At 46.7% G+C, this 126720-nt stretch overlaps 7 protein-coding genes, 2 long non-coding RNA genes and 1 pseudogene across 15 annotated transcripts; 3 read left to right on the top strand and 7 right to left on the bottom strand.

The window, feature by feature from the left end:
- Positions 1–25860: 25860 nt before the first annotated feature.
- LOC120711765 (probable cinnamyl alcohol dehydrogenase 5) lies at positions 25861–30585 on the bottom strand. The gene is made up of 5 exons (XM_039997404.1): positions 30288–30585; positions 27319–27432; positions 26680–27193; positions 26407–26560; positions 25861–26254 (listed from the first exon to the last, which is right to left on the bottom strand). The coding sequence occupies exons 1-5, from the start codon at positions 30392–30394 to the stop codon at positions 26049–26051; spliced, it is 1095 nt and encodes a 364-aa protein (XP_039853338.1). The 5' UTR covers positions 30395–30585; the 3' UTR covers positions 25861–26048.
- An 11187-nt stretch (positions 30586–41772) lies between these two features.
- Positions 41773–45532, bottom strand: LOC120711768 (protein ECERIFERUM 26-like). Its single transcript, XM_039997412.1, has 2 exons — positions 44366–45532; positions 41773–42929 (listed from the first exon to the last, which is right to left on the bottom strand). The coding sequence occupies exons 1-2, from the start codon at positions 44858–44860 to the stop codon at positions 42042–42044; spliced, it is 1383 nt and encodes a 460-aa protein (XP_039853346.1). The 5' UTR covers positions 44861–45532; the 3' UTR covers positions 41773–42041.
- A 90-nt stretch (positions 45533–45622) lies between these two features.
- Positions 45623–55518, bottom strand: LOC120711766. 7 transcript variants are annotated; one of them, XR_005690468.1, is made up of 6 exons: positions 55020–55507; positions 52830–53285; positions 49993–51896; positions 49299–49350; positions 46811–46976; positions 45623–45962 (listed from the first exon to the last, which is right to left on the bottom strand). XR_005690468.1 is itself a non-coding variant. In XM_039997407.1 (5 exons), the coding sequence occupies exons 3-4, from the start codon at positions 51866–51868 to the stop codon at positions 49319–49321; spliced, it is 1908 nt and encodes a 635-aa protein (XP_039853341.1). In that variant the 5' UTR covers positions 51869–51896; positions 52830–53285; positions 55020–55507; the 3' UTR covers positions 46216–46976; positions 49299–49318. The 7 variants fall into 7 exon arrangements, 5 of the variants coding, with proteins under 5 accessions (XP_039853341.1, XP_039853342.1, XP_039853344.1 ...); XR_005690467.1 differs by having other exon boundaries at positions 46661–46976; XM_039997407.1 differs by lacking the exon at positions 45623–45962 and having other exon boundaries at positions 46216–46976.
- A 7591-nt stretch (positions 55519–63109) lies between these two features.
- LOC120711767 (VIN3-like protein 2) lies at positions 63110–69756 on the top strand. The gene is made up of 5 exons (XM_039997411.1): positions 63110–63230; positions 63592–63662; positions 66495–67161; positions 67504–67829; positions 68343–69756. Exons 3-5 carry the CDS (start codon positions 66503–66505, stop codon positions 69254–69256), a joined length of 1899 nt encoding a protein of 632 aa, XP_039853345.1. The 5' UTR covers positions 63110–63230; positions 63592–63662; positions 66495–66502; the 3' UTR covers positions 69257–69756.
- Positions 69757–70133: 377 nt separating this feature from the next.
- LOC120711769 (26S proteasome non-ATPase regulatory subunit 8 homolog A-like) lies at positions 70134–72932 on the top strand. Its single transcript, XM_039997413.1, has 6 exons — positions 70134–70385; positions 70932–71010; positions 71346–71448; positions 71980–72243; positions 72331–72442; positions 72547–72932. Exons 1-6 carry the CDS (start codon positions 70281–70283, stop codon positions 72685–72687), a joined length of 804 nt encoding a protein of 267 aa, XP_039853347.1. The 5' UTR covers positions 70134–70280; the 3' UTR covers positions 72688–72932.
- Positions 72933–73910: 978 nt separating this feature from the next.
- LOC120711770 lies at positions 73911–77045 on the bottom strand (annotated as a pseudogene).
- A 1535-nt stretch (positions 77046–78580) lies between these two features.
- LOC120711772 lies at positions 78581–82279 on the bottom strand. Its single transcript, XR_005690471.1, has 3 exons — positions 81719–82279; positions 81444–81559; positions 78581–78744 (listed from the first exon to the last, which is right to left on the bottom strand). It is a non-coding gene; the product is annotated as an uncharacterized LOC120711772 (long non-coding RNA).
- Positions 82280–91698: 9419 nt separating this feature from the next.
- On the bottom strand, positions 91699–92356 carry LOC120711771. Its single transcript, XR_005690470.1, has 2 exons — positions 92122–92356; positions 91699–92033 (listed from the first exon to the last, which is right to left on the bottom strand). It is a non-coding gene; the product is annotated as an uncharacterized LOC120711771 (long non-coding RNA).
- A 1359-nt stretch (positions 92357–93715) lies between these two features.
- LOC120713242 (CLK4-associating serine/arginine rich protein-like) lies at positions 93716–96756 on the top strand. The gene is made up of 2 exons (XM_039999236.1): positions 93716–94218; positions 96117–96756. The coding sequence occupies exons 1-2, from the start codon at positions 93716–93718 to the stop codon at positions 96754–96756; spliced, it is 1143 nt and encodes a 380-aa protein (XP_039855170.1).
- A 7593-nt stretch (positions 96757–104349) lies between these two features.
- LOC120713243 (probable RNA-dependent RNA polymerase SHL2) lies at positions 104350–108721 on the bottom strand. The gene is made up of 2 exons (XM_039999237.1): positions 106167–108721; positions 104350–105135 (listed from the first exon to the last, which is right to left on the bottom strand). The coding sequence occupies exons 1-2, from the start codon at positions 108549–108551 to the stop codon at positions 104350–104352; spliced, it is 3171 nt and encodes a 1056-aa protein (XP_039855171.1). The 5' UTR covers positions 108552–108721.
- Between the last annotated feature and the right edge of the window lie 17999 nt (positions 108722–126720).

Raw genomic sequence — 126720 nt, forward strand, 5'->3', positions numbered from 1 at the left:
CGGGTGTCTAATTCTTTTTCCCAACATTTAGGATTTTTTACTTCAAAGTAATAGATGCAAATAGTTTTGCTTAGAAATATCATTATAATTGTTTTGTCCAAAAAGTACAGACACGGGTGTCATCTATGTTTTTTCTATTGTCATATTCTATGGTGTATTTTTCTGACATGACTTATGAGAGAAATGGATATACTTATATAGAAACATATATTTTGGGTATTTGTTGAAAGTAACTAAAATAATTAAATATTTATTTTTTACATGAATATTTTTATGAAACAATTTACTGGTGATATACTTTTTTTCTTGAGTGTGATGTATAGTTACAATGCATGATAATGTATCCCTAGATTTTAAGAAAAAGATTTAGGTGTGTTGTTCAATATATACCACTAGAAGTAACAATATACATTATTTTCTTTGTCCTTCAATCACCCATTGATACAGCCACATATATGCATCGTGCTGCCATATTATCTTAGGTATAACTATACAATGGTCATTGAAGATGCACCTTGACGGTGCACGTAGTTTTCTTGTGGCACTACTAAAAAACATTAATAGTGACATTTAAAAATAGCCTCGGAAGTGGGCACAATTTTTAACCGCCTTGGTTAATGCTCCGAGCCGGTTAAAAAACCGCCTCGTAAAATATATTAATTGAGGTGGTTGTCTTAAATACCTGCCTTGGTTAATCATTTATGGAGGCAGACATATAGAAGGTAATCGCCTCCAAAAATCAGGCGCATCCCATGTCCCACTCAGCCCATCTCAGACTAATTAATCTCATTGAGTATATATAGGGGCCTCTTTAGGGTTTCACTCTCCCCCTCTCAATCTCTCTCCCGAGCACTCAGCCTCGTCTCCATGTCGCCGCCGCCCTCTGCCATCTTCGCGGGCCCTCCCCGCCGTGCTCCTCCTTGTCCCACCGCCGCCGCGCGCCCGCCTCCGGACCTCGTGGCAAGATGGATCTGGCGAGGGCGGATCCGGCGGTCTGCGGCGCGCGCGTGGGCAGTGGCGGGCCACGGCGGCCGATGGCAGCCCGACGCAGCGGGCAGCGGCGGGCAGACGTGGCACGGCGGTCCACAACGGGCAGATGCGGCGCGGCGGGCCACGATGGGTAGTGGCGGCCTGACGCAGTTGGCCACGGCGGGCGGATGCGGAACGGCGGGTGGCGGTAGCCAGAAGCAGTGGATGAGGCGGGCGGCGGCAGACGTAGCAGTTGACATAGGCTTGGCGAGCCCGGATGGGTTTAGCAGGCTCATCGACGGGTTTTTTTATTTCATTACCGAGGTGGGCAGAACAAACAGCCTCGAAAAAGGTCACATTTATCGTGACTTTCACATCGAGGCGGTTGTGGTTGCCCGCCTCGGTAAATAGTTTATAACCGCCTTGGTTAAATTTATTGTAGTAGTTTGGCTTGCTACATACTGCATGCATAAAAAACATCAAATTTCCTAGATGTTTTTGGTCTAGATCGCACCAGTGCTCTATCGTGATTGCATCATCTTTCTTTCCATATTTTTTTTAGCTCTCAGTCATCAACTAATCATAATGATTCTCATTGTCGCTAGTGGTGAATGGGTTGAGATCATGTTGTGGCTACAACAAGGTTGAACCACACTGCTATCATTGCAATGCCCCAAATTTTCATACCCCTGTTAAGTCTAGAGAGTTTTATTGGCTCACCACTTTCCAAATTGAACTCGATTTTTAGGCCAGTCTCAGTGGTAGTGTCATCGACACAGTTACTAAGACTGAAAACTTGATAACTGTGCCAGTATAGTGTCATGATGATGACACTCCTATCACATTTCATGACACTCTTCTCTCCTCTCTCTCCTCATGCTATTGGTGCATGTTAGCAAATTTAAGGGATAAGTCTATTTTACAACCTCGAACTAGTCAAGAAGTCCGTTTTTCAACCTCCAACTACGAAACCGGGTAACCTAGGCCCTCGAACTGGCAAAACCGTCCGAATCACCACCTCGAGCACTGTAGCAAGCTGTTTTTGAGGGCGGTTTGCTACAGTAGCATTTTCGAATTTCTGAAATTTCACACCTCTCTCAATTAAATAAGAAAGAAAGCATAGTTAATATTGTCTAAAAATCATGATATTTTTTTGGGAGGTAGATAAAAAGACAAGGAATTTATTTTGGCTAGATGTGATACATTAAACATAATGAAATTTGAATTATAAAATTTTAAAAATGGGTAGAATTCAAAATTTCTTGAAGTTTTGGGTTAGCTAAACCTTTGATAAAAATATGATAATTCATAATTTTTTATTTAGTTTAATAAGATATTTTTTATTGGCCCAAGTTTTTATGAAAGTTTTTGAATTACTTCGCAATGCTCAAATTTGAATCAAATTTGATTCCTCAAATTTTAATTTATGAATTTTCTATAGAACTTGGGCCAATAAAAAGTACCTAACTAAACTAAATAAAAAATTATGAATTATCATATTTTAATGCATTTTTATCATTGGTTTAGCTTACCTAAAAATTCAAGGAATTTTGAATTCTACCTATTTTTAAAATTTTATAATTCAAAATCCTTTATGTCTATTGTAGCACATCTAGCAAAAATAGATTCCTTGTCTTTTGATCTACCTCCCAAAAAATATTATGATTTTTAGACAATATTAACTATGTTTTCTTTATTATTTAATTGAGAGAGGTGTGAAATTCTAGAAATTCGGAAATTTTACTGTATCAAAACCGCATTTGGCTGAGCCAGGGTTGTTTTTCAAACGGTTTCGTTAGTTGGAGGTGTAGGATGTCCGGTTTCGTAGTTTAAGGGCCAAAATCGGACTAGCGTGATAGTTCAGGGTTGAAAAACAGACTTTTCCCCCAAATTTAATGTCCATAACACTTCTATAATCCTTCCCTTTGAAATTGGCCTTAGCAATGTGATTCTTTAACCATCCTACTATCATTAATTACAATGCTCCTAATTTTCTTACTCTTATTACTGTTGCGCTTTTCAAGTCTAGAGACTCTTATTGGCACATTGCTTTCTAAATTGAACTTGGTTCTTAGCAATGCGATTCTTTTTCTATCTTCTGATTGTACATTTGTTCTCAATGTCCTGCTATCCTATCCGGCTGAACTTATATATACCTACTTATAAAGAGCGGACCGTTTCTACGGTAGATTTGACTTTGGTTCGTCCTGGCAGGTGGGCCCCACCTGTCAGACATACAGTCCACCTTTTCTTCCTCGAGTCCGTACGCCATGACCTTGCCTCATCGGTTCGCATCTACAACTCCTGCAATCATAGGATAAATCAGCCCTACAAGCAGTTGGACTGTTTGCATCCGAATCGAATAAGAAAATGGTGAAACAAAGGGGGGACAAGAACAAAACGTTGAGCACCGAACAAGAAAATGGTGAATCGGCATAAGTGTGAGCTCGTCGGAGTCGCGTCCGCCTGTCATGTCTCCGCACGGTGAGACTCAGCAGTGTCGTCGCGTTCGTTGGAGTCGGAGCCATGGCCGCGGCCGCCTGTGCACTCCCGCTCGTAAGATTCGCCGCCGCCGCCGCTGCCTGGTACTAGAGCGAGCCCTGATGTGCGGCTGCTAGGTTTGGTTAGGATTATATTGGAGTGGGCTTTTACCGCTTTTCTTTGGAGCTCGGCTGGCTAAGTGGGCCACGGTCATGATGGGCTTTGGCCATCTGGAGTTTCGGTTTGTTTGGTGTCCCAGCGCTTACAACTGATCCTAGGCCCTAGCATGAACACCGAACTTATAGAAAACCAGAACCATAACAGACACCGAAAACCGTAAAAACCTAGATGATTGATATATCGGTTCGTAGATATTAAGTATCCAATGTATTCTATGTTTTTATAGTTATTCCAATATACTATTTAGAATTGGTATTGACATGTATAACTAATTCTTTGTAAAATATATTTCAAATGCATAGAAAATATTATCGGCTAACAAAGAAAATAGGACGTACAAGATAGTTTACTGATGCTACTTCCATAGCAACGCACGGGCATATACTTGCTAGTTTTTGCTAAAAACACTATTTTCCTACATGTTAGTGATTATCTGGCCATCTTAGGATCTAACTGTTATCGCCATAAATTAACAGGGTTAATTAATGGGCTGAGAGCAAGTTAGGCTTAGTGCGGAAATTAAAGAAGGCTTGTGAATCGGCTGTGTTACCACCAGAATTTGGTCGAGAAGGATATGGGCCGAAGCTGTCGATGGGCCTATACAGATTGTCCAGGGAAGAGGCGATTGTGGTCCATGCCAAGAGCCGATGGGCTCTTCTTATCTGTGTGCGTCGGGAGCCAATGGGCTCTCTCTCTATCTGTAATCATTAGAGATAGAATAGTTTTCGTATTGGACTAGGTTTTGTTTAACTTGGTCGTCAAGTCTACAAGACTATAAATATGTACCCTATGACATTTGTAAAGAGAACGTCATCACGTTTCGAAAACAACAACTCTCGGCGCACCGCCACCCCTAATTCTAGGGTTTCGTCCAAGTAAGCGTCATCTTGCGATCAGGGCAGCGTTGTTCTTGCTTTTACCTTGGTATTACTCGTACTTAAGCATTTTTGATGGCGAGTAGTGCTAGTTATCCTGATATTCGTAGCATGATTTTTAGTAGATTCATCGTGCTTTTGTTGCTTATCATCTACGAATATCATGTCATCTCTGCACGATCATGTTTTAATCTTATACTAATTCTCGTTGCATGGAATTAGTCGCGTAGAGATGACACTCGCTTCTTTTTCATCTAGTAGATCTAATCTGTTATGATTTATTTTTATACTTAAGAATTGGCGTAATATCTACTAGTTTAGGCCTTACAAACGGGTTGGATGATCCGGCGACGTATTAGATGCTTTGCTTTGATCTTAATAGGGATTGATCCGGGAATCGGCTTTCGCTTATTCTTAGTCCTCTATTCTGGTTAAGGTTTAGTTGTTTATTACGCTCGTTAGGCCCAATTACGTGTAGGATGTTCCGATCTAGCAGTGAAGCTTTTACCGTCGTGGATTAGATTTGCTAGATTTAATTGAAGCAGCTTTACAGTTATTTTCTTTATTTATCAATATCCGGATATATACAGATCTGATCTGACACCGGGACTCGATCAGCTCTTCAGAAGCCGATGCAAGAGTCGTCCCGGGGAGCCGACCACAGCTCGGACTTATGTTTGCATGTGTTTGTGTATGCAGGCAAATCATTGCAAGCACGTTCACACCTTCCTGATCAGGTATAGGTCAGGTGGCACGCCCTGCGTTTTAGAAAGCCGCGGCGTGTGCCAGGATTGCGGGCCGTTGACGAGGGAGCAGTGCCTGCCAGCGCCCCGGCGACCTCCCGGCTCTTCGTGTTGCCTATCGCTACTCGCCGGTGGGTCCTCTCGAAAGAATGTGTTGTCAGTCAAAACCCACCGGCTGTTTCCTTGTATTGGCTCTCCAGTCTCCAGGTTCTAGAAACTGAACCCCTACATCGACCCCATCGGCTGTTTCCTTGTATCCGGAAGCCATCTGTGCCAAGTCATTGGCTTCACTATTCAAAGTCATTCGTATCTAGTGGAAATTAATGTACCTGAATTGTGACATCAACTCGCGGCACTGCATCCATATCGAAAAAGTGCCTCGCTCTCACATTTATATTCTTCCGTGAGCTGAGAAATCACCAGTTTCGAATCCCCAAATATTTCCACTGCTTCTGCACCAGCCTCCAGGAGTAATTCCATCCCCTTGCGAACGGCCTCATACTCTGCTAAATTATTGGTGCATGAAGTAGCCATCCTGATGGAAAAAGAATAAGTCACCTCACGAGGCAATACCAAAAGAATTCCTATGCCGCACCCATCATCACAAGCCGATCCGTCGAAAAACATGGCCCAGGCACGTACAAAAAGTGCGGACACGTCAGTGTTGACCCTGTCTGAAATGAGATCCGCCAGTGCCTATCCCTTGACTGCCTTTTCAGGTTGATATCGGATATCAAATTCTGACAACGCAAACATCCATTTTCCTAGTCGGCCTTTTAGAATAGGAGCCGACAAAATATGCTTGATAACATCCGATTTACATATGACGATCATTTCCGCCGAGAGCAAAATATGTCGAAGCTTTGTACATGTAAAGAATAAACAAAGGCAAAGCTTTTCAATCTCAGGATACCTGGTCTTGGCATCCAACATGCGCCTGCTGAGGTAGAAGACAACCCTCTCCTGATCGTCATGCTTCTGAATCAGAACCGAGGCGATGGAAGTGTCACCCACGGACAGGTACACGTAGAAAGGCCTGTCCTGTTGAGGCGGAACCAATACTGGAGGCTTCAACAAATATTCCTTGATTTCATCAAGAGCCTGCTGCTGTTCTGCCCCCCCCCAGTGAAACTCATCCTGTGACTTGATCTTCACCAGACCCATGAACGGCTCGATACGCCCAGACAGATTGGAGATAAATCGTCTGACAAAGTTGATTTTGCCGATGAGCTTTTGTAACTCCTTCTTCGTAGTAGGCGGCTTCATTGTCTTTACCGCTTCTTGACTCTTCAAGCCGATCTCGATTCCTCGCTCATGTACCAGGAATCCTAAGAACTGGCCGGCCGATACGCCAAAGGCACATTTCTTCGGGTTCATTTTGAGCCCAAACTTCCGAGTCCGCTCCAAAACCTTACGCAAATCTTCCAGATGCCCCCAGCCGATGTGGACTTGACCACAACATCATCAATGTAGATTTCTACCAGCTTGCCGATGAGATCATGAAAAATGTAATTCATGGCACGTTGATACGTTGCACCGGCATTTTTCAATCCAAAGGTCATAACCAAGTACTCGAACAAGCCGACCGCACCTGGTACTCTGAACACGGTCTTGCTTATATCCTCTAGGGTCATGAAGATCTGGTTGTAGCCGGCGTTACCATTCATAAAGCTCAGCATTTTGTGACCGGCAGCGGCGTTGATCAATGTTTCTGCCACGGGCTTCGGATATTCGTCCTTTGGCATCGCTCTGTTCAGGTCTTTGAAATCCACGCAGACTCTCCATCGGTCATCCTTCTTCTGTACAGGGACCACACTGGAGATCCATTCTGCATACCTACACGGCCTGATGAACCCTGCGTCCAACATTTTTTGCACCTCTTTCTTGACCTCCTCCAGGACTTCAGCCTTCATCTGCCTTGCTCGTTGTTGAAACGACCGAAATCCTTTCTTAAGCGGGAGTCGATGTTCGACGATGCTTCTATTCAGACCAGTTATTTCAGTATAATCCCACGCGAAACAATCACGGTATTCCCTCAACAATGCTACCATCGGCTCATGCAGGCTCGGGTCTAGCTTCTTGCTGATATGTTGGTCGCGGCTTATCCCCGGGACCGATATCAACTTCCTCCAAATTGTCAGCTGATGTAAACCCGTACCCCAACTTGCCGTCACCTGTAAAATCGACTGCGGACGCAGGCGACTCATCATCATCTGCCACATCGATAGCAAACACGGGAAGATGACAAAAGAAAATTTTCGGCCGACCGCACGGGCCGGGCGTCTCTATATTACCCCTCGAAACTGAATGCTCATTACCTAACCAACTACCAGAGCAGGCTAAAGTCTGTCCGCAATGTAACAGTTTCGACTCTAAACAAGAATTGTCTATTCTTTGGGGCCGGTCGCTGCGACCGGCCTCTCTAAACCTGCTAGGCTCCGTAGCGTGCCAAGATGTATTCATTCTGTGAGGCCAGTGGATAAGACCAGCCTCAATCCGTTTTTGTCGCTTCGATCCGATCACAGTCTTCCAGCGCGATCCCTGAGATCGGCTCTTGCCCTTCCGAGTCCCAGGCATTCATGTCTGTGAGCGAAACCTCACTGGAGTCATCTGCACGGACCACCTCCACTTCATCGCCATCCCACAGGACCAAACACTAGTGCATCGTGGAAGGAACACAACAATTGGCGTGAATCCAATCCCTCCCAAACAGCACTGTGTACATACTCTTACTGTTGACGATGAAGAACGAGGTTGGGACGGTCTTGCGGCCAACTATCAACTCCACATTGAGGATGCCCTGTGCCTCCAACGGCTGGCCGTTGAAATCATTGAGCATCACGTTGGTCTTGATAAGATCAGCAGCAGAACGACCCAATCGACGCAGTACTGAGTATGGCATTAGATTGACCGCGGCGCCACTGTCGACCAACATCCTGTTCACAGGCTTGCCGTCGATGAGGCCCTTGAGATATAATCCCTTCAGGTGCTTGTAGCTTTTCTCCTTGGGCTTCTCGAAGATGATCGGCTGTGGGCCAAGATCCAGCTGCGCGACGGCCAATTCCTCCGGTTGGGGTGCCCGAAACTCCGACGGGAGCACGAACACCATGTTCACATCAGTCGATGGCTTTTCATCGGCTCTTGGCTGCTTGGGGCACCACTCCCTCCATGGAGGGCGCCTTTCCACCCTTCGGGGGCGCCTGACTTGCTCCGCGAGATCCGGACGCGCTTTCCTCAGCACGTCGAGGTACCTTGCTTCTGCCTCTTCGAGATTGCGTAGGCGCTGCGCTCTGCGCTTCTGTGAGCGGCTGAGCCCATCAGGACACCATCGTGGACGATGATACTTATCTTCCCCTTCTAGCTCAAGATCATCCCTGGATGGCCGCTCAATATGGCCGTCGGGATGCGCTTTGGGCCCCAAGCGCTGGAACACCGACGTCTCGCCTGGCTGGCGTCCGAGGCCTGCACTCCAAGCAATCATCGATAGTAGGAAGTTGGCTCATGCCGGAATTCCAACAATACCTGAAGAACGGGCAATGCCAGTGGTCGCGTATAGCCTGGCGCCTCCCCAGCGTCCTCCCTGTGCGGTGCTCATACTCCTCTTCTGATTCATATCGGCGGCGCAACTTGTACTGATACTGGTATTTTTCCAGAAGCCGATTGGAAGCTGGGAGTTGATTGCGGATGTGACGCACTTGTTCTTCAGTAACATATTGCTGCTCCGGCTCGTCTTCATCCTGGGGCTATTTGCTAGAAGTGGCTTCTTTCCCCTGCTCGTCACGGCGGCGCATGGGTCCCGCCATGTTAATCTGGAACGCCAAGTTCTGGCCCTCAGGTCTAAAATCCGACAGCTCCACCATGTTAGCTTGTGGGAATGGTTGACTGTCCACCTTCATCATGTGTTGAGCCAGAATTAATCGGCCTTGCTTGATAGCCGATTGGATCTGCCGACGCAGCTCCTTGCAGTCATTCGTGGCATGGGTGAACGAGTGGTGCCACTTGCAGTACAGCCTCCCCTGCAGCTCTTGTGCCGTTGGCAGCTTATGATTCTCTAGGAACTTCAACTGCTTTTCTTTGAGCAGTAGATCGAATATCTGCTCTGCCTTGGCCACGTCAAAGTCAAAGCCCTTCACAAGTTCCTTCTGTTTGACCCACTTGCACGGGACGGGGTTTGCCCCCCGGGTCCACTCTGCCACAGCCACTTCTTGTTCCCCGCTAGAATCATCAGAATCATCTGCTTGGGCCATATTCACATGGCGCTTGAATCTTTCCTGGTACAGATCAGGGTGATAGTGTTCATACGCCGTGAGCTTCTGTACCATATGCGCCAAAGAGGTGAATTCCAACTGAAAAGCCAGATCCCTGATCGGCTTAGCGAGCCCCAAAACTGCCAAATCGACTGCCTTCTTTTCTGTGATGCGCGATGAGTAGCATCGATTCTTAACCTCTCTGAAGCACTGCACGTACTCCGACACACTTTCCCCTCGCTTCTGCTTGACTTGGGCGACGTCAGCAATCCCGGCTTCAGCAGCCTCTGAATGATACTGGGTGTGGAACTGATCTTCCAGCTGCCTCCAAGTCCGGATCGAACCTGGGGGCAGTGACGTATACCACCCAAAGACTGAACCCGTGAGAGAATGGGAGAAGAAACGGACCCTTAGAGGATCTGACACTGAGATCATCCCGAGCTGCGTTAGGTATCGGCTCACATGCTCGATAGAGCTGGCCCCTTCTGACCCGCTGAACTTGGTGAACTCCGGGAGCCGATACTTGGGTGGCAACAGGATCAAGTCGTAATCACTTGGATACGGCTTAGAATAGCCGATCGCCTTTCTCTTGGGCAGGATGCCGAACTGGTCCCTTAATATTGCACTGACCTGCTCCACACTCAGAACTCCTGGGGCCGAGGGCTCAGCACTCAGCCTGGTAGCGTACTTTACTAGCCATGCCTGTTTCTCCGCATCTTCCCCTGAAGCTCCCGTATTCGCCAACTGTCCCCGTATTCGCCAACTGTCCTGCGCGCGTTGGGTTGATGTTATCAGGTATGTACACGCACATGTAACCGTGCGGGGTCTCCTTAGGAGGCTCGCTCAGGAACTGGCCTTCTCCAGGGTCACCGCCGATCTTGTAGACGACGTAGATCAGCGAAGCCTGTGGACCTGGATTTGTGAGCGAATACGATATTGGCGGCCTAGACTGAAGTGAGTCCTCTCCCCTGTGACTCCCCAGGATTGGTCCTGATGGGGAGTACTGGTTCTTGATCACCTCCTGGATGACACGAGGTGCCACACGCTCGAGCTCATTCACTAGGCTTTCTGAGTGCCGATGAAGCGTGTGAGCCACCATGTAGTTCATCTCCTGGCGCAGGGCTCTGGCGCGCTCCTCTGATGGTACGGACAATACAACATTGTCGAGAGAGCCTTCGGGTGAGAATCCCTTCCACCTGATGCCGTGGTTGCGGGTCCTCTCGAAAGAGCCGATGAGATCGGCTTCGAACTGAGCTTTGACCTCATCGTATTTCTGCTTGTGCTCGGGGGTCAGCTATTCATACGTGACAGGGCTGGTGATTGGCGCTTGGCTCTGAGGTCCAGTCATTCCGGCGGTGGATGTTGTTGCTGATGAGTGTCCCACCGGGCGTGCCAGAATGTGTCCCACCGGCGTGCCAGAATGTGTTGTCGGTCAAAACCCACCGGCGAGTAGCGACAAGCAACGCGAAGAGCCAGGAGGTCGCCGGGGCGCTAGCAGGCACTGCTCCCTCGTCAACGGCCCGCAATCCTGGCACACACCGCAGCTTTCTAAGACGCAGGGCATGCCACCTGACCTATACCTGATCAGGAAGGTGCGAACGTGCTTGCAACGATTTGCCTGCATACACAAACATGTGCAAACATTAGTCCGAGCCGTGGTCAGCTCCCCGGGACAACTCTTGCATTGGCTTCTGAAGAGCCGATCGAGTCCCAGTGTCAGATGAGATCTGTATATATCCGGATATTGATAAATAAAGCAAATAACTGTAAAGCTGCTTCAATTAAATCTAGCTAATCTAATCCACGACGGTAAAAGCTTCACTGCTAGATCGGAACATCCTACACATAATTGAGCCTAACGAGAGTAATAAACAACTAAACCTTAACCAGAATAGAGGACTAAGGATAAGCGAAAGCCGATTCCCGGATCAATCCCTATTAAGATCAAAGCAAAGCATCTAATACATCGCCGGATCATCCAACCCGTTTGCAATGCCTAAACTAACAGATATTACGCCAATTCTTAAGTATAAGAACAAACCATAACAGATTAGATCTACTAGATGAAAAAGAAGCGAGTGTCATCTCTACGCGACTAATTCCATGCAACGAGAATTAGTATAAGATTAAAACATGATCGCGCAGAGATGACATGATATTCGTAGATGATAAGCAACAAAAGCACGATGAATCTACTAAAAATCATGCTACGAATATCAGGATAACTAGCACTACTCGCCATCAAAAACGCTTAAGTACGAGTAATACCAAGGTAAAAGCAAGAACAACGTTGCCCTGATCGCAAGAAGCGATCAGGGCAGCATGGCGCTTACTTGGACGAAACCCTAGAATTAGGGGTGGCGGTGCGCCGAGAGTTGTTGTTTTCGAAACATGATGACGTTCTCTTTACAAATGTCATAGGGTACATATTTATAGTCTTGTAGACTTGACGACCATGTTAAACAAAACCTAGTCCAATATGAAAACTAATCTATCTCTAATGATTACAGATAAAGAGAGCCCATTGGCTCCCGACGCACACAGATAAGAAGAGCCCATCGGCTCTTGGCATGGACCACAATTGCCTCTTCCCTGGACAATCTGTATAGGTCCATCGGCAGCTTCGGCCCATATCCTTCTCGACCAAATTCTGGTGGTAACACAGCCGATTCACAAGCCTTCTTTAATTTCCACACTAAGCCCAACTTGCTCTCGGCCCATTAATTAACCCTGTTAATTTATGGCGATAACACAAACACATGTTCATTTTTTTCTCTATTTACTTTTGATCATACTTCCATGTAAGATGCTGCTATTAAGTTGTGCTTCTCTATTGCCAGTTTACTAATGTAGTCATGGCTCCAAATGTTATTTCACAATGTACATTGTTTAACTTCGCAAATGTTTTCCTCCATTGTGCATCCGTAACACGGTGAGCATGCTAATGTGCATTCCTCCATTGCACATCCATAACGCGGTGAGCATGTGAAAGGATCTTAAGATGCCTAGAGGGGGGTGAATAGGCAATCTGCAGCTCAAAAACACTTAAAAACTTGTCAAACGCAGACTCAGCCCGGATACTCCGGGTATAAGCGCGGATACTCCCGGTTTTGTGTCCGGAGTATCCGGAGCTCTATCCCAGAGACTCCGGGTATGAAATCACTGAAAAAAAACTACAGGAATCATTGTATGAAAAGTAGATTGAGCTAAAGTACGAGTACCAGGGGTTCCTTTAGGTTGATATCCACCAAACAACTTTCACTAGAAACTCGTGTATAAGTAGATCGAGCCCAAACCCTAGAAACAAAGACTCGCAAGTAAATAGCAATGAACTCAAGTAAAATAACATAAAATAGACAAGAATTTGTTTCCCGAAGTTTACACCCGAAGGTGTTATGTCTCCGTTGAGGAAGGATTCAAGAGACAGTGCTCGAGAACCCCTATGTTCCTCTCCCAAGGGCGAGGTCACCTCTCAAGCCCAAGGTTACTTACTATGGATTCCTCGGCGAGGGATGAAGCTTACAAACTTCTTGTGCAGCTCACAATTGAGGTCGAGCAATGACAAGCACGCCTAGCCATCTTGGAGCACAAGGCTCCAAGAGTAACAAACTTGAATCCGCGGGCTTGACCAAAACCAAGTGCTCAAGAGGTGGGAATGAGACTCACTAGCACGAATCCTTGCTCTTGCTTGCTTCTCACTCAAATCCCTCAATGGAATCACTCAAGAATGGAGAAAGGGGAGTGAGAGAGCTTTTCTTGGCTTGAGAATGAGTTCAGCTCATCAAATGGGCAAGAGAGAGTGAACTGAAGGAGGTGAGGGGGTATTTATACCCCTCAGCCCAGAAAATAGCCGTTGGGCGAAAGGTTACCCGGAGACTCCGGGTATATGCCCAAAAACTCTGGGCAAACCTAGTTTTCGGCCCGGGAACAGTCACCCGGACACTCCGGGCAATGGGATCCGGAGTATCCGGCCCTATACCCGGAGTTTCCGGGTTAGGCAGGATGAAAATTCTCATTTTGCTCTTTTGAGTGGTATTTGTGTCTCACAAATGTTTGTTTAGGTTCTCTTGAGCACTAGTTTCAAGTCAACACCTTTGAATCAAGTCCCTCTGATAGTACGGCGTTCCTATACTCAAATTTCAAATATAAAATCTAATTTCTTGAGTATGCTTGAATTACGCCTTTTTCATTTCCTTTTTGAGGGGTCGTACGTCGTCATTTGTTTCACTTGTACAAACTTATCACTTGCACACATGCACAATCACATAATTAAATATACATGTGTTTTGTCATTATTCACCAAAACCCACTTAGGGGCCTAGATCACTTTCAATCTCGCCCTTTTTGGTGATTGATGACAACCCACATGTAGCTCATTTGATAATTATAAAGCGATAAACAACTAGCATATAAGAGCTCCCCTTAAGGTATGCCATTAACTTTGAATTTCAAATTTGACTTGATATGTCAACAATTGTCATATTCATCAAGAGAACTAGAGAAACTCTTATATGTTTCACAGTGGGGTGAGCAGGTGAGTGCAAAAACATGTGTAATGCATATGGCATGATATCCACTAAAAATATTGTGTTTGGCAGCAGAACCCGGAGACTCCGGGTATGAGCCCGGAGACTCCGGACATGAAATTCGGAGAATCCGGCCTGTAGCCCGGAGTATCCGGCCCTCCTGAACCAGAACACAGAAAAATAGCCAGTAAGTCAGGTAAATATGACACAAACTAACACAAATTCCTTAGAAGAGAGATAAACATGACATCTAAGCACAGAGTAGTACACATTACAAATATTCTCACACCACATAGTCCTTACAACGATCACCAGAGTTCGAAACGAAATGAAAACGACATAAGTTCGATACAAGCCCAAATGAGTACATAAATGGCATTTTCACTCCCCCTCTGTCATCAAGTGCCAAAAAGGGAATGAAAAACAGCATGAGGTCCATCTACTCATCATCATCATCTTGGGCGGCATCCTCGGAGGTGTCCTCATCTTCTTCGGAGTCGGGGTGCTCGCAGTAGTTGAGGGGCGCTTCTTCTTCGGTCTCCTCATCCTCATTAAAAATCTCTTGGCCACGAGGAGGAGCACGGCTGGAAGAAGTGGCAGCACGGCGATGAGGAGAATGAGCTTGGCGACGAGCTCGAGGAAGTGGTGCATGTGCAGCAGCAATAGCGGCCTCATCGGCAGCGTCCCATTCGGCGAAAGGATCATCAAACGCCAGTAACTCATGGTGTGGATCCAAAGGAAGCCTCATGTGACCCCGAATCTCATTGATCGACCTTGCATTCTCATGGACATCTTGTGCAATGTTCCTACATATCCCAAACAAGCTGCGGAGGGCCCTCTTCACAAATGAGTCATGGTGACGGTGACAAGATGATGAAGAAGCACCCAAGGAAGATGGAGCAGGATCATATCTTGGGTTCCTTGTTGAACCAGCATGAGATGGAGGAGGAGGTGGTGCATCTCCAGAGCGGGCACGCATGTGATGAGGCTCATGCTTGACGGTCTTTGGAAATGTGACCTTTGTCACCCTCTCAATCATATACATGATGTATGGCGCAGCGGGAAGTGACTTCTTGGCCTCAATCATGGTTCTTCTTAGCTCATTCCAAATGAAGTCCATGATACAAAAAGGTTTTCCACTAGGCAAGGTGTGGGCTAGAAGATTGACAGCATAGTATCTGAGTACCGCTGAATCACCATCCTTTGCATCAATGGTGGCTCTAAAGAATTGATTCAATGCATAGTAGACCGGCAGGAGATTGTTTGCCTTTCCTTCCTGAGCACAAATAGGATTGAAAAACAAGGTAGGCACTTGATATGGCTTGAGTTGCCACTCTACATGAATAGGATCACATTCCTCATCACTAGTGCCAAGCCCAATAATCCGAGCATGTAATCCACTCCATATTTGACTCCCTCGGTGGTCCAATAGAAAGCAATTTCTCGTTCATCATAAAATAGAGAGCAGTGAAACTGAGCCAAGATTTCCTCATTCCAATCATATCTAAAGCCCATGATATCATAAAGACCCATCTCCTTGCACTTAGCAATAGCCTCATTAAAGAAGGGATCATTCATGTCTTCATAATACTTCCAATCCACATATTTGCAAGGGATAATGGGTGCATGAGACTTACGCATCACAACTGAGGAATAAAAGTCTTCATGAAGCTTGCACCAAAATCGCCTCTCAAGTCCTTCACACTTCTCATATTTGTATACTTCCTCCTTGCGAGCCTCCCTAAGAGCCACGTCCTACTTATAATAGTTTCTTTCCATCTCAACTTCGAATCCAAGAACAACTCCGGGTCTCTTGAGCCTTGGAATGTATGGGTAGGTGCGCTGCTCAGGAGAGTATTCAACTTGCAGACGAGGAGCAGTACGGGGACATATGTCATGAGCAATGCCCGTCCTTGTTGGATTTGCACGGGATAGTGGAGGTGCAGGTTGGCCTTGCATGATGTAGGGAGCTTTCCTTGGCTCCTTCCTTGAGCTGCTCCCAGCAGATTCCTTGCCTGCACGATGACGAGGACGCAATTCCATTGAAGGATTTGGAGGGGGAACCTCTCTTTGAGTGTGAGGGTCATGACGTCGCTTTTGCCTCCTTTGCATCGCATCATCCATGGACTCTCCGGGACGTTGTTTTACCATGCCTAAAGGATATAAACAAGATTAAGAATGGGTTCTAGCAGATTTGGTTTAAAAAGAAATGCTTCAGATGCCTTCAGGTTCGGAGACTCCGGCCCAGAGGGTCCGGAGTATCCGGGTTCATACCCGGAGTATCTGGGCTTGAAGCACTCGAAACCCTAGGTTGCAAGAATAGAAGATTTTGCTATGGGAACAGCATGAAGCTTGAACCAGTGGATCCTAAACATTCTAGGAAGAGTTGCCCTAAAGATCCTTCTAAGAAACCTACGGCATTGGGAGATCGGGCGATCCGAAGTTCAAAATACCTTGAGAGCCGTTGAGAGCGCGGGAACTTCGAATCCAATGCTTCCCTGGAGTTTCCGCAGCGGAGATCGACCTTCCTTTAAGGATTGACAAGTTTTTGATGGTGGGAAGGTAGAAATCGCCCTAGGTGCGTGAGGGGAGTTGAGGAGGAGAGAAGAGGCGGTGGCGGTGGAAGAATATGAGTGAGTAACGGTTCACCCCGACCCCCCCCCCCCCCCGCAGTATATATCTGAAAATATTACTACCCGAAGTATCCAGGCCCTGGGCCGGAGTATCCGGACAGTCCGAAGACTCCGGGCCGTAGGCCGGAAACTCCAGCTCCCCCTCAAACAGAGTAGAGATGGCACGTCAGGACTTGATCTAGATGGATTTGGTATAGATAGATTTTGAAGATCTAATGGTATGAGAGAAAATTACTTGACTTGAGATCAGCCAACAACCAATCAACGAGAACAATGATCTCAAGCAAGTAAAGTGAAGATCCAAACTTTTTATAAAACAAATATCACACATTTTGAAAGCTTTCAAGATTTTTTCATTTAGAGAAACACTTAATCTATGATCACCCAAGTGTATGCAGTAATTCAAGCTAGGTTACGAGAATCCAAGATGTTTAATTCACTCCTCAAAGCACAAAACCTTGACTCATCTAGAAGCTTAGTAAAGATATCGGCAAGTTGCTCGTCGGTGCTTACATGTTGTAAAGCAATATCTCCCTTAGCCTCATGATCCCGTAAGAAGTGATAACGAATATCTATGTACTTTGTTCGGGAGTATTGTACCAGGATGTTTGCTAGCTTGATTGCACTCTCATTGTCACAAAATAAAGGAATTGCATCAAAATGACAACCAAAGTCACTCAACGTTTGTCTCATCCACAAGAGTTGTGCACAACACGCACCGGCGGCGACATACTCGGCCTCCGTTGTAGACAAGGCAACCGAATCTTGCTTCGTAGAGCTCCAAGCTACTAAGGACCGGCCAAGGAATTGACAAGTCCCCATAGTGCTCTTTCGATCTACTTTGCAATCGGCATAAACCGAATCGGAATAACCAAGTAAGTTGAAAGATGAACCCTTGGGATCCCATAAATCAAGGTTAGGAGTGAAGACCAAATATCTTAGGATTCTCTTGACCGCCATCAAATGACATTCTTTCGGATTAGCTTGAATTCTTGCACACATGCACACACTAAGCATAATATTGGACCTAGATGCACAAAGGTAAAGAAGAGATCCAATCATGGAGCAATATACCTTTTGATCCGCGGCCTTGCTATCTTCATTGAGATCAAGATGTCCATTAGTTGGCATGGGAGTCTTGATGGACTTGATATTTTTCATGTCAAACTTCTTGAGCATATCCTTGATGTACTTGGTTTGACTAATGAAAGTGCCACCCTTGAGTTTCTTGATTTGAAATCCGAGGAAGAAGATCAACTCACCCATCATGGACATCTCAAATCTCTTTGTCATAATCTTGCTAAACTCATCACACCAAGTTTTGTTAGTAGAGCCAAATATAATGTCATTGATATATATCTTTATCATCACACAAAGATATCTTTATCAACTTTGCGAGTGAAGAGAGTATGATCGGCTTTGCCTATTTCAAAGCCTTTCCTTAATAGAAAATCCTTAAGACATTCATACCATGCTCTAGGGGCTTGCTTGAACCCATAGAGCGCCTTATAGAGCTTGTAGACGTGGTTTGGAAACTTGGGATCTTCAAAACCCGGTGGTTGCTCAACATATACCAATTCAGAGATTGGTCCATTTAGAAAAGCACTCTTCACGTCCATTTGATATAACTTGAAATCATAGTGAGTAGCATAGGCAAGCAAGATATGAATTGACTCAAGCCTAGCTATGGGTGCATAAGTCTCACCAAAGTCCAAACCTTCGATTTGTGTGTAGCCTTGAGCAACCAACCTAGCTTTGTTTCTTGTCACCACGCCATGTTCATCTTGTTTGTTTCGAAATACCCATTTGGTTCCTATAACATTTTGCTTGGGTCTTTCAACCAAGGACCAGACTTCATTCCGAGTGAAGTTGTTCAATTCTTCTTGCATCGCCATCACCCAATCCGGATCATCCAATGCTTCATCTACTTTAAGATGTTCCAAGGAAGAAACAAACGAGTAATGTTCACAAAAGGTATCCAAACGAAATCGAGTGGTTACCCATTTACTTATGCTTCCAAGGATATTATCCACGAGATGGTCCTTTTGAATTATGTGATGAACTCTTGGGTGTGGAATGGAGAATTGATGTTGGATTGGTTCAACTTCTTTATCATCTTGAGATTGATCTTGATGTTGAGTTGTAGTTTCAGCTTGAGTGGCCCGGATACTCTGGCTTGGAGTCCGGATACTCCGGTCATGATGTCCGGAGTCTCCGGCTTCATATCCGGAGTTTCTGGGTTGTGCAGCGGATGTGGATGTAGATGGATCTTGAAATATCAACTCATCATCATCTTCATTTTCCACTTGTTCTTGAGGCTTTATTTCACCAATTGCCAACTTCTTGATAGCTTGACTTGATGGTTCTTCCATTCCTACAACATTATCAACTTGCTCCCCTTGAGAGCCATTAAATTCAACAAATGTCATATCACACGCTATTTCAACATAACCGGAGGTTTTGTTGAAAACACGATAGCCATGAGCATTTGAGGCATAATCAAGAAGAAAACCTTCATCAACTTTAGGTGCAAACTTATAGCTTTTAGGCTTCTTGTTGAGAATGAAGCACTTCCAAAAACTCTATAGTAAGACACGTTAGGCTTTTTACCAAGTAGAAGTTCGTATGCCGTCTTGTTCAAGATCTTGTGAAGATATAAGCGGTTGATTGCATGACACGCTGTGTTGATTTCTTCCGCCCAAAATTGATCCGAGATCTTGTACTCATCAAGCATTGTTCTTGTGGCTTCAATGAGAATTCTATTCTTCCTCTCAACAATTTCATTTTGTTGAGTAGTATATGGAACCGAGAACTTGTGACAAATTCCTTCTTCATCAAGTTATTCTACTATGTTGGTGTTCTGGAATTTGGTGCCATTGTCACTTCTCACTTTCTTGATGTTGGTCTCAAATTCATTTTGAGCTCTTTTTGCAAACTTCTTAAAAGTTTTTTGCACTTCACTTTGGTCATGCAAAAAGAATACCCAAGTGAAACAAGAATAATCATCAACAATGACAAGATCATACTTGTTACCACCAATGCTTATGTATGCCACCGGGCCGAAAAGATCCATATGTAAAAGTTCAAATGGCTTGACGGTGGTGATGATGCTCTTTGATGGATGTGGAACACCAACTTGCTTTCCGGTTTGACATGCACTACAAACATGATTTTTCTCAAAAGAAACATTTGTTAGTCGTAGGATGTGATCCCCCTTTAGAAGCTTGTTAAGATTTCTCATCCCAACATGAGCTAGTCGGCGATGCCATAACCAACCCAAGCTAGACTTTGCTATCAAGCAAGCGTCAAGTTGAGCCTTCTCTTGAGAGAAATCCACAAGATAGAGCTTTCCCTTGAGCACCCCCTTGAAAGCAACAGAGTCATCGCTTCTTCTAATGACGGTCACACCCTCGTTAGTGAACAAACAATTGAAGCCTGAATCACAAAGTTGTGAGATGGACAACAAATTGTAACCAAGTGACTCAACTAAAAGAACTTTTGAGAGAGTGAACTTTGAGTTTAGATTGATGTTACCGGTACCAAGCACTTTTTCTTTTTGGTTTCCCGCAAAGGTAATGAAATGATCTCCACTTTATGCGGTTATTGTTTCAAACATACTCCTTTCACCGGTCATATGATTTGTGCACCCACTATCAATCACCCATGTTGAGCCACCAGAGAAGTATCCCTACAAAATAAAGTTACTCTTTTCTTTTAAGTACCCAACAATACTTGGGTCCTCTAATGTTAGTCACAAGTACTTTGGGCACCCATACATGGCTTTTCACTTTTGTGTTCCATGTACGGTGTCCTATAAACTTGGCAACCACTTTACCACAGTGGTTCCTTGTCAAAACATAATCGACATAGAAGGATACATGTGATGATTCTTGTGCCTTGATCTTGGTTGGGTTAGAGGCATGGAACTTATCTTCCTTGGATGAGGATGCAACAATCTTGGCACCCTCATCACATGTTATACCTCTCTTGATGAATTTGACATGACTACTCTCTTGAACCACATCATTTGTCTTGCAGATGGGAGTGGTCATGTTCACTAGACCTCCTTGAGCACCTAAGGCGGCCTTGTTCTTGTTCTTGATAAACAGAATGGCATGTGGAGTACCTTGCCCATTCGTACCAAGTCCTTTACCTTTTTGAAACCCAAATTTGCTCATGTATCTTGACCCAAATCCCTTGGTATGTTTCTCAAACTCACCTACCCTCATTGAGGGATTTTTCTTTGGGACTTGAGCATATGATAGAGCCTCTTCTTGCAACAAATGAGTGAGTCTAGAAATTTCTTTTTTCATTGCATTCATCTCAACATGGTTAATAGCAAAAGTTTGAATATCAATGTTATAGCATCATGCACGACCATTACTTGTTGAAGGACTAGATGAATTAGATGTCTCTCTAGTCTTTGAAGCACTTTTCCAAAGAGTATTAAATTGAACTTCAAGTGTCATATGATTAGCTTGCATGCTTGTTATGCTTTCTTGAAGTTTCTCATTATTCTTCCTTAAGAAAATGTTAGTGTCATTAACAAAAGAAAATTTTCTAGTCAAATCATCCACTTTTTCTTTTTCACTAGAGGCTGACCCTCTTAACTCAAGGAGAGTGACATCCTTGACTTTGATTGATTTCACAAGCATCTTATTTTCCTCCCTTTCTTTGGCGAGGTCCTTTTCAAGAGCCTTGAATTTTTCTCTCTCAAGTCTAAGCAACTCTTCTTGTGTTTCAATAGTCTCATCCGCTTCATCTAGTTTCATGATTAACTCCATCATTTTAGTTGCGGCTCCTTTTCCATATTTCATAACTAATTTTGTAGTCACTATTTCATTATCTATTTCATCGTCCGATGAGTTTGGGGATGTTACCTTGGAATTTTTAGTCATGAAGAACATAATAGGATCTTCATCCTCATCGTCGGTGAGATCTTCAAATAAGCTTGTAGGTTGAGGAGATGATGCCTTGAATGCCATGGTTGCAACATCTTCTTTCTCGGACTCACTTTCTTCTTGTGAATCCCATTCTTGACCAAGATGTGCTTCCCCGGCTTGCTTCTTGTATCTTGATCTATCTCTCTTGGATGTGCTTTCTTTAGTGTCTTTGTTCTTCTTCTTCGCTTCCGGACAATTCGCAATGAAATGCCCAACTTTGTTACATCCAAAGCATGGCCTATTTGATCTTCTTCTTGGCTCATACCTTTTGTTTTTGCCAAAGTTTCTAAAGTTGCTTTTCTTCAACACTCTTGTGAAGTTCTTGATAAAGAAGGTCATTTGCTCATCGTCAAGCTCATCATCCTCACCACTACTAGTGCCTTCATTTTTTGATGATTGGTTTGCTTTTTCTTTGTATTTTGACTTAGCTTGAAGTGCCAACCCATTGTTCTTGGCCGCTTGCTCTTGAAGCTCGGCTAGATCTTGGTTAATCTTGACTCTCTTTAATTGATCATGGTGAGCTTCAACTCTTCCAAGGACATTCTCAGCGGTGAAGTGCTTGAATCCTCTTTTGGCCCTTATCAAGCTAGGTAGAGTGACATCCCTAGACATGTAGACGGTCAAGAGCTTGTCCACAATCTCACGGTCACCCCACTTGTCACCACCAAGAGATTTGATTTGATTCGTTATCTTCTTCATGCGGTTATACATCTCCTTGACACCTTCATCCTTCTTCATGGAGAATAAACTCAATTCATCTTCCAAAGTCTTGATTCTTGATTCACGGACTTTTCTTTGACCCTTGATGATTCACTAGAAGAGTATCCCAAACATCCTTGGCGGTTGGTGCATCTTCTATCTTATCAAACTCTTCGGGGCTCACGGATGTGTGTAGGATGTTTAAAGCTTGAAAGTTTCTTTGTAGCACATATACTTGAACTGGTGTTGGAGTTTCATCTTCATCCAAAATTTCACACTCAACTTCCACGACTTTCCAAAGATCCTTGTGGATTGCATTCATGTAACTGAACATCTTAGTCTTCCATTGGTTATATCCAGTGCCATCAAAGAAAGGTGGCTTGTCCATGTGAATTGATGCATTGTGCTCACTAGGTAGTGAAAAAGTGTAGTCATGACCAACTCTTCGATAATCACCTTTTCCTTTTGACCTTGATGAGCTTCCTTTGTTAGAGGAGCGTGAGGCTCTTCTCTTGGAGTCGGTGTTGGAGTCATCACTTGAATCAATGATAATCCGGGAGCTAGACTTCTTCTTCTTTTACTCCTTTTTCTTCTTCTTCCAAGCCTTCCACTTCTCATAAGACATCACTTCACTCTCTTCTCCACCATTCTTATTCTTTTCTTTCTTATCTTTGTTGGATGGCCCTGCATTCTTATCATTCTCTTTTTCATCACCGGAATCGCCTTTTCCGCCTTCATCAACCGGATTCTTGGGATCCTTTTCATCACCCGACATCTTGACCTCTTCGAACGGTTAAGCCCTTTGAATAGAGAGCCAAGCTCTGATACCAATTGAAAGGACCTTAAGATGCCTAGAGGGGGGTGAATAGGCAATTTGCAGTTCAAAAACACTTAAAAACTTGTCAGACGCAGACTCAGCCCGGATACTCCAGGTTTTGTGTCCGGAGTATCCGGAGCTCTATCCCAGAGACTCCGGGTATGAAATCACTGAAAGAAAACTGCAGGAATCAGTGTATGAAAAGTAGATCGAGCTAAAGTACGAGTACCAAGGGTTCCTTTAGGTTGATATCCAGCAAATAACTTTCACTAGAAACTCGTGTTTAAGTAGATCGAACCCAAACCCTAGAAACAAAGACTCGCAAGCAAATAGCAATGAACTCAAGTAAAATAATATAAAATAGATAAGGATTTGTTTCCCGAAGTTCACACCCGAAGGTGTTACGTCTCCGTTGAGGAATGATTCAAGAGATGGTGCTCAAGAACCCCTATATTCCTCTCCCAAGGGTGAGATCACCTCTCAAGCACAAGGTTACTTACTATTGATTCCTCGTAGAGGAAAGAAGCTTACAAACTTCTTGTGCAGCTCACAATTGAGGTCGAGCAATGACAAGCACGCCTAGCCGTCTAGGAGCACAAGGCTCCAAGAGTAACAAATTTGAATCCGCGGGCTTGACCAAAACCAAGTGCTCAAGATGTGGGAATGAGGCTCACTAGCACGAATCCTTGCTCTTGCTTGCTTCTCACTCAAATCCCTCAAAGGAATCACTCAAGAATGGAGAAAGGGAAGTGAGAGAGCTTTTCTTGGCTTGGGAATGAGTTCAGCTAGTCAAATGGGCAAGAGAGGGTGAGCTGAAGGAGGTGAGGAGGTATTTATACCCCTCAGCCCAGAAAATAGCCGCTGGGCAATCCTAGTTTTCGGCCCGGGAATAGTCATCCGGACACTTCGGGCAATGGGATCCGGTGTATCCGGCCCTTTACCCGGAGTATACGGGTTAGGCAGGATGAAAATTCTCATTTTGCTCTTTTGAGTGGTATTTGTGTCTCACAAATATTTGTCTGGGTTCTCTTGAGCACTAGTTTCAAGTTAACACCTTTGAATCAAGTCCCTCTTGATAGTATGGCGTTTCTATACTCAAATTTTAAATATAAAATCTAATTTCTTGAGTATGCTTGAATTACGCCTTTTTCGTTTCCTTTTTGAGGGGTCGTATGGCGTCATTTGTTTCACCTGTACAAACTTATCGCCTGCACACATGCTCAATCACACAATTAAATAAACATGTGTTTTGTCATTATTCACCAAAACCCACTTAGGGCCCTAGATCACTTTCAGCATGATAATGTGCACGGCAAACGACCTAAGTAGACTCCAGTATTAAAAAAGTTTAAAATTTTTAATTTGAAGCTAAGGCAATCAACAAATTTTCACCATGTTTAAGCTTACATTCTAAAAATTATGTGCCCTTGAGGTGTGCCTGCAAGACCATTAAGTCTTCTTTATCATAGTACTAAAAGAAACCATTTAATCTCTGATGGTTTTTTCATGACATTTTCCGAGAACACCATGGATTCTCAGGTATTGATACGAAGCCCAAAAAATCGTGACATTTTATCAATTTCGTTACGATCCGGCCCAAAACATTATGACACTTATGCAAATCGTCATGAATAACAAAGTATAAATCACCATGTAACGTAAGGGAAAATAGAATAATATGAAAAAAAAATTAACAAGTTGTGGAGGCCAAGGTTCAACCTTGGAACCTATTAACCCAAAAGTTTTAAACTTTCCATTGAGCTATGACACTTGGTTTGTTCTTCTTTTCGGTATTTAGTACTTCTATACCTAAGAACTTTGAGTGCAATCCAATGTGCCTCACCACTGGGCTACGTTCATGTTTGCATTTGAGTTTGGCATTTTAGCTTCTTTGTCTATTTAAAAGTAGACTGTTTTGCCTGAGCCGATGCAGCCCAGCTTATCTCAATTCGGCCCATAGAGCCACACCTCCACTCCTCTCTCCCGTTGATGCAAGAGAGGTAAAATAGAAAGAAAAAAATACTCACCTGCTAAAGCGAGATTATAACCTACCAAAATTGGCACTAACCACTAAGCTACAGCCGCCTTTCCAATTTCTAAACAGAAGCATTATATATATACAATTGAAGTTTGATCAGTTGATTGAGATGAAAACACACGAATAATTGATATTTCTCTTTGTAATCTAGAATTAAAAATTGCACCCGGTGTTTCTCCGTCGTAAAGAGTCCAAATTTGATAGTTATTTTTAAAAAATTTCTATAATCAAGAATTTTCATTCTATGGCATATTTTTTGCATGTAAATTATTATTTCTCATATTTTTTTTATATAGCAAGTTTTCATCTAACCAAGTACAAAATAGAAGATCACTTTTTGGCATAGCAGTTAGATATGAAAACAGATCGGATACGGACGGATATCACTGATATCGTATTTGTTTTCATATTTGTTTTCGAATACGGAGTCGGATACGGATAGTGTTAGTTTTTGTCAGATAAGATTGTAATAGATATTTTTGAGCATTCGGATACGGATCGTTTACGGATATTGGATACTCGGAATCGGATACAGACGGATAAAAACCCTTACAGAATACAGACCGGATCGAATTCGAAAATGGTCGGAAAATATCCAAACCATTCCCTAATAGCAGTTGCCAATGTAACTTCATATTTTCTAATAATATGGTAAAAATAAGGTTCTGTCCAGATTTGCAGTGCGTATAGGTTCAAAAACATTATGAGATATTCAAATAGCTAGCAAACCAATATATTAATTTTAATGCGAAGGTGCATTATTTGAACATAGCCAACACAGTAACATGTGCTACTTATCTCCGTCCTCATTACAGCATCACTGATGCGAAAACTTAGACTGTTCATCATATATCTGAGAAGCAGCCTCAGAGCTGCTGCCAATGCCAGAAGTGATCATCACTCGGAGCTCTTGAGGGTGTTGCCGATGTCGATGACGAAGCGATACCTGACGTCGGCCTTGGCGAGGCGCTCCATGGCCGTGTTCACGTAGTCCGCTCCCACCACCTCGATGTCCGCCGTCACGCCGTGCTTCGCCGCGACGTCGATCATCTCCTGAGTGTCCCTCATGCCGCCGATGCAGCTCCCCGCCAAGGTCTTGTTCCCTGCAATTGCACGCCCAGGATTACTTACTTGACAGTTTCAGAAGGCTCATGTACAAGAATAAACTGATGCAAAACCAACCGTGCTCCAGGATCCTGTTTGGAACGAGCAAATTTCTCATGGAACATTTGATTTCGTGAGGGGATCGTCTTACCCATGATGAGATCAAACGGCGGGATCTCGAGCGGCTTCACGGGCAGGCCGACCATGATCATTTTGCCGTTGGGCTTCAGCAGACCCATGTATGGGGCTATGGACATGTTGGCAGACACCGTGTTGATGATGCCATCCATGGTGGCAACCGCAGCCTGCCAAAAAAAGACCAACATTGCACAGTGAGAAAACCATGATCCTACATATGCGTATGGCCAGTTCAGATCAATTTGGTGTGTACTGAAAGTTTTATTTCGATCTCAGCGCGTGATACCTTCATTTCGTCGGCGCTCTTGCTGACAATGAAGGCATCAGCGCCAAGCCGCTCCAGGGCCTCCTGCTTTTTTGCCGGCGACGTGCTGATCACCGTCACCTTCATCCCAAACGCCTTGGCGAACTTCACCGCGACGTGGCCCAGCCCTCCCAGCCCCAGCACACCAACGTGCTTTCCGGGCACGTTCAGGCCGTGGTACTTCATGGGGCTGTACACGGTGATGCCGGCGCACAGCAGCGGCGCGCCCTGGTCCAGCGGCATGGCGTCCGGGAACCGGACCACGAACCGCTCGTGGACCACCACGTTGCTGGAGTAGCCGCCGTAGGTGACGGTGCCGTCGCGGTCGACCGAGTTGTAGGTGAAGATGATGCCCCGGCAGTGGTTCTCGAACCCCTCGTCGCAGCGGTCGCAGGACTGGCACGAGTTCACCATGCAGCCCACGCCGACGCGGTCCCCGGCCTTGAACTTGGTCACGTTCTTGCCCACCTCCGTCACCACTCCGGCGATCTCGTGACTGCCACCGTACCATGGATGAGGAACAGTACTTCATCAGCATGTTCAGAATTCATAATTCAAATAGCACATATGGAAAGTAGTGAGGAACAAATAAATTAGAACAGGTCATGTTAATTCACGTACCCAGGGACCATGGGGTACATGGCGTTATTCCACTCGTTCTTGATGCTGTGCAGGTCAGAGTGACACATTCCACAGTACAGAATCTTTATCGCTACATCATCGTCTCCGGTGCTCCTGCATAGATAATGGTGGATGTATAATTCAGCACATATAAATTGACAGTATGATCTGGAACTACAAGAGACAACATGTTAATAGCAGATTCATTCATCTATACAAACCAACCGTTGGTTATTCGAGCAATAAGGGAACTATTATGCGGGCAAGTTGTTTATCCTTTTCCAACTAATTAATTAATTCATGTGCTTAAATCTAAGTTTTGAATGACTCAAGTACAAAAGTCAGTAAACTTAGCAAATACACACTGTTTATTTCTTTCATCAACAAGACAGTGCTATAGAAAAGCATCTCCCAGTAACGTGTGGCGCACAGAGAAATGAAATTTGATTGGCTAGGCCCGGAAGAATACTGGAAATTCTGGATCCACCAGAGCCACCTAGTGTGGCCGACCGGGCCAGTGCTGTCTATTATTGTGACACCCATTGTGCTCTATTTTGAAGGTGCTAGGACCATCTACGGATAACAGTATCCCCTACTAGTTTCCAAACAGTACCGGTTGCATATGGATCAACTCCAACCTAGCATTATTGTCCGCCAAAATAAAATTTCAAAATTATTTCCCCCAAAGCATTACCTCGATAAGATATATGGTGGCCTAATAAATGGGTTCTAAATCATTTTGAAAGATGAAATATGCTAATTTTTTTATCAACCTAAGAATCCTAAAATTCAGTTTCTCCAGTTGTAGTAGAACCTTCTTTAATTAGTTGACAAACAGCACATTCCCATGCATGAAACACTAGAATAAACAGAAATAAAGCTACAATAAAGTTTGTTCTTTAGTGAATATAAACCGTACATACAGCAGCAGTGTCTTTCTTTCTTTCTTTAGTGAAGAAACTGTATATCCACAAAATATCTACAATAAACTGAACAAGCGAATAAATGTGATTTCAGTGTTTATCCAATATATAGAATTAGCTAATTACTCTTTAATTACATCGGCCACCAAACAACAGTAGTAACTGGCTGAAACCAACACCAAATGGCCTGGCCAAGCAATAAAGGTCGACAAACAAGAAAAAAGGTGCATAGGTTCCACAGGGACCTAGCTTGTGGCGGCCACAAATCACAGCGAATTGACACAGGCCACTACTGCACTGTCAACTGGTACAATGTTCTGAATCACAGCCAGTTGCAGGTAGATGCTGCTTTACTTTATATGGACAACCATACTAAACTTAGCTTGTAGTAGAAAATTAAGGGCCTGTTTTGCAGGGCTCCGGCTCTGGCTCCTCCAGTGGAGCGGCTTCTCTGGTGGAGCTGGAGCCGTTTTAGAAAATATTTGGCAAAACAGCTTCACTTGTTGGATTGAGGTAGTGAAATGTCTGAAATGCCCTTTCTTTTTTTCTTTTTTCTTTTTTTCCATTTGCTTTCTTTTCCTTTATTTCCCCTCCTTTTTTCCAACCCCCCGCCTCGCTCTCGCCGCCGGCTCCATCCCCAGCCTCGCGGAGCTCGCCGCACACCCCGGCCGCGTGCTCGCCGCCCGGCCTTGGCCCGTACCGCCGGCGGACGGCCTCTCGCGCCCCTCCGCGGCACGCGCGGAGCTCGACCGCGGCCCCGGCGGCACGCGCCGAGCTCGGCCCCCGGCGGCGCGCGGAGCACGGCCGCGGCCCCTGGCGGCGCGCGTGGAGTTCGGCCGCTGCCCTCGGTGGCGCGCGGAGCTGGGCCGCGGCCTCCGGTGACGGGTGTGGAGCTCGGACGCGGCGCTGCGGGGCGGAGGCGCTCCTCTGCTCGCTCTCTCCGCCGCCGCCCCATGGACGTCATCTCCTCCATTTCCGCAGCCCCATGGGCGCCATTTCCAAGCTCTCGGCCACCGCAACCTCCCCTCAGCGGCCTCCTCATCTCCTCCCGACGGCGGCGGCGGCTCGCGCCTCCTTCTCCTCCTCCACACGCCGGTGGCGCGCATCTCCTCAGGCCAGTCTCCCGCCGCCGCTCGGCGCCGCCGCCTCCACGCAGCTCCCTCCGGCGGTCCGGCTGCCCTCCTCCCCGCTAGGCCGTGCCCCTGCGGCAGCCGCGCACCCGCGGCCGGGGGGCAGAGTTGGGAAGAGGGAGGAGGAGCCGCGCGGAGCCACGTTTTGGTGGCTTCACCTCCCAAGTGAAAGCCCAAAATGGCTTCACGTGCAGCTCCGAGGATGGAGCTGCTGCGCTTCCACCCCTTTGGCAGGGCTCCGCCCGGAGCCGGCGTTGAAGCCGCTCTTGGAGCCGTGCCAAAGAGGGCCTAAAAGCTAGCATTTCCAGCCTATTGCAATATACAAAGCTCCCCGTGCCAACCACAGTACAGGTCGTTTTTAGCCTTGGCACTGTTCATTGTACAAACTGACAACAACGCAACATGGAAACATGCTAGTAATAAACTTCCAAACACAAGTGAACCTCTCTTCTCACCATTTCTATGACTATCATGAAATTCGATCTAACATCGACATCAACCTGAATGTTAATCCACATGAACAAAGGAACAAGTGAATCATGTAGCGGCTTAGCGATGATATGTCCCGCTAGGCCGCCGAGCGTGGCGTCTCGCCAATCGTCGAGCAGAAGAGGCGACATGTTTTGGGGATAGCTAGATTATTCCACGGCGGCATGCACTACGTGCGTCGTCCGGCTCCGTGGCCATCAGATCCGACGGCTCGCAGTCGCAGCGCCGCCGCCGCCGCCGCCAGCGGCGCACACAGCCGGGCGGGCGGGCGGCGCGGGGACACGCCGCGAGGCCGAGACCCGAGCCGCCGCGACCGCCATACATAGGCTAGATGCATGCGCGCGGCCGGCGGGTGGCCCTCCAAGGGTAATAAGGTCTAGGCATGATGGTGAGCGGCGATGGAGACGAGGGTTCACGTCGTACGTACCTGCGGGTGATGGTGAGCGGCGCGAGGTGGCCGGACGCGTCGCGCGCCGCGAGCGCCGCCGCCTTCCCCGTGTGCTGCTGCTCCGCCGCCGCCGCCACGGGAGCCATGTACCGGTCGCTGGTCGATCCGCGCGCGCGCGGCGCCGCTAGCCGGTGCAGGTCGATTCGGATCGGTCGGGGTCGATCCGGCCGGATGCTTCAAGAATTCTCCGAGGATTAATTCGCTAGGATCGCGGTGCCTGGAGAGATCGGCAGCTGCGCGCGTGCTCTGTGTGTTTGGGCCTTGGGGGGAGAGGCCAGGGAGAAGAGCCGAGTGGGCCGCGCGCTTTATAGCCGAGCGGGGCGGGTCCCAGCGGTGACGTCAGGTACTCAGGTGGTGGTGCGGGCGCGCCCGTGAACGCCGGAGGCGCGTCCAGTGCCTGCCTGCCCCGTGTGGGGCGCCGCGCTGCAACAAACCGCGTCGCCGGCCGGCCCTGTGTTCCGAGACTGTGGCAGCAAACCTTCTTCTGGAACGCACGTTTCCCTTCTTTTAATTTGCCTGTCCTTTTTTACGCGCGGATTCATTTACTCTGTTGGGGATGGTCGGCGGATGATTTCGGCTGATTTAATAGTATTTCATGAGAGAGAGGAAATAAGTCGAAAAAAACTGGCTGGTGGTGCTGATGCCTCTGTTTGTATTGGGGTGTACTCCCTCCATTCCAGAAGGTAGGATAAATTGTTTTAATAGATAGGATTGTCTGATTCCGATAAGAAGGTCGCATGCATGCGCGCAGCTTCAGCGTACTACTAATAAGGTAATAAGGTCGTGTAATTTCGAACACATCACTGGCGTGAACCTTTTTTGGAAGACTAGAGCCTCGCTGGCTTATAATTTTTTACCCAGATAAAATTAATCAACATATTCAATACAATTTCGCTCTCATTTGATTATGTCTAAAAATTATTGCTTCAATATTTTGACCAAAATCATGATGAATTACTAGAAATAAACTTCCTAAACTTACAAGAGGGAAATAAAAGTACTGGTTTGCCATTTTTTAAAACTAAACCAAATGAATACCTAAATTTTCTTGCCCAAACTTTAACGTGCTTTGATTTTGGCTTGCCATGATTTTAGCTGGCAAAAATTCCAACCAAACAAAGCTCTTATTACTACTTGGGCTAGAACCATCATTTGAGGAATACGGAGCGGTGAACCTGAGCAGGTCCAAGAAGGTGGATGAATGCATGATGATCGATGCTACTCTCTCCATAGCGGTAAAAGAAGTTGTTTAGGACAAAGTTTGAGTCAAACCTTGGAAATATAAATCATGAATAACTCTCAAGTTGTTGAACTAAAAAAAATGAAAATTATATGAATAGATTTGTCTTGAAAAATACTTTCATAAAGTATACACATTTTTTTGGACAAATATTTTTATAGAGACAAGAAGTCAAAGTTGTGTTTTGGAGACCGTGTCGCTGTCCAAAACGACTTCCTCGTTGGCTTATAATTTTTTTACCCAGATAAAATTAATCAACGTATTCAATAAAATTTCGCTCTCATTTGATTATGTCTAAAAATTATTGCTTCAATATTTTGACCAAAATCATGATGAATTACTAGAAATAAACTTTCTAAACTTACAAGAGGGAAATAAAAGTACTGGTTTGCCATTTTTTAACACTAAACCAAATGAATACCTAATTTTTCTTGTCCAAACTTTTTTTTGAGATTACACAGTATACTCAGACACTCACAACACACGCACACTCACACTCACACACCTATGAATACGCAAACCCTACCCCTATGAGCATCTTTGAAGACTGAGCCGGCAAATCCTCGAGATTGACGAAGTCACCATAGGCGTCTTGCTGTTGACGGGAACGTCGCCTACCACTTAATGCACAACGTCGTTAAATCTCAGAATATTCGCTCCCATGGGGAGTCGAACCCAGAACCTCAGATGCTAACGAGGCTCTTATAACCACTAGGCTACATGCCCTTTCGCTTGCCCAAACTTTAACGTGCTTTGATTTTGGCTTGCCATGATTTTAGCTGGCAAAAATTCCAACCAAACAAAGCTCTTATTACTACTTGGGCTAGAACCATCATTTGAGGAATACGGAGCGGTGAACCTGAGCAGGTCCAAGAAGGTGGATGAATGAATGATGATCGATGCTATTTTGGAGGGGGGATGCATGATGCTGTAATGGAGGGTGGTCAGATTGTGATATCTGCTGGAATAATAATGTCTCTAGCTAGACATGCAGAATTAGTCTAAACGAAGAGAAGCAAACTGCTGGTCATTCAGCTCTTTCGGACTTGAAGGTGACATTTTCAATTTGCATACGCTGGTTTCAGACCATTTAATCCAACGGAGAACGGTGCATTCGTGTTAATTGTCTCCTTCACTCCATTTCGCTCTCATATGTGTTTATTTGCCCGCCGCGTGCGAGAAGGAAGATGCTCTTTTTTCTTGCCATTTTTCGAACTCTTTGGTATCTACTAGCGCGCCTTTAAAATTGTAGGTACCATTGGTTATTTTCCATATCAAGTGCAATTATTCATTATATATGAATTTAATATCACACACTTCAAGAGAAATGACTTTTCATCCCTGCATGTTAGTACCATACGTAATTTGGTACAGTACTAAAGTTGTCCCGGAGCCATTTTATTACCGGGTCCAAATTTGAAAGCTTCTGGAGCCATTTTAGTATAGGTCCAAGACACCATTCGGTACTAAATGTCGCATTTTAGTACCGGTTGATGTTTTGGCTCAATATTAAAATGGTGCGGTCATTTAGTACTAGTCAATGACAGAAGCTGATACTAAATGGCTGCATGGGTTACTTCAAAAGGAATAATGCATCTCTTACCCAGTCACATATGATGCATATGTGGTACGTTAAGCGGAAGCTATAGACGAGGCTAAAGGTTTTGGGTTCGAATTCTCACGACTGCGCACACGCATATTACGCGTGAAATTCGCGTGACTTTGAACTTGTGACTTGCGCAATTGTGACTTGCGACGATGCGCGTGTGTGGGGGCCTTCCGGCTGTTCCTCATTTTTTTTCTTTTATTTTTTGTTGCCCTTTTAGTACCGGATATTTTGACCGGTACTAAATGGCGTGCCATTAGTACCGACCAATCGGTATCAGTCGGGTGACCGGTACTAATTGGGATCCGCACCATGTACTAATAATATCAAATCTTGTAGCAGTGACACAGATCATACATAAAGACAGAGACAAGCCATAGTCTCAGTGCATAATTTTATGGTACAGTTATCTAGACTTTAAAGTATAAGTAACTGTGCCAGGTATGTTTCATGATAACAAAGCCATAGTCTCTTCTCGCCGTATCAGCAAAACCGATAATGTAGGTGTAGCAGTGACCCGGCCCGGCTTCATTGGAACGGGACGACGACATGTGTAGGTGTAGGTGTAGCAGCATCTAGCCACACACACACGGTAGCAGCTGCAGATTCGTTCTCTACTTAATTTGGATAGAAGCGGGCGTGATTCACGCGACGCACAGGCTGCTTTCACGTACAGGCTGCTTGTACGTGTGTATTATTGTTTACTACTCCTACTAGATGTATTATTATCTTTTCTCCATTTGGTTTATTTGTTGATCATTTTCGATCCGACCAGCGATGGGTCCATCAGTTTGAAGTATGGACGATCGAGCTGCGAGCTGCTAGCTACTGCTACGACAAGATAGATAGGCCGTGTGTGGTTGGGGAGACCCCAATCCCCAAGCAAGCAATGCAAGCGCGACAGCGCCACGGTATAGCTAGCTGCCGCGTGGTCACCTTTATCCTATCTGGAAGCTTCCTGCGTCTGTTCGCTGGGTGGAGCTGGTGGTTGGTGCTGGAGTGGTGTTAGAGAAAAACAATGTTGGCTGGCTGGTGGCTGGAGGCTGATACTAGAGCGGTGTGAGAGGAAAACACTGTTGAGCTGGAGGCTGGTGGAGCTGCCGAATACAGTGAGTAGCACTGTGCCAGCTCCAATTTGAGCACAAATTAATCGTCAGATTTTTATATTTATAATCGACGGTATAAAGTAATGTTTACACTCTGGATTTGTAATTGTTATTCCCGACGGAAAGTAAAATTTTCAATCCCGACGAAATTTGTTCTCTGGACTGGCTGGAACGTGTAGCATCTGAAATCTTGGCGTCAGCTAGAGGAAGCTGCCGCTGCCGAGCGCGTGGCGGCGCGGGGACCGGATCGGACGGCGGCCGGCGCCGCCCGGAGCACGGCGGAGCGACGAACCACGTGGAACTAGCGGCAGCCTATGGCTCGATGCCTCGATGGGATCTTCGATGGCAATGCAAAAAAAGAAAAAAGCACAAGGAATACGTGATGAATGATGCGTTGGCGGAAATAGCATCCGTCTCGCAAGTTCACATGGCGATACATTACATACATGCATGCATGCAAGACGACAGGAAAAGGAAGCGATTTCCCTGTCAGTGTGAACGGACGGTACGGTGGTCGTTCTCAATGCAAGCTACGGAACATACGCATCTATCAAGAGAAGAATTTTATTCAAAAAAAAAATCATCAAGAGAAGAATTCGATTACCATGAACGTGCTGCAATAATAATGCATGTATCTCATTAAATTAACAGATCGGCACAATATAACGACATGAGGATATATATTTTTTTTCAGACATAAAAAAAGGCATATGTAGGAGGCGAGGCACACAGCAACAGGGTCCGACGCTCTTATACGAAATTGGTTGGGTCATGACTCAAGGAATGAAGATCCAGTACAATCTGCAAGTGTGTATAAACCTCTTATACGAAATTGGTTGGGTCATAACTCAAGAAATGAAGATCCAATACAATCTGCATATGTGTATAAACTTGATGTACATATATTTGATTTTCTTTATTAAAAAATGTTGGATATTTTCAGAAATACCCATACATCAAGGTGCTCCGACCCATCGGTCACTCACCTTGTTTAATTTAATATTGAGTAACTATACTATCGGGTCAAGAAATGCTGCCCCCCGTGAGTTCTGGCCCCACGTGGGGCCCGTGCACTGTTCATAGGGCCAAGAAATGCTGGCCTCCCGTGAGTTCTGGCCCACGTCCCGTGCACTGTTCATACGGGTCCCACACACTATTCACATGGGGCCCACGTGGGCCCACATATTATTCAGGCGGGACCCACGTATTATTCAGGTGGGACTCATGTACTATTCAGGTGGGACCCACGTGGGCCCACGATTCTATTAAGTTAGTCTCTTTATCTTAAAAAATAATTTCCTTCTATTATTTGACAATATAAAATATATTTAACTACTTCCTACATATAAAAATAATAACTAAACTTTGTATACTACATCTACATGTGGTAGTTATACTACTTCTTGGGTTTTGATTTCCCTCCGTAAACCCACAAAATATAATTAAACTGTTCATTCATTTCTAATCTTTTTTTTTCCTACTAAAGTAATTAAACTATACCTACTGACATTAAAAAAAATTCCTAAAGAAAAATTACATGTACCTCTATACTACAATATTTGAGATTGACGCGCTCTCAGACACAAAACTACTATGCCGCTTTACTGTAATTTTTAGATCTAACTCAATACACCGATACAATATTGCTTCGAACATAGTAACGAATAATATTTTTCTATTAATATTTTAGGTCCACGTTTTTGGTACAGGCGCGCGTAGCGCGCCAACCTGACTAGTACTATACTAAAGCTCCAAGAATCGGAGCGTTTCCGTGAACCGTGGCCCCACGTGGGACCCACGCATTGTTTATGCGGGTCCCACATACTATTCAGGTGGGACCCACATGGGACCCACAAGCTATTCAGGCGGGACCCACATGGGACCCACAAGCTATTCAGGCGGGACCCACGTGGGACCCACGCACTATTCAGGCGGGACCCACGTGGGACCCACGCGATATTCAGACGGGACCCACGTGGGGCCCACGGTTCTATTGAGTGAGCCTTTTTATCTTAAAAAATATTTTCCTTCCATTATTTGACAATACAAAATATATTTAACTACTTCCTACATATAAAAATAATAACTAAATTTTGTATACTACATTCACACGTAGTAGTTCTACTACTTTTTGGCTTTGGGTTTCCCTCCGTAAACTCACAAAATATACTTGAACTGTTCATTCATTTCTAATTTTTTTCCTACTAAAGTAATCAAACTATACCTACTGACAAAAAAATGAATTCCTAAGGAAAAATTGTCTGTACCTCTATACTAAAATGCTTGAGATTGTCACGCTCTCAGACTCTAAACTACTATGCCGTTTTACTGTAATTTTTAGATTTAATTCAATACATCGATACGATGTTGTTTCAAACATAGTAGCGAATAATATCTTTCCATTAATATTTTAGATCAATGTTTTTTTTGTATAGGCGTGCTAGTTTTCTTTTTCTTGCTTTCTTTTTCATTCTATTTTATTCTTTTATATTCATTCATTTTTTTAGTTTCTAATCTTTTTTAGATTCATTTCTTTATTCTTTCTATTTCTTTTCTTCATTTTTTCATTTCCTTTTTCCTGTTTCTTATTCTAAGTCTGTAAATACAAATTTATTTCAATATACATAAGTAAGCCGGCATATCTTTTGTTCATGTTTAAGAGCGATTCATACTCAATGTATACTATCCGTATTGTAGATTTAAAAATTAGTTTATGCAATAATTTATTTTCTTTTATATGCTAATTTGTTTTCATGTAAAATTATTTATCGATGTGTAATTAATTTGTTCGCAATGCTAAATTATTTGTTCATTTTGTAAATTAAATTGCTCCATGATGTTGACCCATTTGTTCGCGATATTCATTTATATTATTTTTTATATACAATCAAATGTTCGCGATGTGTAATTTTTTGTTCGTTGTATATTATCATTTGTTCGTTATGTTTAAATTTTTTGTTCAAAGAAAATAATCATTTGTTTGTGTTCTTTAAATATTTGTTCCCACAATCCAAAAATAATTCTTTAGTACTAAAATAAATATTTTTGAAAAATATAGTGCAAATATATGCAGGTGTGGTCTTATTTGAAGATCTTGTCATAAGAAAGATAATGGTGTGTTTCAAATTTAATTTGGATGCACAGTTTAATAGTTATAACTTTTTTAATTCTAATTTTGCATGCATGTGGTGATGTCACAATTTTTGTCTACTTAGTGATGGACAGTCGTGCCCCAGATCCCTACCACGGGGCGTGGTTATGCGTCACTTCAGGTGATGATTTCCTAAACCATCACCTGAAGCACATAATTTCACGGTAGTTTGTTTTGGGCCAGCCCATTTTCTTTTGACTGTTGCGCTTATGGTGCTAGCTGTATGCAAGCATGCACAAGAAGACGAAATTGTTGATGTCATCCACATGCATATAGATCATGAACTAAAAAAGCTATAACTATTAAACTGAGCATTCATATTAAATTTAGATTGTACAGTTATTTTTTTATGATAAGATCTTCAAAATAAAACCACACATGCCTATATTTGCACTATATTATTTTCTAACGCCAAATAATTGATTACGACTACTAGGAACTAATATTTTAAGAACACAAACAATAATTATTTTAGGCAAACAAAAATATTAAACATAAAGAAGAAAATAATAATGTGCAATGAACAAAATATTAGACATCGCGAACTTTCAAATGCATAGGATAAATAATGAAAAATACATATGGTGAAAAGAATGGGTTAACTTCACGGAATAATTGAATCTATAAAATGAACAAATAATTTAGCATTTCTAACAGATTAATTACACATAGATATAATATGAACCCAGGAATAAATATTTATACACTCAGAAGAAAAGAGTTTACAGATGTTAAATTTATGTATATGAAGCAAGAGAAGAATGAAACCTAAAGTACAAATGAAATAAAAAAAGACAAATATAGAACGAATGGATGGCAGTAATATGCAATGAGAAATTAAAGAATAAAAGAAAAATAAATTTGATAGGAAATAATGAGAAACCAAATGAAATAAAATATTAAGAAAATAAAATAATTAAAAATATCAAATGCTAATGGAAAGATGCATGTACAAACATTGCGAAACATGTAGATAGAAAAGAGACAGTACGAGAAAATAAAATAAAAGGAATGAGAAGGGAAAAGTAAATAAAATGGAAAAGAAAATAAAATAAAATAAGGAAGAATGAATGTAAAATTTTGAAAACAATAGGAATTGGAGAAAAAATAATATGTAGGCGCAACCTGACAAGCTTCCACGCAGCGCCGAGGCTATGCATCGCGCGTGCTACAAAATCACGATCCATCACCTGAAGGACGTGCGCAGCGCCGCACGGCCCAAAGCACTCAGCCCAATAAATATTTGACATCCTGCATTGAATTGTCACTGATAGTAGGTCTGTGTCATGCATGATTCCTTGACTTTCTAGGCCTCTAGGTGCTATATATTATAATACTTGTAACACAGGTTTTGTGCACATGACCCCAAACAAAGCTGTTTGAGCAGACACATGCATACGTAGGCATAAAAAACCTCCTTTCTTTCTTTTTCTTTGTGTTTTTCTTTTGTATTGAACTATTGATTCACTTCATAGGCACCTTTTTACCATATTCTGGTTGATATTTTTATTTTATTTATTTCACCATTGTTTTTATTTTCTTTTTTTATGGACTAAGCATATGAATGTTGTACATATAGTAATACTTAATATTTTTTGTTATATTTTCTTATGGTTTGCGGCTTTATTTTTTATTTCATTCTTTATTTCTTATTTCTTATTTAGTTAAAGTTTCTTACATTTTTATTTAGTTTTCTTTCTCCTTTCCTATTCTTTTCTTTTAGCCCTCCTAAATTTCTTTTTTTCTATATTCATTTTGTATTCTTATTTTTTTCTTTTCATGACCATGTCGACATTTTTAATTTTAACTCAACTTTTTTTTTCTTATTTGGAATATATTTCTTGTATATTATTTGATTTTATTTGTTGGTGGGTGAATACGTTTTGTTCACTCTTATAAAATAATTATACATCGCATGTGTGATTTAAAAAATTTTCTCCTTAGGTGTATGCTCTACGTGATTGTACCATAGTCGATTTTTCATACTGACTCATTCGGTACGCAAATATGCTTATAATTCTTCATGTAAAATTATTTATATGTGCGTAACTAATTTGTTCACAATGCCAAATTATTTGTTCTTGATGTAGACTAAATTGTTCCATGAAGTTGAGCCATTTGTTCGCGATATTAATTTTCATTATGTGTCCTATACAATCAAATGTTCGCGATCTGTAATATTTTGTTCGTTGCACACTATAATTTGTTCATTATGTTTAACTTTTTGTTCATAGAATATAATTATTGTTCGTGTTTTTAAAATATTTGTTTCCAGAATCTGAAATTAATTATTTAGTATTAAAAAATTAATTTTATAAAGTATCGTGCAAACATAGATCTTGTCATAGAAAAAATAATGGTGCAATCCAAATTTAATTTGGATGTTCTATTTGATAGTTAAAAGTTTTTTTAGTTTCAGATTTACATGGATGTAAGTGACGTTAGCAACGTCACTGCTTCTGTCTACTTCTGCATGCATGCAGAAGTTATCTCCTATTTAGCACCAATCAAATAATAAATGAGCTTTTCCAAACTAATATCACACAATACATTACCGTAGAACCTCATACACTTCAGGTGACGGTTCGCGAAACCATCACCCGAAGCGATGGATAATCGCGCCCTCCACGCAGCTGGTCTAATGAGGAACGGATGGCCCAATCCAAATCCTGTGCACGCCTCTATCCACACGGGCGAAAAGTCATAATGGGCCGAATCAATTGTAAGCTGGTGCTCCTTTGTGCTTTAGGCGATGCTATCTCTCGGGCGATGAGCCTCCATGCTAATCACTCCATCGATTAAATATATATGTTTTTTGTTGAACCTTTGGTTCGTTGCCACCCGTGACGATTATAGTTTTTCATCCAGCCCATGGCCTAGTACGAAGTTAATCGGGCCCGGCCTGGCATGAGCATTGTGCTATGCCTGGCCGCCAGTATCTTTTTCATTTTTATATTAAAATTTTTTTTCAAAAATATATGTCGAATAGGGAAATTTTAAAAAATGGGTGTCTGTCGCCCATCCAGTGGGCGACATGACCTAAATGTAAAAAAATTACATTTAGGTCCTGGCGCCCAGGGCACATTAAACAGTGAACTTATAAAATCGATATAAAATCATAAAAAAATCGGAAAAATACAAACTCAACTGTTCTGGATTCTATGAAATAATATCTACAACTTTTGTTACATAAAGTTTTTTCATTTGATCAATGTATCTAAATCAAGAAAAATAGTTCTTGTACCTAGAAAAATAAGAAATAATTCATTTGGTCTAGTTGTGCTTATCTAAAATTTACCAAACTTTTTTTTATAACTCTTAGTAAATAAAATAATGGTACTGTAAAATTTATGGCTTCTAATACTTAGTATAGAAGCATGGATAAATAACTCATTTAAACTAGACATATTGCAAGATCTAATTTAGAAACTTATTCTAGAAATGTTTTCTGGGCCTACCACTTTTTTACAAGACTATGCTCACAATATGCAACACTCTGGCCAAAGATGACATGCATCCAAAGGATGGATCTTGAGATTTAAATAAAAGTGCATTAACATGGTATTTAAAATAGAGCAAGATACATTGATCAAATAAAAAACTTTATGTAACAAAAGTTGTAGATCTTGTTTCATAGAATCCATAACAGTTGAGTTTGTATTTTTTTATTTTTATATCAATTTTACAAGTTCACTTTTTAATGCGCCCTGGGCGCCAGGACCTAAATATAAATTTTTTTTTATATTTAGGTCTTGTCACCCACTGGATGGGCGACAGACACCCATTTTTGAAAATTTCCCTATTCGGCATATATTTTTGAAATTTTGTTTTTTTTAATATAAAAATGAAAAAACGCCTGGCCGCCATCCCAGCACGTGGGCCGGGCCGGCCTGGCACGATTTCAGCGTCATTTGCTAAGGTCTTTTCAAATTACAGCCCATCAACTTCTCCTGGCCCATCCCATATCAAACCCTAAGTAGAAAACGATGGTTCATCACGTAACCATCCTCTCCTTCCACGTCCAGCGGTTACCGCTTCTTTCTCCCTTCCGCTCTGAGCTCTCCCACGTGCGTCGCACCCGATCCGCCCTCTCTAGCTGTCCTCTTCGTGTCGTCCCCTACACGCCTAGGGACGACAGCGAGTGAGGCACAGCCGATGAGGCGCGGCCAGTGCGCGACGGGATCAGCAGAAAGCAGAGGATGGCAACATGATCAGCACAACGGGCTATGGGGCCGATCCGGCACGCACAAAGTACATTCATGTCGTGCTCGGGCGAGTAGCTCAGGCTGTGAGCTAGCATGACATGTCAGCATCCAAATGTTCCTATTTTTAAGCAGCAATATATGTTGGTTTACACATCCTCAAAGATAACACAACAAAACTTTAACTTGTGTCTACATTAGTTTTTTTTCACAAAAGGAACTTATCTACCAAACATAGCAAATTCATATCATCGAAAGTTCATAACCCACATTATTTAGTTCAAATCACGCTAAACTGCTTGCAAAAGTGCACTAGAACGCAGAACTAAACAGACCAACACATGCAGCACAAGGGAGCACGCGCTCAAGTGCTTGCAAGATTCTTTATTGATGACCCGCTGACGGAAGGCAAGCTACTAGCTCGGCCGTCAGGCAACGCGCAGCGCGTCACGGAGCGCGGCGCGGAGGCGGTCCGCCTCGCCCCGGCGCACGGCGGCCGCGACGGTGCGGCCGCGCCCGCCGGCGTCGCGGTGCACGACGGCCGCGCCGCCGGCGCCGGCGCCGTCCACGGCGTACTCCACGTGCGCGGGGCGCCGCGCGCCGAGCTCCAGCCCGCCGTACACGTCCACGCCCTCGGCGTCCACGAACGTCAGGTTGGCGCCGTACACGACCGCGTCGGCGTCGTCCGCCCCCGCCAGCGCCGCGGCCGCGACCGCGCCGGCGCCGTCGAGGCTCGCGCCGGCCAGCACCGCCGCCAGCTCCGCGACGTCGGCCGCCGCCGCCGGCAGCAGGCCGGCCGGGGCGACGGCGTGGCCGATGCGGTGCTCGTTGGTCAGCCCGAGGCGGCCGCCGCCGCCGCCCGGCGCGGCCGCCGGGTCGGCAGTCTTCACGACGGTCACCGTGCGCGTCGCCGCCTCCTCCTCGGCGCCCCGGATCGCGGCCACCGCGCGCCACACCAGCGCCGCGACGAGCTCGAACGTGCCCACCTGATGATGACGGCGCCCGCCGAGCAGGAGGCGCTTCAGCTGCTGCTCGGTGACGTGGAAGGAGATGGACACCATTTCACAGGCGGTGGGGACCCTCCAGTCGTCGCCGACGGGCGCGGCGGCGGCCTTGACCGACGGCGGGGCCGTCGCGCCGGCAGGTGCGGCCGGCGGCGGCTTGGTGTGCGGGTCGCGCAGGGTGGGTGCCGGGGCCTTCTTGCCGCTGAGGAGCTGCGCCCACGTGCTGAAGCAGGCGGCGGCGGAGGGGATGTCGCCGATGAGGTGCGCCCACGTGAAGCCGACAGCCATCCCGCCGCACTTGAAGTTGGTGAACTGTCCAATAAATGGGCACTTTGAGTTTTTAGTGCCAATAGTAACCATCTTGCTCATGAGAAGTACTCCATAACAAGACACCAAGAAATGTGTTAAATTCGGAGAAAAAAAACACAATCAGTTGGATCTTAGGCCAACATAATAAGCAATTAGACATGGACATGGTCTACAAGGTGCAACTTGAATCACCAACTTATATAAAATATTATTCTTCATTAATCTATCAGCATCAGCCTTATACTGCTTAACTATTTGTATTTTTAGCCAGAACTAAACAAAATTTGACTTCGAACAAATATTTTGTTATAAGGCGTTGTGGTATGACTGTCGTTCAATGTCAATGATATAATCTTTAACTTTTTTCTAAATGAAGGTTGTTCCATATCATCACTATGGGTGTGTTTAGATCCCAAAATTTTTTGAGCGCTACAGTAACTTCGAACATTTTAACTACTAATTAGGAGTATTAAATATGGATAATTGACAAAACTCATTCCATAACCCTCAAGTGTAATTGCAAGACGAATCTTTTAAACCTAATTGGACCATGATTAGACAATATCGTGCTACAATAAATAACCTCTGATGACGGATTAATTAGGCTTAATAGATTCATCTCGTGACTTCCCGTCCATCTGTGTAATTAGTTTTATAATTAGATTATGTTTAGTCCTTCTAATCTTCGGTTAAAAATTGCTATATTGAATTTCGTCCAAATTTTTACGGGATCTAACCACACCCTATATTGAAGGTTAGTTGTAAAAGTACCTTCAATTCATTGTACCATTTCCCCTGTTTCTTTCATAAGCTGGTGGGCCAGAGAAATCAATTGCTACAAGAACATGCTTCAAGATTTTTGGTACTGGAGAGAAGGACAAAGCCTTAATTTCATTTTGCTTTTGCGCCATGTTCTGAAATTTAAAGATCGCTGTATGTCTTGTGCAGCAGCTGGTGTTGAACAGAAAGAAAGCACTAGCTTCAAGTTTTAATGACTAGAGGCAGTAAAAGTTAATACACGAAAATATTAATATTTCAAACATCTTTTGATAAGGCATTGACATTGTAGCAACTGGTGATATGTTACAAGAAAAATCGATGGCTGAAGTATACTTGCTTCTAAAGTCTTTTTTAAAGTTTAAACACGACTCCAAAACAGAACAGAGGTAGAGTATAGTAGTACTGGTATATAACTAATCTCAATTTGTACAAACATGTACTAGTAAATTAAAAGAAACCGTGTTACTCGATGCTATCATGCACTATCTAGCGACTAGTGTTATGTTCGTTCAAACAAGATCATTATCTTGCATCCCTTGTTGCATTATCTCAAAGAATCTACATTATTCTTTTATTAGGCCAGAGACCGTTCTAGATGGTTGTTGCTACTGAGAGCACGTTCTTCTCAAAGTCCTAAATCGGGAAGCAGTGGACATGACCTGCACGTAGAGCAGCGGCGAGAAGAAGAGCTCCGGCCCGATGACCTTGTCGTAGGCCAGCGCCTTGCACATGCCGCCGCGTTCCGCCTCCTGCTCCAGCCACTCCTCCACGGTGGCGTCGATGGCGGCCTCCACGACGCGCACGCCGCAGTCGTTGCACCGCACGTACGGCCGCCCCGCCGCCGCCGCGCCCCCCTCGCCGCCGGCCGCCGCCTGGCGCCGCCGCAGCCGGCCGCTGACGGGGAAGTACATGTCCAGCCACGGGAACATGGGCTCCTTGAGCTCCCGGACGGCGAGCGCCGCGGCGGCGTCCCCCGGCGCCGGGGCGCGGAACACGTGCACCGCGCGGAGGTAGTGCAGCTTGTGCAGCAGGTCGGCGTCCGCGAGCTCGTAGTCCACCGCCTCCCCCGTCACCGACCCCGGCACCACCGTCGACAGCCGGTAGCTGTGCACGGGCATGTCGCCGCCGCCGCCGCCGGCGAGCTCGGCAACCATGGCGCGCGTACGTGGCGGTGTCGCCGCCTCGGTTGCTGAGACTTGATTGAGAGCTGGGAGGGCAGTGAACACTGAACAAACAATGGGGCTCTGAACTTCCTACTTATATACCGGCTTCCTTGATTGGTGTACCGATCGACCACATTCAAGTCTGAAGACGATTCATGAAGTCGATCCAAGCAACATTTTTCGCTATTTTTTCCCCAACGTGCAGGTACAGAAAACTCTTTAAATTGAGCAATGAAGATCGGTGAAAAATGACACTACTGTGCGACATTAATTATATGGCCGTATAACTATGCACATGTTCTGCAATGTGCCACTCACGTGGTTCTCCATCATCGCGTGTCGGTGAGACAAAAGGACATGCGTTGTTGTCCTGTGTCTACTGTACCAAAAACTACTGGTAAAATTTTACCATGGTTTAGCTCAGAAAAATTTAAGGTTCTGGAAACTGAGAATTCAAATGGTGTTTAATTTTCAGGAATTTGACATATACTTTTGTTTCCACGAACACTATTCAAAGGCTCAGTTTAACTTTCTTGAAACAACAACAATATAGCCTTTTTTCCCAAGCAAGTTGGGATAGGCTAGAGATGAAACCCGAAAGAAATAAATTCAAGGTTCAGTCACATTAATAGCTAGTCTCCAAGCGCTCCTATCCAAAGCTATCTCTTTAGACAATTGATGGAGAGATATAGGGAACAAAAACAATTAAGTTCACTCCTGATGATCTAAGCAAGTAAAATTTTGCCAGCAACAGAGATAAAAGATGGATGTATGACAGCATAAATGTCAGTGAGCCAAGAAAGTGGGTCCTCTGGTACCATGCCAGGCATATCGGCATGTCCCTGTCCAGCAGTTGCCGTGATACGGTGAAGCTTACTAGCTCAGAAGTAATGGCAAGGTGTGTCCATCATCTATATCCTGATCTTTAAACGAGATGGTCACCACCAATGCGTAGGCAAGTACTGCTAGTAGGGTACTCTGCGTTCGAGCGTTGGTAGTTCAGTAAATTAAAGGTGATGTTTCAGTTGTGCCTTCATTAGACCACCAGCTCCCAGCTCACCACAATAGATACTTGACAAGCCTCCGCAAAGCACTGCGTTTGGAGAACAATTGAGCCATTTATTTTGACATGCCCAATGATGCATAAGGTTTTAGGAACCATGCATGTCATTCTGTAAAATCCAGTTGAGCGATTTTATACTAGCACTCATGAGAGAAACCCACTTATTTTGCTCCTGAAACCCTAGATGATGCGACGGAGGAGATTCCTCATTGTTGTTGACGATGATCAGAGAAAAGAAGTCATACCATCACTCGATAAGAACATTGATTTGAGACGGCCGAGCAAAACAAAAGGATCTTTCTAGTGGCATATACTCCATTCTAAAATAAGTGCACTTCTAGAGTTTCGGTGAAAAGATCAATGTTAGTAAAAAGTTACATATATATACCCCTATAAAGATGTAATCATTGCACTTTAGGAGGAGAGAAAATAAAAAAATACAACTAAGGTTAGATGGTCCCATGTGCATTTATTTTGGGATAAATTTTGAACTTCAGAAATGTACTTATTATGGGACGGAGGGAGTACATAGGCAGTATTTTACTAGGGAATTTAGATTTTGCAAACCTTTCTGAACCCAGCTATACAGCTAAACAATTAAGGTGAAATTGAGGTTAGGAGACAAATTTGGGGCTAAGTGCCTGCTGGAGGCAGGCTTTACATATTCCAGTCATTAGCTAGATCGCGCATTGTGCCTGCCAAATTGCATCAAGTTAGAGAAGACATACCCGTTTACTCCCAGCAACTGATAAGTCAATGCCTTCTCCCAGAGGTTGCCAGCAGCAGGCATGTCCTCCACCATCAACTATACACACGCAGACACACTACAACCTCTTGCCAGTCTTGATGATTAGCCAGCAGACACATTGGATCTATACCTGGAATGCTGATCGTCTGACATTGGCAAGGTACATGGTGGCAACAGTTGTAAATTTGATCAAATACGCTGCCAACTACAATGCACTAACTCCTGAAACTCCAGCCTTCATGCGAACAATCTATCGATCCATGCTTCAGTTAATCTTCTTTCATCTGATGAGCTACCTAATTCAGGACCAAACAACAAGTCACGTTTTACTCTTGTTCTATCATCACTGGAAAGGAACTGAGGATAAGTGCAGGGGAAAACAATGACACTCTTAGGTCTGGCACTGGGGAATGAACTTGTTAGCTAGATTTTTCTAGATTCCCTTATCACTTCAAACAAAGAAGTACAGATGGAGTCAAGAGGACCCCTGACCTGTGTCAGCTTCATGAGTCAACAATTGTACACTTTTAAGTTTGTTTTGATATTCCTTTAATTATTAGCAAACTGCGCGCCAACGGGAAGAACCAAAGCTTAGCCATACCACATGATTTGGCTAGTTGTTCACAAAAACAACAAAATTTGTGTTAAAGTTCAGTACTGACTCTACATACATACACTAATCGCTTTGTGCTTTCCAAAATAATGTGATAGAAGCTCAAACCCTGATCTATAAACTTACATAAATAATTAAAAAGTCCAAAGTGGAGAAATAAAAGGAGAAAAAACACTGAAGTACACTGCTGTCAAATGTCATTTTCAATGAATCAAGAGCACAAACAATTAACATATAGAAAAAAGTTCATTTTTGGCCCCTCAACTCTTTGCGAAGTCTAATTTTAACCCCCAACTGCCAAACCGTCTAATTTAGGTACCTCAACTTTACAAACCGGTCAATTTATACCCCGAGGCCAGTTTTTGGGATTTCACGCTGACGTGGCGGCGGTTTTTGGCGGTCAAACGCCATGTGGCGCTAATGTGGCAGCCCAGAGAGAGGGAGAGACTCGGAGAGAGAGGGGGGGGGAGGGAGCAGAGCAGAGCTCGACGTCGGCCGCGGCGGCGGCGCTACATTTGCCAGTCGCCGTTTCCTGCCTCGACACCCCGGTCCCGCGCAAGGCGCGTAGCCGCCCCCGCCGCCGCGCCCAGCCGTGCTCCTGGTGGACCTTCGAGCTCCCCCGGCGGCTGATGTGGCAGTCCGGCGGGTGACCTCCAGCGACCTGCGCCGCGGCGTCACGCTGCTCGACCTCCTCGCGCCGGGTCTCCGGCCCCCGCGCTCCTGAGTCCTCATCCCGTACAACCTCCTCCGCTCCACCTGCCGTGCTGGCGACCTCCGCCTCGCCTCCGGCCTCCTCCTCCCACGCGCTCACCTTCCTGCCGCTCATGGAGGACGACGCTGTGGCCCCGAACCTCATTCTCTTCTCCAACCTCATCCACCTCGCCTTCCGCAGCGGCGCCGCGCCCAAGGAGCAGAGAGCAGAGCAGAACAACATCCTCCCACATCCATGGCGGGGCGGGCTCTGTCCGTGGCCGTGACGGTGGCGCTACTGGCGGCGGCGACGGCGAACTCGTGGCTCTACATGAGTACCTGGATTATTGCTTCTTGGATTCAAGATGATTCGATTCGATTCGTCAGGCTGTGGGCCGCTTGCTACAATTCACCTCCGGCGAAGGCCTCGGGCACGACGAGATCGACATGGAGTTCATGCACAACAAGAGCGGCGAGCCCGTGGTGCTCAACACCAACGTGCGGACCAACGGCGACGGCAAGAAGGAGCAGCAGTTCTACCTCTGGTTCGACCCGGTCGCTGACTATTTTGTTCTTGGATTTGACGGAGACGGTGACTTAAGCCTGGAAAGCTTCGAGTGGGGATTGGTGAAGACTGTTGGCCTGCTCTGCTCGATTGTGCCATGCCGTTCAGGTTTTTGGAGAAAGAAACGAGCAGGAAAAATTGAGGGAGCACGAGCTGCGGCGGCGCGGGCGGTGGAGCTGCGGCGGCGCCCACTGGGGCTACAGATCCACGCTCGCCGGGGCTCGGGCTTGGGGAGGGAGATGCACGAGGAGAGGTAGGGAGAGACACCGGGGCTCGCCGGGGAGAGGGAGAGAGAGGCGCCGGGGCTCTTCGGGGAGAGGGAGGCACGGGAGAGGGAGGGAGAGAGGCGCCGCCGCTCGAGCTCGGGAGAGGGAGGGGAGGCGCTGTGCCCACATGTCGCTGGGATGCACACCAGCATCCTACGTGGCGGTCAACGCCAACGTGGTGTGGTCAAAACCGCTCAACATCGGTCAAAACAGCCTTGCTCCCGCCTAGGTGCTAAAAGTGAACGGTTTTGACAGTTAAGGTTTACTAGACGGTTTTGTAGTTGAGGGTTAAAATTAGACAAACACAATAGTTGAGGGGTCAAGAGTGGACTTTTTCCTAACATATACATAACAGAAGTTCTTGTAAGATGTATATAGAAGAACATTAGGTAGAAAAAACAATTATTTTAGTAAGGGTGTGTGCAATATATACCAAACAAACATAAAAGGAGAGGAATGGTTCGGATCTAGAGCTGGTCAGTACCTGATTGATATGACATTGGATCAAGGAAAACCTGAGCCCTCCACGACCACCTCTGTGAACCATGAGTAACCGAACCCATGAAGGAAGAAAACAGCGAAGGGAAAAGGGAGGAGCAATATAAATAAGATAAGTACACAAGTACACATAGTAGCCGGAATTAAAATTTTAACATGGTAATTGCTCTTGCATTCGTTCAAATTTATGTTGCTAGATCAAGCTAACATAGTAAGAAAGCAACAAATAAGCAAGCATACATGATACTGAAATTGATTATTTGATTTACTAATTTCTAGTCCTTTATTTGGGAGAACTAGATGCCACTGTGTCAATTACAGTATACATATTAATCATTGCTTCTGTAATATTTTGACACATGCCACCAGCCCACCACTGTGTAAAATTTGTTCAATTTATGCCACTGCAGTACCATTTCCAGTGGCATGAACCAAACTCGTTTTGACACCAAAATTGGTGCAGTAATGACATAAATGGAGCAAGTTTAACACATTTATGGCATGAGTCTAATCTAAATATTAAAAAAGCAATGGCAAGACCATTTTTTTCTTTTCATTTAATGTCCTAGAATCTGTGACGCTAATCTTTCTAAAACTAGTATATTTACTATCAATATTATTACCTACATGGAAACTATATAACTTGATTTCTCTTTAAACTGCTTTGAGTAAAATAAGACCATTGAGTTGTAAGACATAGAATATCGAATGTTTGGAGCGATCACGGGTAAGCTCAATCCTACTGAACCCGAATTCCCCGCAGTTATAGTGCGCTAGCTGCAGCCAAACAAAAGTAAGGGGCTCCCCTCCTCTTGCCAGTTGTGCTGCATGCATCTCCGGCTGTGACTTGGCAGCAGCATAAATGGTGAGCCGCACCCATACATCCTTGATCTCCTCTAGTGCTTCCTTGCCCGGCTGGGGATCAAGCCCTTTCAATTCTGTCATGATATCATTCTCCATCATGTCAGCTTGCCACTTATTCAGCGTAGCCACCGCGCTAGCATTGAGAGGCAGCAGGGAAGGGAGGGTGAGCAGGAGGTGCATCATGTAGCGGGAAAGTTTCTGGCAGATCTCCACCAAAACAACAATATCTTCTGCTACATCTGCTTCCATGTCTGGGCAGGGGTATTTGCTCAGGTGTAGCTCAGTGACCATATGCATAAAGACAATAGCAAAACCAAAATCTGCGATGTAAAAAACTTGTGCATATCTTAAGAGAGGGTCAAGATTTGGCCATTCCCGGGTCCTCTGAAACTCATAGGGTTGACGGACAAAGTTGCTGGTGGCCTCCACGAGACACTCCATCACCTTATCCGCCTTAACATACTCCGTGTCTAATAGCTTGCTAAGCCAAAATATTTTCTCCTTATCAACACTGATTGATGTTGCCAACTTTCTGGTCATGTTCATCACTCGTTGGCCACAGGACTTTGGTTTGCCACTCTCCTCAAACCAACCCCTCAAGTTGTACTGTCCCATTGCATTTGACCACAATGACCTCTTCTCTGGCCATCCAATGAGGCTGCTGGAGAAAAGAGACCAAGAATACCGGGCAAGCCTCTCATATTTTCGAGATTTCAACCATGCCCAGGTCCATGGCGACATCATGAACATAAACAATGCACACAATTCCAGGAAGAATGTGCCGACAAATAGTAAATAGGTGATTGCAATATCATCCCTACTGTACTTATGTTTCTTGCCTGCAAGGAAGAGCGCGAAGGCAACTGAAGCAGATAACTGGGAGATACAACGAAGTGTAATGCCACTCCTTGTTCTGAGCACAAGAGCCTTGGTGTAGAGATCATCATACATCATACCAAGTTCGACTGCAAGCACCTTGAGCACTTGGTTGGGTAGCCAAGTTCCCAAACCTTCACGACCAAACCTCACCCGATCACCAACAAACAAGGTTCGGCCAGAGAAGAAATTAAGGACATCTAGCATTGAATGCAGACCAGTGCAGACAGTGTTACAATAACCAGCATCCCCATCAATCAATTCTGGAAACCGATGCTTACAGTGATTTCCAGTGGAGCTCTGAAGACTTTTAAAGCTCCCACACTTGAGAGACCATGTCCTTTCTCCATATTTGATAATCCCCGCAACAAACACAAAGATACCTGAAACTAGAAGTTCCACACTGTGTTTTCTAATCGACTTCCAGAAAACATATAAAGATAGGACAACCTGCACCACGAGATTCAATAAATGCCTCAACCACAAGTTGTTGTCCTCCATGGCAAAAGCAGTGATAGTGTCCTGCCCACCTAGATGGATGAGGAGGAAGGGAGCCCAGAAGAAAGCTAGTGGCTGGGTTCCCCTCATTGTGTCCTCTGCCATGGTGGCATCCTTATGCTGTGAGAGGTAGCCAAGGGCATAAACAGCTATCATGTCTGCTCCCAAATAAGCTATCCAAATAGAGAGTCTCAGCAACATGTTGATGCTTCGGCGACGAAGGCCACCAGTGAAGAATAGAAATATTTGTATTTGAAAACTTAGAAGCACTAGCAACTGAATTTCCCAATCATGATATAGTTTGATCAGGTTCTCCATTGAGCACTAGTTTCCTGAGTTGAATCACCTGTTGGTTAAAAACAATGAATAGTAATCAGTTAACAAATTTCTTTGTGTACTCCATGGTTCAATATAGGTATCGACTTAGCTAAATACACATACAACAAGAGAACATGGAATAGGGAATTACTTATTTTACTAAAAAAAATTTGATCCCTAGTGATTTATCATGGTAGGACACTAATAGGAAATTGAGAGCTGTGCTACGGCTGCAATTGCACCAGGAGTCCACAAGAGGGTAACAGCAGTCCAAGAATCTTCAGAACCCTTAATTTGGTTTGGTTTGTTTAAAATTAAATTACCCCCCCCCCCCTCTCTCCAAATACTACATGCACAACATCTCATCTGGGCACGGTTCATCAACCTACAGGCTACAGCCAGAGATCATGAATGTGCATTACTGGCCATAATACAATTGCACAGCGCAAAACACATACCCACACACCGACGCTATTGTAGGAGGATGGAACTTAGTTTCCTCTAAAGAGTTAGCATGTAGAAATCTTCTACTGCCTCTGTTTGATAATGTTTGTCCGGTCCACATAACCAGGAGGCACAAAAACAAAGTAAACTCTAGATGAAATTGGATCATTTTTGTCTCATTGGACATACAAACTGTTGACCTATCCAATGACTACAAATTTAACAAAGTTTTACTTGAAATACTCTACGGAAACAGAGGGAGTAACTAATTAAATTCTAAACTACAAGCACAACTGCCAACTTTGAAGTATAAGCTCAGATTGGAGCTACGAGATCTAAATTAGTTTTGATTATATCATTTGCTATTCAATTGAACAAGTAAAACTGTTGGAATGGAACTTATAATCATAATCCATTTGCCAGTGTATGCAGTAACTTGCATGCAATAGTCTTATACATAACTGAAAGAAGATGATAGTGAACATTATGACTCTACAGAAGTCTGGTACTACATCACCTATTTTTGGTTGCATGATGTCATATTGTTTTGGTTTTGGAGATGCAGTCTCATGTGACAATATCAGTACACTGTAGTGCTATCCCAGCTTGCATTATAGCAATCTTCATAAAACTTTGAGGCCACCTAGTTCAACTGCTTGGTAAAACCTCTCAAATTGTCACTTCTGAAATAAATTATGCAGTGCACATGATCCACGTTACTTAATGTTTCACTAACCGTCTCAAGTTCTTCTAAAAATATATATGTGTATAAAAGGCAATGCTGAACATATTTATCTAAGCTCTTTGATGATCAGATAAATAGCATAAGTATTTATTGAAGAAACATATTAGGCTATAAGAAAACATTTATCTGAAAGCAGCATCAGTATGCTATGTGCCTCTTTCAGAGAGAAGAAGGAAAACTTGCAAGGATAAGCATGCTCAGAACAGCACTTCAGAAACTGATATGCACCTGCTCAAAAAAAAGGACAAATAAATAAACTGACATGAAGCAAACTTGTTTAACAACAAAATGAGTGTCGGTACCCTGTAGCAGGGATACCCACTCCTACTGCAGCAAGGCAGGACTCGCGTAGTCATCCGTAACTACGCCATAAGGGGCGGAGCAGCCGGGCCCCACGGGTCAGGCTCCTACCTCACCGGGCCAACGGCCCCGGACCCGCTCCCCGCTCTGGGACGGGTCCGGTGACGCCACGTGTCCCTGAGGAGGGGAAACTCCGAGCCAACAGCCGAGGGCTCGGACCCCCATAGGGGTCCGGGACCTCCCCGCGTCCGTCCGGACCTCCCACGCGCGTAGAGCCAGCATACCGCCGGGGCGGGGTCCGGGGGCGCCACGTGTCCCGCAGGCGCGAGCGCGAGTCTTCCGCTGGAAGACTCGCCCACCCACCGCATTCCATGCGGATGGTTGAAGCGTGCTCTGCCACCGCGCCACGCGGGGCAGCCTTTGTCAAGCCTCACTGTAGACCGCATATTACCGAGGTACACAGTGCAGCCGCCTACGCCGCATCCGCGCAGAGCCCGTCTGCCGCATTAATTAGATACGACGGCACGGCACCTTTTCATCATACCGCCTACGCCGCAAGCTACACGGCCCGTTCAGCTACGCGGCAGGCAACGCCGCAAGCTACCCTCTGGCGCCGTTTCGACAAGACAGGGCATGGCTATGCCGGACGGAAGATTCCCACGGGCAGAGCAAGGAAATCCAGAAATAAGATCTCCGTCGCCTGCAATGTCATAATGTCTGAACTGTATGTCATTTTATACTACATCGTTGGGCCCACCTGTCGGGGACCCAACGGCCATGTACGCGTCTCCCTTGAGATATAAAAGGGAGGCGCTCGCTGCACATTGGAGACATCCTCAGACTCTCTCGAGACTCAGCGGGAGAGCACAACCAATACAACACACAGTGGACGTAGGGTATTACGCTCCGGCGGCCCGAACCACTCTAAATCAGCTGTGTTCATCGTGTTCTTTCAGCGAGATCGAACTAATCCCAGCTAACCCCCGAGTACTCACCCTCTGGGCTTAGGCGGGTGCATTACGCCACCCGGCTGTGGTTTTCCACACCACGACAATGAGAAACTAAGGGATTACAAAGCCATCTTACTAACTCGAATTCATTTGTGATCCTATTACTGGAGGAAGGAACAATACAGTTATTGATGCTCAGTTGCTCATTGTTAGTTGTATAGAATGAATCGACCATCGCATTGGGCGTTGGTAATTTTCTACTCCCTCCATCCAAAAAGAATGCAAACCCTCGCTTCCCAAGAAGTCAAATAATTTCAATTTGACTAAATTTATACAAAACAGTATTAGCATTTATAGGATATTAGGATGGAGGGAGTTGAAAATTACATAAGTTTCCCAGTTTTTTTTTAAAATGGATAAATTTTTCCAGTTTTGCTTGCGTGATGCTGGATCGGGCTTTCGCCCATTGTCCAAAGTAACTAACAAGGCTCTGGTACTAGCCTGATACCTCATACTTCTCAGAATAACGAGGTCTTGATGAATCTCAATTCAGTGAGCAGGGATGAAGCAAGATGCATTATGTAAGCAGACCAGCATCAAGATTCGGTGAGCAGATAAAAGAAGTACGAACCAATGTATGAACAAAATGAGACTGGTTTCCAAGGCTCGACTTGTTCACCAAAGGGGGAAGTTTCAAGGCCGGAATGACTACCTGTAAAAACCAGCAGTCAGAGGTGGGCGCGGGCCGCAACGACAGATCCACGGCTGCCGCCGGGCACGTCCACGCCGCTGCGCCCTGTCGCGCTGGCTGCTTCTGGGTTCTGGCCGCCACCAACCGGTCATCTCAGCCTCCGGCGCATCCCCGTTCCGCGCTCGCGGCCGTCCGCGGGGAGGCGCGACGACGGAGCCGCCGCCTCCGCACTTAGATCCGCGGCTCCTCCCCCCTCCCGGATGCGTTCGGCGGAGCGGCACGAGGACGAGGAGGGAGGAGAAAAGGCGGCGCCGGCGGGGGTGCGGGGCGGCGCACCGGCGACTCTGTGACGTCACCTAGGGACACATGACTTTGGGAAGCTGACAGGTGGACCCGTAGTCGGAGGGCCGCACGTCACTGACCAAGTCACGTTGACGTGACGTCAGAGGAGCGGAGGGAGGCAAAGGCCACCGTCGAGCAGCCCACTCGCACTCGAAGCATGCTCTGCTCAGCTAAGCTCATCACTGTCGACCAGACAACGACTTTATGGGAAAAGCTACAACACGTTTGGACCATTTGCATGATTTTTTTTTCAGCCTTTCTCTCCCACTCTCCGGTTCCACTTTATTTTTTGTCTCATGATGAAAGAGAAAAGGACTGAGATCCTCTGCACTAGCTGTAGAGGTTGTGAGAACCGTGGAATTTAACACCATTTTAGGCACATCATCGGTCATTATTATCCAGATGAGAGCAAACACGTGCCTGCCAGAGAGCGTGCCACGTGTTAACCCACATCTAGAGACACGAATAACCGACACGTCATTTGTCCAAAATAACATAAAATCCGGTAGTCCCGGTATGTACTCCAACACATGCCCAGGATCCAGCATATGCACATACCATTTACAATCAGATACATCGCCACAGAACCATAAAGAGCAGTTTTATATTACAAAAATTCAATACGGGTTCGACATAGGAGAGTTCGAACTACTTCCATTACAAGCCTTGGGTTCACGAAAACCATATTAAACAGGAACTTAGAGTTTATTATATTTGCATGCTCTCACGAGCTCGATTATGATAAAAACATACTAAGATAATGATGCCTTGCTCAATGACATCATTACAGCCACAACGACCTACTCCTCGCCCGCATTTGGGTTGGCGGGGTATAAGTGGCCGAACACCACTTCCGGCTCACCTGCAACTAGGTTTAGAAAGCAACCTGAGTATAAAAGTACTCGCAAGTCTTACGCGAATAATTAGACAAGGATCATGCACAGGCTCAAATGAAAGCTTTAGGATTAAGTAATTATTGCAAAGCAAGAGCTCTCTAAACTATCACCTAGCAAGATTAATTATTCTTACCCAAACCCCAAAAGTTTTAGTTGATTAAGAAAATATTATATGAATGATCATAAAGGTGGCAAGAACCACTCCAACATACCCGAAACTCTCTACGAGGAATTCGACGAACCAAGAGCTTGCTCATAACCGAGAGCGCGACAATTCGAATTGATTAAACCTTGTAAGGGTGTACTACTTTACCCACACGACGCAAGGACCATGCAGCTCACCCAACCCGCTAAAGTTGGATAAGGGAGTACTTGCGTCAACCGTTCCCAACAAGGCTCGATCATTGAACTTCACACCTAGCTTACGCGTAAAGATTTAGTTCCACCGGGGACATCTCTAAACTTTCCTACACATAGTTCCACCGGGGACACCCCTAAGCCTCTCTGCAAAGCCCTTGGCCACGTATCTAGGACTGCACATCAATGATCAAGTCAAAGAAGGTAATTGGCTCATCCATACCATTATTTGGATATGTGGTAGCACGAAAAGATGCTCAAAGTCGATGGCATCCACGGACGGTTCTTAAACGATCCAAGCGGACTATGCCCATATGACAACATTCTCTAGGCCCTACCATTCCGCTTGAATCTCGGTACTACCAAACCCTTATAACCAAGCCGAACCAGTGCAACAAGGATAACCGGCAAGTGTGATACTCCAAACATTCATTCCTAGCAAGCGATAAGAAATCTAAGCACGGCTAAGCATCTAGTCAAGTTAAGTAATTAACTGACTAACACGTGGCAAGAACATGGATAACAATTCAAGGAAGGGTAATGCATGAGAGTAGATATCAAATTGCAATACTACTATATATATATAGCCCAACAATACCCAAGTGAGATAGCTAAACTAAATCAGATTAGATAGTTGCAAGGAATATGCTTAGCTGCTTGCCTTGGTTAACTTCGGGTTCGACCACGAACTGGACTCCGGATTCAAGCTCAACGGACTCGATGGGCTCCACGAGTTCGACCTCCTACGGTTCGGTCACTATAATGCATGAATGCGATGCAAGAATTAAGAAATGAACTTACACCGCAAGAATAACTCATGGAATAATTTGGGAATGCAGAGGACATTACAAAGAGCTCATGAAACTTGTTTTGCAGTAAAAGGATTTTCCTAGAATTACTTACAAATATAACAAACTTCAGCTGTCCTATACAAGATAAATCAGAAAAGGTATGCAAACATAACTAAACAAATCCATGAAAATTATCATAGATACTAGGCATGAACACCAGGCTAATAGAACTAGTTTTACCATTTTATCACTTTCCAGCAAAAAATCTGCATTAAACCATTTTCGGGCAGAACAAACAAAAACACACTAAAACCCTAACAAACCGCAAGGAAACATACAAAACAATATTTTTTAAGTAGATCTCAGCGATACGAACCCAACAAAATAAGTTTCGTATTTTTCGGAGCTATACACAAATTTCTATGTATTTTTCAAGTTTGCAGACAAATAAAGCATCACAAAACCCTAGCAAAAATGCTAGATGCACCCCGCAGAGCCGGCCAGAGGCCGACGGGCCTCACTGGGCAGGCGCCCCCCGGACCAAGTCAAGGCAGGCCGGGCGGCCTTGACCTGGGGTGTGCGTGCGCCCACGGCGCGACCCACGCGCACAGCGCGACGCGCGCGACACGGCGGCGCCGGCGGACGGCGGCGCGGCGGAGGCGGGGCCGGAGCAGCCAGGGGAGGCGCGCACGGGATGGTGGCAGTGGCGGCGAACCTCACCGGCGGCGGCGCGGGCGGAGAACGGCGACGAGGGGGCGGCGCGACGGCACTAGGCGGCGGACGGTGAGCTCCGCCGGGGCGCCTGCACGACGAGGGAGAGGGCCGAGTGAGGAGGGAAATTGAAGGAGGACGTCGAGGGGAAGCTCCCCATGCGAGGAATCAAGGAGAGGGCGACCGGAGACGACGAATCGACGGCGGCAATGGAGCTCGGGGCGGACGACAATGGAGGATGGGGAAGGGGCTAGGGTTTGGGCAAAGGGGCCGCCGGGGCGTGGATGAGGAGAGGGCGAGGGGGCGGATCGCTGCGGATAAGGATGTGCGCGGAACGAGGATGGCCGGGGCGTGGCACGAGGTTGGCCGATGGCGGCGACGCGTGTGGCGTGCCGAGCAGAACAGAGAGGAGGAGAAGGGGTGAGGCTGACAGATGGGCCCGGGCGAGGAAAAAAAATAAATCGAGTTTGAAATTTGAAATGAAGGTGTTCCTGGGATAAAAAATTCACCAAATTTTTAATGGAGATAGATAAAATCACCAAGAACACAATGCAACAAGAATCACTCGAAAAGCTTTTGTAATTTGATCGCAGCAAAAAGAACAAAGAGGCTGTTTTTGTAATTTCCAAGAATTTTGTGGCTCTGCTCAAAAGTTAGAAAATCCTACAAAAATATTTCTAAATCAAAATTTGAAATATAGTATTTAAATAAAAATTTTGGGGGCCAAGTTGCATAACAAAATTTGAACTTTCTTAACAAGCTCATATTCACACATACCCAAAATTAAATTCAAAACAAAGCACACATGCACATGATGCTCTTTTATGCCTTAATGATGCTCATGATGATGTTTTTAAAGTGTTAAGTATGTTTTTACATTTGAGGTCGTGACAGAGGTGATTTCAGCGACCGAGTCTCTCTGCAATTGCTGCAGAGGACTGGTTCCAGAAAAAGATACCATCACTTCATTAGAGTAGTTTTTAGATTTTTTGAGGTTTGGGTTCCAATTTAACTCTGTTTCAAACACTTTGAGAAGAAAGATTGAGTTGTAAATCGGTAAGCCGCCATAGGTGATGATTTATCGGCGGGATATGACACTGGAGCCAATAAAGAACTACAAATTTGATGCATTGAGCATCTCCAAGAGTTCTTAATATTTTTTTTTCTAAAAACTTGTTGTTTGCCAACTCCTCAAATAAGTATGGAAAGACAAAAAAAATCCATCTCCAATAGTTTCCTATTTTTACTCCAAAAATGAGAAGTTGTGGCCCCACAAAGATAATTCCACGAGAAATTTCCATGGGTGGCGGACATGGCTGGCAGGCAGGAGCTTCTTGCAAATCAGATTGCCGGTGATTTAGGGCACGAGAGGACTTGAAATTTGGGGGAAAAGAAAGAGGACGACGAGAGGGTTCCGTTTTACCTCATACTTGCGCCGGTGATGCATCGTGGCGGCTGAAATCGGTGCGGGAAGAAGTGGCGACGGGCGCAGTTCATGACGGGTAGGCCAACGACGGCGGCGGCGGTCACAGAAACTAAACCCTAAATCCTAGAATGTGGGAAAAATCAAGAGAATGGACTGGATCCATGGAGTGAAGGAGGGATGCCGCGAGGAAGAAGGGCGTGACAAAAAAAAAGTCGCGATGGAGGGGCGATGGGGAGCGACGGAGGTGTGCGTATTTTTACGCGCAAGGAAACTCAATTTGCCAATTGTTAGGCGATAGAAAATTAGGATGAAGAACTATTTGAGAGTAATTTTTTATTTTTTTTCAAAAAATAAGGATGAGGAAGAGAAATAGAGTACTCTTGGAGATGTTCTTAAGACAGGATTCTAAACAACAACCAAAATAACGATGTTGTAGGACACGATACCATAGATATATAGTAATAAAAGGTAATAAAAATCTTGCTAGAAGCCTAGAATGCTAACTACTAAGAAGTAGTATCAAATACATAATCTTGTCATACATAGAGTAGAATGAATCAACTAGGATACGTATGAGTGAGAGACAAAAAGTAAAGTAAAACCAGTTTGTTTAGCTTGATGCACATGTTCCCCTTATTTTGCATGTATCTGGAACTAGGTAGTGTTCGGAAAAATAGAATGCTCTAGTCGTCTTTTTTAATCGCATGCACCTAAAAAGGAATTAACACAGTTGGATGGAGGAGGATGACAAAAATAAAGAAAGAAGAAGAATAGAGGAGGACGGATATCCTACATGTGTTATTTTCCCTCTCCTCCTTGATTCCTAACTCGTACTGACTACTGTAGAAGCAGTGGAAGAGCAGCTTGCCCAAACATCATACAAAAGGTCAGGTGAATGATCACGGTGATACTTGGAGCAACACGATCGTGAAGTTATAGATAGAGGCCGATTGATAATTGGACTAGTGACATCATACAAAAAATCCTTCCACCACTTACATTCATTTGAAAGTGATGCATTAGAGGTATCCGAATCTTAAATCTCAAAAGATTCTAGATCGTCATTTCCCAGCTCCTGGCCATTGTGGATTGTAAACTCGCGGGTTCTTAACTTTTTAAAAGTTTTTTTGTCCTGTTTGTTTCAGCTTCTGAATACTTTTGGATAATTGGCTTTTAGAATCTCCAAAGATCAATTGCTCTTAAAAGCCAGCCGCTAATAAGCACTTCCCATAAGCTTTCGAGTCTGAGGCTCTCTTTTCTGGAACAGCTTTACCAAATAGACTTCGTCTGAAACTATACAAAGAGGTATTTTGGAAAATAGGTTCATGCGTGAAGCATCTCGTGAAGCCGGAAACGGCTTACACTACACAACATGAGCAAAAAATACTAGCTTCATCCGGCTTCATCTCTTCTATCCACTCATGAAGAATATAAATAAACTGTTTCTTCAAACGTTTTTCAAAACGGCTTCCGCTTCACCGAGAAGCGGTTTGACCATAAAAGTTGCAGCCAGAATCGTTTTAGAAAAAGCCGAAGCCACGCCAAACGAACCTGAGTTTTGAAGGCATCTGGTTTTTGCACATTTCAAATCAGAATCTCAAATAAAAAGGACCTATTAGACGATCACGCCAAGACAAGCGGGGAGCTCATCTTCAAATTTCGACTTGCGAGCGTCGCAAAGCTGGGCACTCGGTTCGCATGCACCCGTTCCCCGTTTCCGTTTCCCCTGCAGTAACAGCGACGGATGAAAGAAGATGAAAAAAATCGGCGCAAATCCAATTTCACACTCGCCCGCTTGCTCCAAAACGAGCGAGCGATCCGACCCACGCGCTTCTTTCTCTTTTGCTGCCGTCCCCACACCCACCTTTTCCAGCTGCGCCTCCCCGGCTTGCTGTAGCCACTAGCCAGTGGCGCATGGGTGGCGTGCCTATAGTGGATCCCAGCATGCGACAGCTTGGATTCTTGAGCGCAGTGGTGAATGACGTTCTTGCTTTTTGTGTTTACTTTTCCTTGGTATTGAGCTGATTCTCATATGTTGCTCTTTTTTTCCCACTTCTTTTGCTATCAAGTATTTGTTCTTTTTAGCCGTAGTTATGAGCACATACGAGTTACATGTTCTTTTATACAAGTTATATATAGTCTAGATGCGGTGTATATAAGTTGTGTTATAGTATAATAACCTTTTTCCATAAATTATGTATATAAATTTGACTCGGTCCAATAAAGTTAAGGTGAGAGATTATTGTATATATTTTTGTGAACAAATTATGTGGATAAGTTTGCATCATGTCAATGACTTATGTAGGAAGGTTATTTTAAATTTTTGTCTTAAGTTACAAACATAATTTTTTTGATCGTAGAATTAAGTGACATAACTTTACAGAATAGACATTTGTTATAGCCTTTTTGTTGTGCAATAGGTTGGCGCTAAAGATTATTTATATATCCTTTTAGTGCATAAGTTATGTACATAACTTATTTGCCAATAAATTTTGCACATAACTTATGTACGTGCAGATAAGTTAGGCAACTTATTACTGTTGAATTTTTGTTATAGATGACAATATTATATAAGTTTGTATAAGAAAACATGCAACACACCAACCCACTGGATTTTACCGCCGAACCTCCCACCCCTTTTTTATTCCCTATATTTCCATTAGCCCTGAATGTTTTTGCACGCAAAAAGAGAATGCAACAGTGACGCGCTGAAAGGAAATGGGCGCCTGTGCCTAGGAGGCAGGAGGGGGTGCGGAAAGAAAATGCAAACTTCCGCGGGCACGAACCAACCAAACGCATGCCGCGTGGAAAGCCGAAAAGAGAATGATCCGCGGCGGGTGGCTGAAAAGGGAAAGTTTATACGTGTCAGAAATCGATTGCTACCTCCATTTGTGGCGAGCGCTCGCGGGCCATATTTGGTTTATATCATGAAAATTTTTTCACAAAAAGACGAATGCATGCATGGAGTATTAAACGAGGTTTATTTGCGAAATCTTTTTACTGATGGTGTAACTTTTCGAGACGAAAATCTAATGAATCAAGTTTCATTATGATTGGCTACAGTGATGCTACAGTAACCACGCATAATCATTCCCTAATCGTACATTCAAATGTCTCATTAGCTAAAGTAACTGCTACAGTACCATAGTTGTGGAGGTGGTTTTATAATTAGATTTTATTTAATATCTCTAATTAGTGGTGAAAGCATCAAAAAGTTTTGATAAAATTTTTTCAGGGCAAACCAAACACGCGGCCATAGCCCAAAAATCGGAGGAAGAGCCCATTTTTTCCCTTTCCCTGAGCCGACACGTGCTCCGTCGTACCGTTGGAGTACGCCCCCTCCGCGATCCTCGAGATTCGCTGCGGCAGCGGCAGTGCAGCCTGCGCTGCCTTTTTCCACTGCGCGGTGGGCCCCCACCGCTCCTGGTCCACGCCTCCTCCGGTCCCGCCCTCCCTCGCCTCCTGGCTCGGCTCCCCCCCCCCGTGTCGTCCTCGTCTCAAAAGCCTCGGCCTCGCGCACCACACGGCACCCCGTCCCCCTCCCACCCCGCAGCGCCGGCGCCGAGCACCTGCCCTCCGCCCCCTCCCCCTCCCCCTCCTCCTCGCCCCGCCCGCGCCGCCGCCCCCATCCCCACCCCCCGCGCCTGCCGCCGCTCGCCGGCCCCGGGATGGCGTCGCGCGGGGGAGATCCGCGCGCCCGGGCTTCCCGGTAAGCCCCGCACCCCTATTTCCCTCCCCTCCCCTCCCCTCCTCCCCCCATCCTCTCTCTTTCGGTCCCAGCAGCCGAATCGAACCCTCCCCCAACCCAACCCGTGCGGATGGTGGCGGGCGGATCGGTCGCCGGTGCCGATAACCTAGCCCCTCGCCGCCCGCCCGTGCGCGCTCCGATTAGGGCCTCGTCCCCCCCCCCCCCCCCCCCCCCGACATTGGCCTCTGTGGCGCCGTTCCGCGCAATGCTGTTGCCGTGCCGGGCGCCGCGGGCGCCCGTGGGGGCGGCCGTGCATGCACGCGCGCGCGAGGCCTCGGACTGACGTTTCCCCCTTTCTGTTTGTTCTTTTGCCCCCCTGCAGGTGACCGGGTTTTCAAGCTCAGGCGACGGGCGGCGGCGGCATCGCTCGCCCACGCGGCTTCCGCCCGGCTGGTAAGCTCCCACCGGCTACGCTCGTGCTCCTGTCGGCGGAGAATGCCGCTCGTTTGTTGCGCACTCGTGTAGCGGTTATCGCTTGCTTGTGTCGCCTTGTCACCTTCTAATGCCCCATTAGTGAACTGTTATTTCCGTTATGGTGCTTTTTAGTGGACTGTAAGGCTTCTCGACATGTGCAATTATGTCAGCCACATGGTACCGCGTTTGTCAGGGTATGCTCTTGCTTCCATTATTGCGCGCGCTCAGGGTGGGGTGGGAGGCATGATGCATTTCCCTGATTATAGATATAGATACAGCTCAGTCTTTCTCTAGATTTTCCTTGTCGTAATGTTAGGGAATGTGGCACTACTCCTCCAACCATAGGAACATGCTGATACAGTTACAAACTAAACTTTTTGTACATGTAAACATCTAGAGATTGAAACCACAGATGATTGTAGAATAACAGGTATACTATGATTTGTGTTTTACTTGGAATTTTCAGAAAGAAAATTTCCAAAAAGTGGATATTTCCGCTAACGTAAAAACACCCAACACTTGGATAATGGTTGTTACGCAACCTAGGGCCCACAGTGAACTAGAGTATAGATTGGTTATGTAGTCATTCAATTGTCGTTTAGCTGTTATGTGAGCATTGTGAAGTGAATAACTCAAGGCTGGTGGTAGTTGCATGCAAACATGCCACATATGGCTGTTGCCTACACAAGCTAAGAGGACACTCGAGGTGCTAGGTGCCAAGATGCCACCTCCTAGCGCCTAACGTGCCTCATAGAACTCTGGTCAATAGGTTACGTCTTTTTGCCGCTGAAGCAATAAGAATTCCTTTCCTGAATACAACAACAACAACATAGCCTTTTTTCCCAAGCAAGTTGGGGTAGGTTAGAGATGAAACCCGAAAGAAATAAGTTCAAGGTTCAGACACATTGATAGCTAGTCTCCAAGCGCTCCTATCCAAAGCTATCTCTTTAGAGATATTCCAATCCTTAAGGTCTCTCTTAACCGACTCATCCCACGTCAGTTTAGGTCTACCTCTACCCCTTTTTACATTATCGACCTGCTCAAGAACCCCATTACGCACCGGCGCCTCAGGAGGCCTTCGTTGGACATGTCCAAACCATCTCAGCCGATGCTGGGTAAGTTTCTCCTCAATTGGTGCCACCCCGACCCTATCCCGAATAACTTCGTTCCGGACTCTATCCCTCCTTGTGTGCCCGCAAAAACCACCGCAACATCCGCATCTCTGCTACACTCAGTTGCTGGACATGTCGCCTTTTTGTAGGCCAACATTCAGCACCGTATAACATCGCCGGACGAATTGCTGTCCTATAGAATTTGCCTTTTAGCTTTTGTGGCACCCTCTTGTCAATTCCTTTCCTGAATGAACTTCTCAAATCCCAACGAAGCTTCTCTCTGTTGTGGCATGGCAAGTTGTGTGAAAGCCTCCCAAAATTAGCAGCTGCTGTATCGAGGACCCCTAATTCTAAAAGTCTGCCAAGGTGATAAAAATTCTTAAATCCTAAAGTTAGCCCAAGGTAGCGATAACCCTAATCTGTCTCATTTCATTTTCCACTCTTCATTCTTTGCAATCAGCGCTGTGCTACTTTCATTTGCGGCATAGCATTCAAAATCTTTGATCTGTTGGGCAATTAGATTCTTATTATCTTCCATGTTTTCCTGAAATTCTAGAAGGTTGTAAGTTGCAATTTTGGAATTGACAACTTGTAATAGCAATTAAGGATTGTTACGGAAATATCCAACAATTTGAGCACTGGTTGAGGTATGAGTTCGCAACAGTCGTTGAGCCATGCCAAGTTTTGGTGATCCTATCATGTTTTATGTAATGTGTGATGTTGGATATGTAGGAAGTCTGTATATCTAGTTATGTTGGCGAAATAAATCTGAATTTGTGAAGTTCCTTTCAAAGCAATGACTCCGCAACAACGGAACTATTTGGTGAATTCACAAAAACGGCAACGATGTGCCTAATACTTTTGAAAGCATTGTCGTATTGAGGGAATGAGGGGCTCTGTAGACTTTCTATATGTCATGATGTACTGTATAGAAGAATTGAAGAGAATCTAGCTTCACTTCCTCGTCTATTTTTCCTGTTTCAGTCAGAATTACGATGTAAAATGTCCTTTATGCACCTGAGTCTAAATGTTGGTAAATACAGCAGTAGTGAGAGAATGTGAAGCTTTACTGAATCACTGGATTTCTTGATTACCCTTTCTATTTTTGAATCATTTGTGTGGTATGCCAAAAATAATCTTATAGATACACCAGTTTCTATTTGTGTTCAAAATTTTGCACAGACCCTAGATATTCTGGCATCGTTTGTCTACTGCGACGTTAAATAAAGTTTCAGATTAATCAAGCTGCTTTTAGAAAGTGTAGCAAAGCTACATGTGTAGTTACAATCACTGTATGCTTTGGTTAGTGTACATATTTCTCTCTCACGGAATTTGTTACTCTTGATCTTCTAAAATGGTAGTGAAGCTGCTAGTAACCTAAAACTTGTATACCATTATACGTGAATGCAATCTTTTGTAGTCAAGATTAAGAGGATAGAAGGATATGCCTTTTTTCCTGTCATTTTTATGCACGTATATTCTGTTCTTTTGCACCATTGTTGTCTTGGTGTATTTGTATACTCAGTTCACACGGTATAATACTGCTTAGCTGATATAGTTCATGATTCTTCCATCCAGAAATTGTGATGGATCCGTAAATTCTGTTCTTTTGCACCACTGTTCTCTTGTTGTATTTGTATACTCAGTTGACACGGTATAATACTTCTTAGCTGATATAGTTCATAATTCTTTCATCCAGGAATTGTGATGGATCCAGAAAAACACAATGGGATGAGCCTGAGGGACAAGAGACAACTAGTGTACGAAGTTGCAAGATGGCCGCAAGGTGCCGTGGAGATTCTTCAGTGCTGGACCCGCAGGGATCTTCTTGAGCTTATATGTGTGGAGCTGGGAAAGGAGAGGAAGTACACCAATGTTCCAAAGTCTAAGATGATTGCTTATCTCTTGAAATTAGTTTCACGAAACAGTGAACAACTCATGGATGGTAATGCAAAGGCTATATTATCGGGGCAGGATAACAAAGATGAAACACAAATGAAAGAATATGAGGAACAAGCACAACATTCAGTCAAAACTGCAAACTCTGACTCATCAATGCACGGAGAGGCTCGAGCTGGTACCGTGGTGTGCAGAAATGTTGCATGCCAAGCCATACGGAATGCAGGCGATAAATATTGCAAGCGTTGCTCTTGCTGCATTTGCAATAAATACGATGATAACAAAGATCCTAGCTTGTGGTTGGTTTGCAGTTCTGATAATCCATATAGTGGTAGTTCATGTGGTATGTCTTGTCACCTTAAGTGTGCTCTAAAGAATAAAAAAGCTGGCATTGTCAAGAATGGGTGCAACAAGTTGGATTGTAGTTTCTACTGTGTTAGCTGTGGTAAAATCAACTGGCTAATGAGGTATCCTTCTGAGTTCTGACTGTTTTGGTTCATTAACATCCCTATAAAATTATGATTTATAAGAAACAAAACTATGAACTCTGTTGTTATCCTAATTCTTATTTAGGTCTGACCATCCAAAACTACCGTAACAGTCTGTATTAATGTGCAATGCTTTATTTGGTAATTTTTTATCATAACTGAAAATATCTTTCTAGTCCCTTTACTGAGTTTGACAAATTTTAGTAAAGAAAAAATGATAAATGGAGCCTAATATGTTTTACATGCTAAATATTGTAGCCACCTATGCCTCTTGTGCCTGTTGAAACTCCATTTATATTTTTTACCTCTTACCTATGGTAGGAGTCTGCGGAAACAACTTGCAATTGCCAGGGAGGCAAGAAGAGTCGATGTGCTTTGTGAGCGGCTGTCATTGAGCCATAAAATGGTAAAAGGATCTGAACATTACGAGGAAATAGCAAACATAATCAGTTCAGCTGTGAAAACATTAGAGAAAGAAGTTGGTGGTGCATTGGATCAAGTTTCTGCAATCATGGGGCGTGGCATTGTGAACCGGCTTAGCTGTGGTGCTGAAGTTCAGAAGCTTTGTTCAAGTGCATTAGAAATTGTAGACTCTACAGTTGATAACACCTTGGAGTTTGAGTTGAATGATAATCCAAAAGTCCTGGGTAAGTTTCTCTTATAATTTGACTACACTGTTTGCTCCTCAAACTGCATTTGAATGTTTAGTTGTGTTTGTTGTCCCCCCCCCCACCCACCCACACACAAAAAAAAACCCAAAGATTTCCTTACGAAATATTGTTAGCGCGCCCCACCTAGCCAACCCGACCATAAAACCCAGGTGTTATAGTGGGAGGGGTGGGGGTTTTTATCCATAGTCCATCATTCCCCCTACGGCGTGCGAGCCCGACGTAGCCCGCAGCAGGTTCTAGTGCCCGGCGTAGCCCGCAGCAGGTCTCAGCACACGAGAGGCGCAGGGGAAATTGCGTAGCGGAAATGCGTGGCCGGGTGGGTTCGAACCCGGGACCTCGGCTCTGATACCATGTTAGCGCGCCCCACCTAGCCAACCCGACCATAAAACCCAGGTGTTATAGTGGGAGGGGTGGGGGCTTTTATCCATAGTCCATCAAAGATACATGCTACAATTTTGTGTTCTGAACAGATCGTATTTACCTTTTCAGGTCCCCAACTCCAAATCCTTTTTGATGAGATCACTCCGTTTTCTGTGGTTATTGTGTTGAAATATCAGGATAACATCGGTAAGGAGCACATTGATGGTTGCAAAGTATGGCATCGAAGTGCTAAGGTTCTCAACTATTCATCAGAGCCCACATGCCACATACTGAGACCAAATACTAGGAGCCTGGTTTCTGGTCTAAGCCCTTCAGCTGAATACTTCTTCAAGGTTTTGCCTTTTGGCAGCATACAGGAGTTTACTGAGCGGGAGGCAAAATGCACTACACGGAGCCTTGACCATGGCAGCAGCCAGTGTTCAACTCAGAATTCTGACAGTGTATGCCTCAAAGAGGATTCAGTGCAGCATCAGAAAAAGGATTTGAACTTGCAGAATCATCAGAGACCCATTCAATATGATTCACCTAAGGGTTCTACAAATTCAAGTGAGAACAATTTATCCTGGGACCGGTATTCTAAGCGGGCTAAGATTGCAAGGTTAGATGGTGCAAGTGACAACGATGAAAGCCAATTGCCGCCAACATCTGAAGTTTTACCATTCCCGAGCTCCAACTCCTCTCCTTCGGAAGCTCCAAGCAAACCTGACTTGCTCATTGGCACCCCAGATTCGGCCTCCAAAAATTACGTGGAGCAGCAGTACGAGTACTGTGTGAAGGTGATCAGGTGGCTGGAGCACGAAGGGCACATGGACAGTGACTTCCGTGTAAAATTCCTCACTTGGTTCAGCCTGAAGGCAACAGCGCAGGACAGGCGAATTGTGGGCGCTTTTGTCGATGCTCTCATTGGTGATCCTGCGAGCTTGGTCGCCCAACTGGTTGATGCATTCATGGATGTTGTCTGCATCAAGGAGAAGCCCCCTCAGCCACAACAGAAGGGTGCATGCTGCAAGCTTTGGCACTAGCAAAGCTTCATCGCTGCACGGCGTCTTACCGTGTGACATCATTTTGCTGGTAACTTTCTGGTGATTGAAGGATGAATATTGAAGCTATCGCCTGTTGACTATCAGGTTGCATCTAACATATGTTATCGGGCACATGAAAAAAACTCCTCGTGGTTGCTGACAAGTGCAATGTGGGCTGTGCCTATGTGCAGTAGGTGCTTCATTTGGCATTCAGGTCCATTTGATATCTTATTTATTCATTCAAATTCAGTGGTAGGGTGATGACTGGTCCATGAATACAATCGATGCGTAACCTTGTGCTGGTGGGACATCGTTCATGATCCGGTCTGGGTGTAACCTGCAACTCCTGAATAGTTGGAGCTTGTAAGGGTAGACAGGCAACTGTATGCATATGTGGAATGCTATGGTGGATCTGCAAGTTAACTTCTGTGAAATCATATCCTGACTTTGGAGAAGTTTTACGTTATTGTATGGGATCTCGTATGGACGTATTGTATGTATGGTATGTGTGTGCGGTTTTTAGATTACAAAGTACAACTCAGTATCAGTATGGTATGTGTTTGGAGTGTGTTCGGCTCCATGTCCACCCACTAGGCACACATGCTGAAGACAGAAACGAACCTTTGTCAGGCATGAGCATGAAATTTTACAATCAAAGCTTGCAAGGTGACTTTAAGACTAATCATCATTGGTAAACAATCCAACGCCAACGTGGCAGGCTACCGATTACACGGTCGAGATCCTGACACGTAGGTCCAGCCCGTCAGAGTCCGTGTCGGATAGCAGCAGCCAACAAACCCTCCCGGTCGGCGGGCTCCGAGTCCGAACCCGGCCCAACCAAATCTAGGCCCGCTACCATAAAACAGAAGCGAGAGGAGGGAGCAGAAGAGGGAGAGAAGAAAAAAAAGCTCTTCAACCCAACCCGCAAGAAAACTTCCCCCCGCACCAGAGCAAGGGAGAGACGAGGAGTCGACGAGCCCAGACCCCGAGCTCCAGCGCAACGCCGCCGCCGCAGCCGCCGCCGATGGATCCGAAGCTGACGGAGGTGACCCAGATGTTCGCCCGCTTCAAGGCGGCGTACGCCCGCAACGACCTCGACGCCTGCGTCACCCTCCTCTCACAGCTCAAGGTGCGCGCCGCCGGCCCCGCCGGATCTGTCTCGCCCGCCGTTCCCTTCCCCCTCCGATCCTCCGGCTCTTCCGGGGGATTTCGCGGTGGCTGCTCGTGGGTGGGATTTCACGCTGGCGGCATGGAAGATGCGATTTTTATCTACCTCTGGTTCGATGGTTCCGAGGGATACGATTCGTTCTGTGTTCTCCGTCCGGCATAGGGCTGATCCGGTGACGCCGGCGCGATAGGTCTCGCCGTGTTTTGGTCGTTTTCCGTTTGGTTCTAGGGTTTCCTCCCATCCGTCTCCGATTGGTTTGCACTCTGCAGCAGGTAACGGGGAGAAAGGACGGATTTTTAGCAGTTTCTCGTGATGCACTGTCGCTTTTTGCTGCTCTAGTTGATTAGATCCGACTGTGTAGATCCGCACTTCAACTTCTCCTCCGGTTCTAATTTGATTTGTGGCGGAAAGCCTGGATTTTTACAGGATGGTTGAATTGCCTGTTTGATTTTGCGGGGGAGTAAGGTGACAAATGTGGTTGACACGCAAAACTTCTTGCTTCTGCAGGTCCAGCTCACCAAATTCCCCAGCCTTCCGCCATTGTTTCAGCAGACACCCAACGCCGTGGAGGAGCTCAAACTTGCACGTAAGATGACCTTGGCCTCCTGTTTCTATATCAGCTGTTGCCATAGCAATCCTCTAGTGATTTGTATGTGCAAAATTGCATTCTTGTTTTCAACTCGATAGTGTTGCTTATCTTAGATGTAGTATTGGATATTGCATTTGGTGCTTTGCTTCATTACCATGATTGTACAGACATAAAAGATCAGTTCTGCTAATTGATTTATATTTTACTTATGCGTATCCTTATGACTAAGCTGTTTAATAATTAAATGCTCAAGAGGCGAGTAAATTCTTGTGCACTCATTCTAATATTCCTCGAGCAGAGCAAGTGCTAAAACTCTGTCTAAAACATTTCAGGGGACATTTATGAGCATGCGGTTGTTTTGAGCGTGAAACTTGAGGACCAAGATGCTTTTGAACGCGATTTCTGCCAGCTCAAGCCTTATTATATGGATATATGGTTAGTTCCTCATTACTAATTTGTCCATTTAGTTTCTAATTTCTTTATACTGGATTAATGTGAAAGTTAGAATAACATTTTAAAGCTGGATTTGGAGGGTGTATTTTTCTGATATGCAGAAACATATATAATTTTTCTGGCATGCATGAAACAAAAATTACTTCGTAGTTGATAATTCGGAACAGCTCACTATATGCCCAAGAATAATTAAAACATATTAAGCAGCTCAGGATCATGCCCTGCTGTTGTAATATGCATCCAACTGTCTCCCCTGGTTTGCAAATCAATCCTTCTGGTGTGTCAGATATGTAAATTGAGCTTTTCAATTAGTGGAATTAGCAAAACATTATTTTTAGTTGGCAAAATAGTCTCAATTCAACAAACTGGATGTTATGTTAAACTTCAGCCTGAAGATCATTGCCGCTAGGAGTTATTTTGTTCAGGAGCATTCTAGAATTTTGTTATGCATTTACTGTCTTATTTATGCTAAACAATTTGATATTTGATACTGAATGATATCTGTTGATGCAGTGGCATAATTCCCCCCTCACCAGAGGAGTACCCAATTTTAGGACTCAATCTTTTGAGGTTGTTGGTCCAGAATAGAATTGCAGAGTTCCACACTGAGCTGGAGCTTCTGCCTGTCAAGGCACTTGAGCATCCTTGCATCAAGCATGCCGTCGAGCTTGAGCAATCCTTTATGGAGGGTGCCTACAACCGAGTGTTGAGCGCTCGGCAGGCTGTGCCGCACGAGACCTATGTTTACTTCATGGACCTTCTCGCCAAAACAGTTAGGTGAGTGGACTTCTGTTCCTGCTGGTTGTTGTTTGATCATATGGTTGTATCATGGGGATGCTTATGGTGTTTTCTGTTGTCATGCAGAGATGAGATCGGTGGGTGCAGCGAGAAGGGGTATGATTCCCTATCCATAAGTGATGCCAAACAAATGCTGATGTTCAGCTCGGACCAAGAACTGCACCAGTACATCACAGAGGTAATTTCAATTGTTCATTTTGCCCTTCCTGTATCTTGAGTGTATTTCTGTGTGGTACCGTATGATATTCACTAGATTCTGATAATGTCAAAATTCATTAACAGGAGCACCCGGAATGGGAGATTAAGAACGGCTCCGTCTTCTTCCAGAAGGCCAAGGAGTCGCAGCCCTGCAAGGAGATCCCATCCTTGCAGCTAATCAACCAGACGCTCAGCTACGCCAGGGAGCTGGAGCGTATTGTATGATTTAGTTCCACAATAATTTCGATGAATGTTTTTCCCCTGCGGTCACTTGGCATGGCCTGTACTATCATTATGTTTCATCACAGCTCTTGTGTCTGAAAAATTTCATCATGTGAATCTCTGGAGCTGTATCTGCCCGACCGATATTGAATTGTTAGCTGTTTCTTCCCCTGCGGTCACTTGGCATGGCCTGTACTATCATTACGTTTTATCACAGCTCTTGTGTCTGAAAAATTTCATCGTGTGAACCTCTGGAGCTGTATCTGTCTGACGGATATTGAATTGTTAGCTCCTTTTGTGTTTCACCATGGTCGCTTGAAAAGGTTAAATTCATACATTGAACTCAGGGTGACCGCGGTGCTGACGTTTTGCCATCAGCGTTGAACAAGTAATCTGTATGATCTAGAGAATTCCCTGGTACAGCATGTTGTTAACTGACCGAATGATATTTCTGTAACGTTGTGACTCACTCTATATAAAAGAGCACGGCAACAAGCCTTCTTGCCCTGCCGTGGGAAGAGGCCAACCCTCTGCCTCAATCCTAAGTTCTTAACCCCACACCGTAACACACTGTTCTTTTAAAATCTCTCTGTTCTTTTTAAAATCTCTACTACTCGCACACTGGTGGATGGAAGCGTGCTACCATGGTAGTGAGATGAGTAATCGGACTAATCGTTGTGCCGCAAGCATTGGAGTAGGTAATAATAATCTCACTGAAGTTATTGGTGGCATTAGATTGGTTAAACCCATTGATTCCACAACAAAAGAAAGTAGTGCCAAATGACAGGACCCGGTTTGGAAGTCGGAACTGCTTCCTTGAATGCAGTTTGAAGGACGCTGATCAACGATGATCAAGCTAGGGCACATATGTGTTGCTTTTGCTCAGGTGTTCTCTTCGAGCGTTTGTTGTGCTCTTTGTTGGGCTAGCTGTTGGTGGGATTAGATGTGCTCTGCAAGTTGGGATGTTGAGTTGTGTGAGCGATAGTGGTGTTGATGTGGTAGTTGGGTCGGTCATCGTATCGAAGATGTTTTAGGGAAGAGTGATGCACCTCCCTAGTTGACTAGTTGTGTTGTTTAGTTGCGCTCAACAATGCATCTCTGACAGAGTTGTAACTACCGTGGACAAGGTTTTTACCACGTAGTTGTACAGTTTTTGGGTCCGGTTCTCTTAATAAACTAGACCGATTCTCTTCTAATAATATTTCAGCAAAGAAAATCTTTCCCTGTACTTTGAATTAAAAAGCCAACAAGTTAAACAAGTCTTTCATGCGGTCGTAATTAGAGTTAAAAAGAGTAGAGTCGAGTCCCCAACTGAAAACCTTGATCCCAACGAGTACCACGTTTGAGCTCATGTCAGCGGCTTCAGAACTTAGTGCTCCTCTTAAGTAGGCAAGGCAAAATGGCAGAGTGGTCTTGCTTCAGGCATCCAGGAAACTTCACAACCCTCACGGGAATTGTCGCTGAAAATGCAGGCCACCATCCCTTGGAATGGCATCCGCCTGTCCTCGGCGCCTCATCTTTATACGTGTCAGGTAATCTACAGCAATCCATGCAAAACTCAGTCTTGCCGGCATTTCCTTACCATCAAACTCACTCATCTCCCTTAACCTTTGGATCCATTTGGGGTGATAGGTTACCTGGTACCAAGCAGATGCCTTCATCTCATATACCAGCATTTTCTTCTCGTCAGAGATATTTCCATGATCTGCTCCAATGCTTTCAAAGATACTCCGGAACTCTTGATGGAGTTTGGAATAAGCGTGTTTGAGCCTCTCTTTTATCTCATTCTTCCTCCTTTTATTTCTTTCGGTAAGCGACCATATCTCCCCCGTCACGAGCTCTGCCTCAGTGCGCACTGTATTGATTGAGCAGCCCGTTCAGCTTTGATTCGTACAAGCACTTGCATTGCCAAGAATCTGCAAGGAAATTTGATGCACCAGGAACTTCCAGATTGGTGTCATAAGGGACATCATTTCTGCTAAAGTCTTCCAAAGATCTTACAAGGATATACTGTTGAATCGACCGATAAAGCCTTCCAAGGATTTTTTTCTGATTTATACGAGATGTCATCTTCCTTTTCCATGAAATGAGGATATTCCTGTGGTCGAAGGAATGGTGGCATTGTCACAATCTTGCCCGTCTTTGGGAAGTCCACAGCAGTGGCTGCTAGTTCAGCCAACTGAATGCACTTTTCATCCATTGCTCCATACTTGCTACGGTCAGCATGAACAACATGAGCATTGCTTATCGGACCAAGGATCTCACTTACCATGTTCTTTAAGAAGAAATCAGTGATATCCTGTTAGAAGAGCAAGATGTTAATGACATGTTTATGGAAATAAATATTTGTGCAGAAAGGAAGAAGCTTTTTGCAGAAACCAGGTGAAATAAAGATGCAAGTCATAGTTTTTGGATGCTAGTTCTTGGTAGCAGATCAATCCAATAATAAGCATTCACCTCTGCAAACTTTGAATCCCAAAGGTAAAGAGGCACTTGATAATAATGGGCTTTGAAATTACTGATACCTGATATTTAAGTTTAAGCTAATATAAAAATTAGTAACTGAATGTAATTTTTAAGAAATATGAAGGGTTGCATTTTAACAAATATGAAGAATATTTTTAAGGACTGTAAGGGTGGTCAATCGACACAATGCTAATCCAAATTCAACAACAGCCACTACCTGATTAACGTCCCTTGCATTTTGTTTCAGTCACATGACTAATATTTTGTTTCACAAGCATATGTCCACCTGTTTTTAAGGGCAAAGTTAATGAACTAGTTTCAACCTGCCAGTCTTTGAACTAGTTTGAATTACATGTTACTTAATCTCAGTTGAAGCAAAACACTACAGAAAACCCCTGAACTAAAAGAATCAGGCATGATAGGGAAGGTATCTAAACTGAACAAATATTTTAGAAAAGAATTGCACATATGCAAGAATAGTTGAACTTACATGTTGACGCACTCCACGCGATAGCTGTCTTGCAGGAACCGGGGCGTAGTCCATAGGGGTCCAGCTCTGTTTCCTCGGAGGTACAAGATTTTCATCCCATGTCACAAAGTAGACATCCCCATCAAGATCACTCCCCGATGCTTCATTGGGGTGTGGCCTCTCACCTTTCTTAGGGAAGACCAAGCAATCAACAAGGTGATGCAGTTCAGGCACATCTACTGCCTCAAGGATACGGACATCACCAGGATGAAGGCAGGGATTCTTTGCCATCACAATTGTCCCTACAATGACCTCTTCACTTTTGTTTCCCGAGGAGAATCTTGAGCCATGCTGTGACGGCACTGAGGCCCGAATAAAACATTGTCCTTGCTCAAGGATCCCAAGTTCATCAAGGCAGCCCATCAACCACCTTCCCTTGGGCACAAAAATCTTTGTCTTCTCCAAAAGACCCTGCAGCTGTGAGGACTTGATAGTTATAAGCATTGCCTTTAGGTGTGGCTCAGTTTCTGGAGTAAACCCAGCACTAAGCATCAGTCCTGGGATGGTTCCATGCTCAGAGCAACTTGTTGTTACAACCTGGTAAGCAGCCTCTCTGTCTGATAAAATCCTATCGAGATTATGAAGCATTGCTCCCTGCATTTGCCAAAAGACAGAATCTGGTACACCCAAGGAGGTCAGCAATGTTATAATCTGGCGGTTCAAGAATGCAGATTGAAACTTTGTCCAGGACACCACTTCTAACACTGAGTGGGTAGACTCAAATTTCCTCATGCTTGGCCTAAGGGAGATCTGTATCCCATCATTTTGTCCTGGCCAAACAACTATGAAATGTGATTTATTTTCTGTGCTTCAGGTGGTTATGACACTGAAGATAAGGCTGCAAGGGCTTATGATCTTGCTTCTCTGAAATACTGGGGTCTTGCTACTCACACCAATTTCCATGTAAGTGTCATGCAAATGTTTCATGCGACAAAACGGGAGAGCTGATGTTTATTTATTTAATAAGGTACAACACTACTCTTTATTTGGAGTGTAGAGATCTATCAAGATGATAAATAATGTAGCAACATTTATGCATTTATAAATCCTTCTGACATTTTGTCCTCTTCTCTCCTAGCTCGATCATGCCTTTTACTGTCCTCATTACTTGTCGCAAGCAGTGGCCATCAAGATGATAAATGATGTAGCAAAATTTATGCATTTATATCTCCTTCTGACATTTTGTCCTCTTCTTAGCTAACACTACTCCTTACTCGATAATGCCTTTTACTGTCCTTATTACTCATTGCAAGCTGTGGCCAGCTCCAAAATTATGAAATGTGATTTATTTTATGTGCTTTAGGTGGTTACGACACTGAAGATAAGGCTACAAAGGCTTATGATCTTGTTGCTCTGAAATACTGGAGTCCTGTGTAACGAACATGGCACCATTTATGCCATTTCGAGTGATTTTGGTGATCGAATGACAACACAACACTTGGACTAATATGATTGTTAAGATGATCATTCTCAGGCTTTTAGGTTCAAGTGATGACAAAGAGAAAGAGAAAATAGGCGTAGCAAGGCCCGAAGGGCAGCCCCTACGGGGGTTCCGCTACCCGGTTAGCGGACGGGGGTCGAGGGGGAGCCGCCCCTCGCGGGTCTCAGGGCAGCGCCCTGAAAGCTCTTCGGTCAGTAGCACCGGAAGAACCGACGCCATGGGCATCGGAGCATCCGATGGTAGTCGGAAGAACCGACGCCATGGTACTTTGGTGCAGAAGGGAGTCGAAGCCAAGTCAGCCTATAGGCACCGGTTGAACCGACGTCCAAAATAGGGCATCGGTGCAATGGCCGTCCTTTGTACCAGAGACGATGTCAAGTGCCCAGAAGAAGTTTCTTCAGCACCGGTTCAACCGACGGTGCATCGGTGCATACCACCGGTGTAATGACGTCAGCGTCCAGGAGAAGATTCCTTCAGCACCGGTTGAACCGGTGAGGCATCGGTGCAAAGCATCGGTTCAACCGGTGGTCTCTGCGTCAGCCGTCAGGAGTCCAACGGCTACTTCGTGTTATGAGTGACCGGATGAACCGACGCTACCCCGCCAAGAGGCATCGGTTCTTCCGGTGGTACGCAGATTTTCAGCTAACCGTTGGAGCAACGACTACAAGACTTGGTGGCCTATATATATGCCTCACCCCGGCCATTTGAAGATTGCTGGAGTTGCTGGACATCCCACACACACCCAAGAACATCTCCAAGCCATACAAAAGCATCAAGATCATATCCTTAGCCCTTAGCACACTTTGAGAGTGTTGTGTAAAGGATTAGCTCTTAGTGAGTGAGTTTGCAAGGCTTAGAGCCTTTGTGCTGTGGTTCATTAGTGAACCAAAACAAGAGCTTGGTGCGCCGGCACCTTGGAGCGTGGAGCTCGCCGGCAACGTCATCGACCCTCCGACTTGGTGTGGAGCGGCGACGACACCTTTGTGCGGGGGACGTGGAGACCCCCATCCTTTGTGGAGAAGCTCCTTAGTGGAACCCGGGGCCAAGGTGACCGTGATTGTGTTCACGGAAGAGACTTGGTGGCCGAGTAGCAATACTCTTAGTGAGTGCTACAACAACGTGGATGTAGGTGTGCCTTTGTGGCTAACCGAACCACGGGATAAACACCCGCGTCAAGAGTTTGCTATCTCCTATCCCGCTCTTTAAGCTTCCGCATTTCTTTCTAGTAATTTGTATGCCTTTACTTTCATAGAATAGTTTCTTGATAGGAAATGCTATAAGTTGCTAAACTCTTTTGGGATAGGGGTTTTACACTAGAACAACCTAGTTGCACATCTAGATAGCTTGTTTTAGTTTAAGCTTTGTGCAAACTAGTTGGGGCCATAGGTCTAAGTTTTTATTAGAGCCTAATTCACCCCCTCCCCCTCTTAGGCTAGAGCACCCGATCACTTTCATCCTGCTACTCACATTAATTTCCCTGCAAGTGTCATGCAAATGTTTCATGCAACAAAACGGGAGTGCTGATGTTTATTTATTTAATAAGGTACAACATGCTTTGTTTGGAGGGAGAAAACGGTAGGAATTGTAAACTCCGTTTCCCCATCCAACGTGAACTCCCTTTTTCCTACAAAACAAACGAGAGAATTTTAGTCTCATATCCCTTAACTCCCAATTCCTTACACCAATTACCCCCAACCGTACGAGCCATTAGAGAATTGCTGTGACGGTGGGGTGGGTGTGATAGAAAGGAAACCAACTTTTAAGAGGATAAATGATAGTATTTCTTTGAAGAAAAATGGGAGGATAAGTGATGTGGTAGGACGCTCTTAAGGAGAAGCTCCCTACTAATATAATAATCCTAAATAAAAGGAGAATAAGATCTATGATTCGCAATGGGGCAACACAATGCTCGGGCCTCGGGGGGTGCCTGCCAGGAGCCCAGGAAGGTGCCGCGCCCGCGGTACAGTGTTCGCGGAAAGACCGGCGTGACGCAAGCTGAGGCAGGCTACAGGACACAGGAGCTTGAGCTCAGGCGCCAGGCTTTTGACCGCAATCGGGATTCCCTGATTTGCTGAAGGCAAGTCGGGGAACACTGTAGCGGTGACTTTCGGTGTATTTCCGGCCGCCCGATCTGAGATGGAAGGCCAGGATTGATTGCTACAGTACCCCTGCTATAGTGTAAAACAGCACCTTTTTGAACAGTGTTCCGTGAACAGTGCCAGCTACAGTGATTTACGGTAGGGATCACTGTTCATCCAGTCTCAGATCACTGTTCATCGTTGTGCCTTCGCTTCTTCAAGTCAGTGAAGTTGGACCCTTTTGACCGTAGTATGGGCGGGTGGTGGAAAAGCCCGGTGGCCAGTGCCTGCTCGCCGCGTGGCGACGGTCGAATGCCCCGTCGTCCCGTTTGACCCGGCTGGGCCGGGGCGGCGGAGCGTGCTCGCCGCTCACCGGCCGCCTTCAAAGCTTGTGAAGAGGATTTGGATTTCCGGGTTGCATTGCAAGCAGGCAGGCAGATGTGGGTGTGGTCACGTCGAGACTCACACGCACGCTGCTGCTTCACAACAGTTACTGCTGCGTGTTCCCCGCTTCCAGAACCGACGACCATTGGTTTGTTTGATGGGATGCCGGCGCTGCCGCTCCGCCGGACATCCCGCGGCTGCACGGGCCAGGGTCTCGTCCCGTCAGAGCTTAAAAAAAACTCGGCCGGGCAGGCAACGGTGCCCCCACCGTTTTTCATTTGGATGAAGGCATTAACGGCTTCTTTCCGGCCGAGAAACTTCCGAATTCTGGCTCATGTCTTGCGGCGACCACAACGAGGAGGATTTTTTACCCCACAGATCGGAAATTCGTTCCACACGGAATTCGAACTCCGGCCGCAGAGGTGCCGCCGGAAGCTATGGTCCAACTGGTCTAGCAATCTTAGGCTCGTCCCGTCAGAGCTACGGCAAGGTCGGTCAACCAAGTACCAAGGCAGAGAGGAAGAGGCAAGCCACCTACCGTTCAGGCTCAGTAAATATAACCGAGAATGGAGCAGAAAGAATTGAGAATTGGAACCAAGAAAATTTGATTTTGAATCGGGAATTGGAACTAATAAAATTTGATTTTGTTTCGATTTCTTATCCAAACTGAATTTTCTTGATTCTTCGATTTTGGACTCGATTAACCGAAGAACCGAGCGCTTTTGGGAAATTTAGTCCAATTAGTCAAGGTCCAAACCAGCCCAACTATAAACCTTAGATAACCAACCCATTCCATCTCATCCCAGTTCACATATTCCCACCTAAGTAGAGCAGGCACAAGCGACGACCCGTCCGCCCGCACGACCCCGAGCTGCGTGAGCCCGCTCCACCACCTTGGGCCCTCGATTAGGTGACCCTGCTGGCAGCCTGGCACGGCACCCCAACCCCACCAGCCGTCGGTCCCCGCCCCTCCCCCACTCGGCGTTCGGCCCCTGCCAGCCCACCCCGTCGCCCCGCGTCGGCGCGCCCACTACGGCACGACCCCTACCACCTCCCCTCCTCCCCCGTTGTCCAGTGTCCGCTGTCGTGCTGCACGGCCCGTGGTCGCTGCTCGCCGCGGTCGGCACAATCCGCACAGCCAGCGCCCGCAGTGCCGCCAGCGCACGGATCCAGCAAGTTAGGGTAATGGCATATCTTAAGCAAAAAATGAAGTATAATGGCATATCTTCAAATAGAAGAATTGTAATGACAGATCGGTGAACTTAAGAAATTATAATGGCACAGATCCTATTAACCCAAAAATTTTAAAGGATAGCAAAAGTATCTATATAAGATAACCTCTGATTATATATGGAAACATGTTGTCTTCACGTGGATTGTAATGACAGATCGGTGAACTTAAGAAATTATAATGGCACAGATCCTATTAACCCAAAAATTTTAAAGGATAGCAAAAGTATCTATATAAGATAACCTCTGATTATATATGGAAACATGTTGTCTTCACGTGGATGTTTATAGAATTAGTTAGTCAACAAATCAGGGATGGGGTGAGCCAGCGCTAATATGAAGGAATGACTAGCTTGGTTTGTTACCAATGGCAAAGAAATGCTATTTGCCAATTTATTACTGTATAAGATTGGAAAGTACACTCGCAATTTATAGCTAATTAAAACACTATGCTAAAATCATAGCTAATCGTCACCAATGCGATCCATATGGTTGCCATTGATCATACGATGAATACGTCAGTTAAGGAACGGGGAACGCATTGCCACGGAATAAATGTAGAATTTTTTTATGTAAGGAACAAATGGAATTGACCTATGAAGGAAGCAAAATATCAACAGAAAGTTCTTACCTGTCCTCTCAGAACTGCCATGAGTTTGCAGTTGAAGCAACTGTAGCCGCATCTTAACTAATGGAGATCGATTTGCGCATCCTCAGGATGGCAATCCATCCACCACTCAAGGTTTTCTGTCATGAACATGACCATTATCAGCTGATTACTGAATGTCAACGTAACAGCAATTCATCAAGTCAGTGAACAACTGATCCATAACTCTGAATAACTTTCAGCATATCGATCATGTCTCGAGTTTTGTCCAAGAAGAACAGAGATGAGCACTCACTCACCTCTGCAGCCGCGTGGTCTGCAAAGAAAGCTGCTCCCGAACGGTGAAGTCTGCAAGCCATTGAACAGCAACCTCTCCTTTGGATCATCCAGGCTTCGACCCGTTGAAGCCCCCACCCCACCGCCCTCGGCACTCCTGCACTGGTGCGCTGCGCTCCGTTAGGTTTCGATTCCCACCGGCTGTAGTTTTTCCCTAGCCTCCAAACTTGGTCGTGTCCTCGCCTTGCCGGCCATTCCACCCCATTTCCCGCCTCCGGCGGCCAGCGGCGATGGCCCGCCACTGCGCCGCAGCCTGCACGGCTTGCCACCTTCCCTCCTCTCCTTTCTCTTCCTCCAGCTTCCAAACTTAGGTCGTCTCTATTTCTTGTCACCGCCGGCCGCCGGTCGTCGCCTCGGGCCAAATCCGGCTTCCCCTTCGCATGATCCGTCCGGCACCTTGCCTGGGGTCAAATCCGGTGCTCCGCTTGCCAGCGGCCGGTGAGAGGATCGGTGGCAGCCGGGGCCCGGAGCTGCTGCCCTGGCACTGCCTCGGGCAAAGAGGACCGGTGGCAGCCGGGGCCCTGAGCTGCTGCGCCCCAGCAACGCCTCAACATTTTCTCAATAATTTTTGTTATGTTGAGAAAATTTTAAAATTGTGAGAAAAATTATTAATCTTAATGTTTTAAATTTGGTTTTGCTCTATGCATGTTGTTGTGTAATCAACATAATAACTCTATGTTACATCTCTTTTTTGTGAAACATATACACAGGAACGACTACAAATAGGAATGGAGTGGGAGTTTTGATTGATAAGAGCCTCAAGGATGATGTGGTGGATGGAGATAGGATGATCTTAGTCAAGCTCGTTGTTGGCGACTTAGTTCTGAACGTTATTAGTGCTTATGCCCCCCAAGTAGGACATGATGAGAGTGCTAAGAGACAGTTCTGGGATGACTTAGATGACATGGTTAGAGCTGTACCTATTAGGGAGAAGCTTTTTATAGGAGGAGATCTTAATGGTCATGTAGGAACCACAAACACAGGGTTCGAGACGGCACATGGGGGTTTTAGTTTTGGTAGCAGAAATCCGGAAGGGGAGGAAGTCTTAGACTTTGCTATAGCTTTTGACTTAATGCTAGCCAACACTTTCTTTCAAAAGAGAGAGTCCCACTTAGTGACCTTCAGTAGTGGCCAACACACTAGTCAGATCGGTGGCCAACACACTAGTCAGATCGACTTTATCCTCACAAGAAGAGAGGATAAACGAGCATGCTTCGATTGTAAGGTGATACCCAGAGAGTGTGTAGTTTCCCAACATAAGCTGCTGGTGGCCGACTTTCGTTTTCAGATGCGTGCTCATAGGTCTAAACAAGTCAAGATCGCAAGAACGAAGTGGTGGAAGCTAAAAGGGGAGATGGCCGAGGTATTCAAGGGAAGAGTTATTGTGGAGGGCTCTTGGAATGAAGAGGGTGACGCAAACTACATGTGGGAGAAGATGGCGACCTGCATTCGGAAGGTAGCTTCGGAAGTTTTTGGGATGACCAGAGGGGGTGGGTGCAAAACTAAAGATACGTGGTGGTGGAACGAGGACGTCCAGAGGGCTATTAAGGAGAAGAAAGAGTGTTATAAGCATTTGTTTCTTGATAGGAGTGCAGATAATATAGAGACGTACAAGGTGGCAAAGAAGATCACAAAGCGAGCTGTGAGTGAGGCGAAGGGTCGGGCTTATGAGGATATGTACCAACGACTGAATACAAAGGAAGGAGAGAAGGACATCTATAGGATGGCGAGGGTGCGTGAGAGAAAGACGAGGAACTTCAGCCAGGTTAAGTGCATTAAGGACGATATGGATTAGCTCTTGGTGAAGGAGGATGAAATCAGACTTAGATGGCAAGAGTATTTTGACAGACTGTATAACGGGGATAATGACAATACAACCTTTCAGCTGGATGACTCTTTTGATGACACCAACAGACGCTTTGTGAGGAGGATTCAAGAATCTGAGGTCAAAGAGGCGTTGAAAAGGATGAAAGGAGGTAAGACGACAGGCCCTGATGGTATTCCAGTCGAGGTGTGGAGGTGCCCAGGTGATATAGCTATAGTTTGGCTAACAAAACTTTTCAATCGTATTTTCGGTCGAACAAGATGCCTGAAGAGTGGTGAAGGAGTATATTGGTGCCGATCTACAAGAACAAAGGGGATATTCAAAGCTGCACCAACTACTGGGGAATTAAGTTGATGAGCCATACTATGAAGCTATGGGAGAGAGTTATTGAGCATCGTTTGAGAGGGATGACGCGGGTCACTATGAACCAGTTTGGTTTCATGCCTGGAAGGTCAATCATAGAAGCAATTTTCCTAATAAGACATGTCATGGAGCGGTATAGAGAGCAGAAGAATGACCTACACATGGTTTTCATTGACTTGGAGAAGGCTTATGACAAGATACCACAGAATGTGATGTGGTGGGCTTTGGATAGGCATAAAGTCCCAACAAAGTATGTGGCCCTCATTAAGGACATGTACAATAATGTAATGACTAGGGTCCGAACAAGTGATGGTGACACATATGACTTTTCGATTAAGATAGGACTACATCAAGGATCAGCTTTGAGCCCGTATCTTTTTGCCCTAGTGATGGATGAGGTCACAAGAGACATACAAGGTGATATTCTTTGGTGTATGTTTTTCGCTGATGATGTCGTGTTAGTTGATGAAAGCCGTGCGGGAGTGAATAGGAAGCTGGAGTTGTGGCGGCAAATGCTAGAGTCCAAAGGTTTTAGACTTAGCAGGACTAAAACTGAGTATATGAGGTGTGACTTCGGCGCCACTCATGAGGAGGGAGATGTTAGTTTGGAAGGCCAAGTAGTGCCCAAGAGGGATACCTTTCGATATTTGGGATCGATGCTACAGAGAGATGGAGATATTGATGAGGATGTTAGTCATAGAATCAAAGCGGGATGGATGAAGTGGCGCCAAGCATCTGGCATCCTTTGTGACAAGAAGGTACCTCAGAAGTTAAAAGGCAAGTTTTATAGAACGGCGATTAGACCGGCAATGTTGTATGGTGCAGAATATTGGCCTAAAAAAGGCAGCACATCCAACAATTAAGTGTTGCAGAAATGTGCATCTTGCGTTGGATTTGTGGGCATACAAGGATGGATCGAGTTTGAAATGATGATATACGGGATAGGCTAGGGATAGCACCAATTGAAGAAAAGCTTATCCAACACCGGCTGAGATGGTTTGGACATGTCCAACGGAGACCGCCAGAGGCACCAGTGCATAGTGGTATCCTAAAGCACGACAGTAATATGAGGAGAGGCAGGTGCCGGCCGAAGTTGACATGGGAAGAAATAATTAGAAGAGACTTGAAAGACTGGAGTATACCTAGAGATTTGTCCTTGGATAGGAGTGCTTGGAAAGCCGCAATTCACGTGCCAGAACTATGAATAATGGTCTTTGTTGGGTTTCAACTCTAGCATACCCCAACTTACTTGGGATTAAAATGCTTTGTTGATGTTGATGTTGATGTATATATTTGTCATTTTAGACTATTTTATTTTTTGTATGTCTGAAATGCATCCATAGTGTTAGCATTGGCACGCTTACTAGTAGATAGATACTCCCTCCATTTTTCTTTAGGTGTCGTATAAGGGCAGTTCCAATGGTGTATTGATGATAGTTTCTATCCTTATTAAATGGCTTGCCACGTAGGCAAAACGCTCACATGGCAACATAAATAATGAAGAAAGAGAGCAAAAATAATAAAAACCGTGAGGAAGAAACTAAGTCTTCTCTTGACCCAATGCACCAAGAAACCATAAAATCACCATTGGGGAGAAACCATCCGTTTCTAGGGGGTCCGTGCTCACTTGCCATTGGACGAATAAGATAGAGTGGGGGGAGAGAAAGAAAAAAAAACATTTATTACTCGAAGACACTTTCATTGTGGAAGATAGTTTCTATAGATGATTTCTTGTGCTATGGAAGCCGTGTCAGTTTCTTCCATTGGAACTGGCCTAAGCCTCTGCTGCATAGACCAAGGAAAGCTTTACTAGCAATCGTTCTCCTTTTCTCTTCATAATTAGCGCATCCGCAGCCTTTCCTGCACGGCTCCATGCAAACCAACTCTCCCCAACATGCGTCCGGTACTTCTATTGGCCGCATGCACGTTTAATTTCAAGGTTAATTGCTGCGGGAGAAAAAAGAGGCCTTTCTTTAACTCATGACTCTAGGAACCAAGCGGTCAGACCGTCATACGACATCTAATTCCGACTTTTTTCAAAAGCCTTATAGACGCCTAAAGAAAAATGGAGGGAGTAAATAGATAGATAGATATAGAAATAGATATAGCCCACACGCGAAGAACGTACAAAGTTGGAACTTTGCATACAAACATGCAGTACTCTTGTTTATTTGTATGCCTGTGTGTCGAGGAGATGGAGATAACCAGCATCGACAAGGCCAAACACAGAGGGAAAAGGCAGATTTAGCCACCGACTTCAGTTTTTACAAAAGAGCTCAAAGCACATTATTAATATTCTGCTACCAGACTGCTATCTAACCACCCTAGCTAACTACTCCCCATAGGTCCGAACAAGGCAGATCCAGAAGCTAAGGACGGCAGCTATCAGGACGCTGACAATGCAAGACCTAGAGTATGCACGCCGGGCCAAAGCACAAAACAAGGGCAGAGGTTACACCGAGAGTAAGGCCAATCTTATCTAAACCCACATGACGCAGAGCTTCAATCTCGGCAAAGGGTGCCCGCGGCAAGAAGAGGGTCAAGTGCCACATCGCCAGCTCCACCACTGCCATGTAGACACCCCATAACATGACCACTGACAGCCTCCATGGTAAGCCAGTGCCCCAGATGGGTTCGCCGTTACACATGATGATGTACGCCGAAGCTGCTGAGGCGGCAATGAAAATTGGCGGCAAAGAGACAAAGATTACCCAAGCAGCAGCACGGCACATATCTGTGTTCTTGTTGTGTTCCCGGAAAAAAGATATCAATTCCTATTCCATAATGAAAACTGTACATACATGGATTCTTATATCAACCAGAGCCGTAAATCCATCACCAAACAAAAATTACTAGGATCGAGTATAACTATGAATTATATGCACATTGACTTCCAGACCCCAGTGTAAAGGATTTGATAGAACTATTGCATTTGGAGCAAGCTAAACAATTAATTAATTAGGAAACCAAGCTTTTTTTGCGGCAGGCGAGAGGGAAAAAAAAAGCTTTTTTGCGTACGTGTGTAGTAGCGGCAGGCGAGAGGGAAAAAAAAAGCTTTTTTTGCCGCATCGATCGACGCGTATTGTCGTCCAGTAAAAGCGAGTCGAGCGCCTACATCTTGCTGAATTGCACGCCATCAGATAAAGGGAAGGAGAGATTACCTCTGCTAGAAGACGGTAGGGAGAGGAGGATTCGACTGCAGAGGATCCCAGCCCAGAGCAGACCGCGGGCGCGGAGGAGGGAAGCAGACTCACCGCGTCGAGAAAGAAGGAAGTGGATCGAGGCGTCGGCACAGCGGCGAAGGAGATGAGGTGAGTCGCGAGGATGGAACTGGACCAGAAGGCTTTAGGGCGGGCGCATATATGATGGGGAGGAGGAGAAATTTCTATATTTGACATCCAATACGCGTTGCTCTTTTGACATTAAATTTGTGAACAACAAGGTAGCGGGAATGAAAACTGGAGAAGAATTGGGGCGCAAGGAAGAAGAGGAAAAGGAAACATGAGGGAAGAGTTGTGCCGGCAGAACGAGGACCGGTTTAGGAGAGTAGCAATTTGTCTCTTACATACTCCCACAGTCCCACCATACCTAAATTAGTCGTCGTCTGCTTGGTTTCATAAAGATTGTCGCTGTGGCCGTGAGATGGAAAATATGGACGCGCTTGACCTTGGAACGCTTCGGCTGCCGTTTCGCGCCGCGCCTGGTGTTAAACTCGATCCGTGCGCTCGCCCGCTTCAGCCACACCCAGTCAATGAGCAGCACGCAAGCGGGCCCAGCACAGCGCATGCAAAATGGTTTACGGCCACCAGCCTACCACACCTAACCCAGCAAGAGTCATGCAAGCGGGCCCAGCACAAAGCCATGCAAAAAAAAAAAACGCGTCTCCAGCCTGCGGGGACTCCAACCATCAACCCCTAGCCTCGACGAAGGACTAGCCACTCAAGCTATGTCGGATTTCTGTAACAGTAACACCCGCATCGCTATTTAATAAGGGCAAAGGAGAAAAAAATATCTCCTAATTAATCACTCCTTGGTAAGCACAATCATATCCTAAACGACAAGTAATTAAGGTATGGAGGGAGTACATGGTTACTCTCTCCTCACCGGACCTAGTTCTCGATGCTGATACAGCCTAGCATGTGCACGCAAGCACCTTACACGACCCACTCATTACCGATGACTCGTATTGGGTCTAGGAACCCTCTCACTGGGCTGGGCTGGAGCAGGAGTGCTGACAATCCCCCCTTGTTGACACGCTGCTTGTCCCAAGCGGGCCTGAAAGGAAACTGCTGACGAAGCGGAACAATATTTTCCCAAGTATTCAAAAATATTATGGATAGATACACATCAATATATAATAGAATGAGTTAGGTTTCTATATATCCACTCATGTGGTACTTCATCATATAATTCATATAAGATCCATCTGTCTGGAGATCGTCGTATACATCTAGAAAGTCGTATGCTTTGGAAAAAAAACTTGTACAGTTTGGGAAGGGGTTTTTGAGATGGCATGAGGCAAACGAGACCACCCGACCAGGCCTTGTTGGACTTCATGCAAACCACGAGTCACCATACGAAACTGCAAGATGAACTCTGGAATACTTCGTAAGGTCAGACCAGAAGGAATGCATGGAGATACCGTATCTGAGAGGAATCTGTCACTTGTTTCAATTGCGAGACGTGGAATACTGGGTGAATGAATGCAGAGTCTGGTAACAACAGCTTGTAAGCCACTTGACCAATATGCGCCAGTACCTTGAATGGACCGAAAAACTCGAAGCCAAGCTTTTGATTAGCACGTGGAGCCAGAGATGACTGCACATATGGTTGAAGTTTGACAAAAATCATATCCACATTGAACGAATGCTTAGAACGACCTTTGTCTGCTTATTTTTTTTCATCCGCTCGTGGGACCTGAATAATTGTTGCTTGATCAAGGCATTGATTACCCGCTTCTGCTGGAGCCAGGAGTCAAGATCAGAAGATGACACCGCCATATCAACATCAGCGTCGAAGTTCTTAGGAGAATAACCATAAAGTGCTTCAAATGGTGATCTTCCGATGGCAGAATGGTGGGAGGTGTTATACCAATATTCAACCAAATAGATCCACTGCAACCACTTCTGAGGACAGGCATTGACAAAAAGCAACAAAAAAGCTTTCCATGGTCTGGTTCAAGCACTCAGTCTGTCCAACCGACTAAGGGTGATAAGAAGAAGACATATGGAGCTGAACATCAGCTAGCTTGAAAAGTTCTCTCCAAAAGTGGCTGGTAAAGATATGGTCACGACAAGTAACAATTGCAGTAGGCATGCCATGTAGTCGATACACTAGTGTAAATAGATGCATCGGTAACGAACAATATTCGTCACTGTAGGTCCCAAATCCGTCATAAAAAAAAATTCATGACGAATTTTGATTCGTCAAAAACGAAGCATCGAGTTTGGTTTCCCGTGACGAAATGGTTGTGAACGTCACATAATTTTTTTTTTGACGAACAAACTTTTGTCGCGGAACCATTTTTGCTTCATTGACGCGTCTCTAAAACATCACAGGACACCCAGATACACGTGAACACGTCCGCGTTGGTAGGTGCTGTAGCACGTCGTCAACGCTGTCAACAGATGTTGATCAGGACGTCCCAACCGTGCATGCCACTTCAAGTGTCAAGAATTCGCCATCCAACATCAAAGATACAAATCTAGGTCCACTTATAAGAAGTCATGTTAAGAAACTACAAGAGTAGGTGAATTCATTCCTAACTGATAGTGCTTTCATGGCTTCTAAGGATGTTATACTACCTAAATGTTCTACACTAGTTGTACTTAGGTGTACACATGAAGAAAAGAGCACCAGATCGGACCAAAAGAGCACCAAGTCGGACCAAAAGAGCACCGGATCAAACCGGACCGCCAGATTGGACCACCAAAATAAATAGTCATAACTCTTGATTCCCAAAAGCTATGAAGACCCATGAGAACTCCACTACTACAAAAAAGTATTAACCGTGACCTTTCGAAAACCTCACCGAGGTGGGCAGAATTTTAACCGCCTCAATTAATACCTGCCATTAACCGAGATGGTCATTTTCATTAACAGAGGTGGTTATTGAAACTGCCTCAGTTAATATTGCTTAACTAAGGTGGTTTTTCTAATGCAAATACCTCGATTAATTGATTAGCTGAGGCGCACACCCTATAAATCCCGCCTTGGAAAATACCAAGGCCTAAACAGACCCAGAAAGCCTGTGCGAAAAGACTGAGGCCCAACTGGTCTAGGCGAGGCCCGATAACTGTCTGCCCTATAAATATATGGAGTTAGGGTTTGGCCACTCATTTCTCTCCCTCTCCCTTCTGAGCCGATTCCCTCTCCTCCCTTGATGGCTCTCCTCTCCTCTCGCATGGCGGCGGCGCAAGGCCGAGCCTCTCCTCCCTTGATGGCTGTCCCTCCCGCGGCGTGCGCCGGCGGCGGGGCTCAGCGTGGAGCCCCTGGCGGTGGGGCTCGGCGCGCGGCCCCTAGTAGTGGTCCGCAGACCACGGGGCTCGGTGTGCAGCCCCTGGCAGCGAATCCGGCATGATGGGGCCCCTACGGTGGCGGATCCAGCTAGCAGCACTATGTAAGAAACGGCCTATAGTGATGTGCACAAAGGTGACCTGCCATTATTGCCCGTCACCCCATAAGTAGAGGTGATGGGCTTTATCTCTGCACGTCACCTTGGACCAGTTTGGGCCTTGCGAGGCCTCGCCAGAAACGTGGCCCGTCACCTTTGAGACAGGATCGGTGACGGGTATTAACATAAACCATCACCTAGAACTAAGGTGACGGGCTAAATTCTTCTACCGTCACCTAGATTACATTCAAAGGTGACGGGCCATGACTGAAGCTGCGAAGGTGACAACTTTTACTTACTGCGTCACCACGACTTGTCATGCGCTTAACCTATGCTACTTGAAAGGTGACGCATTACGCGTATACTTCGTGACTTATGTGTATGCGTCATCTTACTAGTGGCCACGAACTTAGCCATTTTTTTGTCGGACAAATAAAACGTCGCCGCAGTTCTAACAAAAGGATGAAAATTGCGAGATTGTTGTAAGATAACAAGGCAGAGTAGTGCGAGATAACAAAACAGTCGAAATTGCGAGATAGCAAGGCAGAAGTTCATCATTTATATATATATACATATATATATACACATATATATAAATATATACATATACACATATATATATATACATATACATATATATATATGTATATATATATAGGACATGGCTAATCTCTACCCTGGGTATGGAATAACTATTTCATACCCGAGCCAGCCCCACCCGCGCGTGCCAGCGCCCAGCCAATCCGAGGCGAGGGAGGCCGGTTTTTCTTCTCCTGCCTTCGCATGGGTGGTTTTCAAACAAGCCTCCGGTTTTTCTGGCCTGCGCGCATCACACGCACACACCCCTCCCCACGTCCGGTTTTGCGCGCGCACACATCTGCTGCCGCTAACATCCACGCGGTGGGTTTTTTTATTCAGGTAGCATGTGCCCTTTTTTTTCTCCCGCGCGTAGCCTTCACGCTTTCTAGTACTAAGTTCCGCAGTCACTTGGTGTGGCATATTTTTTACAGACTAATGCTATCGGTTGTATACTTAGGCGCAGGATCTAGTCAATACTTTTTTGAACATTATTGATTGGCTCAAAGTTTTTTTTTGATGGACCACTTGATCCAATTTTATTTGCAACGCATGTAAACAAATGATAGTGTGGACACAATGAAATTACTTGCAACCAAGCATCAAATTAGCATTTTGGTCACCAATAATGGCACAAGTGCCGTGTGTACATCACTTGTACAGTATTATTACAAGAGTTAAAAAAAGGCAACATCACTAGCAGATTAGGCTTGGTTTCATAAAACTGAATGGACAATAAGAATTTGCATGACGATTTCCTGTCAATGAAGAAGCCCTGCTGAGATGCTACCATGATGGCAGCTATCTAACTCTATGCTCCACCTGGATGCAATGACCGCGAGTTCCTCAGCCTCCTGTCACATTCAAGATGGCATAACTAAACCAGGTCCAAGTTTCTGTCCTGTCAGTTTCAAGATGAAATAAAAATAAGATATTTTGCTTACAAAATCAAGGTTTGGAACAAACTAATATGATCCAACAAGGAGCACCTAAAAATCATCAGGTTTTGCAAATGAATTGAAACAATTACTTCTCCTGGACAAGCAGTCTAAACTCTCGATAAAAATAGAAAACCACATACTCCACAGCTCGGGAAGGAGCTCATCTCTGATGCCTGAGGCTGAGTTCGCCGAGGAGCACCACAGGAACACGGAAAGAAGATGGCATAACGGGTTAATTAACTGGCAGCACAATGCAAGCTTAATGAAACAAATTATATTTATGACCACGCCAAAGGGCCTCCACCTGAGATGGTTAGAGGAACCCAGCGGCACTCCTCAGGTCCTGGGTTCGACTCCCCGTGGGAGCGAATTTCAGGCTGAGGTTAAAAAAATCCCCTCGTCTGTCCCATGGCCAAAGCACAGGTCTAAGGCCCGGCCCCGGTCGTGGTCGTCTCACATGGGCTACGGTGCCGCTGTGTAAGGATGGGGCAGGGGTTCGGGGTTTTCTTGACCTGCGTGAGAAGGTCTTCTCTTAATGCAATACCCGGGGGCTGTCTTACCCCCCGCAGGTCAAGTTTTTTTATATATATTTATGACCACAAAGAGTCTAGCTAATAATGGTAGAATACAAAGAGAAGGTAAGAACTGGACAGTTCTAATTATATGTAATAGATACAATCACCTCTGCTCTGCTTCTGCCATTGCCAGAAAAAAAAAGGAGCAATGAAAAGTTCAGGAAATAATCTCCAATGTTAATTAACTGGCAGCACAATGCAAGCTTAATGAAACAAAGTATATATATGACCACAAAGAGTCTAGCTAATAATGGTAGAATACAAAGAGAAGGTAAGAACTGGACAGTTCTAATTATATGTAATAGATACAATCACCTCTGCTCTGCTTCTGCCATTGCCAGAAAAAAAAAGGAGCAATGAAAAGTTCAGGAAATAATCTCCAATGTTAATAGTTTATAGAAGAGCTCAAAACTGCATACAACCTTGTCAAAAAAGGAATAATCTTCAATGTTTCTAAAGCTAGTCAGGAGATGAAGGGCATGCTTTGATTTATGTAATCCTAAAATAATTAATTGCATGGCTACAGGAAGAATCGTGAATATATCAGTATACTGGAAAGAAGCAGCATGCATCAGTTGAATAGAGCTAAGAGCTTAGGTCTGCTTCTCTGAATGAGATGTACTAATGGAATTACAGAAATAGCATGAGAATGCGTAAAGAAACCTATGCACATATCTATCTCATCAGGCATTGTACCTCATCCACGCTAGCAGAGTAGCAGTTCTGCATGTATCTGTCTCATTGGCGGCTTCGCACAATCGCGCTGGCTGCATGCCTCTCCAGGCATCACAGCAGCGCCATCCAATCAACAAATCAATCTATTGGGAAGCTCAGGAACATACAGAAAAAAACTAGTGCTAAACGAAAGATTTGGTTGGCAAACAATGATTAGATCTACACGCAGGAGCATATAAATTAGAATTGGAAATAGGGTTAAAATACTGCACAAAAATCACAAGCAAGATCCATTGCATCGGAAGAATTTTGAGACCTCATCCACAGCTACCGAGACGGCCGGAGGCGGGTACCTCGAGGACGCGGCGCGGCGACGGGAGACTCTCACCGAGATGGCAGGAGGGTGGGCGTCGACGCCCAGCGCGACCGTCTGCGTCTCGCCGGGGCAGCACAGGACGGAACAGCGACGCGCCAACAGGAGGGTCGCCGCCGGCACAGGGTCTCGGCGAGGAAGCATGCAGCCTCTGAAACGGCGCCCGGTGCGGACGTCTGCAGGCAGCAGCATGCTGGAGCGGCACGGGAGCCGGCGGCTTAGGGACTCGCCGGGGCGGCATGGGATGAAAAATCGACGAGACGACAGGAGGGTCCACGGCGGCGCAGTGTCTCGCCAGGGGAACGGGGGCAGGGATACCTCTGAAAACGGCAGCCGGCGCGGACGTGTTCAGGCTGCAGCTCGCCGGGGCGGCGCGGGATCCGGCGGCGTAGGGCCTCACCGGGATGGCGCAAGGGGGTCGGGGGCGGCGAGAGAGCCGGCGGCGCAGGACCTCGCCGGGACGGCGCGAGGGGAAGACCAGGAGACCCGCCTCACCAGTCACCAGAGAGTCGCCGGCGGGAGGTGAGTCCCGAGATGCAGCCCACCGGGGCGACGCGGGAGCCGGCGGCGCAGGGCCTCGCGCGAGAGGTCAGGAGCCTCGCCTCAACAGAGCATTGCCGGTGAACTGAATTCTCCCACGATCCCACGATCTATTAGACTATTACGAGCTGGGGAGAAAAAAAATGTGCGGACGAGGCGAACCGGACGGGGGCGGGCCGGTGGGGTGTTGCGCTCGGTTGCGGGAGTATGGTCGGATCCACGGATTGAGCTGAGGTACTGAATAGCTTATTTTGTATCCAGAGTACTAAATAGACCTACTATATATATATATAGGGAGCTACATACAAACTACGATATACATAGTTCAACTCATTCACCGGCGACGCGCTCCACGAGTGGCGCATTCACCGGAGGTCTCCCAAGGTGCCAAGGTGGCAGAGGCAGTCGTTCAACTGCCTGATGACACCGATTGCCCAGGCGTCACTGTAGCCGAAGGGGTGGAACAAATCGTAGTCCTGCGCCGCTGACGCCGGAGCAGGGGCTGGAGCCAGAGCAGGGGACGGAGTAGGAGGTGATGGAGGACGAAGGCGAGGGCGATGAGTGGAGGAGGGGGATGAAGATGGAGATGGCGACGACAATGATGAGTCCACCGCTTGAACGAAGCGGCGGCGGTGACGGGAGCGTCGGGAGGGAGATCCTGTACCCGACATCGCGGCGGCAGCGGCGGTTGCGCGAGAGCAGTTGCGTGATGTGCGGATGGCAACAGTGGCGAGTGGAGAAGAAGGGCGGCCGGGAGGAAGTGTATTTATAATGGCGAGAGGCCCGAATTCGAAACGTCGCGGTGTTGCGGAGAGGCCAGAATTCAAAACGTCGCGTGGTTGCGGAGAGGGCAACGGCCGGCGGTTGCGATTCCCGAGAGAGAAAGATATAGGTGACGGGTGGTATGTGAAGCCCGTCACCTGTAATCAGGGTTTTTTTACCGACCGGAACCGGTCCGGAAACCGCGGTTACCGGTGTAACCGGTCCGGACCGAATCCGGTACCGGCCGGTTTCAAAGCGGCCGAATTCAAAACTTAAAATTTGAATTCAAAAAAAATAAAATTTCCCAAAAAATTCCTAAAAATACTTCAAGTTGCGACGAATCTAATAGTGTCAAATTTTTTCAAATATTTGTTCATTTATTATACTTTGCGGGCATTTGAAGTTAAACCAAAAAAGAAAAAGAAAAAATGGGCCCCCGACCATGGAGCACCGCAATCGCAGAGGAGAATGGTTGGACCGACGGATTATGACACTCCACATTATTCTTTTTCCTCCTACAGCGATACCTCGCACTCTTTTCACTATCCCATACCTGACATCAGCATGCAGCCACCGACGAGATGGGTGTACGAATGGGAAGACCCCCATTTTTACACTATGTTAGTTCAGGAATGGGAGACAACATTGGCGTGGACAGGGCAATCTTGGCAAGACTATTGTCGGTTTTTTTGTTCAACGCCCCGGTTACCACTCAAACCGGAGCGGTTTAAGGACCTAACCGGTCGGCTAACCGGTGGAAATCGATTGAACTATCATTTTTGGTTTGGAATTTGAATTTGGCCGTTTTTCTAGTAACCGGACGGTGGCGGTTTCATCCAACCGGTCGGTAAAAAAAACCTTGCTTGTAATCATGTCACCAATGACGTGAGCTCTTTAGTACAAGTGAAAGACTACTATGACGTCCGTCACTTATAAACAATGCCCGTCATCTGTACTCATTTCACAGGTGACGTGAGCGCTTTAGATAAGTGACGGGCAACAAACATGGCCCGTCACCTAGACCACAAACATCACCTGTCACCTAAGTCAAGTTCAAACTGGACTTAAAGCCATCCCCCTTTGCCTTAGTTCTTAACGTCTCCCATTTCAAACCCTAGGTCGCGCCGCACGGCCCACCTCCTCTCCTCCTCTGGTCGCGCCGCCCTCTTTGCCGCCGTACCGGCCACCTCCTTGCCTCCTCCGGTCGTGCTGCCGTCTTCGCCGCATCTTCATCGCGCCACCAGGCGCCCGCAGGCAAGGAGCAGATCCGGGCACGTCGTTGTGCCTCCTCGTCGTGCCCCCAGACACCCGCTCGCCAACCGCAGGCAAGATCCAGAGCCCAGCAGCCGCCCGCAGTCAAGATCCAGAGCCCAGCTGCCGACTTCAGTCAAGATCCAGAGCCCAGCAGTCGCCCGCAGTCAAGATCCAGAGCCCAGCCGCCAACCGCAGGCAAGATCCAGAGCTCAGCTGCCAGCCGCAGTCAAGATCCAGAGCCCAGCCGCCGGCTGCAAGCAAGATCCAGAGCCGCTCATGTTGTCAAAGGAGGAGCTGGCCAGTGCAGGGGTGAATACCAGGGGACTCCACAAGCACTACATGAACCATGCCATGCACGATGATAATACATCAATCGTGGGTGAGTTCAAGGCTGAGGACTTGCACTGTGGGCCTGGTGTCTTCTCCGTTGTGTTTTCTGATCTCTACGACCTCTTCAACCTCGATGCCTTGGACATCTCATTCATCCGCTGCTTGACACTGTGAGTATATATTGCACAAAAGATTGTTCACAGTCATTCTTATATTACTTCGTAACACTAAACCATATGTCAGCTTCCTGAAAACTAATGTATTTGTATGTAGGCAATTGGGCAGAGAATCAAAGGAATGTCACCTTGGTGTTGCGTTCATTGACCCCCAGCATTTCTTTGCCGGAGTGATCAATTCGGATCCGCAGCACGTACAGTCTGCCATCTCAACGGTCTTGAGCTCTTCACCAGGTTGTGTGCTTGCCGCGCACCACACAGGCAGCCACTATTTCCTAGTCGCCATCTGTCCGAAGTGAGAAATAGTGTGGTACTTGGACTCCGCAAGACCACTTAACGATGATGGCAGTCTGGGACAACGAGACTACACCAGCATCAAGGCGGGTATCGATAGGTATATCTCTGAGTTACCACATTTGCAATCTTCTCATTTGGACCCTGTCACCTATTTAATTCCCGGCTAACACCATCCATAACGCCTAATGCAGTGGTTTCTCCACCTTTCGAGCCGACCACCGTCTTCCAATGACCCAGTTGAGGCACGTGACCGATTTTTTGGTATATCTCTGACTGCCTGCATACTAAGTTTTCATGATTTCATCAAATAATATATTTGACCTAACAGTATATATCATCTTGAGCAGTGCATGCATCAAGGATCTAGAAATGAATGCGGGTTCTATGTTGCATACCACATGATCCGCCTTGCTGCAAATTTCAAAAATCTTAAAGGAGCAAAAATAAGCCTTTGTTATAAGGACATACGGGGTCATAAGCCTTCTTTGTCCTACAAGCACTCATCATTTGACTGTCACTTTTTGCTAGGACATGCAGGGTCATAAGGATGAGAAATTGGACAAGAAGCAGCTCTCCGCTATTAGAGAAAGGGTTGCCTCCTTATTGCTTGTATATGTCATAAGCGACAAATGTGACTTCCACTGTCACAACTGTTTTCTTTCATGGACTCTCGATTCATGTGATTATTTCTAGTGGAGATACAATAATTTGTAGTGCAGAGATACAATATATAGTTTGTCATGTACAGTTGGTGGTTGTTTGTGGATGTAACCTTTGTGAGATATCAATTTAGTTCTATTCTGTGTGTTTGCTGGGTCAACAAAGAAGGCTGCCAAATCCTAGCTGTGCTCTAGGATGCAGCCGGGAAGCAAATATGAGCATGCAGGGGGTCAGATTCCAAGGTGACGGGCAACAACCGAACCCGTAACCTCTGTATACACACAAGGTGACAGCGCAAGAAAGCACAACCCGTCACTTATCTCTAATCATAGGTGACGGGCGTTGTGAGCTAACAGTCACCTATGTTGGACAAAGGTGACAGACATAGACCTCATACGGGGTAGCTGGTCACAAAGAAAGGTGACGGTGCTCAAATCAAGCCCGTCACCTTCTACTTCATCATAGGTGATGGGTTTTGACAACGACCCGTCACCTGCAGTGGACAAAGGTGACAGGCTAAGACCTCATACGAGGGGGGCTGGTCAACAAAAAAGGTGATGGTTGTCTACTGGTACCCGTCACCTTTCTGTCACTTAGATGACAGGCAAATACCAGTCACCCTTCTGTTCTAAAAAGTGACAATGTAGGAGTGAGGGGCACGATGCCCGTCACCATAGGGAGATGACGCACATCACTACAGGCCTTTTCCTACATAGTGCAGGATCCCCACGGCGCCGGATCCAGCCAGCAGCACCAGCAGTGTGTGACACGCGGGCGCGTGGCGCGCGGCGGCGGTGCCCAGCGGCTGCGACTCGACGCAAAGCGGCGACGGCTCGAGGCGGTTGGGGTTGCCCGCCTCGATTAATAGTTTTTGACCGCCTCAAAAAAATAGTTATTGTAACTAAATCAGCAAACCTCACATGCAAGACTGCTCGAGGATTTATCTACAATGATTGATGATGCATGTGTCACATGCTTGGAAAGCATGCCAAGTCTAGTTTCACACCCAATAAACGGCTCATCGTTTCGACTTCCGAGCAGGGAGTAATGACCATTTTACTGAAGACTGCCCAAAAGCTGAAAGGACGAACGGGAATTGAAGACCATCTCATGAATGCTTCACCCGTTGGACTTCCACCTTCCAACGTGGGGACTTCAGTTCACGCCTATCTAGGAGGATTGTTCATAGTATAAATATCCCCTACGTATACTCACAAAATAACTTTCGATGACTTGATAAACCGATATGGTGTTGCAGTCACGCTGCTGAGTGTCTTATACACCTTTGTTCTTGTGAGTTCTTCTTGGGCTTGTGAGGAAGATCTCTTTGTGGTCCCCTACTTCGTACTTAACGGTTGCTAGTTCAGCTACTCCGTTTTATGTGGATTAGTCCCGAATTATGGTTCTGCGATCGTTTGGAGATCGAGTCAAAGTCCTCAAGGTTTCGGTGCCTCCCCGTCGCTTTGTCGCATCCAGCCTTGGTAAGTACTCCATCCGTTCCAAAATGTAGGTCGTTTTGGTTTTTTTAGATTTATAGTATTTGCTATGCATCTATAACATATTTCTAGGTACATAGCAAAATATATGAATCTAGAAAAGTCAAAACGACCTACATTTTGGAACGGAGGGAGTATACAGCTATTTACCCGCTATTCGCAGCAAAGTTATCCTTGTTCTTAAACCTACTGTTGTGAAAATTGGGCCATCCTTGTGCCGGATTATATCGGCACCTACTATTGTCACAGTAGGTTTTGTTATCACCCACTTATCTATCCTTTGTTTACCATTTGTTATTGCTTTCATCCATCACATATATTTGTTTTGCCGTATCATATAGTCCACTAAAAAAGCCATACAAAAAATTCTATATCCTTTTGTTGGTACTGATAATCTCGTATCGTTTGCATCCATCTCGTTGTTGGTAACAATTTTTTTAGCACTGCATTCCTATCCTTTCTTTATCCACACCCCATTGTTGTTATCTTGTGTTTGCCAAAAAAGGAGTTATATTGTGGATTGTGCAATTGCAAGTTTTAATTTCAGGACCTTTGTGGTGCTTGTGAAAGCAACATTTCATATATTTTGAGTGGTTTACACACCTGATTTCTAGTACCATAGCCTCCCTTAAACATCCACCTATAGCTCCACAAAAATCTAAAACTGGAACTCTCATCTTGTATCCTTTCGATCGCTTAATTACAGCTATGGTACTGCCACTTTAGCACACTCACAGTCCTTCAGAACGAGTAAGAACATTGGTAAGTAAGAGGTGAGATTGTGTGACTCCACAAATTTTACCTATCCACTTTCCGTTGTGTTATTCTAACGTGGCAGGATCTGATTCGAGTGTTCTTGGTGGGAACCATGGAGATGAAGAGCCCCCTGTTGCATGTGCTGAGTTACGCCCATTGGAGGCGATGGAGAGGATGTTCAATGAACATCTTCCCGCAGCGGGTGGTCGAGGTCCACGACATCAACATGAAGATAATCATTAAGAAGAATCGGATGACGAAAATTCTAGTTTTGGTAATGGATTTCATGACCACTTTGGCAATGGTCGTAGTGGTCGTGGTGGTGGACGGCGTGCTGATTTTCATGATCAGCGTGGAGGACATGGACGTGATCTTCATGTGCATTTTGATGATGAAGATGATGTTCATGATGAGGGTTTTGATAACAATGAAAATCCTTTTGCACAACATGGGCGTTTTGGACCGCAACATGTACACCATCGTGGTGCTGGTCATGATGGAGGACATCATCGTGGTCGTCACAATAGGGATGATCGGACAACATTGCTCGAGTCAAGTTGAGTGTTCCTAAATTCACTGGATGGGAAGATGCAGATGCATATCTTGAGTGGGAAGAGCAATGTGATCAGATTTTTAGAGTGCATAATCTCTCTAATCAAAGATGTCGCAATTTTGCTTTCGTTGAGTTCTCTGGTTATGCTCTCACTTGGTGGAATCAAGTTCAAGAAAATCAGGTTGTGTTGGGACGTGATCATATCAACACATGGGATAAGATGAAGAGAGTGATGAGAAGAAGCTTTGTGCCATCAATCTATCAGCGCGACCTTCGCAATAGATTGCAGACTTTGAAACAAGGATCTAATCAGTTGATGATTATTATAAGGAGATGGAGTTACTCTTGGTTCACTCTGGAATTAGAGAGGATGCTGATTTTTCTAACCCAAATATTGGGTAGGGAACCGGTTCCTTCATTTCTCCAAACTTAACATTCGTAAAAGCTCCTGGCAACCAATCCGAGGTCAACGGTCAGACCTTTGCAGCTAGATACTCTTCAATCAAATCACGCCGCTGATAAGGCACGTCGCTGCAGTAAAAGCATCACAACACTCCTTGATCCCTGGCATAGACCTTTTGAAATCAGGTTGGTTAATATGCTCGAAGGTCAGTGCCTTCGAAGAAAGTGGATACGAGACCCCCGAAGATGAGCTTGTTCCGGGAAAGTCAATCCTGGCATAAAACCAATATTGTGCCCAATCATCTTCCCATTTGTTCTTCTGACAAGAGAGCTCCACACACTCAATCCATAGAGCCTTATTGTTTCTCCTAGGAACAAAAAGACAACATCTATTTTGAGCAATATAAACCTTATCTTCACCCTCAAAAGAAACCAACTCGTAGAGTCTGCAGAAGGCATCAGGAGAAATAGGCCCTCCGAAGGTCCTCGCAGCCCAAAAGAATGAACTTGGAGAGTTGCACGATGCCATTTGGGGTGAGATGATGCATCTTCACCTTGAACCTCGATACAATCTCTGGAACAAGAGAATCAAGAGGGAATCACAGCCCCGCCACAAAGAAATCTCAGAAAACAACACACTCCTGATTGCGAGGGTCAAGAGTCTCCTGCCCCTCAGGGCAACGACAAACTCCAGGCTTGAAATATCCTTTCTCTATATGAGACTCTAGTAGGGACTCGGTCTCCAGTGAGTTCCAGAACCTCAAGGTCGTTTCAGGCTTATCTAGCCCCATAAGCTCTGAGGGATCCGCGTCAACTTGAGACAAATCTTCTTCTCCCTCACACAACCAAATCTGGTCCTCAGCCTACACGAAGGTCTCCACACCTTCAGGCACCTTAGCTATCACCTTCACGCGAGCCATCCCAAACAAGGACACAACCTCTTTCAATCAAATTCTAAACCCTAATAAAAACAGAGACACTTACAAGATCTAAAAGCTTCGCTAATCCCTCAACCCGCAAGGGTTGCAACGAACCAACAAGCGACGCATGTCCCTGAAAAAAGCAATAGCAAAGGTTCACATGAGCCAGGTGTATGGAAGCGGTCGGCACCTCTCGACCCCTTTTATAGGCAGGTAAAAAGCACAGTACCAGCCGGTAGCAAAACTGAGACAAACTCCAAGCGTCATCCAATCAAGACATGATACATCCAACATCTAACCTTCGACTCGTGCCACTCTCTGACGTTCGGGGAGATATTTCTGGAGGTTGGGGGCAACCTTTTTATTTCGAGGGTTCGGCCCGTTGGATGGGCCCTCGCCCACGAGGGGCAACTGTTGGCAATCACCACCTTCAGTTATGGCAGAGTCCAAAGGTTAGCTTTTTGGCCGAAGGTCAGCCGAAGGTTGACTAGGTGACCGGACGCGTCGACCCATCATGGTTTTTGCTTTGCAGAAATGGCCGGAGCGACAATGGGCGGTAATCGCAACACTTTCACTTTCTTGACCTCCAACGACCTTCAGAAATAAGCAAGAGCCCGAAGGTGATGCGGAGAAACTTGGATCCATCGAAGGAATAAGGAGGGAACTAAGAAGGAATGGTCCATCGCGATGTCCGAAGCCATCGCATTGAACGATGCCGGGAAGCACATGAAGGTCCAACTCTGAAGGTCACCGGAGAAGTCACATGACAAATGTGACGATGTAATAGTAGGCAATTTGTATACTCCAACCTCCGAAAATGACCTAAGGCCCAGAATATTCCAATAGATGCGGGTTGGTAGGGGCATTTTTGGAATGATGCAATGAAGGTCAGGGGCTATAAATACTCTCTCCTGTTTACCTTGTAAAGGGTTGATTCTTTTCAGAAAATAGTGCCATTTACTGTTGTTCCATTGAATCATCTTCTCTACTTATATTCTAGCTTTTCTCCTATTTGGGTTTCTCAACTTAGATCCCAATAAAATCCATGGATAAGATCGAACTTCTAGATCAAACTACCTCTAAGATGTCATACAAAAAGTATGTCAGTGTTTTTTTACCACCGACTAGTGATTCTCGTGGATTGCATGTTTTGGTACGGATCGTATGCAAGAAGACACAAGGGTTTATACTGGTTACGGTCGAAAGTCCCTATGTCCAGTTCGCTGCTGCTCGCGTATCTTGCATCAGTTTGTAGTAGGGATGTACAAACGGTCAAGAGAGGGACGGGTGCAAGTCTCTGGTGTCATGTGCGTGGATGTTCTTGCTCCCGGTCCTTTGACGCTGCCGAGGACCGAATCCTCTAACTGTCTATATGTGCGTGTGTTTAGGAGAGAGTCCCCATCTAGAAGTGAAGTCGAAAGAGAAAAGGATCCCCCCCCAAAAAAAAGAACCTCTCCTGCACGGGGCCCGTCCCTTCCCTTTTATATGCCAAAGGAAAGGACAATGTACAACATAGAGAGAGAGAGAGAGAGAGAGAGAGAGAGATATGTCCCAGGCCATTGGGTATGGGAGCCCAGCGTCCCCCATTGATGTTGCGTCTTCCAATCGTCATGGGCCCCGCTTGTCATCACCGCCCTTCTCCTCCGTGGTCGGGTCTGTCCTGTCGCATGGTCTGCGGAGCGGGGTACGTGCCCCTACCCTACAACCTATCTTACTATAGACAGCGATAGGGGCACGCTACACTATAGCCGCGTCAGAGCACGTCCCGTTTCCTATCCACCCATGCCGCTGTCAGTCACCGCGCGGCGTAGGCCATTGTGGGTCCTTCCCGGAGGTCGGGCTCACACCCGGAGCAGGGTCAAAGGGCTGAGCATGTTCCCCCTCTCTAGTCAGAGGTCAGACGAGGCGGAGCCCCTCCCGTAGAGGTCGGGGGCGGTGGAACCCTCCCGCAGAGGTCGGGCGAGGCGGAGCCCCTGACACAAGGATTGGGTGAGATAACCCTGACACATTTGCTTCTCTGCATGACCAAGAGTTGCTTAGCCATTGATGTCGTGGCTTTGGGTATCCCTAATATTGATCCCCGACAACGTACATGACTGAATCACAAAAGAACGAACATATGACAGAAAAGGGTGGGAGTCCGCCGAACCCACTAGGGTCGGTCGACCCTTGCTCCCAGGAACATCTACCTTGGGGCAAGAACAACCGACATGCAGGAGAAGACCTAAGGCATTGGAAGGCCGAGGCGGATTATGGGAGGGTTAACCAACCCTGACCTACCACAAAGCCATAATGGCCCTACGGCTGCAAGTATCCCCGGTTTGCTACACCTACAAATAGGGTCACTCAATGCTGAAGCGAAACACACACCAAGAAGGATGTCTTCACTTCACTTTTGTTAATAAGTTGAGTTAGGGCATGTTTGGATCCACTAAGTAATAAGTGTGATTGTACCACCTTGATGGGATTGCCGAACCATAAAGCTTCTTTTATTATATAATGCAGGTTCATCTGTCGAAACTTTTTGCAGCATTTCTTGCCTTTATACTTGCTAAGTAATCTACAGCGATCCACGGAAAGCTGATTCTTGGAGGTGTTTCCTTTGATCGTCGAATCCAGTTGGGGTGATATGTTACCTGGTACCATGCGGATGCTTTAGTCTCATACACTAGATTTTTCTTCTCCTCGGACATCTCAGCATTGCCTTCAAAGATACTTCGGTACTCCTCGTGGAGTTGGAAATATGAGTAGTTAAGCCTCTCTTGTGTCTCATAGTGCTGCTTCTTATTGCCTCCTGTAAGCGACCATGCCTCCCATGTCACAAGCTCTGCTTCAGTCTGAATGTTGTATTGACTGAGTAATGCGTTCAACTTCGCTTCGTACGAGCACTTGCACTGCCAAGCATCCTCGAGGAAATATGATGCTCCTGGAACTTCCAGATCCATGTCATAAACAAGATCATTTAAAGTGATGGTACCGTGTGAAACTGAATCATATCCATATGCTGCTTTAATTGACCGATAAAGCTCTCCAAGGATCTTTTCTGATTTATAGGAGATGGCATCTTCCTTCCTCATGAAGTCAGGATACTCAGTTGGTCGAAGATAAGTTGGCATTGTTACAATTTTCCCGGTCTTAAGGGAATCCACAGCAATGGCTGCTAGTTTGGCCAACTGAATGCACTTCTCATCCATCGCTCCGTTCTTGCTACAGTCAGCATGAACAACATGAGCGTTGCTTATCCGACCGAGGTTGTCACTTACCATATTCTCCAAGTAGAAATCAATGATATCCTGTTTGAACAGAAGGTATTATTAATGACATGTTTAGCGCCAATAAATATGTATGCATTAATCAAAGAAACAATATGAAGAAACCAGCTCAAATGAGGAAAACGTCAAGTTTTCCTATATTCTTATATGCATCTATCAACTGGACTTCAAATAAGTATCCAAAGTTATGAGAACGTTCAAAAAGAACAGAAACTACTCCCTAATAATGGACTTGAAATTATTCATACCCAGTGTTTATCTAATAAATAAGCCAAAAACATGAGGTCAAAAGGACTAGACAACTTTTATTTTAATAAATAATATGAGAAGAGAAACCTGGCAGCTGACAGAGGTTGCATGGACCAAAAACGAAGGAAAAAGCTGCTGTACGACAGATTTGCTAAGCTAAAACTTTGGTCGCAATCATGTACCTTGTCTCCAAGCATCAACTTAATTTCAAGCTAAACTGAAGACGAGCTCAGTACTTTACCCTTACTGACTACTACATCTAGGAATTTGCTCTGACCTTCAGCCACTAGTTATACAAATTTATTATATACCATTAATGAAAGGGTTAATTCAGAAGGCTCAATAACCTCATAACATATGGTTTTCTAGCCACTAGAAATAAAGGCTAATTATCTTAGCTGGTCAAAAAATCATTTGAAATAACCAGTATCTCAGATAGTTCGATTCCAAAACATTTGGGATATGAATTTCAGAAATTAGTATCTGAACACACCAAAGGTTCATGTCTGGAACCATCAAAGGTATTAGTTTGGAACCGTCTAGGTTAATATAAGTTATCCTCTACCCTTTTTTGTAACCATATGGTAATTTTTATCCGGGACCATCTTAGAAGATGAGACTAATATGGGTTTAAACATATGGCCTATCTGAGATGATTTTTAGCGTACACTAAATATAGCTATGTTTATTAGATTTATCCTAAGTAAAATATTTAATACTATGCGTAGGAAAAACTATAAAGATTGAACATTCTTGGATGAGGAAATAATAATTAAGCAAATGGCGAGAATAGTTGAACTTACATGTGGAAGTACTTCGCGAGGTAGCTGTATCGCTTCAGCTGGGGAGTAGTCCATAGGGGACCTGCTTATTTTCCCCGGAGGAACAAGTCTTTCATCCCAAGTCACAAAGAAGACATCCCCATCGAGATCACTCCCTGATGCTTCATTGGCGTGTGGCCTGTCGCCTTTCCTGGGGAAGACCAAGCAATCGACAAGGTGATGCAGTTCTGGAACATCCACTGCTTCGAGGATACGGACATCCCCTGGATGAAGACATGGGTTCTTTGCGATCACAACTGTACCAACAATGGTCTCTGCCCTTTTGCTTGCCGAGGAAAATATTGCGCCGTGCCTCAGAAAACGATTGTTCACAGATGGTGCTGAGGCCCGGATAAAACATTGTCCATGCTCAAGGATCCCAAATTCATCAAGGCAGCCCACCAACCACCTTCCCTTGGGCACAGAAATCCTCTCTTTCTCCAAAAGACCCTGCATCAGCGAGGACCGGATAGCCAAGAGCATTGCTCGCAGGTGTGGTTCATTTGCAGGAGCAAAGCCAGCACTCAGCATCAGGCCTGCGGTACTTCCATGTTCAGGGCAACATGTCCTTACAACCTCATATGCAACATCACTGTGCGTTAAAATCTTGTCGAGATTATGAAGCATCGCGTTCTGCATTTCCCGAAAGACAGAATCCGGGACACCCAAGGTGCTTAGCAATGTTATAATCTGGCGGTTCAAGAAAGCTGGCTGCACCTTGGTCCAGGACACCACTTCAAACACATAGTGGTCAGAATCGAACTTCTTCATGCTCGGCCTGAGGGAAAGCAGCCGTGTCTCTTCATTTGCACCTGGCCAGACGGCTACAACACCCTTGTATCCTGCAAATCTAATCTGGAATGCAGATGGGACGTAATTATCCGTCAGCGGCAGCTTCTTCGCAACTTCAAATGCGAGTTTCGGTGTGATCTTGCCAATTCCATCAGAGAAGTTGTACTCATTATGGTTAACATCCTGAAGAAACTCCATCTCATCCCGCTGTATCGTCACCGTTGGATACGTAGATGTGAAGCACAGTCCCATTCTAGCAGTGTGCTTGGCGACATTATTACTTGGGAACTGTCCCATCCACTCTCTAATGCCTGCGATCGTCGTGGTTCCATCCTCTGCGAAGAACCAAGCTGATCTGCTCCTAAGCTGGTTCGACGAGGATGCAAGGAACGAGTACTTCCTGCCGCACATGTGGAAACCCTCCGTCAAGATTGTTTGGACACGCCTGTAAACTGCTGTCTTCTGCTGGAACAAGTTGGGCATCATGTCCTTGACAATCGGCGCCGCATACAAGTTCATCGCGCTGGTGTTTAGCCGCTGCGTACCCTCATCCATAAAAGTCACCCTCAAGAACCGGTCCGCTACGTGATGGTAATGCCGGATAACGCGGTTAGAGAGCTCCAGTTGTGGTGGCATACAACATGCCCCGGTGGGAGTGATCACCAGCCTCCGCATCTCGGCATTGTAATCATCAGCACCAACCTTTCTCATGCTGTGAAGATGACCAAGAAGCTTGGGTTTGCTGGCAGCCCAATCCTGCGCATTCTTTAGCCTCGGGCACACATCAAACACTTGAAACTTGCCTCCCAACAATTTTGTCAGTGCAGCAACATTCACGGCGTCGCGTTCTCTCTTCAGTAAGCTGAAGAACTCGGCCGTCAGCTGGTGCTGATTCACTACACCGCTGTGCACCAGAGCACTGACCAAGTACAGCACCGGAAAGCTTAGCCCCTCGACACGCTGCACGGAGAAGAACATGCCCGGCATCGGCATCCCGAACTCCGGCTCGTCGCGGACGGTGAGCCCCCGCCGCCGCGCGTCGAGGATCTCGACCGGCACCCCCTGCGCCTTCATGTACTCCAACGCGTCCCTCATCGCCGGCCAGAACCGCGTCCCGAACGACACCCGGTACGCGCGGCACCGGCCGATGGCGCCGCCGGGGGTGACGTCGGTGGTCCGGATCCACGGGTCGTCGCCGTCGTCGTCGATGAGGTCGAAGGGCACCGGGGCGCGGACGTCGTCCCCCGCCGTGCGGTAGAACAGCAGGGGCGCGGCCGAGAGCTGGAGCAGCAGCGAGTCGTCGTCCATGAACGCCGCGGCCCGCACGACGTCGCCGACGGGGAACTCCAGCTTGACGTCGCAGCAGCACAGCAGCACCGCGGCGCAGGCGCCGGGGGAGACGAACGCGGCGTCGCGGGCGAACAGCAGCCGGCAGCGGCCGCCGGACGGGTCCACCACGAAGTCGAGCGGGGAGGCGGAGGCGGGGTCGCCGTCGTCCGCCGCGCGCCAGGCGGCGAGGAAGGTGCCGGGCGCCACGAGGTCGCCGGCCTCGACGCGCGAGTCCGGGAAGAGCATCGGCCTGGCGTCGCCGCGGCGGCGGGCCGCGCGGAGGGAGCTGCTGATCACGTCGGAGGGACGCGCCCTGCCGTCGCCGCAGAGCTGGAGGCCGGACCTGGCGGCGCGGGCCACGGCCCCCGGGCGCGCGAAGTGGACGAAGGCGTGCGCGGGCACCGCGCCGTCGTGCGGCGACGTCGCGGCGGCGGCGGTGACGAGGGGTGGTAGCTGGAGGTGGAAGTCGGGGTAGGAGCCGGGCGGCGTCACGGAGGTCTTGACCCGGCAGCGCCAGACCGTGCCCGCCGCGGCCTCCAGGCGGTCGGCGAGGCCGCGCGCCGAGATGCGGTCGTCGAAGCCGCGCAGCATCACCGGCGGCGGCGGCGGCTCCCCCGGCGACCCCTCGGCGGCGGGGCAGGACGGTTCCTGTTCGTGCCGGCGGCCATCATCGGCCGGCCGGCGGCGTTTGCGCTGGCGGCCCTCACGTGGCGAGGGAGAGCGACGACGATGGAGGTGACTGTCCGTCGCCATCGTCGACGTGCTTCTTTGCTTTGTGTTCCTTCAATCAAGGATGATTGCTTTACGATCTCTGACTAAATAGTCTTGTGTCGGCCTTGTAGTTTCCATGGATAGTCCAACGACAGATCCGATTGTGTTCCGTTGTGGTATCCTGAAACCAATCGGCGTCGGATTAGCGGGTTCGTGCATGTGCTTGCATGCCGGCGCAGAACACGCGGCGGCCTAGAATCTCGGCGAAGCAGTTGGTGGCTTTCGATTGTTTTGAAACACGGGGTTGCGCAGATTTTTGAGCTCTATTTATAATGGGATAATTAACCTTCCCTAGCTACCACCTAGGTCCATTTTTTCTCTTATAAAATAAAATAAAATAACAATATTCTAAAATAAAATATTTTGATAATAAATACATAAAGAGAGTTCACATCAGTGAATAAATAAGATAAAATGTTTAGAACATAATCTCTATCTATTTCTAAAGTAAGGATTGTTTTCTTAGTCCATCAATTGAAATTCTAATTGAATCTAAACAAATCAATCAAAACATGGATAAATCAATTGGAATCCTAATCGAAACCTGAACAATCAATATACAACATGACGTATACATAGAGTGAAAAAAAACACAAAGTTAATGATCTCACATAAGTCTGGATAAAAATTTATATTATCCGTAGCAACGCACGTGCACCGTGCTAGTTTACATAATGTAAATATATTGGCTTTAGACTAAATCAAAATAATATATTTATAGCACGGTGATCGACAGTGTGTGAGTGCGTGACATGTTATCGGGTAGCAGAGCGTGCGGCGCGGTACGGTACAGAACGGTCATGCCGCCGTCCCGCTGGCTCACGCGCGAGCTCGACCAGAGCCGCCGGCCGGGCGGCGAGCTGATCGAGCGTCGGCCATGTTCCGGACGAGCGTGTACGTGGACACGGAAGTGCCATGGGAAGAATGTCGTGCTGGGCTGCAGCTCGACCCTGCTGAGCCGATCGAGCCCGCAGTGGCTGTAGCAGTAAGGGTACGGCGGCGAGTCAGTGGTGCTCACCGATCGATCCGTCGTCGCAGTAGAGGACGGATCTACAGCGGCTGGAGACCTGGAGTGGAAGAGGCCGGGAAGGCGATGTTGCTGGCGCGAGGAAGGCGACGGCCGCCGTGTTCGCGGTGCGGCGGCGGCGTTGTGCGCAGCCCCGGACAGAAACAGGGAGAGGAAGCCCGGGCCAGAGCGGTGGGTGGAGCTCACGTGAGTGAGTGATCCTGCCAGCTTCAAGTTTGCACGGGGAGAGGACAACGCGATCCTGAGTAAAATAAATGGAAGATCAACGGCAGAAGATGCACGGTTCGTAACTTCGTATCAACGCGATCCTGATAAAGATAAATGAAAGAGAGGACGGTTGGTCTGAACTGTGAAGAGAGATGTGAACGCACCAGATCGACGACCTCGATTCGTATCACCGAATGATGACAGAAGATAGCGACCCACGTGCCTTCCCTCGCATCAATCTTGACGCACGCGCATCTGAACGTTTGGCCATGAAAGCCTCGGGTCGGTGAGATACCAGCTGCCCAGCTCGGGCGGCCGGCCGAGCGCATGAGAACGAGCCGGGTAGTTTAATGCCACGGAGGGAGGCCGGAGAGGATGAGGAGGTGGCGTAGTTACCGCGACGGTGAAGATGAGCTGCGCCTGCGCGCCGGCACCTGTCTGTCTCTCAGCGACCGAGCATGCGCGGCGCGCGGCGACAGGCGGAAGCGGACAGAGAAGGAAGACGGTGGCGTAGCGGCCGGGTCGGGTCGGGCCGGGCTAGATTGAATTAATAATATGAAGGCATCCGGCCGAAAGTTGATTCCATGTTTTTTGATTTTTTTTCAGAGGAAATAAATGCTCAAACTAGCATGCAACTAAAACTTGCACCCTACATATAATGTCCGCTTGATGCACGGTCTTAAAAGTTAAAGATTAGAGTTTGGCGTGACTTTGGATTACTTTGCCTAAATTTTAAAACTTTATTCTCTTTAGCGAATTGTGTTCTCAACACACAATTCGCAAATTTTCAACACACAATACACAAATTTTCAGTAATAACCATTCGTCCTTGTGTTTGATTATCGCTGTCTGCTGTGCCGACATACGGAGTTGCATTTTTTATCCAATTTGGCAACAATCTTTTGCTACAAAGGATTACTAGGTGCTCACGGGCAATAATGACACTATACCCGATTGTAATTAAGTGTAGCTAAGCAATTATTCGTGATACCTCATCTCCAAGAGTTTTTTTTTTTAAATTTCACGCTCTAAATCATCATTTGGAGAGTCATCTACATAAAAAATGTTGCCTATACATTTTCACTATCCAACAGCTTTTTTATACCTTGTTTACACTCTATAGAGCTATTTTCGCTATCTATATTTGGCTAGCGAGAAATCTGGAATAGATTATGGCTATATTTGGATAACTACTTAGAGAAACTCTTGGATGATATTTTTTCCATTAAAATTTCTATTTCTAACAATTGGGATGGATATAGAGAGTCTCTTGGAGTTGGTCCTAGACATACTCAACAGTTGTTGCATTATAATGCAACAACTAAATTTCTAAGCGATCGTCCGTTACATTTGATAATTAACACATGCACAAGAAAGGCGCATGTATACTCAAATTGATCCAAAATAGGATAAACAATGCCTAGGAGCCTGGCTTGGTGCTCAATTGGAGTTTAGGCTGCCTAGGCTCAAACTCAATTGGATAGCATAATACGTAATAAATAACAGCATCAGCAATAATAATAATAATAATTTTGGCAAAATAATAATAATAATAATAATAATAATAATAATAATAATAATAATAATAATAATAATAGATAGATAGATAGACAGACAGATAGCGCACATGAAGCATGAGATGTAAAACAAAGATCGAAGCAATCTAATCATACTGATAAATATAGAAGACATCAAAATACTTTACTAATCTGTTCAGAATTTTTTTTTGAAACGAATCTGTTCAGAATTTAAGCAATGGCACAACTGTACATAACACAAAATGACAAAAAGTTCCCGCGATGCCATTGCCGGCGACGGTTAGCAATGCGATTTGTTCCTAGAGCATCTATGAGTGATGGGGGCTCCGTTTTACCACGAAACTCCAACATGCACTGAGATTTAGATGATATATATATGCAACACCAGAGCAGGTTGGTTCCATGGCGGTCAATCGACCATGCCCAAAATGGAGAGGAGACGGAAGGAAACTGCAAGGACTCACCGATTGCGGGGGAAGTCGAAGAGGGCAGCCGTAGGTTGGAGCAGAGCGGCGGCGAGGTTGCTTGACCGGAGTTGGGCAAGAAGGGGGAACCGGGTGCTGATGAGCTTGTGGCCTGGTTTATCGTGGAGCGGTACGGTGGTGGCCGTGATGGAGCTCGCCGGCGGAGGCAGCTCTGGCAACGCGCTGCTTGAGCGAGGCAGGGGGAGCGGCACAGGTGAGGTGAGCAGGGAAAGGAATGCGAGAGGGAGAGAGGGAACCGGGAGGGAGGGGCCTCTGCTTTGTAAGTCTCTTGAGGTTCGTGTGGGGTTTTACAGGAAGTGACAGGGGGTTCAGTTCAGCCGACCAAGAGGGGGGGGGGGGGGGGTCATTAATTGGCGATCGTGCGCCGCGGCAGCATTGCAGCGCCGCGAGAAGAAAGCAGCGCATGTGCACCAGTAGTTTGGAGTAGCGAATATACATTTGATTTCTACGCTACCTTCTACTCTATTTTTTTTTTTTTTCGGGACAATGGGTGTGTGGGTGAGTGAATGGGCAGGGGGTTTCACATACATATGCATGTAGAACTAGTAAGATCAAAATTTGGTAAAAAAAATGCGGAACAATTCTTTAGTGTCTCAAGTTTAGTCATACAGGTTTCACATATATATATATGCATGTAGAACTAGTAAGATTAAGATTTGGTAAAAAGAAGATGCAGAACAATCTTTAGTGTCAAGTTTAGCCATATAGAGGGTAAAAAAACTGATGACCCGTCCATGTTCTTCATCCAACATCTTATCTTTTTTTAACCATAATTGCATCTTCATTGATAGAACCCAATGGTAATACTTTGAAAAAAAATTGAAAAAATGAGAAAAATTGTAACTCTTGTGCTCAACTTATATAATTGGTTTTAAGTGAAAAAATGAGAAACATTCTATCTAAAATATTGCTCTACATAAAAAATACAAAAAAAAGAGAATGCAACTGCACTATGAATATCGGGGGCTTTGTATTTCTAGATATAAAACCTTGTTATTGTGCACTATATATTCAGATACATAAAAAATTATAGTCGCAAAACCTTTAAATCTAGAAAACTACAAACTTTGTGCTAGTACATTAATAACTTTGTAATTCTAAAAAACTTTCAAATATGAAAAACTATGAAACTTTGTACTAGCATATTAATAACTTTGTAGGTCCAAAAAAACTTTGAAATTTGAACTATGAACTTTGTACTAGCACACTTATAAGCTTTGTACTAGCACACTTATAAGCTTTGTAGTCCCAAAAATTTTGAAATATGAATATGCAAACTTAGTAGTAATACAGTAATTAAAATTTTGTAGTTCCCAAAAAACTTTGAAATCTGAAACTATGAACTTTGAACTAGGACACAGAAACCTTTTAGTCCCAAAAACTTCGAAGTATGAAACTATGTTCTTTGAACATGTGGTTGTTCCAAAAATTATTAGGTCCAAAAATCTTCTATTAACCCATTTTAAATTCTATACTCCCAGATGCAAAACTTTAATTCAAACCTTGCACTAATTCAGAAACTTTCTACTAATATATTTTCAAACTTTCTACACGAGACTCTACAACTTTATAATTTCAAAACTTTGTACACTAAATTTCAGAACTTTCTACGATTAAATTTAAAAATCTATACTACTAGATACAAAACTTTATACATGGATATTCGAAACCTTTTGAAAATAGATATAGAACATTTTAGATAAAAAATTTTCTGCTGAAATAAAAATTAACACTAAATTCAATAACTTTGGGCTTGTAAAATATTTTTTAGTAAAATAAACTCTAACTTTGCATCCCAAAATTAGAAAACTTTCTACTAACATGTTATAAACTTTGTATTCTCGTGAATCCAACTTTACTCTTCAAAAAATATGGAACTTTGTGACAAAACATTAAAAACTTTATCTTTTTACATCTAATACTTCATAACTTAAAACCTTTGCATTCCCATATTGGGAACTTTGTTCTAGCCTCTCAGAAACTTTGTATGTCTTGGTTCTAAAACTTTATCTGAAAAAACGTTACAACCCTAAACATTAGAACACATGAACTTTAGAAATATAACATTACTGACTTTGTACTCCAAACTCTAAAACTTTGTAATTACAACAAATTTAGCATCCAAATTTAGAGATTTCATACCAGTGTATTTTCAAACACATATGTATATAATTTTTTCGTAGCAACCAATGTGCCTTGATCTTACCTGAATGCTTAAGTGTTGTGGTCCAAATCTTGTTTCAGAGCTATCAATGAGCCTTGGCCTGACCTGTGCAACATGAGAGTTTAGTAAGTTTTTTATTAATGTGGACACATCATCGTCGCATAACTCAAAAAAAAATTGAGGTTCAACTAATGGGGAGAAAAATAATATACCTACATGATTGGGGAAAAGGACACTGTATTTTGTAAAAACGAAAGATCACCTAAGTCTGTGTTCAGTATAAACCTTTTATTCTAATCTTTACATTCTATATTCAGTGGATTGCTGCTTGCACATTTCAAAAATATTGTTCTTATGAAAAAAACTTTGTAATTCCAAACTTTGCACTTTGAATATATGGAACTATGTATTGCCAAATTGTAAACTATGCACTCCATGCTACAAAAGTTTACATATATTTGAAGTTCTTCAGATGTCGCTTTATAGTAGAATCTTGAAAGTTTTTGCCTCTTATATGGAAAACTTTTATAGAATACCTAGCTTCGACCGCACATATTTGAAAATTTAATACTCCTATTTGTGAAACTATGAAGCATATAAAATATCACATGTCCAAACTTATATAGTTCCATGCTAAAACTCTAAACTGACTACTTGAAAACTCTGAATGCAAATATTGAGAACTTTCGGATCATGTATATAAAAACTTTGGATAAATGATTACAAAAGTAATGAATATATCAAGCCATGAAATAAAAACTTTGAACCCCTCAATTCACAGCACTAACTAACATGTATGCCTAACAAAAAAGAGTTCCATGTCATAATGTGAAGTTTTTTTTTGGAGGGGTTGGGCAGATATATTGAAAACTTTGTACCTAGAGGTGTAAAACTTTGAAATTAGTATACAATAGCTTCCAACAGATATATACTTTGACATAAACTAATTTATTTTAGGACCCTCATCACAAACTGGAGATTAGATCCCCTTTCACCTGCTCTGGAACTTTTAAAAATGAAGTAGACAATGGAATCCGAAGCAACATCGAAGCGGAATTTGGAAAGCGGTAGTCTCTGATAAGGACACATGTCCCGTTCGCTGCGAACGGTCCTGGCGCACGCGCGCTCTATAACGGTTTCGAGCAAAAGGTCACCCCGTGCGGAACCTGCACAACTATTTTTCTCTTTGCTGGATCCAAACCAACTAGTTACAGACCTCTTAAAATGTTGTAACTGTTAAGTAAAAGATATAAATAAAGAGTGATTCATTTTGCTTAGTCCTGCATCCATTGTTACTGTATATTTGTGTCGGTACCCTGTAACAGGGATACCCACTCTTACTGCAGCAAGGCAGGACCCGCGTAGTTATCCGTAGCTGCGCGGGAAAGACGGAGTAGCCAGGCCCCACAGGCCAGGCTTTTCCCTCACCAGGCCAACGGCCCCAGACCGTTCCCCGCCTGAGGATGGGTCCGGTGACGCCACGTGTCTCCACGGAAGGGAAGCTCCGAGCTGACCGCCGAGGCCTCGGACCCCCAGAGGGGTCCGGGACCTCCTGCGCCCGTCCGGACTCCCCTCACTGTGTAGGGGTCCGGAGCCGCCACGTGTCCCGGAGACGTGGGATCGTGCGCGAGTCTTCCGCAGGAAGACTCGCCCACCTACCGCATTTAATGCAATGGACAAGGCGTGCTCTGCCGCCGCGGTACACAAGACAGCCTTTTGTCAGGCCCCGCTGCGCGCCGCGTATTACCAAGGAGCACAGTGCAGCCGCCTGAGCCGCGCCCGCGCAGAGCCCGTCTGCCGCGTTAAATGGATACGACGGCACGGCACTTTTCCATCATGCCACCTACGCCGCTCCCTACACAGCCGTTCAGCTACGTGGCAGGCGATGCTACTAGCTACGTCAGGCTCCGTCTCGACAAGACAGCGCCAAGACATGATGGACGGAGGGCTCCGGGAGCAGGCGAGGGAATCCAAGAGAGAGATCTCCTTTGCCTGCAACGCCATAATGTATGAACAATCCATTATTTTATATTGCATCGTTGGACCCACCTGTCGGGGATCCAACAGCCGTGTACGCACCCCCTTGAGATATAAAAGGGAGGTGCCCGCTGTGCACAGGACGATCTCCACAATCCAGACTGACTCAAGCTCTCGCAACCTTCTCACTCTCGTGGGAAGGCAATACAACACACAGTGGACGTAGGGTATTACGCTCCGGCGGCCCGAACCACTCTAAATCCTGCTGTGTTCCTCGTGTTCTTGAGTGAGACCGATCTAAGACTAGCTACCCCCTGAGTATACACCCTCTGGGCTAGGGCGGGTGCCTTCCGCCACCCGGCTGTGGTTTGCAGCACCACGACATTTGGCGCGCCAGGTAGGGGAATCAGCTGGTCGCAGTTCATCTTTTCTTCGTCCCCATGGTTTGCGTGGACGACGTGGAGATGACAGAGGGTGTGGCATCCTCCACGCCACATGCCTCTCGCGTTCCTGCTCCAGGGGCAACTGTGCCTGTGGAGCAGCCACCACTGGCGGCGGCGCGCGCCGCTCGCCGGCAAGAGTCAGGGCGCCCATCAAGGGCCCCCTCACAGGCTGCGAGCGGCGGAGCGCTGGCAGCGGCTAGGGAGTTGCTTCGCAACCCCCCGGCTGAGGCAGCCTCGCCAGACGCCCTGAAGCAGTGGCGGGACGACGTCGACCGTCTCCTCCATCTGGCTCAGGCCTCCCCCAGTTCTGCAAAGACTGGGCAACGACCTCCGCCTGGCAACGCGGTGGTACCTTACCACCAGCGTCAGGGCGGTGCGTCGGCATCTGTGCGCTCCCCTACCGTGAGGGGTGCACGAACAGAAGACTTGCGGGCGGAGCTCAACCGCCGGCGCGCGGGGGAGGATGCCCGCATCGCTGTCAAGAGGGCGCGAGAGCGCCGTCTCAACATTGAGGGGCGCAACCTCAATGTTGATCTGGACGCGGCGGCACCCAGGCCTCCGGTGAACGCCCGGATTCAGTCAGGCGCACCGGTGGCCGGGGTGGGATGTGCTGCACTTGCGGAGCACCTCCGCGCCGTGGCGTGGCCACCCAAGTTCCGCCCCCACCTACCAGAAAAGTACGACAGTACTACTAACCCGTCAGAATTCCTGCAGGTGTATGTTACCGCCATCACAGCGGCTGGTGGTAATGGCGCCGTAATGGCAAGCTACTTTCATGTAGCCTTGTCTGGGCCAGCCCGGACTTGGCTCATGAATCTCACACCTGGGACGATCCAGTCCTGGGAAGAGCTCTGTGCGAGGTTCACAGCGAACTTCGCCAGCGCCTACCAGCAGCATGGTGTGGAGGCACACCTTCACGCCGTGAGGCAAAAACCCGGGGAAACGCTTCGGGCCTTCATCTCGCGCTTCACCAAGGTACGGGGGACCATTCCTCGTATCTCAGATGCATCTATTATTACTGCTTTCCGCTAGGGGGTACGTGATGAGAAGATGCTAGAGAAGCTGGCGACGCACGAGGTGGAAAGCGTCACTACGCTTTTCTCCCTGGCAGACAAGTGTGCCAGGGCCGCTGAGGGCCGTGCATGGCACTCAGCCCCCCAAGACGGAGACACCAAGAATGGTGGCTCTAGTGCTACCGCACCGGGCGGTGGCAAGAAGAAGAAGAAGAACCGGGGTCGCGGGGAGCCGCATTCTGGCGGACCAGTCGTTGCAGCAGCAGCGCCAGCAGCGGCGCCAGCTGCGGCGGCAGTGGCTGGAGGCCAGAATGCACACGGCAAACGCCCTCGCCCGCAATGTGGAAGTGGAGGTTCATGCCCAGTGCATCCCACCGCTCGCCACAGCGCCGCTGACTGCCGCGAGATCCAAAAGCTCGCGAAGCGGGTCAGTGGGCAGCGTGAGCAGTCCTCTAAGGATGGCTCATCCCCTCCTTGCCAGCGGGCCGGCAAGGAGAAGGCCTCTGACAGTAGGGCCGCGGCCGGGGAGAAGGAGCTGGGGTACCAATCCCCCGCTCGAGAGCTGAAGGGTGTCTATCACGACGACGACTCCGGTTCCGACAACGGCGACCGCCGCAAGAAGCTGTACGTAATGTATGGCGGGAGCTGGGAGCTCGTCTCCCGGCGGGACGTGAAGACCCTTCGCCGGGAGGTCCTTTCGGTGAAGCCGGGGGTCCCGAGGGCGGCGCCGCACCAGAGGTGGATGAACACCACCATCTCTTCCAGGGCCATCCGACTGCCCGGAGAATATGGCCGGAGCTGGTGTGCTACCTTTAGTCACCGCTCCTGTCATATCCAATGTGAGGCTCTACCACGTGCTGATTGACGGTGGGGCTGGCCTCAACGTCATCAGTTATGCAGCGTTTAAGCAGCTGCAGATCCCAGAGTCCAAGCTGACTCCCTCTCGCCCATTCTCCGGAGTGGGCCCACACCCGGTGTTCCCTCTGGGGAGCATCACATTGCCGGTCACGTTCGGGACCGAGGAGAACTTCCGCACAGAGAGCGTCATGTTCAACGTTGTGGAGGTGAACCTCCCGTTCAACGCCATCATTGGCCGACCGGCACTCTACCGCTTCATGGCCATTGCCCACTATGGGTATTTGGTCTTGAAGATGTCTTCCCCTGCCGGAGTCCTCACCGTGCAGGGCGACCGCACCGCTGCCGTCGCTGCAGTTGAGAGACTGCATACTCTGGCGTCAGAGGCTGCACGCTCCGAGGAGGATCTGTCCACCTCGCAACCCAGGGCGCCTGCAAAGGCTCCCAAGGTCCAACCATCTGATCCGGACCAAGTTCCCGTGAAAACGGTACAAATTGGAGCAGACTCCACCAGAACCACCCGCATCGCGGGGAACCTGGAGGAGAAATAGGAAGACGCACTCATCGCTTTCCTCCGGGCAAATGTCGACGTGTTCGCCTGGGAACCGTCACAGATGCCCGGGATCCCCAGGGAAGTGATCGAGCACAATTTGAGGATCTACCCCGACGCCACGCCGGTGCGCCAGAAGCCTCGGAAGCAGTCCGTGGAGCGGCAGAACTTCATCCGCGAAGAAGTCCGTAAGCTCCTACACGCCGGCTTCGTCGAGGAGGTCCACCACCCCGAGTGGTTGGCCAATCCGGTCGTCGTCCCAAAGGCCAACGGGAAGCTTTGGATGTGCATCGACTACACCAGCCTCAACAAGGCATGTCCAAGAGACCCCTATCCTCTTCCGCGTATCGATCAGATCGTGGACTCCACCTCCGGGTGTGACCTTTTGTCTTTCCTAGATGCATACTCTGGTTTCCACCAGATTCAGATGTCTAGAGAGGATAGGAAGCATACTGCCTTTGTAACAGTAGATGGGCTTTATTGCTACATTGTCATGCCGTATGGTCTAAGGAATGCCTTACCCACGTTTGTACGAGCTATGAACAAAACCCTCTGTAATCTAATTAGAGATATTGTTGAGGTTTATGTCGATGACATTGTGGTCAAGACTAAGGTAGGGTCAACACTAGTGGAGGACCTGTCCCTCGTCTTCGACCGTCTTCGCTCCACGCGCACGAAGCTGAACCCAGAGAAGTGCATCTTCGGCGTCTCAGCAGGGAAGCTGCTGGGTTTCCTGGTCTCGCATCGAGGCATCGAGGCAAACCCAGCCAAGATCAAGGCGATCGAAGCAATGAGGCCTCCTGGCCGCATCAAGGATGTCCAGAAGCTTGCTGGATCTCTCGCTGCTCTTAGCCGCTTCATATCGAGGCTGGCCGAGAGGGCCCTTCCCTTCTTCAAGCTATTGAGGAGGTCCGGTCCATTTTCTTGGACCGAAGAGGCTGAACAGGCCTTCCAGGAGCTGAAGCAGCACCTCACCTCGCTGCCAGTATTGGTGGCTCCAGAACCCGGTGAGCCGTTGTTTCTGTATCTTGCTGCATCTGCGGAGGCGGTCAGCATGGTGCTGGTCGCCGAAAGGATGGAGCAAACTCGCCAGGGGAGCTCCAAGGTCCTGTTGGCCAAGGATGGTGAGCCGGACCCCGGACACGGGGGCCCGTCAGCCTCACCCCAGCTTGAAGGTCTGGATCCTGCACAGGCAGGTCCGGGGGAGCCTCATCCTAGTGGGAACCCAGAACCACTGGGGGCCCAAGGGACAGATGTGGTGGACAAGGGCGAGCCGGACCCGGGAGCTAGGGTCCGGACCGTCCAGAAGCCAGTCTACTACGTCAGTGAAGTCCTCCACGAGGCAAAGGCCAGGTATCTTGAGACGCATAAGCTTATCTATGCAATACTTATTGCGTCCAGGAAACTGCGCCACTACTTTCAAGCACACCGAGTTGTTGTAGTGACCTCTTACCCATTAAGAGCGATCCTACACAACTCCAACGCCACAGGCAATATCGCCAAGTGGGCAGCAGAGCTGGCAGAATTCCAATTGGATTTCCAGCCACGCCATGCGGTCAAGAGCCAGATCCTGGCTGATTTCATAGCGGAGTGGACTCCTTCCCCAAGCAACCCTGGGGGTCCGGTCATAAATGCTGGACCCCCGGAGCCGGAAATCAGGACACCAGTCTTCACCGAGCCTCACTGGACACTCTTCTTTGATGGGTCCGCCCGCGAGAAGTGGGCCGGGGCTGGTGTGGTCCTCATCGACCCAAACGGAGATCAGCTGAAGTACATGGTGCACCTTGAGTTCAAGGCCACCAACAACATGGCGGAATACGAAGCTCTGATCTTCGGCCTGACGCAAGCCCTCTCATTGGGGGTCCGGCAGCTTCTGGTGAGGGGGGACTCCCAGCTAATCATCAAGCAGGTCCGAGGGGATTGCAACTGCAACAATCCCCAGCTCGCGGCATACCTCATACACGTGAGGAAGCTCGAGAAGGACTTCGACGCCTTGGAACTGCAACACGTTCCCCGCGAGCACAACTCAGCAGCAGATGATCTCTCTGCGAGAGCATCTACCTGGGCATCTGTGCCCGAGGGTGTCTTTGAAAGACGGCTGCTGAAACCGACCGCCCAGCCTGCCGAGCCGGGTGAGGGGGATCAAGCTGGCACCTCGAAGCTAGCGGTCCCAGCAACATTCCACCTATGGTGCCCGACCAGGGCTGTGTGTTCTGTTGAGGAACCTGGTGACCTCACAGAGCCACCCCCACCTGCTCTGGGAGCTCCCGATGCATGGATCTCCGAGATCCGGGACTACCTGAAGGATAACATCCTCTCTGATGACGATGTGTCCGCTGAGCGCGTAGTCCGATTGGCTAAACGTTACGCGGTGGTAGAAGGGGACCTCTACCGCCGTGGCGCCAACGGTGTCCTCATGCGATGCATTTCCCAGGGAGAGGGCCGCGAGTTGCTCGCGGAGATCCATGGAGGCGAGTGCGGAAGTCATTCCTCCTCTCGCACGCTTGTTGGCAAGGCCTTTCGGCATGGCTTCTACTGGCCAACAGCACTCCAGGATGCGGCTGAGCTGGTAAGGTCCTGCAAAGCATGCCAGTTCCATGCAAAACAAATACACACCCCAGCTCAAGCTCTGCAGATGATTCCACCCTCATGGCCATTCGCTGTGTGGGGTGTGGATATCCTGGGGCCTTTCCCCCGGGCTGTCGGCGGATACCGGTTCCTCTATGTCGCCATCGACAAGTTCACCAAGTGGCCGGAAGTTACTCCTGTGGTGAATATTACTAAGAAATCAGCAGTCGCATTCCTCAGGTCCATTGTGTGCAGATTTGGCGTCCCAAACCGCATCATCGCGGACAACGGGACCCAATTCAAAAGCAGACTCTTCCAAGAGTACTGTGAAGACATCGGCATCCAGCTATGCTTTACGTCTGTAGCACATCCCCGCAGCAATGGACAGGTTGAGAGAGCGAATGCAGAGATCCTCAGGGGACTCAAGACCCGCACCTACAACTGCTTGAAGAAGCATGGTGCCAAGTGGGTTGACGAGCTTCCGTGTGTACTATGGGGCAACCGGACCACACCCAGCTGGGCCACCGGGGAGACTCCGTTCTTCCTGGTCTACGGGGCTGAAGCATGCCTTCCCCCAGAAATTCACCTGGGCTCACCACGGGTCCAGGCCTTTGACGAATCCATGCAGGAGCAGCTGCGGTGCGACGACGTGGACCTCGTCGACGAGCGAAGGTGGCGAGCAGCAATCCGAAACGCACGCTACAACCAGGCGCTCCGGCGCTATCATCAATGGTTCGTGCACAGCAGGGAGCTCCGGGCCGGCGACCTCGTCCTCAGACGGATCCTGAGCCGAGCAGGGCTCCACAAACTCTCCCCCAGTTGGGAGGGGCCCTTCAGGGTTACAGAGATATGCCGGCCCGGATGCGTTCGCCTCGCCACAGAAGATGGGGTGCCGCTGCCCAACCCATGGAACATAGAGCATCTGCGTAAGTTTTACACCTAGGCAGAGCAGGGAAATAAACTTTTCCTTTGTAATAAGATAGAGTCAGCGTGCGGCCCAGAGCGGTTGAGGGCCACCCTCGTAAACCCGACCTCTGGCATCCATCGCACCGTCGGCTAACGCGCGGCTCAGAGCGGTAGAGGTCCGACCTCATAAACCCGGCCTCTGACATCCATCGTGCAAGCCATGTACATCAAAGATTGCAAAGGAAATAATTTCTCCCAGTTCTGTCTTTGTGTCAAAATTTAAATTCGCATGCCGATTCTCAAGTTTTTATCTAACCCCCGCGGGGACCTCTACTCTTGTTGCTGCAACTAAGATCTGCATTGAGCTACTGGACTGCCGTACAGATCCGGACCCTCTTGCTGCTGGAGTGGGGTCCGGATCCCTAGGGACCTACTCTGGGGAGCGGGTACTTGTTTCCTGGGGTGGTCCAGAGCCCAGCGTAGCCGCTTAGCTGGTTCCGTACCCAAAAGCCTGCACACTCCACCGCCCTGTAACGAGTGCTCTAGTACCTGGAGCCGGGTAATTAGGGGCCCGGACCTCGTCCCAGCTCAAGAGCTGGCTTCCTAAATCCAACACGGCATGTCCAGCACTATATCTCAAAGGATCGAGCACAGCAAAGTGACCTCACCCACTGCTGCGAAGGGTCTGGGACGGTGAAGCCAGGTCCGGAAAGATCGTGCTGTTTCCTGGAATGGTCCGGAGCCCTGCGTAGCGCCTTAGCCTGGTTCCGACCCTAAGCCTACGCACTCCACCACTCTGTAACAAGCACTGACCAACCTGGACCTGCGCATCTTGAGCCCCGGACCCTGTACCAGCCTGGCACTGGTCAGGGATGAGTCCCGCGGGCCTGCTACTAAGCTGTGAATTTGAAGTGGTATACAGGTTAAGCCTCCTCTAGGGTGGTAGCCAGCCTCAAACCATTGAGCCTACCTACCAGGGGGTCCTAGCATCCGCTTCAAAGCCTTCATGCAGACCAAGGTCCAGTTTCAATGGTAGACAGACTCAAAACAACTGAGTCTATCTCCCAGGGGGCCCGAGCATCCACTTTGTCCCAGACACCATGAATGGATTCTGCATGCGCCAAACAGCTAAGTTGCAGTATCATTGCTACCATATAAGCAAATTTGATTCTTCTCTCTGTAGTTCTGTATGCTACGCAGGGAACAAGACGCTTGCTCATCTTACAAACTATGTGACACCTATGCCCAAGGAGGTCCGGAGTATCTTCTACGGCTCACGTGGCAGACAGGTCCAAACAACTGAACCTATCCGCCAGGGGGCCAGGGCGCTGGGGTGCCGCATACCGCAAATCAACAACCGACAAACAGCTAAGTTGAAGTTTCTTCTATTTCAAAAACTTTCAACTAATACAATGTTTGTTACATAATGCAAAAGGAAAAAAGATACAATCCCCAGCCTAAGGGTCTGCAGGCTCTCGCTTGAAGTAGGCGGCGACGAAGTCAACGACCCCCTGCACGCTGTCCCGAGCGGCGGCCTCCGTCTCCGCTACAGGGCCATCCACCACGGGCGCCAGAGAGATGGTCGGATCGTGGCTCCGGAGGCAGGTCAGGATGTGCTCCGCCACCATCCGGATCAGCTAGCGGCCCTCGGTTTCGAGCTGTCCAGTAAGGACCGGCCCCAGGCGCTGGAGCCTATCCGAAGCAGAGCTCAACACTGGGAGGGCGTCAGCTATCGAAGCTGGCGGCTCCGCCACCTGGATTGGGCTCATTCCAAATGGCACCAGTGCGAGGCTCGCTTCGGCCGCCCAGTCAGCGATCCGCTGGGCTCCAGCGCGCTGGTCTTCCTGGTGCTTCTGGACCGCCTCATGGACCGCCTCTTGCACCCGGGTGTCCAGGGCCGCCTTGGCCACCTCCACCTCGCGGGACCTCTCCTTGAGCTCACGGGACCTCTCCTCGAGTTCGCGGGACCTCTCCTCCAGCTTGGTCTCCCTCTGCTCAGCCCATGCCTTCAGCTTCTTGAGCGAGTCTCGCTGGCGCCCGAGCTCCTTCTCTATGCCGGTGGCGTGGGCCTCCCGCTTGGCGAGGGACTTCCGGCCCTCCTCCAGATCCGCCTTGTCGGCAGCCAGCTGGCTGGCTCTCTCCTGCAGTTGCTCGCGCCATCCCTGCAGAGTCGCAGAGAAGACGTCGAGCTCCTGCCTCCAGACCTCGAGGTCCTCGCTGCGAGTCTCCAGCTCGGACTGTTGAACTGCGAGGTGAGCCTCGAGGTCGGACCGCTGAGCAGCGAAGCCAACAATCTCCAGGGTGAAGTCCTACTCCCGCTACGCCAAGGATTTCTCCCAGTTCGACACTGCGAGCTCTCGGTCAAACACCTTCTTAAGGCTGGCTCGGTAGGCCTCTTGGTCCGACTTGAGCTTCGACCGAGCTTCCGCAGCGCGGGAGGCTTCTGCCTTTGTGTGCGCTTCCAGGCGGGTGTGCCAGTCGGAGAGACGCTGGCGCTCGCTCTCCAGTGCAGACCACTCCCGCCGGAAGGCCGCCTCGGCGGAGGAGGTTGCCTCCTCGATCGACCGCCGAACCTGCAACAGCACCTGAGGAAGGGGAGCCGCATCCTCCTCCGGGGGTTGGAGCTGCAGGAGCCGCCTGCCAAAGACCACCTCCAACTCCTCCTCTGCAACAGGACTGGAGCTGGAGGTGGGGGCTTCCGCTGCGGCAACTGTCTCCGGCGCCCCCGCTGCCGCCGTGGTGGACGCGGCCGTGCCCAGCTCCGGCGCCCCTGCAGCTGCCGTGTCGGGCGCAGCCGGGCCCAGCTCCGGCGCCCCTGCTGCCGCCGTGGTGGACGCGGCCGTGCCCAGCTCCGGTGCCCCTGCAGCTGCCGTGTCGGGCGTGGCCGGGCCCAGCTCCGGTGCCCCCGCTGCCGCCGTGGTGGACGCGGCCATGCCCAGCTCCGGCGCCCCTGCAACTGCCGTGTCGGGCGCGGCTGTGCCCAGCTCCGGCGCCCCTGCTGCTGCCGTGTCAGGTGCGGCTGCGCCCTGAGCCGGCATTTCAGCCGCCGCGGCATCGGGCGCGGCAGCACCCAGCGCCGGCGTTTCCACCGCCATTGTGTCGGGTGCGGCTGCGTTCAGTGTCGGCATTTCCACCGACGCCGCGTCGGGCGCGGCTGCACCCAGCACCGGCGCCACCGTCACCGCCGCCGCGTTGAGCGCAGCAGAGTCTAAAAATGACATGCCAGTTAGCATCACGTCATGCTCCAAGGGGCTAGCACAGGTCGCCGTACCTGAGGGTCCCGTACCTGCTGTCGCCGTCGCTGTCGACGCCAAGGCCGCCGCCGCCTGGCCACCTGCCGATGTGCCAGCGATGGTAGAAGAACCGCTGGGGCGGGGAGTCCTGGCAACAAAGCAGGGAAGCCTTTTAAAAGAAAAAACTAACAGAGCACCGGCGCAAGGGAAGAGAGCAGGATGACACTAACCCAGAAGTACCGGGTACCCAGCGTCCCCGGAGCACCGGTCTCTTCTCTTGCGGTTGCTGCTGTTGCTGCTGCTGCCCCTGCAGCTGCAATGCAGGCGCAACCTGGGCTTGCTCTTGCTGCTGCTGTCCCCGTGGCTGCGGCACGGGCGCAACCCGGGGTCGCACCTGTTGCTGCTGCTGCCGCCCTCGCGTCTGCTGCCGCTGCTCTTGCGGCTGCAGCTGCTGCTGCTGCTGCTGTTGCTGCCGGCGGGAGGAATTCCGCGGTGGCGATGGTGGTGGTGCAGTCGCCCCAGAAGATGCGTGGGGGCCGGCAGCCCGGGAGCTACCCTAGCTCGCGCCCTCAGAAGACCTCTGGCGCTTCGCGGCGGGCTCCGAGACCAGGGTCCCGTCGCCCCGGAGTAGCCTGCGCCGGCCTCCGTCGCCCGACGATGCACCGGAGCTGCCTTGTG

Source organism: Panicum virgatum, chromosome 6K, assembly GCF_016808335.1.
Source record: "Panicum virgatum strain AP13 chromosome 6K, P.virgatum_v5, whole genome shotgun sequence".
NCBI classification, from domain to species: Eukaryota; Viridiplantae; Streptophyta; class Magnoliopsida; order Poales; family Poaceae; genus Panicum; species Panicum virgatum.

What these genes read in the sequence shown, in the direction of transcription:
- LOC120711765 (XM_039997404.1), bottom strand. Translation starts at nt 30,394, where the DNA reads ATGGCTCCCGTGGCGGCGGCGGCGGAGCAGCAGCACACGGGGAAGGCG. An exon ending in CCGCTCACCATCACCCGCAG is followed by an intron (nt 27,433 to 30,287) that starts GTACGTACGACG and finishes TTATCTATGCAG; the next exon opens with GAGCACCGGAGACGATGATG. An exon ending in GCCGTTTGATCTCATCATGG is followed by an intron (nt 26,255 to 26,406) that starts GTAAGACGATCC and finishes GTGCAATTGCAG; the next exon opens with GGAACAAGACCTTGGCGGGG.
- LOC120711768 (XM_039997412.1), bottom strand. Translation starts at nt 44,860, where the DNA reads ATGGTTGCCGAGCTCGCCGGCGGCGGCGGCGGCGACATGCCCGTGCAC. An exon ending in CGCCGCTGCTCTACGTGCAG is followed by an intron (nt 42,930 to 44,365) that starts GTCATGTCCACT and finishes TTTATTGGACAG; the next exon opens with TTCACCAACTTCAAGTGCGG.
- LOC120711766 (XM_039997407.1), bottom strand. Translation starts at nt 51,868, where the DNA reads ATGGAGAACCTGATCAAACTATATCATGATTGGGAAATTCAGTTGCTA. An exon ending in CTATGTCTTACAACTCAATG is followed by an intron (nt 49,351 to 49,992) that starts GTCTTATTTTAC and finishes CATGGTTCACAG; the next exon opens with AGGTGGTCGTGGAGGGCTCA.
- LOC120711767 (XM_039997411.1), top strand. Translation starts at nt 66,503, where the DNA reads ATGGATCCAGAAAAACACAATGGGATGAGCCTGAGGGACAAGAGACAA. An exon ending in AAAATCAACTGGCTAATGAG is followed by an intron (nt 67,162 to 67,503) that starts GTATCCTTCTGA and finishes TACCTATGGTAG; the next exon opens with GAGTCTGCGGAAACAACTTG. An exon ending in TGATAATCCAAAAGTCCTGG is followed by an intron (nt 67,830 to 68,342) that starts GTAAGTTTCTCT and finishes TTACCTTTTCAG; the next exon opens with GTCCCCAACTCCAAATCCTT.
- LOC120711769 (XM_039997413.1), top strand. Translation starts at nt 70,281, where the DNA reads ATGGATCCGAAGCTGACGGAGGTGACCCAGATGTTCGCCCGCTTCAAG. An exon ending in GGAGGAGCTCAAACTTGCAC is followed by an intron (nt 71,011 to 71,345) that starts GTAAGATGACCT and finishes AAAACATTTCAG; the next exon opens with GGGACATTTATGAGCATGCG. An exon ending in TGCACCAGTACATCACAGAG is followed by an intron (nt 72,443 to 72,546) that starts GTAATTTCAATT and finishes ATTCATTAACAG; the next exon opens with GAGCACCCGGAATGGGAGAT.
- LOC120713242 (XM_039999236.1), top strand. Translation starts at nt 93,716, where the DNA reads ATGGCAGGAGGGTGGGCGTCGACGCCCAGCGCGACCGTCTGCGTCTCG. An exon ending in CAGAGAGTCGCCGGCGGGAG is followed by an intron (nt 94,219 to 96,116) that starts GTGAGTCCCGAG and finishes TTCAAACCCTAG; the next exon opens with GTCGCGCCGCACGGCCCACC.
- LOC120713243 (XM_039999237.1), bottom strand. Translation starts at nt 108,551, where the DNA reads ATGCTCTTCCCGGACTCGCGCGTCGAGGCCGGCGACCTCGTGGCGCCC. An exon ending in CTCGCGAAGTACTTCCACAT is followed by an intron (nt 105,136 to 106,166) that starts GTAAGTTCAACT and finishes CTGTTCAAACAG; the next exon opens with GATATCATTGATTTCTACTT.